Genomic DNA, 144,179 nt, shown 5'->3' with positions numbered 1-144,179 from the left:
TGCAAGCAAGAAGGAGATGGCCAGAAGGGCAAGAATAAGGCAGAAGCTGAATGGGACCCTGTACAACTTCCCCGAAGCCTCCATTCAGCAGCACCTCTTCGGCAAGCCAAGAGGTGCAGCATGAGCCAAAAAGGCCACAGAACCCTTTTGCCACCTATTTTACCTGCTTCCCCCATTTTATCCATTGCATGCTTACATACCGCGGCTTGTGAGAAACTCCTTAGCCGGTAGGACTCACTACTGTCTCCATTTCTTCCCGAGTCGAAGAAATCATCTGCCAGAGCGACGTTTTGTCCTGGTACTCAAACTGCAGACACAGACCCCCCCTTGGGAGAGACCACTCAAAATCCCAAATCTCTGAACATTGTGTATTTCCTGGGAAAACAACCTGACAGCAAGGGTTGAGAAGGAGTTGCGGCATACCCCACCCAGATGCCAGTGTACCAGGGCACACGTACCCTGCACCGTGCATGCTCTTGTCTTACGTGAAATATGCTCTCTGATACCTGGAACTCCACGCTGGCGAAAAGAAGATGAACTTCTTTCTTTTTTGGTCAGCTGAAAGAATTAAATGTCCATGCCATCAAAATAAAGTTGACCTCCAATAGCTGATACAGCAAAATGTTTAGAAGGTTATATATGACTACTTTTGTAGGGGAAAAAATGTATAGCAGAGGACAAACTGTTTCAGGGCATTTATTCCAGAGTAAGAATTCATACTAGTTCATATTTTAGTTCATGGTAATAAGTTTAATATTAAAGTGGTTACTTTTGCCTTACAGTAGCTGCAGCTTTAGTTTACATAATGTGATTGGGATGATGTTTTCATAGGCTTTTTGGTATTGCAGGATTTTTTTTCCAGGTGTTTTATAGACACGACCTTGTATCTGCTTTGAGGTTCAAAGTAATGCATTTATCTTGCAATTCAGGTGGCTAAGAGCAAGCACCTGGTGAGTTAAGACATCTGGGCTCGTAGTTAAGCACTCAAAACACCCTAACTCCATTGCATTTAGGTATACATCTGAATGTTTCTATTCAAATCTAACTGTTCTGACCAAAATTACTTCACAAAAATTATTCCCAGCTTATTGCAGCTAAGTGAGAGATGAATCTGGTCCAAAAATATATAAAATGGAATTTTCTATCCATTTCAATATGCTATTCTAGAAATTAGGCTTTGTGCTGACAAAGGTGAGAAGAAAAGGTGACTCAAATCGTATCTTACTCAGCGGGTCAGGAGGAATGTTGTATCTTCCTTACAAGACAAACCAGGGAGAGAAGCCAGCTAGTTCAGAGGTAGGACTTGACATCAACGTAAACAGCAATCACAGATTTGCGGTGCATTTCACACCACCTGATTTTTTTCTTCAAGTCCTACCTTCTGACCTGAAACAGCTATGGGAACTACTTCATTTAACTTAACAGAAAAAAGAAGAGTGAATTTCTGGTCCTGCAGGCTGTAAGGAAGTGTTTGGAAATCTAGCCTACAACAGGATGAAGTTGTCCGATTTCTGGCAGGGTTATAACCCATGTCCCTCTCCTTCCCTGCCATGAGAGCAGCTCCTTCATACCCCCGTAACTCTCCCTTTTCTCAGAAATGTCCTGGTTCCCTTCCATGTCCCCTTGGTCCACCTCCAAAACAAGCTCAAATCCCATCCTGCTCACTATCTATATTTTCTGGGTTGCTGGCCCGGCAAGGGAGGACACACTGTAGATGGTCCAGAGCTATCAGCATGCTGACTAACGACGGAGAAGCACAAGCTGATTGGCTAATTAAAGGCTGCCAAAAAGGATGGGTAATGGTTGGGCTCCGTTTGCCTTCTCCTCAGGGAGGGCATTAGTAATCTCCTTTACCTCTACACAGTCACTGTTTTTCCATAAAACTCACAGTAACAGTGTCTTTGAAACCTCTCTATTGGTCAAATGCCTTGGGGGTAGGTTTGGGGTTTTTTTTTCCATCTTTTTTTTAGGTTTTCCAACGAGTACAAAAGCTCCTGGTGGAAGGGGAAAAGGAGAGGAGAAGTTGACAGGTAGACAGACACGTGCCTTTTTCCTTTAGAAAGGAACACATTCTTACACTGCTTGATTTTGGGGGCCTGAGCCATGAGCTTTGAATAGTTAGGATTGGGAATACTATTCACTATTGGCAGGCGGGGCGGGTAGAATGACACAAATCCCAAAGATAATATTAAAATGCCATAAAGTTCAGTAAGATGCACATTTCATTTTTAACTCTTCATTAGTTTTGCTGGTGGTAATGTGTTGGAGTTTTTTGATTGGGTTTTTTTTGTTTGTTTGGGGTTTTTTAATTATTTTTTTTGCCAAATAAATTTTTGGAACAACTTTTACCTGGTCCCTTTGTCATTTACTTTTCTTACCTCTGTCACCTACTTCTGTAGTCATCACCTTCCAAAACCACTACAATGAAAGTTAGAAAGGAAAACAATTTGCATACTGTATTGTTATTATTAAAGAAATTAGATACTTCAATAGCTCTTGATCAAGTGCAAGTGTTCAAGCTCTCTTCCAAATTCTTGCAGTCTCATAGGAAAGAAGCAGAAGGCAACAACAAAAGATGAAGAGAAAGGTATTCTACTAACAGCCTAGAGTTATTCAGAGTATGTGGATCTGACGTGCTTTTTATGAGGGAAATATTGGAAAAATACTGCTCCTGGTTATGCAGCTGCTGCTGAATTCTGGGGCACTTTTGCCATCCTTGGTCGGTAATCCCCATGCCACCACTCTAGCTGCTATTGCCGCCTCTTACGTCTAAACAGGGAGCAGAGGCATGGTGCTCAGTAGGGTCTGTTTGCCCCCACGTGTCACCACCTTGGTGGCCGAGAGCAAGCTCAGCTCTCGCTCAGAGCTCACTGGGGTCTCAGGCGTACAAGAGAGGACTTTGGTCCTGCAGTCGTAAAGAAATGCTAAAGGAGCCCTGTTTTGGAAACCAATGGAATCATTGCAGAGGATTGGAAAAAATCAGCTGACGTTCTGCATGCTCGTGGCAAGCGGCAGTCAGAGAGGGAAGACCTTGAAGGAGAAGGAGCAGCCCAGGTACCAGCGTGGCCGCCGAGCACCGGGCAAGCTGCTGCAGAGCACGTTCAACGATGAGTTGCGGTGCTGGAGGCATTGCTTTGCTGAGCACTTCTCTTGTCCCCTCTCCGACACAAGGGGCTCACTGCCACGGTCTGCCAGAGCATTTAAATACTCTGATATCAGGACCGCATCATTATTTCCACCTGTTTATTTTGTTCACTGTTCTCTTTAAAACTGTTTCTAGTGTGAAACCTGGTACCTGTCAAGGTTTCCACTTGGGGATAGATTCCTTTTTATACCCAACTGGTTACATCGTTCTGGTTTAAAATAAAAAATAATTAACAACAGTTTTATTATGACATTCTCTGTCTTAATAATAAACAAACACTCCCCCCCCCCCCCACCCCAGCCTAACCCCCCAAAAAATTCACAAACAGGGTCAGCGCTTTTCAAAAAGATTCTTACTGTGAATCATCCTATGCATCTTCCATAAAAATACATTTCCAGCTCTTGAAATGCACTAAGAGTCTGTTTAAAGTATGTTACAGGCATGGCAGGCAGTCTCCACTGCAAAGTCAGAGCTAGCCTGACTTCTAGTTCCAGTGAACCACAAGCCCATTTATGCTACCGCATGTTGAGAGTAGCTGCACCCATATCTTGTGTAAAAAGGAAATACTCAGAAGCTAAAAAGTCAAACTGCTTGCTTTAAACACGGATTTTGGCTGAAGTCAGAATATCAGGGTCTGACCCTAAAGCCATAGGCCTGGAATGTGCAAGTGTGATACATCTATCGCTTGCATCAACTTTACACCAAGGCAGGACAATCAATTTCAACTGAATACTCGTGATTTACGTCACTGGTCATGAGCTGAACATTAGGCTCAGTTCTGTGCTATGCAGTGAATTTGCATGCCCTGGAGAGGTGATACAAAATAATATGAATGACCAGGCAGAAAAAAGCTCTTTGAAAGTTCTCTCCCACATCTTCCTAGATACCAACATTTTTCCTACACAAACATATGCAAAAAACCCTGGTTGCCATGTTTTTAGGTGTACTCAGGATGGAAAAAAAGAAGAGAAACTCAGTGAGAAACTGACAGTTCAGTCCTAACTTAGATAGGCAAACTTTGGCATATTGCATGAAATGCCAGGATTTCTGTTTGCTCTAACATACAGATTCCAAATATACAAATATACACAACATAGACGAATCCCAGGATTTCTGCTTGCTGTAATATACAGCCTCTGCTGAACGGTGACCCCCAGCACCCCCCACCTCCTCAGCTAAGCGTGAATTCCATAATTCTTGCTAACAGCACATCAAATGTGCACTACATTGCTGTAAGATTTTTATAAGCCATAACCCGTAAGTATAAAATCACACCTAGATGTATTTCGCTTATGCAGAAAGCCTATTAAAACTGTAATGTATACAGAGAACTTACAACTATCGGAGTAGAAGGCAAAATAAAGCACAGAAAGGTATCACTTAAATTGGTATAATACAGAGCCACTTTGAACAGAAATAGAGGATGATGTGGAAAAAGAAGGTATACTCGCAAGAGAGATTTAAATGTTTTAAGTCTTCTAATACTTTCATTACTAATGGAAAAAGCAAGCTTTATTACTTCTGTATAATATTAGAGTGAGTAGCTAAAGATACTCCTTAAAAATACCTTTGCTACTAAAGGTCTCTCGATATTTAATTTACTGCCCGGAATTCTGCTGACCTAGTGATCGTATGAAGAGGGGACAGACTCATTTTTTTATCACTGACTGTTAATTCAGTAAAGGACTTGTTCTGTTGATTGTGATATATACTAAAGGGACAAACCGCTAAGATATACGTTTACATAGAGTCCTATATGCACAAAATCTTTATTACCGCTTTAGCTAGTACCTAGCAGGAAAACCCATTAAGGTTTTCTGAAATATGAACTGCTCGATATATTTTAGGTGTCGAACAACATAAGTTAGCACTGTTTGCAATGCATTTCTAAAGTATTTTTTCCCTGCCTGCGAACAGTAATCCCCTGGGATTTTCTTTTAAATAGCACAAACTTTCCAGTTAAAAAAAAACTGGTAGAAGCTTAAAGCAAGTTTAGAGAGAGGTCTGTCTGGATTCATAGTACAAGTACACGGTTGGTATATATTTAAGACTGACAGTGCTGTCTTTCAGTACTGCTGCCCACAATACTTGGAAATATATCCTTTCAGAATGCGAAGACATATCCTCTACGAAGCACCCAGATAAATCAGTTCACCCTTGGCTGTAACTAAACGCTGTCTAGTGACTTGTGATCGACAGGGCTTTACCCTCTGACAGCCAGATTCATTGTTGGGACAGCAACCAATCGTCGGGTTTGACGACATGAGCCTAATCAAAGTTGGAGTATAAAAAGCCCCCTTGGAATATATAAGGTACACCAGTGTGGCAAGCTGTCTCTCAGATTGCATTTGCTTTCACGGATCTGTTTAGCACTGAACGGGAAAGGGGGAGGGAAAAAAAAAAACCTAAAAAAAGAGAAGGGAAAAGCGCTGCACTGACTGTGAGATCATGCAAAAGCTAGCAATCTCTGTTTATATTTACCTGCTCATGCTGATTTCAGTTGATCCAGTGGCTCTTGATGACAGTAGTCAGCCCACAGAGAACGCCGAAAAAGATGGACTGTGCAATGCTTGTACGTGGAGACAGAATACAAAATCTTCCAGAATAGAAGCCATAAAAATTCAAATCCTCAGCAAACTGCGCCTGGAACAAGCTCCTAACATTAGCAGGGATGTTATTAAACAACTTTTACCCAAAGCTCCTCCACTGCAGGAACTGATCGATCAGTATGACGTCCAGAGAGACGACAGTAGCGATGGCTCTTTGGAAGACGATGACTATCACGCCACCACCGAAACGATTATCACAATGCCTACGGAGTGTAAGTAACCCTGCTGCTTTTGCCTCCCACCGCTCCTCCGAGAGAGTTGTCTCCCTGCGGTAGAGCCACGCAACTCCTCCTCGGGCTCTCCCAACAAGCTGCTGGCTGAAGTCTGCTAGAGGGAGGGAGGAGAGCATTATTTCTAAAGAATTTGAGCCAGGTTCAGATGGCCGTGTTGCGATCCTTTGTTTTGCTGTTCGGTTTTCGGCTCCTCATAACGCGTATGCCCTGTAGCACTTCGGATTTGCCCATTCCCTCAGAAAGCAAAGGGAGATCTGCGGTTTAGTTGACTTCGTTATCTGCAGTACTCAGCGCGTTTCCTATCACAAATACGAAGTACAAGTGCAGATAACGAGAGAACTATATTTTTCTGAGGGATGCTGCGCTGGCCAGTGTTTTTAGGAGCAATAGAAATCAGCAGAAATACAGCTTAGAGCGCCAGAGCCACCTAACTGTGACATGTTAGAGCAAGTGCAAGTATAGAGTTAAATTCTTGCTTCTTTGCTGATCCCATAAACTAGCACCACCCACCTCTGAGTGAAAACTATGTATTTAAAGCAAATATGTGTGTAACAGATTTAAATGTTAAAATGGCCAGGCTATAGCAATCAGCTCCAGTAGTCGTGCCAAGGAAGAATGAAGGCATTTACTGAATGAGCAGATTCTGAGTTATCTTCTGAGTGCTAAACATCTGCTATGGCTCCTATCAAGTATCTTTTGCACGGCTAATACTATAGTATCTTATGTTCTTCATCAGCTAAAGTATTTGGCTATGGCAGCTGTTTTTTTAAATAACACTTACGAATATGATGTCAAAAAGGAAAAAGATGACAGGACATATAAGGCATGTTAGCAGTTAAAATACACATGCTAGATTAATGTATCAGCTGCTCTAGCAAGCTAAAAATGTACGCATCGATGAAAAAGCAACTTTATCTGTACAATTTTTTAACTTCTAAATTAATACGATGTGTACTTAACAGCAATATATTACTGCAGCCTTATCACAAAGTTGAGGTCTGCCGGCAGTTTTATTCCAGCCTATCACGCCCAAGGCTTTATAACTAATTTTAATTAAACTGTTATATAACTACGACAACTAAAGAAAAGTCATTGTACTTCATTGATCTGAGTTCATTTCCTACTTCTTATAAAAAGCCCTTGAACTATTTTAAATGCACTAAAGAGACAGGTATCTTAAGTGGTGAGATTTATGAATGTCAAAGCCCTGCACCACTTAAGATTAGTATTACCCATTTTATCCTGGCATGGAAAGATATTGCTATGACTAGGTATGACAGCTGCATCGTAGGCTACAGGAAGAAGGAACGCAGCACTGCACATGACTTTCCTATAATATTGTTCAAATGAAAACTAAATGATCCTTAGATTAACACTCTTTCAATGATTTGTTTTTCCACTGAGAAAAGAAATGAAAGTGTTCATGTAGTTTGCCCATGGCCACCTCCGTTCGTACGATGCGTAGCACACTAAGGCTATTTAATGAATTAGAAGTAGCTGGACCACCACATACATGTTGAGCCAGCTTATGCAAAGTTGCTGTTCTGCATGCTTTATGAAGGTCCTTGGGAGGTGACTAGCAGAAGCAAGTTGGTAGTAGTCACTGTGAAGTGGAATAGGCTGAGCCCTCTCCCCAGGTAGTTTTTGTTCAGGAAAGAGGCTGTTTTGCAGCTGTACACGTCAGCCCACAGCACTGGTACGACTGGTCAGAGCCCTGAGCACGCCGAGGACCGCAAAGGTCCTCCACAGTGTGTGTTTCTCGTGATTGCCCATCATTTCCGAGTTTCAGCCTGAGTACACCTCCGCATCCATTAAATTTGCTGTAGAGCGTAAACCACAGAAAACGAATTAAGTTAAATCCACTTTGTTACTGATACTGTTTATAACATATTGTAAGACTTCCTACATGGTCTGGAAAAAAAAAAAAAAAATCGGGTTTATATATGCATATTTCTTCTTGTTCCCTGTTCAGTAATCTGTTCTTTCCATTCATTTATAGCTGATTTTCTTGTACAAATGGAGGGAAAACCAAAATGTTGCTTCTTTAAGTTTAGCTCTAAAATACAATATAACAAAGTAGTAAAGGCACAATTGTGGATATACTTGAGGCAAGTCCAAAAACCTACAACAGTGTTTGTGCAGATCCTGAGACTTATTAAACCCATGAAAGACGGTACAAGATATACTGGAATTCGATCTTTGAAACTTGACATGAACCCAGGCACTGGTATTTGGCAGAGTATTGATGTGAAGACAGTGATGCAAAATTGGCTCAAACAGCCTGAATCCAATTTAGGCATCGAAATAAAAGCTTTTGATGAGAATGGACGAGATCTTGCTGTAACTTTCCCAGGACCAGGTGAAGATGGATTGGTAAGTTTATTTAGAAAAATCCCATTTAAATATCTTGCATTATATTGGGAAGCATTTAAGTTGTGTTTTAAGGATAAAATGGCAGTATTGTTTAGGGAATGGAAGATAAGAGTTCTGTATAGCCAATTCTTTTTCTTTCTTTGCTCTCTGATCACATTAAAATCAATAGCATTCCTGTGCCTCCATTTCCCTATGTGAAAAATTGAGAGAAATTGCGGTACTTCAGTAAGATGTTGAGAGGCATTAACTGGAAAATGTTTTGGTAATTACTGATGGATGGAACTATCAAAAGTAACGTTGTTTTCAAATTTGAGAGCAAATACTGTATAATAAGCAGTAAAGCTAAAAAGAATAGCCGGATTATTTCATCGATAGGAAAGCTGCCTGTGATAGTGCTTAGAAAGTTTTTTGCATTCAAACCACGAGGGAGTTTCTCCCTATTCTGTATGCATACATTTTCGATTAACAACAGCCATAATTATCTATGTTTATGAATATGAGAACAGATCTTCTTCATAATGCTGTGTACCTTTCAGTATGTGATAGAGTGCATCATTCCACCTACTAGAAATGTTTGAATAGAGAAATTCTGCTTGATACAATAAATGGGTCATAACGATGAGAAAGGGCATAAAATAGCTACCTGGTTTCTTTCTGTAAGTGTAGATAAACAAATTAATTCTGAAGTGTACCAGTTAAACTACAGCATTTTCCTCGCTATTTGTTTCTGCAAATCACTAATCATCCACAACTTCTAAAAACTCCTGAACCTATCACAGCTGAAACAATCACAACCAAGAATTCCCTCCTTTTGAATAAAGAATATCATTTTACTTTTACCGCTATGCAATAGATCAATCTGTTTATGTAGGTATGCAACGTTTAACTTCATTTAAGTATAATGCAGTTAAAAGAACTTAGAGGAAAAATGCTGTGATATCTTTAATCGTAGATCCATTACACAAGTGGATCTCCCATCCTTGGAACTGGCCAGCTGGATATCATGATAAGGAATGTCCTCACCACTTCCAGCCGTTCAAATACCCAGCCCTGTGTTTTCACACATGCGGATAACCCATGGTTATCATCACCTGTAAAAACAAACCGGTTCAACAGCAGTGCAGGGTTGGATGCATGGCTGATAACGGGAGAGGAAATTTCTCTTCTCTTCCCTCCAGCTCCTCTCCAGCAGCTGCCGGTACAGGGATGCTCCTCTCACCAAGCCCCTCCCCATATTTTGGGAGGAGCATCTCCAGCAGCTGGACGACTTGCAGCCGTAAAGGCGGGTATCTGGGAAGGCACAAACCCGCCTAGCAATCAATGTTAGCTGGGCTGTTATTTACTCCTAAGGAGCCTCTTCCTTCATGGGACAGCCCCCGGTCAGTGCCAAACTGACACACGGGGCTGAAATCAGTGCGTGGAAGGGAGGAAACATCAGGAGATTTTTCAAACTCGTGATTGTAAAGGTTGCAATTTCTTTCTATTCTCAGTTGGTGACTGTGGAAACACACCTTCAGTAGGACGCACGTGGCTCGGAGGCCTGCCAAAAGTACATTCCTGGCCACAGGGCTCTTTCAGGCCCCTCCAAATTCAGTATAGCAAATTCAGCCCCCTGGCAGAGGCTGAATTTGGCTGTGAAGTACAAGTAACCTGTCCCAGCAGGTGAAGCATTCATTTCTACTGCCACTGCAGTCATTCAAGAGCAATAGCAATTACAGAGTGGATTTTGTCCTCCTTGGTCTGGACAAGAAGCCTTCCTTGATATCCAGAAAGCCTGAACTAAACAGGATTTTAATGGAGGGAATTTCAGAAAGACTCACAAAAAGGAGACCAACACCAGTTGGTCCTGCCCTTTAAAAGTTTTTGGAGTTCTTCTATGGCAAAAAAGTAGCTCTTATTATCAGTTTTAAAACAAACAAACCCCACAGCAAAAGTAAAAATCCAGCATCCTCAAGATTTCTGAAATGTTCTTTTAGCAGTTAACAGAAATGATGCTAGCACTGAGATGCTGGTGATTTCAGGAAATGCTGGTCCTCGGTGTGAAACAGAGGAATAATCCTTGAGCAGACCTCAAACGTAGCGGAGATTTGGAGGAGGACAGAGTTCTCCAAAGGGTGTAACTTCAGAAACGCCTGCAAACATTATTTGAAAATACTGACTTGATACTATACATCAATGTCTGAAATATTATATATTTGCATGGTTTTACTGAACTTAGGCTTACCTCAGTAATGCTTCTGATTCCTTCTCCTCTCCTCACAGAACCCATTTTTAGAGGTCAGAGTTACAGACACACCGAAACGGTCCCGCAGAGATTTCGGCCTCGACTGTGACGAGCACTCGACAGAATCCCGGTGTTGTCGCTACCCGCTGACGGTGGATTTTGAAGCTTTTGGATGGGACTGGATTATCGCACCTAAAAGATACAAAGCCAATTACTGCTCTGGAGAATGCGAATTTGTATTTTTACAAAAATACCCGCACACTCACCTCGTACACCAAGCAAACCCCAGAGGTTCGGCAGGCCCTTGCTGCACGCCCACCAAGATGTCCCCCATAAACATGCTGTACTTCAACGGGAAAGAACAAATAATATACGGCAAGATACCGGCCATGGTTGTAGATCGCTGCGGGTGCTCATGAGATCATTGTGAGATCCACTGCTTCATAAATTGTGGAAGCTACCAAAAAAAAAAAAAAAAGTTATAGCCCCTCACCAGTCTTTGAAACTGTGAAGTTACGTACGCTAGGCATTGCCGACATCCTATATGCTGTATGATAGGCTATCGTACAGATTTAGTGCAGCACCAGCTACAGAACGTGAACTAAAGGACGATAGAGTTATCTAACGGCTGGCTTTGAGCCAGTGAAACAGAAAAGCTACAATCAAAATCACCGGATTTAACACATGAAGTTCTTATATTGCGAGGGAATCAATATTCAGTCATTCAGATGCAAAGTTATACGCAGGTTTCAATACATGTTGGTAATCAAAAGCAAGCTCCTTCTCATCTGAGGACGGAAGGAGCGGGCTTTTAAGTCCATTTCTTCACAGCTTCACTTAACATTGTATTTACAGGAAAATATATACTGGTCAACAAATACACCACTACACAATACCACCAGAATCATCCTTAAACACTTGAATATATAGTGCAGAATTGTGAAATGTACCAGATGAAATTCCACGTAAATGGACAAATCCTGAAATTAGGGATGGCATAGTGTATTTAGCGTGTTTCCATTCCTTTTTCTCATTAGTATGTTAGTAACCAATGGCAATGGTGCTACGTAAGCAGGCTGAGTAAATAGAAAGATAGTTATCTAAGTGAAAGAATTTAGACTAATAATGCATTTGCCCTATCCTCAGGTACACTATTCAACATTCGCAAGAAATAGGTATTTTTTAAATGAAAGGGAATAGTTTTCTAGACGTGGTAAAACAAAAGGCAGCAGACAAGTCTTAATGTTCAAATCGTAATCCCACATTATAACCTGCCTTTGCAACATTACCGTTTGCACTATGATAAACCAATGCAAATAGTTGGTTGCTACAGATATTGTTTAAAAAACCACTTTGATATAACTGACTTGTGTAATATGTATGCATCAATATTTTGTAAATAAATGTTTATTTTTTAATCACTGTTGGTATATGTTCATCGCAGGAAAAGAATGACTTTAACCTGTAATTTAGTTTAATAAACAAAAACCAATATTCTTGTCATAATATAATTTCCTGGATTTTAACACAAATAACATGTAGGAACAATGCAACAAAGTAAACCATATGTTGAGAATTATACTACATTTTATATGTTTTTTACATTGGTATGGGCCATCTGTGATAAATGATGGGTGTTGACATGTTTATAAGGTTCTTTGGGTTACTGTTTTTATGGTCATTTTGATCCACAACTGAATTTCCATACTTTGAATGTTATGTCCATAAATAATGATAATACCACAAAAGATTGCTATTAAATGCATTTTATTATATTTAAAAATTTGCAGCAAAGTATTATCTTTATTTGAGTAAACGTAGTACATGGATTTCCACACAAATTCTGTACATTTTCCTTAGGCTAAAAAACTGTTAATTGAAATTAAAAATTCTATTTACTATAAGTCCATTTCATTTCACATGTGAAATACATCTGATAAAACAGGTGTTTGTTAAGACAACGAAATCATTGTTAAAATATCTTCGTGTTAGTATGATACACATTTTTGTTATATTCCGGAGTTCAGTTTCCTTTGTGTAAAACCACCCTAAAATTGCAAAAATGCTTGATTTTCTTTCCCTCCCCCTTTTATACATTTTCTCCCTAGGTGGTAAATATTTTGTATTGAGTTTTCTACTTTTTTTTACTTGTATGTAAGGACATTAAAATTTAAAGTTTGAGCAATGAGGTTTGAAACTTAAAAGCAAACAGATTTTCTACAATTTCTTTTGAATGATTAGGAGTTCTGCTAAAGCTGTGTCCGAGCATCAAGCAGATGTTCAACTTCTCCCGATGGAGCTCATCCGAGCAGGTCTCTGGGGCCCTTAAATACACTTTCAATTTAGTTTCCCACAAAACACAACCAGAGCGAATAAAAGATAATTTAAAAACACTTAGAATATGGAGTCTTGGTGAAGCCGCAAGAAGTAAAAGTACAACGCAATTCCTTCTCAGCCAAAACCCAAGCTTACAGAATTCAGGGAGAAACCCTGGGTTTGTTGAAGTTAATAGCAAAACTTCTGCTGGTTTTAAGGGAGACCAGCTTTTTGCCCTTCAGTTTTTACCTCGTGACATTCAGGCACCCAGACAGTCCCTGCTCATTTGAACTACCAATAGTATCTCTCTGCACGAGGCATACCAAAAGCCCCATGAACTGTTCAGAGACTTCAAGCTTCCACTGTATACGAGGTAGTTAGACCTTCACTAGCTTTATTTGGGTCAGTTCATATAACAACAGTCACAGAGATGTGGCAGCATGGATTCTGGAGCTGAGAGCAAACGCAATGTATTCCCAGGCTGCACTGAAGTCCTGATACAACACCTGCATGACTATTTTTACTCATGATAGCTAAACTAAAGCTAATGCAAATTCAGTTACCCCCACATAAGTGACATCATTGGCTGCCTAGTAATAACTGTATCCTGCGCAAATGCAGCGCACAAGTGATGGATTTGTTTTTTTTTGCCGGTATCGGTGAAAAGAAAAATTAACCAAAATTGAGAAAAGAAATAATATGAGTTCCCAAAAGCATCTACTCCAACCAGCATTCCATCTGGATGTTCAGATAAATTTTATTCCATGGAAATTTTATGCAGCATTTGTCCTTCATATCTTGCCAAGCTTGAAATTGTCGCAAAGCAGTCCTGGCTCCCATGTTTTTAGTATTGACCTCACATACAAGTGGCTACTCAAGGAACACGCACTGTGCTCTGGTCTTGTTGACTCTAGCTGCTGAATGATTCATAATGAATGCGTTTATTGACAATCAATTTGAGATGTCAAGCATTCATTCAGTTCTTACGGCTACGTCCTTCTATTTCCAAGGGTCAGGTCCTAGAGACTTCAGCAGCATCCGTAAGTGCTTTGTGTGTCAAGAACTCAAATCTCACTGTTAAGCTGGGTACCCAGAAAGCCAGAAATATGCAACAAGGGACAATTTCTGAGAAATAAACAGCCTCATTTCCTTGCCTGACATCTCAAGAACCCTATAGGAACGACACAGGTAGAATCCAGCTCTCCAAGGCAGCGTTCACGTGCCCCAAGATGCGTGTGCACACCTGCGACGGAGCAGTCCCTCGTCTCGATTTTGCGTTAGCTCTTCCTCCTGGCTCTACTGCCCAGCTCCTCCCCTCCCAACACGAGCCAGTCCTTTGCCAGTGCTATTCTTCCCCTGCCTCTCACCCGGTTCCACAGTTCCAGTTACACCGCGGTTCAAGTAGCGCTTCCCCTCCCGTTTTTGCCAGCACCGCCCAGCCCAGCCCAGCCCAGCCCAGGTCCATCCCCATCTCGCAGCACGCTCCGCGCTCTGCCCCACGTTCCCCTCCGCAGTATTGCCCCCCCTGCCCCTTAGCCAGATCCAACGCATCCTGCTTCTGCGGAACTCTGCTGCTTGTGGGGGAAACCTTCCAATATGCTCGAATGGAGCCTTTGGGGAATTGAACAGCTGACACAGAAGTCATCACCACTAAGCATAAGTGAACTGCAATTTTTCACAGACGTACTGTTTTGCTAAATATGAGCAGATTTCAAAGGAATGACTAAAGGCCAAATCCACTCATAGCCTTAGGTAGCTTTTCCTCAATTCTGTAGAGTCTGTTTGGTTTTTACGGTTGTTCATTGGTGTTTTGGGGTTTTTTGGTAGGGTTTTTTTGGGGTGGTTTCTTTTCTAATCAGGGAGATTATTGAGTTGACTCATTCTTGGACGCGAATGAGCTCTTTTGGCTAAATGTCTTAAAAAATTAATCAGCCTGAGACTAGGCTTGGACAGTTCAGTCCGGGCAGTTACATTTCATTAAAGTTACAGCAAGACAAAGCAGGGTAGTATAATGTGAAGTACTGGACAGACAAACTTAAAAACCAAATGTAGTGAATGATAATTTTAAAAAGTTAGGAAATAGTAGGTTATGGAAGGCACTAATAAGAAGCTTTATGTGACAAGTTTATTTCAAAACAACATTGCACCTATGCAATTCAGCAAAAATGTCATGAAGAACCTTAGTTATCTGTTTTAACTGACCCAAGTTAGCTGTGTGCTTGCACTTTAGCTTCATCCCAACAATGATATCTACACATTGATTTAATACCAAGACACATGGCAAAGAACCACTCAGTAAATTACTAATGCGACTGCATCTGCTTCTCCATGCAATCTTCCCCTGCAAGCAGTAAGACCGTAACTCTCCCTTGAAATGCGTGTGTAGCCTGGTTGAATCCATAAAAATAAGATGTTAACAAGCTCTGGAAACACTGAAGCACCAATTCTCTCCCCTGTGTAGTTTATGAAAGCCCTGATGAGTTCCAAAGGAAGAAGTTAGGGCTACAGGCCAACTTCTGAATTTGAATAGGGAAGAAGTACAGCTCTGTTCACTCTTAGCAATTTCTAAATAATCAAAAGATACGTGATAATGCCAGCATCTGCGGAAGCAATCTTGTGGGGAAAAAAGCAATGGAGAAGTGCAAACATACAGTTCACTCGATGGTAAACTACTGCAATTAATTACTAGGTGTACTGACAAATTAAGTAGCATCATTCTCTTTACTGGTTGGACAGGGTGAACTTGAGGTATGAAGAACTATTACAGTGGGTATTCTACTGTCTGTTTTTCAGTACTCCAGAAACATAGATGACAGCAAGCTTTGAACCCCTCTGTAGATGTGGTGGCAAGACCTGCAATGAGCTTTGCAGCATTTTGGGTGTAAATCTGGCTGAGTTTCACCAGCCTTGACCGCTAAGGCTTTCTGAGGCTACAGGAAAGACTGTTCCTTTTCTTCAGAAATGGACGTAATTCACACTATGCATGCTTTCAATATAGCAGTTTCCAGAGAAAATAAAATAGCTTAGTGTCCTTGAGTCAACCTGTGATGCATCCGTTCTTAACTTAGAGGCTATTTGTGCTTTAAGTCTAATTATGCATCCAAATTAACCAGTGACCCTAAAAGCTCTTACCTTTTGTCCCTATAGAAATGTCTTTCACTTACAAGTCAATGATCAAGTTTCATTTCAAACCTGTTGCTTTTCCATTCTATTTATCATACTACCTTGAGTCTGTAAAAGTAAAGCCTGACGGGCTGAAAGGATTCGGCTCAAATGAATCCTGCCTGTGGAAAGGCAGAAGGACAAGCCCTGGCTCAGCACTGTCTTTTCTGTTACTCCTGATGAATGCTGCATGAGCTTTGGGTGAGATCTGGTTAGGTTCTCTAGTTATAAAAACATAGTAACACTTGGTTTTGACAGGGAATGCACCTTATGTTCCATGTTTCACAAGTAAAATTAACAAGAGCCCTTAAAGACTATGATGGTATGGAAAGAGTACCTGGGAAAGCATTATGGAGGCATTACTTGGTAGGCAGTTTCCACAAAACTTAAAAAAGGCATTTTGGGAGACGACTGCAGAGACAGAACAATATACTGAAATCATGTAAGATGTAACATTCATTGTAAAGCGGTCGTGCAAAGAATGGTCCGCTTCTATGTATTTCAAGGAACTGAGCATATATAAAAATTGATATTTAAAAGAGTTAAATAATTTGATGGGATGTACCCAAGACAGCAAGAAAGATTTTAGCTTCCCAAATTCAGGATGATATTGGAGGCATTTGCTAAAATTTGACTTCCTCTACCATAAGAATACTTAAACTGAAAAGGTCTGTCCTTTGCCAAGATTAGAATATGTTTCAAAGCTGTGCTGCATTGACCCTGGCTGGATGCCAGGTGCCCACCAAAGCAGCACTCTCTCTCCCTCTTCTCAACAGGACAAGGGGGAGAAAATATAAGGTAAATAAAGGCTTATGGGTCAAGATAAGGACAGGGAGAGATCACTCAGCAGTTACTGTCACGGGCCAAACAGACCCAACTTGGGGAAAATTAACTGAATTTATTATCAATCAAACCAGAGTAGGGCAATGAGAAATAAACCCAAATCTTAAGACACCTTCCCCTCACCCCTCCCTTCTTCCCAGGCACAGCTTCGCTCCTGGATTCTCTCCCTACCCACCCTGCAGCGGCACAGGGGGATGGGGAATGGGGGTTGCGGTCAGTTCATCACACGTTCTTTCTCCTCCTCCTTCCTCCTCAGGGGCAGGACTCCTCACACTCTTCCCCTGCTCCAGCATGGGCTCCCTCCCATGGGAGACAGTCCTCCATGAAATTCTCCAACGTGGGCCCTTCCCACGGGCTGCAGTTCTTCACCAACTGCTCCGGCATGGGTCCCCTCCACGGGCTGCAGTCCTTCAGGCGCAGACTGCTCCAGTGTGGGTCCCCCGTGGGGTCACGAAGTCCTGCCAGGAGCCTGCTCCAGTGCGGGCTTCCCACGGGGTCACAGCCTCCTTCGGGAACCCACCTGCTCCGGCGTGGGGTCCTCCACGGGCTGCAGGTGGAGATCTGCTCCACTGTGGACCTCCCTGGGCTGCAGGGGGACAGCCTGCCTCACCAGGGTCTTCCCCACGGGCTGCTGCAGGGGAATCTCTGCTCCGGCGCCTGGAGCATCTCCTCCCCCTCCTTCTTCACTGACCTGGGGGTCTGCAGGGTTGTTTCTCCCACATGTTCTCACTCTCCCCTCTGGCTGCAGTTGCTGTTGCGCAGGTTTTTCCCTCCTTCTTCAATCTGTTATCCCGGAGGCACTGCCACTGTCGCTGATGGGCTCGGCCTTGGCCAGCGGCAGGTCCATCTTGGAGCTGGCTGGCATTGGCTCTGTGGGACATGCGGGAAGCTTCTAGCAGCTTCTCACAGAAGCCACCCCTGCAGCCCCTCTGCAATGAAAACCTTGCCACGCAAACCCCATACAAAATCAAATCTAACTTAATCATAATCTGTTTCATCATAATCTGAATATGTAGCAATCCAAAATATAATTACGCATGACTTGGTTAATAGTTTGCAGATACGATTATTCGATTCATTGACTCTTCCTGCAGAAATACAGTCAAAACTTCTTTTTCCTCACTGTTTTTTCACCTAGGAGGGGAGCAATTACCTTTCCAACCAAGCAATAGTATTAGGAAGATAGCATCGCAAATTCAGTGCCATAAAGCACTCTGAAATAATGCTCTTTCTTAAGCATCGTACACAAGACCATGCAGAGCAAAGGCTTGCTTTATGCTTTAGCACCTGCACCTTTGAATTAGAGGTTTACTCTGATTTTAGTCAAACAGCAACCTGCTCTCCTACTAACATTTTCACCATCATTTCTCACATTGGTAGTCATTGAGTTTGGTAACGCTGACATATGAAACAGCAAAACTGAACACCTGGCTGTCACACATTGTAGCATCAGGTTGCAGCTTCGCCTTGCACAAGGTGCCAGGTGGTCGGAGGAGTGGGAGGCACGTCAAAAACATGCCTTCAGGCTGAGCTCAGCTGCCTACTGTATGCTGCTGCCATGTGGGATGGCACAGCCTAGGTGCTCGTCCAGGGGGGGGAAGCCCATTGCTTCGCTGCTATAGGTGACACCTACCACAATATGCTGAAGCTTCACCTGACTAGCTGGCCAGCGGTTTCTGTTCAGTTGCGTTGCTCACCCATCGCAGTGCGGAACAACAAATCCCATAGGATTCCAGCAACGATCGTTGTATGCCCAGGGGTACCAAAGTGCACGGGTTACTCCAACTAACAGCCGCATCGCTTTGTCTTAACTGAATATTTTCCTTCTAGACAGGAATTATTCCAAAATTCCAAATTCCAAAGCCCATTAAAATTGGGCTTTTCCCCAATGCAGAAGCATTCCTCTAAAGTCACATCACAATAAGCGGCCACAGCATCAAAATTCTATACACTGACCTGCAGTCAGATCTCATGGATCTGAGTCTGCTCAATGCTATATACCAACAGTTGCCAACAAACTTGATAAATCAAATTAATAAAATTTATTTAATCTGGTTTTGTTTGCTTGTTTTTTCTCCAGAGGTAGTTGTTACCTGGCACCCATTCAGACCGTACATCCCATTTATGGTTACGCCATTTTGTTTAATATTCTGTTTAATATCTTTATCAGTGATTTGGATGAGGGGATCAAGTGCACCCTCAGCAAGTTTGCAGATGACGCCAAGTTGGCAGGCAGGGTCGATCTGCTCGAGGGTAAGGAGGCTCTACAGAGGGATCTGGACAGGCTGGATCGATGGGCTGAGGCCAATCGTATGAAGTTCAACAAGGCCAAGTGCTGGGTCCTGCGCTTCGGTCACGGCAACCCCATGCAGCGCTACAGGCTTGGGGAAGAGTGGCTGGAAAGCTGCCCGGCAGAGAAAGACCTGGGGGTGCTGGCTGACAGCCGGCTGGATATGAGCCAGCAGCGTGCCCAGGTGGCCAAGAAGGCCAACGGCATCCTGGCCTTTATCAGAAATAGTGTGGCCAGCAGGAGCAGGGAGGTGGTTGTTCCCCTGTACTCGGCACTGGTGAGGCCGCACCTCGAGTCCTGTGTTCGGTTTTGGGCCCCTCACTACAGGAAAGACATGGAGGTGCTGGAGCGTGTCCAGAGAAGGGCAGCCAAGCTGGTGGGGGGCCTGGAGCACAAGTCTGATGAGGAGCGGCTGAGGGAACTGCGGCTGTTTAGTCTAGAAAAGAGGAGGCTGAGGGGAGACCTTATTGCTCTCTACAACTACCTGAAAGGGGGTTGTAGTGAGGTGGGTGCTGGTCTCTTCTGTCAGGTGGCTGGAGATAGGACGAGAGGAAATGGCCTCAAGTTGCAGCAGGGGAGATTTAGGTTAGATATTAGGAAAAATTAATTTACTGAGAGGGTTGTCAAACATTGGAATGTGCTGCCCAGGGAAGTGGTTGAGTCACCATCCCTGGAGGTGTTCAAAAAGCAAGTAGACGGGGTACTCCATAACATGGTTTAGTGGGCATGGATGATGGTTGGACTCGATGATCTTGAAGGTCTTTTCCAACCTAAATGATTCTATGATTCTATGATTTTCCTAGGGAGATAGAGAAGGCAGCTGCCCAAAATATTCTCTTTTGAGGCCACTGTGTTGTCTCTGAAATATTCTCAGGCTACTTGCCTCACCTTTTATTTGTTAGCTTTCATGTATAACTTGTGGCTTGTTCATTAATCTACTCTTTTGTAGTGATGTCTTTTAATTTTAGTTTTCTAATATCTTACTAAAACTGGAAATACTGTTAAAGCATCCTCACAGAATTCTCTTCTGATTTCTATGAGCATCTTACCCTTCTTGTTCCCAAACAACTGTCTCAACTTTCCTTATCAGCCAACTCTGATGTAGACTCCAGCTCTAGTTGCCACAAAATGATAAGCCCAAAGGCGACTATCATCTTAGGTTTCTTTGCTCGTCAAAAATTTTATCTGCTATTAAAATGCTCTTTTTCCTTCTTTTTTTAAAGCTCCTTCTTTGTTCATGAAAACATTCACTGTAAAGTTAAAAAAAGTGCATCCAGATTTTCAGATTCCAAGGAAAAAATATCCAGAAATCCCCCTAGCTTTTTAGTACTTTATCCTCATTAAAAACTTCTGAAGGGATTCATTTACTTATTTATATTCAAAAATAGGAGTCTTAGGAACATTAAAAAAAGAATTTAAAAAGATGTTTTTCAGTAAAAGACCTTTTCCATCTTAAAAACAGATTTCAGACAGCAAGGTATTGGTCTGGTAACAGATCCTACACTGACCCATGCCTTTTACCACCATTTTCTTCTGGCGACACTGATACTCCTGTTACCCAACTTTTATCTGTGTACTTGTGTGAAGACCACTGGCCTTTACAAAATGCTTCAGAAGTCCGTAGCTGTCCATGACCACCCACTTCTTTAAATGTCCCACCACACTCGTACAAGATCTCATCTGACTAGAGCTACGTTAATTGTTACTACCACATAACCACATACGACAATTCTTTTTCTTTTTTTCTGGTTTCGAGTGGATCTCAAAACAAATTATGTCTATAGAAGGTACAACACAATCCTCGGTGTCTGTTGTTTAGATTAGATATGGCTGAACTTCAGATCTTTAGCTGAAAACCAACCAAAAATTGGTTCCACAAATTTCCCTCGACTGTGATTAAGAAGAATCTTAGTCAGAACAAAATGCGATTACTCAGCTTTGGCCATGCAGCTTTCAGGAGGCTTTTCCCGATCTGCTCCCACGGACCTTAATTGTGGTTTGGAAGCCAGTTGTTCCTTGGCGGCATTACAATGGATCTTAATCAGAGATTTAGCAACACCTTCTCCACCAGCTTACAGCAAACACCAACATCTCCAGTACGCCCACAGCTTGCTTATACCACAATTCGTAAGTTATCCATATTGGATCCTGCTCATCACAATAACAGGCAGGGTGGAATGATTTTTCAGTTGAGATTGAGCTCTTGTAACCATACCCGATACCGTACTTTCACAACAAAAACGTAAAGCTTCTTGAAAGTAGAATATGCAGTTACAGACTACACAGACATAACGGCGCTAAACATAACCTATTCGATGCAAGCGCAATAGTCAAGCTGCAGTGGCAAAGAGTTGGATGTACGCCTGCAAGTCAGCACTTGAGCTGCTCTTGCTAGAGCTGGTGAGGTTAAATCAGCCTGGGCTTACCTAACACCGCTCCACAAGCCTCATGGTTTAGTTCTTTCTACTCGCCCACAGAGAGACAGAACTATCCCTGTTGTATAAGGCTCCTATCTAAGACAAGACAACATGATTAGTACTTTAGCAGCAAGGAAGCCAGGTCAGAAGAGCCAGCTTCGCTCCCAAATGTGCCACTATGTGCAGATGAGGACCTGACTTCCCCATACGTACTTGACCTACATAGTTTCTGCATGGTTCTAGAAGTGACACCAAGTCATATGTGGTTTATTAAAAAAAAGTATTAAAGTTTCATTTAAACAGTTAACGACAACTGCATTTGTATGAGGCTTATATAGGCAGAACAAGGCTCTCTTCTGACAGGGAGAAGTAGCAAGAGTGCTGTAGAAGCCTCCTTTGCTATTACTGAAGCTCAGCAGCTGGCTGCACGGCTGGCTGCAGGCAAGGCTTTGGTTTCTGTGATGACAGGACCCTCTCTGAGGGTGAGCACTGCTGGGGAGAGGTAGGATCTATCTGACAAAGTGGCCAAGAGCACCTTTGCCAGCAAGCTTGCAAACTAGTGAGCGGAGTTTTAAACAGGTTATTTGAGGGGTGGAGTCCAAGCCCCTAGTGAGTGCGGGAACAGAGGAAGTACGCGTGGACGGATGAGTGGTACTGTCCCTGAGCAAGCTACAAAGCCATCAGGCCCATCTCCAGTGCCCATACACATCCTGATGCATAGTGGGGAAACATACAGGAGGAATTAAGATTCTCCAAGTATTTACAGAGCCACTGGGATCAAAGAGACATCTCCCAACGAGGAAGACACCATGGTGGGTGTCTGTTATGGAACACCTAATCAAGAAACAAGGAAGCCGCCTTTAAAGAACTAGATGAAACTTCATGGTCACAGGTTAACGTGGGGACTTCAACCACACCAGCATCTGCTGGAAGGGCAACACAGCAGGGCAGCAGCAATCCTAGAGATTTCTGGAGGATGTTGGAGATGGGTGTGGGATGGGCTGCATGGGAGAGACTTTCTACTGCCTCTGCTACTCACACCTGGGTAGGAACGTGATGACTGAGGGTAACTGTGTTGTCGTGACTATGAGACAGTAGGGCAAGGGAAATGAGGGAGGGAGGGAGGCAAAATAACAGAACAGCAGCCCTGGGCTTCTGGCTCGTTTCAGTTGGCAGCAGGTGGGATCATGGTGGAAAGCGGCCCTGAAAGGTGAAGGGACCCAGGAGAACTCTGACCCAGAGGACAACCTCCATAGAACCTGGCAATGGTCCCACCTGGCGTGCAGAAAGGGACATTTCTATTCGATATGAGTTACTACTATCAGTGTGGACAATAGAAAGAGAAAATAACTACATAATAAACTTGATGTCAATGTTTGGAAGGCTATTTCTTTGCTTTTAGTAGCTGCAACATTTCTGGGTTGTTTCTTGCAAACTCATGGAGGCAGAACTGATGTTTGAAGTCAGTGAAATGACTTAAAACCTTTTCTTTCAGAGTATTGCCTTATCATAGAATAACGTGGGTTGGAGGGGACCTTTAAAGGTCATCTAGTCCAGCCCCCCTGCAATGAGCAGGGACATCTTCAGCTAGATCAGGTTGCTCAGAGCCCCGTCCAACCCGACCTTGAATGTTTCCAGGGATGTGGCATTCACCACCTCCCTGGGCAACCTGTTCCAGTGCTTTACTACCCTCACTGTAGCAAATTTCTTCCTTGTATCTAGTCTGAATCGACCCTCTTTTGGTTTAAAACGACAGGCCCTAATAAAAAAGTCTGTCCCCATCTTTCTTATAAGCCCCCTTTAAGCACTGAAAGGCCGCAGTAAGGTCTGCCCAGAGCCTTCTCTTCTCCAGGCTGAACAACCCCAGCTCTCTCAGCCTGTCCTCATCTCTTCTGTGTGCTTCACCTGTTCAAGAGTGCTAAACAACTTGAAACAAGCATGAAATGGAAAAATTGAAATAGAAAGTGATAAGCTCAAAGGGAATCATTTCAAGAATGACCTTCTGTCCCTTTCTTGAGCCAAAGCATGAAGTTTTCACGTCTAGAGCAGTTCCCATCCACCCATGTAAGTGTGATGTGATAACAGAAAGCCACATCAGACAGCTGTCATTCCATGAAAGTACCTCTTGCACTTCACTCTGTTGCCTCTGTAACCTTTACCACCATCAGACCTTTTATTTTGCATTCAATCTGTAACCATAGTACAATTAGATACACTTCACTTAACAGAATTTCAGTAAATGTTTCCAGGGTTACCACAGATTATGTAGGCACTTATAGCCAAGGCCAAATTTTCTTCTGTAAGAGCTGAATACTTATCATAACAAAAGCATCCCCCCCCCCAAAAAAAAAAACAAAAACAACCAACCAACAACCAACCAACCAACAACCCACAAAGCAAAGCAAAACTTCATCAACCCTTGATTTCCTAAAAGCTTGTGAAACACTGGCAAAAATCAAGGTGGTGTGGCATTAACACAGAAATAAGAGTCAGGCACCTTGAATTGCCAATGTTTTTGATTATTACTGAAATGACGACAGAAAAATAAATGTTTTCTGGATCTGAGAAGCCCCTGTTCCACCAGTGCTCCTACTGTGCTGAGGCATCTGGCTTTATACTTCTTGTATTTAACAGAATAACACATTTTACATTCTACACAAAATATAAGCTTTCAAATATCCTATAGATAATATCCAGAAAGTCATGTGAAAAAAAGTATAATAAATTAATGAGATAACCCATCTCCATTTTACACCTACAATTATTGTTGTTTCTCTAAAATCAGAGAAATACTATCTCAAACGGGATGATCTTTTGGAGAATAAGTAACTTGGTAACTTTTCCTCTAGGACTTGAGAAGGTGACATATTCTTGGATCAGGATCTTCAGAAGTCTCTAATCATTAATGTTCTCTCTCTACTGTAAATTACAGGAGAGGGATACAGTGAATTAATATTTTCCAAAAGATGTCCCTGAAAATCCCCTTTTCAATCCAAACCTTGACAATCTGACAACATTAAAAGAGTAAATCCAAAACAGACATTTTAGATAGTTAAGTCTAACACATAGGTGCCACTCGCAAGCATCTACATTTCTGTGTCAGGACCCAAAACTGCCTAAGTCTTGTTATCCCTACCACCAAATCTGTCCTATAAAGATACAACTATGTAACACAAAATTCTTTTGGTTCTCCTTCCCTTTTACCTGTGTTGTGCTGCTGTTGTTTTTTTTTGTTTGTTTTGGTTTGGACATTTTCTTTGTTCTGTTTTTTTTTGGGTGGGGGGGAGCGGTTGTTGTTTGGGTTTTTTTTTGTTGTTGTTTGTTTTGTGTGGGTGTTTGGTTTTTTTAAACATATGGGAAGCCTTCTAAATTCTGTGTTTCTTTCCTCCTGGATGAATGCACTCTCAAGCTATGGGGTAATTCTACTAAAGCACTACTACCTAACACGGAATAAGTAATTATATATTACGTGGGGCAAGGAGAGAATGGTATAGACTTGTTCACCAGGTGGGAGGAGGAATAATATTTTCACACCCTTTGTTCCAGTCAATTTTTAAGTCTTTTCTCACCATTCATCAGTGGTCCAGATCATGAGACTTCGAAAAAATCCCCCACTCTGGGGGCTTCAGACAGTAAAGAATGTTTTGTAATTTTATTTTTTGTAAAAAAAAAAAAAACAACAAAAAAACCCCAGACTGAAACTCTTCCAGTGAAATTTTTTAAGTTTAATTATGTTTTTTAATGATATTTTTTAAAAATATTTGACCTTTACTAATAATGCTTGGCCAGCATGAATAACTTGAAGAGTTATTGACATTATTAAAAAAAAAAACCAACAAAAAACAAAAACCACAGGAAGATTCTTTCCTTTGTCTGTCCAGATCATCGTATTTAAGCAAACAGTAAAACAATGACTAAAACCCCTTTGGACTCAATGATAGAATCACAGAGTGGAATCTGAATTTCATGACCATTATTTCATGAGATGTAAGTCTTCAATTCCAGATTTCAGTTGTGCTAAAATACTCAAGTAATCTTTATTCTATACACGTGGAAAGAATGTAAGAGCGTATCACTGTTATGGTGGCTTGCTTTGGTGCACTACAAAGATTACTACGAATAAATGTATTTCATCCCTGGAAGTTAGTTGGGAATACCAAGAAAGCTACACAGGCAGTTGGATAGAAACACACAAACATTTATTTGACCTGCTATTCAGAAACCAGAAGTCTAGATTTCTGGTTTGAGTTCTTTGTATACCCATTCTTACCCAGCTTTCCTTTGACTTTGGGTACACCTGTTAACAAAAAAATGAAGTTTCACTCACTCTCCCTGTCAGTGAGATAGTGGAATTTGGCTGTTCAAAGTTGAACTTTCTAGTTGGATATTTTAAATGCTTTTTTATATTTCACATGTTTGGGATTAAAGGGAAGTCTGACTGCACGTAAACCTCTGGGTGGGGAAGTGGCTTTAGCACGAAACTTCAGCTTCAGCATAATTCCACAGTTTCATTCCTGCTCAGAAGTTCAATGCAGAGCAGGCTATAATTTATATTAAATTATTCTTAGAGTGCACAATTCTGTCGGTTTCACTCTTGTGTTGTTCAACGCACTAAGCGACCCTAATCTGAGATTGTTGACCAAGCACCCCTCGAGAACTACAGATTTTCCTCAGCTAATGCACAGCCTCACTCATCAGTGCAGGGCTTGCTTTAAAACCGGAAAAATAATGAACTCATGTTCCCATTACCCTGAATAGTGCTACATAAATAAAAAAAATATAATGAGAAAGACTCATCTTACAGTTAAGTATTGTAAGAAAATTATGGTGATGTATATTTGTCACTCATGACTCACATTTGTTCTAAAACTGTGTATCATATAGTAGAATCATTACTCCTTAATCATAAACATAATTAGTTGCATATTTCAAGGATATATTTTTCATATTGTTGTGAGCATGAACTCCCATTGCCACAGACTGGATTACACGTGCACTCTGACCAAAGGGGTACCCTGTTATCTTTGCCGCTGTTCAAAAACTCCAGACTACTGCCAGATGCTAAAAGCAGACTTCATGATTTGTACTAGTGATAGTAGAGCCACAGGAACTACCGTACGAAGAAAGAGAGACATAATTTCAAATAATTCACAGATGACTTAACAGTATTATTCTTTTTACCAGCAATTAAGCTAATAATTTCCCTGTTGAAAACTAAAACACTGAATACCTAGATTTTGATTCATATATAGAATATTTGTAAATTACTTATTTAGAAAGTCCACCCTTTCTAAGTGCATCATGTAGATACAAATACATATCGTCATCACAAGATGGCACTAATGAAAATAACCTTAATGAAAAAATGAAGTGTAAAATGGCTTCTCTGAAGATTTCACAATGAATTTATGACAATCCTACGGCAACAGCACAGTCACTGAAATAGTCTTATTGAAGATTTTCCATTCCACTTACGGGAACACCCTGCATGAAATGCTGAGGTCTAGAAATGTACCTCTGGCTACGGTAGCTGTTCTTAACCCCACCAGTAGTGTTAAGAAATTAGAAGCAGCATCCTTTGCGTTACTCTAATTCACACTTTGATTCACCGCTAACTTTTAAAACAAAACTATGCAAAAGTCTACCTTCAAGATTAAATTGTACAAACATTTGAAAATATCGTGACCATAGGATGGTGAAAGGTAGGTTAAAAGCTAATACAAGCTCCAGACTTGATCTTTTTTGGGTGACTGTGACACTCTGAGGGGACACAAATAGCTTCTCATCTTCCTGCAGTTTGTGGTGATATGCTTGATAGGTTTCCCAGGATAACTGTATCTCCTCTTGCCCTGCAACAGTCAAGTCAGTAGTCACTCCTAAAACTAAAGAAAGTATTTGTGCATACAGAAGATTTTCTCCTAATTAACTACATCCCAAAACATTCCCATTCCTATTGGTACATGGTAAAATGAAGCAGCAATATATAGGAAGATTAAGAAAAGTTACTTTGAACGGATTGTAGAATCATTAAGCAGCGTCCGCAAAACCCAACTACTAGTGAGCTTTCTTATCTTCAAGACAGCAGAGGACAGGCAACAAAAAATCATCCTTCCAGAATGTATTAAAATATTGGTACTAAAAAAAAAAAAACCCATCAAGAAATGCATACAGCTCTTAAAGCTGGTATGACAGTAGCTATGTGCACATATGTGAAAATCTCAGGGCAAAGTAGCTGTCAAATACAGCACAGTGACTTAAACATCTTAGGAAAATATCTGCAATACCACAAGATATACAATATAACTTCTTAATACTGCAAAATGATGATAACTCTAAAAAAATAAAAATGAAAGAAGTTTTCCGACCTTTAACATGCACTTCACAGCATATTTGAGATTGGCTAGCTTTGACTAGCTCTATACTCCTTGATTAACTTAGGTTCCCTACTGAGTGTACACACCACTATAGCAGGAGGATCCCACACCACTGGATGCCTTTGAGAAAAAAGAAATTCCCTATCACAGAACTGAATGAGAAACTTGGAATACTTTAAGCATTTCAGTGAGGATACACCAATAATGGAAATACAATGTTTGCGTTTGGAAGTACTATTCCAGAAGGTGAATTGGCTCCAAGAGCAGTAGGAAACTGCAATACCCTGTCTAAAACATTTCTTTTTTTTTTTTCTTCTTCTTTTTTTTCTCCTCCCTCCACATCGGCATAGTTTACAATAGCGTACCTATCCTTTAGGGGCAATGTATCAATTTGCAATGGGGACCCTGTCTGTGGAAGTTCAATTTCAAATCAAGTAACCTGAGCTAAGTCACGACTGGGGCAAGCCCAACACTTCACCTCCAAGGAAAACATCTTCTCTGAGCATAACCAGTGCAAAGATTCCCCCAGAATTTTCACTGTCTCTGAACACTCCTTTGCGATTTCGACAAAAACTTGCCAGGGTGTTTTCTCTGAGACTTCACATCACCTCAAAGGAATGCTGTCGACACCTAATCTCATAACATAAAGCGCCAAACATTTTACAATCTGTCTGTTTTTCTGAAGCTGTTTGTCACCAAGCGATCACTATCTATATTCAATTGAAAATTCAATTTCCATCCCTAGCGCTAAAAAACTATCATGTGATAAACACCCCCGCACCCCCCATTGCTTCAAGAACACCGGCGCGAGTGGCCTACTAAGAGCAGAGACTTAGTGCTACTCATCAAGAAGACAAACCGCAAACGGTCCTTTAGAATAAAACATTAGCGAAGAGCTATTCCAGAATAACCTCTGCAGGTGGACGCTTGCTTTTAGGACAAAACGCACTTTAATTGTGGAAGAATCACTCCTCTCAAATGTAACATACAGAAGAAAGGGAAAACTATGTAGAAAATATGAATCTTTCCTTGATGGGACAAGGATGCATAACACATCATCGTCATCCCCATCACCTACACAAAGAGCAGCCATGCAACACAAGGCATTTTTTGTATGGTTGCCAGCTTCTTAGCCTTCCTTCAGGACCTTAATGCAGTTTTTGGTAATTCTTGCCTTTCCCTAAAGACACCTGCAATTTGTTTTATGTTGAGCTCCAATGGACTCTCAACAGTGAGTGAAAAGCTTTTAGCTTTTCTTTGTATACTATCTACCATGGTTACACTGGAAATGCCGTGACCCGGGGAACTCCTCTGTTCTGGGCAGTGCACGGTTGGGAAATTGAGAGACTCCTACAGCTTCCCCCACAAGGCCACCACCACCGTAGCACCTCCCAGGCTTCACGGACTGGATAGGTATAGAAATTACTTAAATATGGTTAACTTATAAGAAGTTTGCATGGTTTTGTCACTACATCCTGTGCATTAATGAAGAAGTGACAGTAAAAAAAACAAACCTCAAAACCCAAACCACAAATGTTTAAATTATCACCAAAAAGCTGCAGTCTCCCAAAATAAAATTACTTGAAAGAGATTACAGTTTTGCAATGTAAGTACAAAACTCCTGTAAACATGATTTTGCCTCATCTTGCCAGAAGGTTGTTGAAAAATTACGTAGAGTAGCAGGAAACAGAGATTTTTAGGATCCTGCAGGCTTCCATGTGTTACTCTGAATCCTGTTCCTGTAATGGAAAGCCTTCCTAGTGAAAGGAGACACCTGCTTTTTCGTAGCACACAGTTCCCCTATGGGCCATGAATAATCTGATACACTTCAGCAGTGGTTTTCATCCTTCTGAATCCAGCAGTAATCTAATTTAAAATACAGAATGGATTTTCCAAGGTAATAAATTATATATATTATTAACATAAGATATTTGGACAAATTTGTCTTTACAAAATTAACTAGAATTTTCTAAATACCTGGATAATTGGTCAGTACTGTCTGTTTTGGCATCCTGCTTTCTTAATATTGACGTTATACTAATCAATCTGAAATACAACTCAGAAACATAGTAACATAATGTACTGCATTAAAAAGACTATGTTTACGTCTGATTATGTTCACACTGTTTTATGTTGAACCAAACATTTAGAAACAGCTGGGAAAGCAAACACGTTAGTGGAAAGCTAAACCACATTATATATTTAGTACTGGCACATTAATATATTTCCCAAGTCCAAAAGTCCAAGGCTAGAAGAAATATTTATTAAGAACCTCTCTCTAGTTAGACTTTTAAACCAAGCGGTCCTATTCAAGTTCGTTTATGCATGCTATACTGAATTAAAAATAATAATCTTCAGTTAGCTAGTGATGCTTCTGCTTTCTTGCTCTCCTTTGTCCACAAGAATATTACAATCATTGCTGCGCAGGTTTTTATAAGACATATTGATATTAGATGCATAAAAATAGATGCTCTGAACATAAGGCAGTGAACAGCAAGAAGCTAAGTCAACATTATGATTGCATCAAAATTGAACATGTTTCCAGGCACCTGTAGCACGAACCTGTAGTGAAGCCAAGAAATGCAGTTTGCAAACAAATTACTGTTAATTTTCTAATTAGCATTAGTCTGGCAACTGTCACTAATTGTCCTAGATCAGGGATTGCAGTATGCAGCATCTACAACAGAGTCCTAGTGCTATAACAGTAATACTGGAAAACAATCAGAAGCTGGTACCAGACTGGCCTGGTGAGTGGTCCATTTTCAAAGGCCACTTGCCCCATCAGAGAGCAGCAGTAGTGACAAGTTTAGGGGTAAGGTCTTTTATAGCTGTAGCTCAGGACTTCAAGTGATACGCCTTTAAAGAAATGACCTGAAAACTCAATCAGTAGCTCAGAGCTCTTTTGAAAGGTTTCCACAAAGGTACACTCATTTACCAAAAATCCCCCCCTCCAAAACTCCCCTTTTTGTAAAGTCTATTTGATGAGTTTATTTTGGTATTATTTTACATGGCTGTGTTCATTTCAGCAGCACAGAATGGATAATGAAAATCATTCAATATCATTGCCTTTCCAGCTGTAGTTCTAGCTGAAATATTAAGCTATCACATAACAGTGGCAGCTCTCCAGGCAGGCGGGGGGGGGGGTGGGGGGTGGGAAGTTTCGCACCTGTTTACAAATGTATTTAGTCATTATTGATCATTACCTTGACTCTACATCTCATTAAATACACTCATGCCAGACTCACTTTTCCGTATGACTGCTTCAATGCCCTCTTACAGTCAAGCTTAAATCTTTACTTTCTAAATGACAGGGAAACCCAAAGGCACTTGACATTTTATTTTCGTGCATCAATGTGGTGGGTTGACCCTGGCTGGATGCCAGGTGTCCACCAAAGCCACTCTGTCACTCCCCCTTCAAAGCTGGGCAGGGGAGAGAAAATATAACGAAAGGCTCATGGGTCAAGATAAGGACAGGGAGAGATCACTCAGCAGTTACTGTCACGGGCCAAACAGACCCAACTTGGGGAAAATTAACTGAATTTATTATCAATCAAACCAGAGTAGGGCAATGAGAAATAAACCCAAATCTTAAGACACCTTCCCCTCACCCCTCCCTTCTTCCCAGGCACAGCTTCGCTCCTGGATTCTCTCCCTACCCACCCTGCAGCGGCACAGGGGGATGGGGAATGGGGGTTGCGGTCAGTTCATCACACGTTCTTTCTCCTCCTCCTTCCTCCTCAGGGGCAGGACTCCTCACACTCTTCCCCTGCTCCAGCATGGGCTCCCTCCCATGGGAGACAGTCCTCCATGAAATTCTCCAACGTGGGCCCTTCCCACGGGCTGCAGTTCTTCACCAACTGCTCCGGCATGGGTCCCCTCCACGGGCTGCAGTCCTTCAGGCGCAGACTGCTCCAGCGTGGGTCCCCCGTGGGGTCACAAAGTCCTGCCAGGAGCCTGCTCCAGTGCGGGCTTCCCACGGGGTCACAGCCTCCTTCGGGAACCCACCTGCTCCGGCGTGGGGTCCTCCACGGGCTACAGGTGGAGATCTGCTCCACCGTGGACCTCCCTGGGCTGCAGGGGGACAGCCTGCCTCACCAGGGTCTTCACAGTGGGCTGCTGCAGGGGAATCTCTGCTCCGGCGCCTGGAGCATCTCCTCCCCCTCCTTCTTCACTGACCTGGGGGTCTGCAGGGTTGTTTCTCCCACATGTTCTCACTCTCCCCTCCGGCTGCAGTTGCTGTTGCGCAGGTTTTTCCCTCCTTCTTCAATCTGTTATCCCGGAGGCACTGCCACTGTCGCTGATGGGCTCGGCCTTGGCCAGCGGCAGGTCCATCTTGGAGCTGGCTGGCATTGGCTCTGTGGGACATGCGGGAAGCTTCTAGCAGCTTCTCACAGAAGCCACCCCTGTAGCCCCTCTGCAATGAAAACCTTGCCACACAAACCCAATCTTCTGTAATTTAAAAAAATCCTTATGTGTTCATTCAACATTTCCCTGAAGATCTTTGAAGCCACACATCTGCCAACCTACGTCAAACATACATAAACTAACTTCTCTGAGATGCCCCTTTCCAACAGAAACTGCATCACTGAAGATCGTCATTTGCTACTGATCTTACTCCTCAGGTTCATAACATACACAAGCAGCCTTCCAAGTACAGGCGCAGAGGCGAACAGCATTTACACAAACATTGACCAGTCCCTCTTCCCATTTTCAGTATTACAGTTGCTCTAGGAGTTTGAATCAGGCTTGAATGATTTTGAAAGAGTTACACAACTTGGGAATTGAAATCAAAAGCACAAACCAAACATGATGACAATACTTAGTTATTTTGGAGCCATAATATGATGTAAGGAACTACTGGGAAAATTTAAAACTAATATAGTTCCTTTGCTGAACTTTGTCCAAGATACTGACATCACTGCTAAAACAAAAAAATATAGGAGGATATTTGAGAAGCAAATAGGACCATAAGGAAAATGTATGAATTTCACCATACCAAGACTCTGATTAATTCCAGTCACCACTTATCGGCTATGGTCAATGTGTTTTCCCTTAATTTGTCAGACTGTCTCCTGTTCTTAAGGAATGTGATAAAAAAATTATAGAGGAATAGATTTGGAAAATGTTTTGCCCACACAGATCTGCGTAAGCTGCATATTTGCTATATGCCTGCAATCAGATTTTCTTGGATTATGGGTTCCATCAGGTGTGACTCTACCTTTTTTGCCCTCCTTACTGCTTTATAAGGGTAGCAGAGCCTTGACTGCACTTCAGCAGGGCTGTCTGGTTGGGTCTGGTTATTTTAACCTAGACTTCAAAGTATTGAATCTATATTTCTTCAGCTAATTGGGATGGTGGGGGGTGAGGGGGATGTGTCAGAATGAGGATCATTGTAACTATACATAAATTTACTTTGAAGGCATATACATATGTCAGCATACATGAAATTTATTCCCCAAGCAATTGCCCACACAGAGTCTCACCTATGTGATTCAAAGGTATTCTACATTGAGCTTGAAGATAGGAAAGTGCTATCTGAAGAGTGAGGAGAGCAGACTAACTCATCCTTTCTACAGCTCTGCATCAACAGGTAAAGGAAATTAATGCATGAGTCTAACTCTAAACAGCAATACCTGAAAAAACCAAGGAACTGCTGTAGTTCCTTGGGAAGCAGCAGGGACTGTCTGAGCCTCAGAGGAACAGAGCTTTAATATGTTCCTTGTTATTTGATAGCTAGTCTTAATATAGTTAGAAGAGTCTGAAACCGATTAAGGCTGGCTTTATCAAGACAGGATTGATAAAACCTATTATTTTTATGGAGCAGGCACAAAGACATGAAGGGTATGAAAAAGGCCTAGGAAATAATGAAAACAACTCATTCTTCTCTACATTGAACCACAAAAACCTTTTCACATAGAGAGCGTGAAATTTAGCACGGTTCAGAATAAAACATGGGATTTGAGAGGAAAAACAGAAGACAAATCATTTGGTTACACCGAGAGTCTAAAACAACCTTTTACAGCAACTTGAGAACATAACCTAAATCTTCTTGCAACATAGGATATGGGAGACTTTCCACAAGATCCTTTCCATATCATCTCTTCCAGCTGAAGCAGTAACTATGCAGAAGGCTATATTAATTTAAAATTCCCGGTATTGGGTAGGTGGTTTCTCAGCGTGGGTCCAACGACACAACAGACATAGGAGGCTGCTTACAAGTTCCCAGCCTCTGATGGAAGTGTGGCTTCCCAGAGGGCAGCCATCGGGAGCACAGGACAGCGCGCCATCAAAGCGTCCGGAAAGGACATGGACAGCAGGGACTCTGTCGGACACCTACACTGACCAGAAGGGATAAAAAGCCCAAAACAAAACACCAGGCTGAATGGAAGATGAGAAGCTGTTCAGGGAACATTTCCTTTAGATGCTTTATGGGATAGAGCCAAGAGAGACAGAGGTGCTAAAAAGGGACTTGGTGCCAGAACAGCCCACGGAGGCAAGAACAGGACCATTAAGGAGATGATCAGACCTGAGGGCAAGGCAGCCCGTAATATTCTTTCCAGCCCAGAACATGAAATACTGCAAAAGTGGCTTGGAGGAGGAGAAGATGATGTGGTTGAAGCTACTTACCTTTAGTTCTTCAGATACGAAAGCAAAGAGGGCACCCAGAGGGCAGGTGGGGCAGCTTTGTTTCAAATAATCAAACCTTACATCTGTAGGAGTCTCGCACACGAAATTATCCTAACACAAGAAATTTCATATTTCCAGGATGGAGTGCACATTACTATACATTCTGTATATAGGTTCTCTGCATGTTTTTTACTTATTTCAGACTATACCTTCCACTCTTGGTGTCCAAGAGTATCGCAACACACTCTTCATTAGTCACACAGACTTTCCACATTGTCTTGAAGCCACACGTAAGCTGGAAGCCCAAGCAGATGCAAGGAACAGGGAGGTATTATCCTTTAGATACACACCTCAACAACAAACCACGGTTGTGTTTCAGGAGGAAAAGAGAGCATACAGAGAACAATTCAGTAACCAAGTGATTTACCACACGTCTACAACCTAAGCTAAGGCAAAACAAACAATCGAGGCATCTGAGAGGAGCAAGTAGAGGATAAACTCCATTTTATTGATGCCTTTAAAAAAAAAAAAAAAATCAAGGTTAAATTTAGGTGATTGGGTTAAGGAAAAAAGACAGACATTCTAAAGGAGATAAAGTGCTAGAATAACATTTGAACAAGATGATGAAACAGTAGGCAAACTTTACTTGACGTCACTAAGTTTGTGATGAGTTCTGAAGAGTGTGACTTCTCTCCAAGACAAGGCAAAGGACCGGGTTTCGAAGGGAACCAACAAAAGTAACTTAAATATGAGAACATTTTGAGGAAGTCACACATACCGATCATCATCTTTGTAAACCAATAAAAGGAAGAACCCACCCACCCCCCCCACCCCCCCCCAGATTCGACAGCACTTCATAGTGTGAGAAGTTAATAAGAAAACAGCAGGAGATAACCCTGAATGGCAACACCTCCACGTTAGCAATTCTCTTCAGTAACTCTGCCAAGGCAAACACAGAAGATGGCACAGCACAAAACAGTTACAGGTGTCTAGTTTTGCTCCTGGGCACACACAAGCCATATGGCTGCAGCTGACACCCCTTCACCAGTCATATGCTTCATTTGATGTCACGGATTGACTCCAGGCTGGCAAAGGCCGGGGGGGGGGGGGCGGGAAACCTCCCAAACTTGCGCTCCGCCACGCATCCATCAGCACGAGAGCCAGAGGAGCCGCAGCGGGGAGAGGGAGGCTGTGGACTTGGCCGCGCGAGAAGCCCTGGCCGAGCTGCTGCTCCCGCTTCCGCCGGCGAGGGCTCGGCCCACGGCCGCTGCTTGCCCTCGGCGGAAAGTTAAAACGGCAGAGTGGGAAGAAACAGGAAGGTTTTGCATTATGCTGTTATTTGCGGTGCCAGCAACAGCCAAAACAGATTAGTCGGTGTCCAAATTCATGAGCACGTGCTTCAGAGCCAGCTTCCCAGTTGTTCACCATTTATCTACCCCTCATCTCCTCCTAAGAGAGCATTAACTGTTTCAAAACTTAAGTAAGTCACCCTCAAGTTATTTATCTCAATTTCAGTTAAAGTGCATACTCCTGGTAAGGCTGGTTTCCCCAAGAGCACAATGAAATTTTTTGTAAATATCCACCTGACTCCACAACCAAGTTAACATAATAGTTGTAAAAAAATGTAACTTAGATCAGCCATTAAAGACAACATCCCATAACGAAGATGAATTTCTGAGTATGTACGGATACTGCTATGGTTTCACTCCAATGAATGGCAATATTAATCTACCCTTCTGGGTAGACTACACAATCTCCTAAATATGAGAAGGTTGGGGCTCTGAGAAAAATTGCTTTAATGCTTTTTTTTTTTTTTTTTTTTTTTTTTTAATTTCTAAAGTATATTTACCACGTTGACTAGGACACTAGTACTGTAAATTATTTTTCCCCAGAAAAGCTTAATGCAAATCCACAGAACCGAATTTTGCACATATTTTAGAATATTTAATTGTCAGACTGTGTCTTTAATGACAAGCAACCACAGAAGGGAATTTTTGAGTTTGGAGTGCTAAAGAGACAGTTTTGAGAAAGAAGAAAAACGGTATCAATGAGAAAAGAAAAAAAAAGAAGAAATAGGTAGGAAACTGTGTGAAATAGAAAAAAACCTTTTTCTTTCAACCTCAGATATGAAAGCTTCTACCGAATTCTATAGAATTGAATTTTATAGAACCAAAAGGCATTTCTAATTAAATTAAAGTTGTTCATGACAGCAGTGAGTGCTAGGGGGGAAAGAAGCTGTAGATGCAGACTTGAAAAAAAAAACCAACCAGACAGTTGTGTGTAACAAAAAAGAAAGAGACAGTGAGAAATTCATGCATGAGTAGAAGAAAAGAGCACATTCCTCCTTTCCAGAGGGAGAGGATGCAAGAAGCAGCAGCAGCAAAAAAACCAGCCAAGGAGAGAATTTAGTGGAAATGATTGGGCGGGGTGGGGAGCACAAACAGCAGACAGTATTTGTGGAAAGAATAGAAAGTCAGAATTTAAAAGAATTAAAAATATAGACACATTTAATACATTGTTCTTTGATACTAATTTCTGAAAAATTAAATTTGATAATTACATTAACAGAAAACAAATGCTTAAAAAGTTAAACCACAGTGTCAGGTAAAGAAAAAAAGATACAAAACTAGAAAAGCTAGAAAGATCACAGATGCACAAAATGATGGGGTATGCACCTCCACAACATCTAGCTTTAAATCATCTTCCATTTAAATAAATCCTTTGCTGCCTTATTCTGTCAGACTACCTTTACCTAAAAATATTATTCAATAAAAGAAATATTCCCATAATATTAGAATACATAGATTTTTTTCTGCATGAAATTTCCCAGGAATTTGTGTCTCATCTTGGACACAGAAGCTAGTACAAAATGTGCAAAGGTGCCGATTTGCCAAAGCTCAAACAAATAAAAGAATATAAACACTTTAGGATGCTTAGAAGACATGAGTGCATGTGAGAGTTGATGGCAAGAGACAGTACATTGCTCTTGTGCCTGTTAAGAGACCATCAGTATGAATAAAGCTGTTTATGTTTACTTACACATAAACTAATCAAAAATAACACATTTCCTTCTGTAATATGTAAAATGTAGTGTAATATGTAATAGGTATTTTTAAACTGCATTGGTAATGTTAACTATAAATGATCATAAGAGAAATGCTTCATAGCACAGCTGTATTTTATGCAAATATTTACTATTATATATTGCAATTAAAGGACATTCTTAAAGCTTACAGTACTAAAACTATACAAATAGCTTATTTCAATCCTAAATGACAAACTGTTTTTAAGTAAGAATATGTCCAAATTGATCATATGCAAGAGAACTAGATTTCCTATTCCAAGTTAAAATCCATTAAAGCCACACTGAGTGGGATTATATAGGCATAACTCATTTTAACATCTGGCTATGTAGTTAGTATAAGCTCCTTTCTAAGCAACAAGCAGTAGAGCACATTGAGCTAAATTTGGTGTCAAATATTTAAGTAAATTTATTTCAGCTTTCATCACAGGTCAAAGAGAAATATATCTTATGTTCATGATAGTGCAGTTTTTCACTGAAACACAATGAAAGACCTTGCAAGGACATTTTAAGCTTCAGGCTTTCAAACTTAATTGTATCAGAGCAGACAGATTTATTTATTTATTTTATTTATTTACACAAAGAAGAGGTTTTTCAGTTTGATTTGTTGGTTTTGCTTTTTTAACCTTCTTCAGAAGCATCAGAGAGCGACTGGCTGATGCAGGGGTCAAGATGGTCAGAGATCTGCACTGACTCAGAAAGTAACACTAAGAATCCGCTCAGGTAGTGCATCATATTCACATGCATGGGCTCATATATTGATTTTTTGCCATCTGGGACTGGAAATACATTTCTTGTGCTACCAGACAAATCACATGCAAAATCTTCAACTCTCCCTGCAGCATCGTGAGTAGTTCACCTGCTTAGATAACCTGAGGAGATCTCACTTAATTAGCGAGGACATTATTACACAGATGAACAGCGATCTTTTGTTTCTACCTGTAGCCTAGGTGCTGATGTTCTAGGAGGGAAATATCGGACCTAAACAAATATTTAGGCTTGACACTAATACCAAGTGAAATCCAATGGCCTGCCATACGCAACAGACCAGACCAAGTGATCTCAGGAAATAAAAGTTTAGTTCATTCAGGTTAGCATCTGTACAAAGATTTCCTATGTAGCACAGCTAGGCTTAGTATGAGTCACTCCCCGAGCGAAGAGAGAAACTAATGTTAAACTAACACAAAGATGTCCCCCAGCATTGCTTTATCCTATTCGTATTGCAGATATATGATAAGCAAACCCCATATTTACAGAACACTCTATTTGAAGTCTCTGTGTATTTGACACATACAGATATTCCCCAAGTACCTTGTTAAACACCGAGTACTAACTTTGTATCTCTCTACTTATAGGCAACATGTGAATTTATAGATGATTAGTCTACTTCCAATTAGTACGCAATATCTTTAATAAAAATTATAGTGTTTTTATAATAAAAGGCATTTCTAGCATAAGAAGTGGTAGGAAAAGAGTACCTTCTAGAACGCAAGTGTTCAGATGCTGCTCTTAAGGTTACAACAGAATCCCTAAGCAGAGGGAACGTTTTATATATATGTGTGTACCTAATACACACTTCAATATGTACTTCAGCTGAGGCAAAAATCGCATTAGCCTTACTACATAGTTCATATTCTTCCTATCTTGTAATGAACCCTTTAGAAAAGCCTTCCTATATTTTTAGTTTGGTCTGTTGCTTCTTCTGTCGAAGAAGCCCCTGGGAAGAAGTTCAATGGGGAAGGAGAACAGCTGTTGATACCGTCTCATTCCAGGTCTCTTCACACAGTTCACACGCATTCAGGGCTCAGATTAACCTAGTCCGTTTTAACCAGCAGATAATTAAAAAATTAAGCATCATAAATTATATTTCATCCAAAAGGCTCTTAAAATGCTTTATAGACTCTACACGCAGACCACTCCATCGGTCACTGAAAGCAAGTACCTCTGGGATGAAATGCAACAACTGTTCCACGGGGCACGGCAGAGGAGAGGAAGTGAGGAATACCAGCACATCGAATTGCAATTGCAGGGGGAATTTAGGTAGGAAGAATGTAATTACCCCGTTTGGAGCCTGGCCAGACCATGGGGGTTAACATCTTATAAAGAGCCCTATGAGAATTTTAACAACCCCTAGTGCTCAGGACCTTTAATTTATATCAGCCCTCAGGAGCAAGGCTAACAGCTCTGCTGAACTGGTTTCGTATGCCGCTCCAGGAAGCGGGGGCAAAATCAACTTCTAGTTGTTCCCTGCGGTTTCCACCCGACTACTAAGCCGATTAATACTACTTAGTCTGCAATATCTGATGAAAATGCAGCAGAAGGCAACGTGATTGAAAGCTGCACTGAATCAGAGCAATTCTTACTGATCTTTCAAAAGCCGTACAGCAAGGAAATGTTTCCTACTCCTGTGAGTCCTAAGTCCTCATAAAGAAAGCACTCAAGATCATCTCAGCAGGTATAACAACAAAGAAATACTATAAAGATACACAGATAGGAAGATAGCATCGGAAATACCTATTCCCCGTCCAGGAGCAGCCTCTGAGAAAGAGCAGGGAACTAAAGCATCTCTACAGATCAGTTTCTTTCATATACGAAGCAAGCAGTTGTCACCAATTACACTCATCGACATATCCTATGTTAGTAGCTACGTGTGTGTGCATTTTAATTCTTTTTGCTCAAGTAGGACCGAAGGTTAAAGGCAACAGTGAAAGTAAGAAAGATGAGCAGGTAGGAAGCAATATGAGTATGCGGCTCATCTTTTTTCCATTGTCACCTTTAAGCAATGAAAACAAAAAAGTAGACTTGCTTCCAAGTTTCCTTCCTCCAAAATAAAACATCAAGTGAGTCTATAACGGAGCATAGCTCTTCACTCCCATTGAACCGAAAGCATTTGGAGCAAACACCAAGACACTGCCAAACACTCTTTGAAATTGTTTACATTATGTATCCATAGCCCACAGAAGTATCTTATTTCTTCAACTAGGTTGCACACAATTTAGACCCGTTTAACTTCTTTACCATAGTCTAATGTAATGCACTGCAGATATTTTTATTTCATTGTTTTTAAACCTCTGAATGTCCACAGGGGTGCATTTTATTTGCCTTTGGCTAATTTATTTTGTTCACGTCAGACATGCATAATAATAATAAAAGTATCATGGTGTTCTATATGATTTTCTCTTAAAGACCCTTATTTGTTCCATCTTATAACATGAATTACTCATTAGGATGCAGGAAACTGTGAAAGAAGAAACAATGAAAAGTCTCTCCAAAGCCAGCAAAGCAGAGCATTTTGGGTTGTAAATATCCCTTGGCCACAACAGAGATGCTGTATATCATATGGACAACGCTACTGCTGCAGGAGCTTTGTGATTTATGCTAATGAGAAAAGCCACCTTGACGAACAGAAAACAAAGGACAGAATAGTTCAGTGCTGATGCAGATTTCGAACATTAGGTTTAAGTTTCACAGGAAATACCGAAGACCGGTGGTTACAGGAATCTCACAACGCTGGCACATATCTGGGAGTCTTCACTGGAGAGACGTCAGTCAGAGGCACAAATCACTTACGAGTTACTTGGAGCACGCAGTTTTATCCCAGGTCTTATCAGCTCTCCCGTGGGCTGTGGTGAAGAGTGGACGGTCCCTGCTTCGTAAAGAGGATTCACAGACCAGTACTTTAACTACAAAAACACCCTTGAAAAACCACATCATTCAGATTTTTATGTAAGACCGTCATGCAAGAGTGCTCCGTATCACTGCAGCCATAAGGAAAGAACTTGTCTTGCTACAAGTTTATGTTTGAGCAGCTCTCAGCACTGGATTGGTGTGATACTCTCCTCCTCCGCCAAGACAGTTCTGCTTCATTTTTCAAGGGCTAAGCAAGTGTTTAGGAGTCTAATTTTTCACTGACTTTGAAGATTAAAGGAGCTTTTCTGAGTCCCTAAGAACTAGAGTTTGAAAAGCATTTAGACGCATATGAAGTTTTCACGTGTGCTCATCCCTCACTGACTTCTGAACATTTAGGAAAACCCCAGCGCTGGTTTAGAATCTGTGTCTCCTTACCACGTTCAAAGATTACCAAAACCAACAGTGCAAGGTCTTTGAAAGACCATAAAAGGCAGAAATTCATACTTCATGAACTTGTTACAGGAGACACTGACCTGCTCTGCTTGAAGGTCTGAGTTCATTCCATGGAAACTGATCCAAATAGGTAGGTTACTTTTAGGGATAACGTGTGTCTTTTTGACCATACAAAGAATTGGTCTAAGTTACGAACTCATTTCTTGTCCATACCTACTATGTGGAGAGCATGTCAGCTTGTTGGCGAATAAGAGCCAACAGCAGTGACTTGGGAAGTGGATTTACTCCTTTATAACAATCACACTGTGCAAATTATCATGTCCATAAATTAATCTCGTGCTTTCACTTTTTGCTTAACAGTGTCACAAGGCCATGGAGGAAATTTTGTCCTCGTGATTACTAGAAGCGTTCTCCCCCTCCAACACCTGTAAGGAGGGAACCTGTACTCCTACCTATTGCTTTCAAGATATTTATGCCTCACCTTGAATATAGAAAATGCTAGACAAGTAAAGAAAATGCTACACAGGTAAAGACAAAATACAACCTCCCCTATGCAGACAACTCCAGGTTGGATTTAGGAGTAGTTCCAATTAGGCTCCCATGCAGAAGACAGCTAGTAAGTGCCCCTATGATCACGAAATGAATCATTAAAATAAAACCGCTTAGAAAAAGTAGCCAAACCCACTCTGGCTGAAGAGGATTAAACATCAAAAATATCTATGCTATTGAAACATAACTAAAGAGCATTTTTGCAATTTGCAGGGTCAGCACTGTTAATTTATAGCAAGACCACGGCATACTGAGGACCCTTTTTGTATTTCTCTTGTATTTCTCTATTTTTCTATTTCTCTATGACACACTGTCATAGAGATGCAGTGCACTGCATTAAGTAATTAGTAATTAAACAACATGGACAACTTCATCTAGTTGTTTGCTACGACATATTAAAAAAATAACAAAACCCAGCAGTTTTTAGGTTTAATACAAGGTGGAGAAAAACAAGGACTGTATTTTGCCCCATCGGTTAAAGTGAACAAAAGTGGCCATGTATCTTAACACCTGGGAAAAGTCAGGGCATGCACAGCTGGCCGCGAGCTGGTCACACATTCCTGAGGTTACAATTACGACCAGTGTTCTCAAACCAGGCTCATTGACAAGCAGTTGCAGATGGCCAAAATGCTTATGTATGGAAATAGCTTTACTCAGCAAAATCTTAGAAAAATAACGTATCAATAGGAACACTTGTATATGTAGATATAGCACTTTCTCAGTGATGTTTTCTTCAGTTAGCCCACAGGTCACGTCATATATACTGAAAACAGGAAATCTTTTGTGTTGCACATCATATATATCATTTGGTACCAGCCTATCATTTTCCCCAACAAGTAGGCTTCCAATGTAGTTAAAGTGGGGAAACACTATCAGCGTGTTAGGTTCTGTTCCCAGATTTGCCAACAGCCAGCTACACGGCCAGTCCTCTTTTCAGTACGCCAGTTTAATGAGGGGACAAAGGGGCATAATATGACTCTCATTACAACTTCACGTTTCTGACACTTGGATGAACAGCAACGAACACTGCGAAGTATCATTTTATAATCGCTGTAACACAAGGAAAAAAAAAGTAGTCATGTTTTCTCTCTTCAGAAATTACATTTTTAAAAAATACACCTACGTGAAAACTTCTCTGATGCTTACTGAAACAACCAAAATTCAAACATGGTAAAAAACGAAAAATGTCCTGTCTAGATATAAGAATATGAAACGAAGGGTTTAAGTTACTTGCAAAACAATCCTTGCAAGATACTTCTTTAATGATGGGGTGATCACACAATTGGGTGACAATTTTTGTGACTCTGAAAGCATGGACACTTAATATAGCAGAAAGGACAACAATTCTTCTTGTGTTAAAATACAGGAGGAAAAAGATATTTAAGCGCAACATATAATATGCTTTCAATTAATAGTTTTCAAACTCCTGAGTGTTTGGCAATATCTGTACCAGAAATGGTACAGTAGAAATTATCCGACTTCACACCAATGTGGCCAGTGCCAGCAACCAGGGCAGAAATATCAACTGAAATTTAAACTAAGGCACTGATGTCTATTTGCACCACTGAGTGAACCCTTTTTCACAAAAGAAAAGAACTACTATCTTTTCCGAAACAGAACATGCAAACATTGCATCAAAGTGTGATTATAAACATTTTAATTGCAAAACTTCCTCAATAAAAACCACAGCAGAAGAACAAGTATACAAGAGTATTGCTCATGCCTGCTATCCCCTGAGCAAGAGCCCTGTTACTGTGATTAGTACAGACCAACAGATGAACATCTTTATGCACTTGATCAGCAAGACCAAAAGGTCACTATGGTTTTAATTTACTATTTGCCGTAAAACTCGTATCTTAAACTGACTTCGCCTGTGTTTTTCAGATATTATGCGCACCTTGAAGTCAACAAATCACAGGTTAGATTACAAATCACTCAATGTAAACTATTAATATTTAGTCCCAAACCAGCCTGAAGCAGAGAAGACCTCTCCAGAGCTTCTGGCTGTCCATTTTATTGGGCCTTACACTGCACTATTTGAGACAGAGAAATCTCCCTCTATGAAGATTAGGGAGTTTTGCCAGGGTAAAGACTGCAGGAGCAGACCCTAGTGTACACAACACTTCAACTCATTATTCAAAAGATCTGTAAATAAATTAGCGAATGCGATTCCCAGTTTTGCAGGTTAGTATTTGTGAATATGCCTAAGTCTCTTGAAACAGAATTAGTTGCGAGGTAACTTTGAACTTGCATATTCCCTTCTGTATATTGAGCTTTTCAAAGATTATTTTATTCAGCTTGTAACTACCAGCACAAATGCTGATTCTAAATATATCTGCTGAACTCTAAATGACTTCTGTTTATAGAAATAGGACATAACAAGCTATTAAATCTTCCTTACAACAAACTGTGCTATGCCAAAATACTTGCTCCAGATTTTTGACCTACAGTTAGAAGACTTAGACGGGCAACCAGAAGAAAACCGGCAAGGCAGTTATTACTGCAATATATTTTAACATTTCAGCCTTTCCTTAGATGGACTTGATTTTAGCCTTACTAATTCTGCATCCATACAGGTTTTCCAAAAAGAAAAAAAATCTAGTGGTGCTTGAAACCTTCGTTACTTTACATAATTAAAGAATTCAACAACACACTTTGTTGCTATAAAGTATCCAAATTCAGAAGAAACAGGACACAATAATAATGAAAAACTGCATAAGTTTTGATGACTCTGAGTAGTACAGAGTCAGAAATTATACAGCCCTGAGGACTCCGCAAGGAGTTCATTACTAGGCAAGAATAAACTGCACCCACCCATTAACTATTAGGTATGTGCTCATCATAGTAAACAATCAACAATGTTGGCTGAATTGCAGAGTTTGGGATTTCCCCCCTCCCTGTAAACTCTGCATCCAGCTCAAGCCTGATTGAGCTGTTCTTCAGTTTCCATAACCTATAAGCAGTTGGTGCACTATTAAGTGTTTCCAGGTTCTACAGTGAATCTCACTAATAGTATAAAATACTACTATTCTAAAAGGCCAGTATCCCTTTTATTGCTGCTGATGCACAATCACATTTACTTATTTGCAGACACAGATGAAAACTGGAACTTCAAATCCACATTTCCTAAAGGAGTTGGCAGCGTTTTCAGTTGCTCAAAGGTATGGATCAAAGGTATGCCTAAATGGCAATGGGATCTTGGGCAAGCAGTTTTGAAAGAGGGGATTTTGAAGCCGTATGTGAAGCTCTAACTGCAACAATTAAGGAAATGTTCTGTAATGGAGGAGGCTACCTTATGGGAGAAGTAATTGTATGAGTCCTTCTGATGAGGGAACATTTTTCTAGAACTACGTGTATGTAGTTTCACGTGTCTTAGTAAGTATTAACAGGCTTTTGTTCTAAAACACACCTAAGCTGTCAAGGAACGTCAGGAATGTTAACTGACTAAGTAACAGTCAAACTCTGCCTGCTTAAGTGAAGAAGAATAGAAATGCAACAGCACATTGCTTTGAAATAATCTATTTACTACTAGTCAGTTTTGGCCAAGACTGGCAAGAATCATACCTAGATTCGCTCCAGCTGAAACTATTTGTCTTTCAACAACTACCTTATATGAAATAAACTCAAACTATTTCAAAAAGAATTTTCCTTTCCATTCTCCTGAAGTGAGATGACGGGACTTTTTTAAAGCTACTTAACGAACACGAGAGGGTTTCTCCCTCCTGCCCCCCCCCCCCTTTTTTTTTTTAATTGAGAAAATAAATTCTCTTACCTTTCATCAGGAACACTCTCTCTCATTTATCTAACATAAACAGTACCAGGCTAACAAGAACAAGGAAAGACATACGCTCTTTGTTATTTTATGTCAACTTAAGATAATTTTACCTAAGGCTCTTTAAAATTCTCCAAAAATAGGCTGTCCTGACATTAGAAACAAGGTAGAACCTTAGTTCTACCAATGCCATTTTATTACTGCAATGACCTGACAAGTGAGCACTCGCATATAAATGCTTCATACAGCATTCCTCTGTCAAAACGTTTGCTCCTTGTGAATACTGTAAATTAAACAGGCATTTTAAGTGCTGAAGCAAAAAATATTGGTGATCCTAAAATATCTAAAAAATGTAATGATTCAACTAATGCTGAGTTACTCCATGCATGAATGACCAATTTGACCTGGGCTTGAATACAATATTTTAATAATGCAGCTGCCATATTCATTGGTCTCTACATTTCCTGAAAACTAATCTGCCAAACAAGTTATACAGTATTAATCTTCTGTGCTTCCGTTCTTGGAGTGCTGAGTTAGTAATGCTCCACAATCGCACGTTATTTCATTGAAATGCTACATTTTTTAAAGAACATTTACAGATACTGTAATTCTAAAATCAAGACACATATTTTCCAGTTGAAGAACTACTACTGCCACCTTTGAGCATCTGAGTGGCAGGTACTGGTTTCTAGAAAACTTCAGGTCAGTTTAGGCACTAATTTTAAAATGTTTTTAAATAGTTGGTGGTTTTTTTCTAGGTACACGTGGTATTGCATCTGCAGTTTTGAGGGTTTTATTTTTTTCAAAGAGGCTGTCAGAACCATAGCTATTCTTTACTTCAAAACCTTAGTAGCACAAAACATTTGTCATAAGACATACAGAAAATAAATGAACTAAGATCAAACTTCTTGTCATAAAACAAAAAATTCCATGCACTAAACAAGAACCTCTCCTGTACCACCTTGTTGGTACTATCCCAATATGCGGTGCTGGACCTACCTGAGCATGCTCTGGCAAAGCTTCACCTATCACACCAAACAACTTCAGATGGAGTTCATACAAAATGTGGGTTATCCTGGGTCCTCAAGAGCAATTTTTTTCTCCCCTTATAAATATAGCTTGTTTCATTTCAGGGGGAAATTACAAATACAGAAATAACTTTTCAGCAAAACCAAAGTCAGGGTCCCTTTGGCCGAGTAATTCAGCCCAATGAAATCATCAGTAAAATTACTGATGTGCAAAAAGACTTATGATGGGTTGATGAAAGACTACAATAACTCTGGATAAACATTTACAACTTCAGATACAAAAGTGATTAAAAAAGTAAGAATTCTGTAGCTGCATATGACAGCAGCATTACAGTTAATATTTAATCATGATATTGTGAGAATGTTCAGTAGTGGAAGACAAGATTAACATATTGCTTTAAAACATTCCATTACTTTCTGCATCTGTTTACTGATAGTAAAAGAAACAGCTGTTCTAAATGTAACATTAACAGGTGTAAACTGTTCATTTGAGATTTTAAAACAATAATTCTCCTCCATTTCCTCCTTAGCTATTTTGAAATGACATTACGAACACCCCTCCTATTAGCTTACACAATTAACTTGTAATTGTTTAACCTCTCCGCATGTCCACAAAACGTATACATGTGGAGTTAGCTTCCTTCTCATTTTGTGCAAAAGGCTCTGTTCTTCTGCAGTGCACATCCTGAACTAATGCACCAGATGTGTCCCATAAAATGGTTGGTCACACTATTCAGCAGCTTTCCTTTAGCAACTGTTCTATATCAAATTTACTGTAAAAAAGGCATTGTAATTATGAAGTAACACTGTATCAAATTCACAGACCTAATATCTCACTATGTTCAGTTAAACTATGAATGATAATTGAGCTTGAAATTGTATATTTACTTTAAATAAGTCCTCCAAATCATCTGCAACAATGTGTGCTTAATTCGAAGCCATTAACAAAAGATTTAACATTTCCACATTTATACTCTCTGTAATTTCAGATATCATACTCCATACTTAGAGAGAAGAAGAAAAATCAATGCTACTCGTGGTAGCTTTCCATTTGCAAAAATTAAATGGATGTACCTCAAGTTTCTTTCGATTCCTAACCCAGCCTGTTAAATGCTGTTAAAAGAAACAAAACATTCAAGAATCTTTCAATATTGCTATTGCAGACAAAAAATTAGTTTTTAATTATAAGTTTAACAAAACTAAACCAGACCCCCCTAACCAAACCAAAACTGGACCTGCTTTACAGAAGATAAAACAAGCTCGGAAGACCAAATATTACAACTCTTTCAAAAACCTAAGAAGCTGCTCTTTGATGCTTACTTTGATGAAAGTAATACAAATATGAGGAGGGGGGGAGGAGGAGGAATGAAACCAATTGCATAAATTGAGACCGAGGAACGGGTGCTTGTATAACTAGAGTATTGCTTGGAAGTACCGATTCTATTCCTAGATATTTTAAATATTCCATATTAGAATATGGAAATACATAAGAAGTATCCATTTTAACAAATCACAAATTACATCATACAGATTTTACTGTTGCCAATGACTTCTAAGTGCTCCTGAGATAAGTCAAGCATTCTACTGTTTTTGCTATGATTTGAATTGCTACTATTCATACCAAAGGAACACCCACCCCCCCACCACCCCCCCCCCAAATACTCCAAAACCCTTCACACACACACTTCTTAACTGAGAGGAAACAAACTTCATTATTAAGCTTCCTAGTACATTCAGAAAAGAAACATGTAAAAGTCACTACCTCCATTGCATGTTTATACCCATATTTATATGCAAGGAAAAAGAATTCTTTTTTCAATGAGGTTTTTCTGTATTTAAAAAGAAAATTGATATTCAATGGTTTTCTATTAAAATAATATGCAACTTTTCAGAATTTGGGCAAGGCAGACACTGGAGCTGCAAATACACCACCAGAACTGAACCTGCCCAAACTGACCTGTACGAACGATCCTCTGAAAAACGCAAAGCTACGTACAACCAAAAGGTTTTGTAAGTTTTATTACGAGATCATGCCTTAGTCTGGAAAGCTCCCGATTACCACTTAGGGAACGCTGCTACCTGCACACTAGGCATATTTTAGGAAGGCAAACGTGCACACCATGAGAAGCATCACAAGCAATAACACTTTGAGCTGCTGCTGGCTGAAAGGAAGGCAGGAATGGTGCTCGTTCATGGTCCTCAGACCTGCCTACCCATCATTTTCAGTGGCCAAAATTGTACGAAAAGAAAATGCCAGCAGAGGGCAGTGCAAATACTAGAAGTCCCCCGAAATGCCCCGACTTGGCCACTCGAGGTGGAAAGAGCTGCGTGGGTCCACGGCGTGGGATACACCGACACGGCAGTCTGTCCGCTCGCTGCTGGGACATGCATGCGCCAGGTCCTGCCCCACTCCTTTTTCCTCCAAGAGAGGAAAGCACAACAGTAACCAAGTCTACTCATCGTTACATATTTTAGGTTTTCTTGTCCTTTCAAACAGCCCATAGAGCTGGGGACGGCAAGGACAGGCAGCCTGTGCACGCTCTCCAGAGAGCCTCGTGGGGTTCGTCACCTAATGACACATCTGAGCGGCACCAGGTGCTGATGTAATGGCAGTAAGTTGATGTGCCTTCCTTTTTGAGAACGATTAAATCAAGTGCACCATTTGACTTCTTTTAAACTTGTAAATCTAGAAATGGGGTACTTCTATTGTTTAAATAAGGAACGTAAAACGGACGCGTCACCAGAAGCATCAGTGAAAGCATCTCTAGAAAAAGAAAGAGCACCTCTAGAAACACAAAGTAATGTTTCCTCCCATCCACACTGGATAAAGCAAGGAGAAACTCACCCTCTCTAAAGCCATCTCCCACCAGCACAGCATCAGAGCAACTCACAATTTCAACTTGCACTCCCAACCATGAGTACCACGGTGGAGACACACCCAGACTTACAGCTCCGAAGCCGTGCTACAGCACTCGCTACCAGCACCCAGCCACACGACAACCCCCAATATCCCAGAGAGACAGAAAACAAACTGTATGTTCATGTACCTAAAGAAGAAATCCACTGCAGCCCTCTGAGGTAAAGGACAGCAAACCTAGGCAGGAGAGAAGGAGGGAGCGGAGTAGGGAAGGAGGGAAGACCCAACTCCCAACTGCCTAACCTGGTGCACCTGCACCCAAAGCAACACCTGACACTAATTTTCTTCCATAGCAACTAAACCCACCTTGGCACCTCTAAGTACCAATTTACCAATCGCTTTTTCTCCTCAACCTAGGGCCTGAATACCTATTAAACAACTTGTCCTCTGCAATGGTACTGTTATATGAAAGCACTTGGTGTTGACCCTAGTCTTCCCAAAGATGCTAGCATTTGCTCGAGTATAATTAGGATACAGCTACTTTACCTTTCGGAAAAGAACTAGCAATTAATCATCTCATTAAAGACTACACGTTATATTCGCAACTGACTAAAACTGGCGCACATATCCGTTTAAGTTCAGACAAACTTAGTTTGGAGATAAATTTCAGTTCTCCAGGTTGCCTTTGGCTTTTCTCACTGTAATGGCTACTCTCTAAACTCTCACAGTTTGTATCCAAACAAGAATAAAAATAAACAAACTATAACCTTCTGCATCCACCGCAAGGCTGGGATCCTGTTTCCCCCTCAGAGCCAAGAGTCACGTCTCCTTCCTGTGTCTCCATCCACCTTCTCACTTCCATTCTAAAAATTCACATCTTCTGCACCGAGTGACATTTACAGCCAACAAGTGTCCAGTTTTCCACTGACGTTCTCATCTTGTGCCTTGCTTACTGGTTAAGTTTGGAAAGATATCCTGCTTGTGCCCTCTGATCATCCCAGCATTTTATGAAAAGGATAAACTTACTTTAATGGCATAAAAACCATAATCATTGCCTTCCAGTTTAGAATTTATAAGTTGTCATGTATTGCTGTGATGTGATTTCTTAACTTAGTTCACCAGTTCAGCACTGTTTGATACAGAGCACTAGATCAGTAATTTACATTTTCAGATTGTACATTTGCTTGTCTAGTCCAAGCTTGCTGTCCACGAACTAGCTTGCACTCAGCTCTTTCAGCAACCTTCAACCAGTTACCTAGCAGCCACAGAAACACTACAAAGCTAGGTCTTACCACCACATTTTCATAGTGCCAAGATCTGCTAACAACAGAACAACTGGGGATGGACAGAATTTCCAGGTGATCTTTCTTGAAACTTTTGAAACATACTCTTCCAGAGACAGTGCATCTGCCACGCAAAGAAGGCATAATTGGGTAGCTTTACGGAAGTAGGCTACTACTTGAGATAGAGGAGTAAACATTCTGGTAGAAAGAGAATGAACAAGTTTACCAGAATCAGTAGCTTTTTATATGGCAGACTTTACCCTAGTTATGCCACATTCTCCTTGAGTGAGGGCAGTTTGTTTCCCACCCCCAAACAGTTTGTGTATAGCATTGCACCAACACAGATGTATTGGCATCTGCTTTCAGTGCTAACCTGTGTTCCTGTGACTCTTTCAAGTCATTAGCCAGTTTTTATTGATCTAAAGTTTTAAGAGTGTACTACACATTTAAGAATCACACTTTTCCAAGTGTGTAAAAAAGCTTTTTGGAGATTGGACACTAGGACTTCAATACTAATTTATGCCAAGTTAAACGTTTCCAAATAGAAATATATCACCATAAACATGTAACTATAACAACTGCATATGGCAATGCAACATTTAAATACCTACAGCTACCTGGCATTCCTTTGAAAATTAACATCTCATGTCCTCAGTACAAGAAAGTTTGTCAGGCTCCAATGAAAGCAACTTCTAACCACTTCACATCTAAAAAATTTTGGCATACTGATATTTTCTAAACCTGCAGCAGTAAGAAGAACATCAAACCAGTTGAGAACATTTCTTTAATAAATTCTTTTAAAAAATAGTGATGAATTGTTTCTCTACAGTATTTATTTCCAGTTTTCAAGCAGCATTTGAATTTAAGTTAAAAAAAAAGTCTCTAGGAGGCGAGCACACGATAATGAAAAGTCATTATACAAAAGCTTTGCACAAAACATGCTGAAATTACAGAGTAATGATCAAAATTAAGCAAGAGAAATATGATCCCAAACAAAATGTTCCATTTACTGAATAATTTCCGTGGAATTCTGCTTGTCAACTTCTGGAATATCTGTTAAGTGATGAAAAAAAGGACGACCATGAACACAGCCTTTATTTTCCTTTCCAAGCTGTTGCTTCATCCTGTAAATTGTGTTTTGTACATCTTCTCTTGACAAATGTAAGGGCAGCTGCCGAGCTAAACGAACTGCTTCTCCCTGTGGAAAAGAAAAACAAAAACAAAACCCCAATAGTTTTAAAGTACCACTTTTTAACACATTAACCTGGGGCTACCAGAAAGCAGGAATTAAGCACTCACTGTTTAAAGGTCACTCTTCTCTTTTCTGCTGAAAAATATCCCAAATCCCAGAAACCCAAATGTAACTCTAAACATATCTTATTGGTTATTTCATTACACTTTTACAATGGAGTCACACAGTCAGTCTGCTGGTCACGTTGTCCTTTTCTTTTAGGGTCCGCTTTTGCAAGATGCTTTGTGTTTCTGAACATCTTACTTCCCGTTGGCACCAGCATCAGCTGAAGATATTTACCAGTTCACAAGACACATTCTACACCACAAACTTTAGAACTAACATAAATGAAGTCAAACAGTCAGCTAAACAAACTTTTAAAAATACTATAGTGAAATTTTAGATTAATGTTGCATTAACAATTGTCTATTGCATCGTCATCTCACAATACTAGAAAGCAGAAGTGACTGCTAAACAGAATTACTGAAGCACCCATCCTCAAAGAATCAAGCAACTTCAAAACCAAGTTGTCAGGTTTTTTTGTTTCCTTCCTCCAAGATGGGCCTTCCTGCCATTGCCTTCTCTTCTGTACTTTAGTAAAGTTGCCTAGACAGAAACAGATGTGGCATACAATCTCCCTTCACATTGTACAAGCCTGAAGCAGTGTTCATAACGTTTTAATCCGAATTGAATCTTCTCATTTTGTTTGTCTGGGATTTTCTCCCACTCTTCCAAGTCGAAAAAAGATCACTGTGGACTACTGTCTACCTAGGAAGGCTGCTGCTTTAACCATTACCCTCTTCTTTCTTCTGGGTCTACCAAAAGACAGCAAAAGTTGCAGACATGCTGCAGACATAAAACTTTTATCATACGTTGCAATTCTGAACACAATAGTGAATGGTGTTTCTAGTGTTTACTCCCCCAAATGGTCAAAAACCTCAGTGCTTACTTTTATTTATTTATTTATTTTTTCCATGATGGCAAGCCATATACTTCCTAGTTAATATGTATTTTCCAGCTACTGTTAACTGCTGCATGTGTATCTTCTTTCTAACAGTTCCTCACAGGATCAACTTTGCTCTCAATAAGCCTTCCTTTGATAATCTCTTGATATATACCTTTATATGTATGTGTCTGTATATCTCTATATATCTGTATATAGAGATATACACACGTTTGTGGGTGTATCTCTATGTAAACCAACTCCATCCCACTAAATCTGACTGATGGGTATTTTAAGTACAGGAAAAGCTTCCTCCAAATCAAGTTACAAACCATTCCTTTCTCAACACTTAACTCATCCCTTCTTTAAGCTTCTTTCATGAGTGCATGAGAATGGTTCAGTAGTACACAACAGAATAACTTGCTCCAAAGGCAGCTGTAAACTAACTGCCCCAAAAAGACAGGGAAAGATTTGTATAATAAATGTTGAAATGATAAAACACATATTCTGTGTAAATGCCTAGGTCCCATTTTGAAGTAGCCTGATTCAGGAAAGCATGTTAGTAAATGGTAAGTAAGAAGAGACTTAACATATATTTTGGTAACCTTTTTGAACAGAGATCTTAAGAATTGGGATTAAAGATAGCATTAGTGAAACATCTAGACAAGAAGTGATAGAAAACTACTATTTGTTAGTTACTCCAGCTTTAACTAGTACCCCATATATTAGTTGTGTCTGAAACTTCATGCCCATTATCATCTCTGGATGGACTATTTTATCTATTTGCATATCAAATATTAACAAGAGTCCTTCCAGTTCCAACTGTTGCATAATAACTTCTGTAAGAAAACAGATTAAAGATTCTTTTACTCAAGTACTGTATTTCTGGCAACTAATAATGCTGGCTGCTTGTGAAGAACACATGGCTCCCTCTCTGTCAGTGCACTTCAGAACTTCGTCACTATTGCATTGAATAGAATGGACTTCAAAGACTATGGTAGTTGTCAGTATGTGCTTCCTTTAACTGCAGAAGTTATTGATGTTAACTAAACACAAGCATTTGCAGAGGCGTATGGGGTTCACTGTATATGAGCCTTCATTTTTTACTTCAGTGTCTTAATTCCAGTGACAGCTTGCTTTTCTGGCAAAAAAAAGTTGCCATTTGTCTACCTCTGCCCTTTCTTTGAATCAATCACAGCAATTTTTCTTCTTTAAGCGGAACTGGTGCACCTTCCGATTTTCATGATGTACATCTTGTTGAGGTTTACATGAGAATTAAGCTTCAATTAATGCCTACTTTTCATAAACTATTACCTTAAATAATTTTCTAACTTCTTCATAGATTTATTTATAAAGGAGTTGAATCTTGATGATTATTCTGGATTCAACTACCTTCTAAACTTTGTAAAGCAATTTTATGGCAGTTCTGTATTCTAACATGGAGAAATTTCTAGTCTGAAATTTCTGCCTATACAGAAACACTTTGTGAACATCAGCTTTCAGCATGTATTATATAACATTGGACAACTGTTTTTGGATATGTCTCATGGAAGCATTTTGGTAAGCAATGCAGAACCCATACACCTCAGAGAGAATACGACATTCTCCTTTTCAAAAGTAACTTCTGTTTAGAACAGAACTACATTAATTAAAACAGAAAGCTGAAGAAAGATTTTCAAGCTGTTTAAGGATTTACTATAAGCTTAGCTGGCCAGTACTTAAAAGCAAACTTCTGTCTTACCTCCAAGTAATTTATCACTTTTAGAGGCCTACATTCATATACTTCCTTTGCATTTCCATTAACTACTGCATTCAGAATTTCTTTCAAATCAGAAATACCATAATATGGCAGACAATTCGCCTTCCCTTCTATCTCCAGATGACTTTCTGTAGCTGAAGCATCTGAAAATACAAAAACAAAACAGTAATTTATACACTGTTTTGATTTCTATTCTGGAGCAATTCAGAGAAAATTAAACTGATAAAAATCACTTGGTAAATTAGTCTCACAAATTCAATACTATTAGGAAAAATTTTTTTGCTCCTCTCTTGGAGTGAAAAGCATTTACTTCCATTATGATGATATGTGCATATTCACATCACAAATGTCTCGGCTTATTTTAAGTCAAATCCTAGCTGGCACTGTTTAAATGCTTAAAACATTTTGCAGCATTCCCAGTCTTCAGCATAGCTTTAATTAAAGCTTCTATTGCTTTAATTAAACATACATGAAATTAAAGTAGAATCCAGTAATAAAAGACAATTTAGTCTGAAAAAAAATTAGAACAGTGTTGGCCTTATTTCCCATGTAATTGGTTTAAACATCGGTAGAGTTCAAATGTTATCATAACAAATTCAGCTTCTACTGAAATAAAAAGCATTTTCTTCTCCTACCATAGCAGACAAAGAACTCAAGCCCATATAACTAAAGGCTCTGTGACAGACTTGATACTATCATTCATAGGACATCACTGTTGCAGTGGGTACCACTCTGAATAGGAATGATGAACGAAACATTTAAACAACCTTCAACAAAATATCTATTCAATCTTTGAGGTGTAAGAGATTTCACTTCTTATTCACACTACTTGCAAAAAATTTGAATGAAGTGGCTACTGCACAGCTAACTGTTCTTCTGCTCCCAGGCAGAAGCAAGTTCTCTAGGGGTCAGGTTCACATATTCTTATGCAGTCCTTCAAAGCTCCTCCAACTCATTCATGCTGGGTGCACAGAAATCTCAACCCAACCCACATGGCTACTTTCTCTTTTTCTCCACTACAAGTCTAAGAAGTAAAGAGCTTCACAAGGAGAGCGTGGAAGAATTTAATTCATAATGAAAATAAATCCACTCTAGTGTAATGACCCCAGACAGAATAAATTACATTCAACCTGAGTCACAATTGTTTTTGCGAAGTCAAAAAAGATAGAGACAAATAGATTGCTACAAAGTAGATGAAACTAATAAACTGTGATAAGGGATCATTCGTGTTCTTAATCCAAACAAAAATGTGAAAGATTTCAGAAGAGAGAGAAAATATATATACAACGTAAGTCACCACAATGTAATTGCGTTAGCTAGTAGAACAAGACTGTTATCTACCACCACGCACTGCTTATTTGACAGTCATTAAATAAGAGCACAGATGGACAGGAGGACTGTGCAGGTTGAAAATTTTTCTAAATATGGGTGTGTCACCAGGTAAATAATGCTGTTGGGCCTTTTTAAGCTTCATGGCAAGAGATACTTTGACCGGAGTACAAATTTTGATACAGGGAACAGCTCTCCCCCTCCACCGCCAATCACATAACCTCCTTCCAGCTACATATTTAACACTGCTTTAAATCTGAAACTTTATTTCCTTTTTCACCCAGCATTGTCTTCCTTCTCTTTTTCAAGCTGTCTTTCCCTAATCGTGGCCAGCAAAAACAGACATATTTTTTATGTACTGCTGTAAGCCTGTGATCAGGTTCAGCTTAAAGCAAAATTTTTAACTATCTGAAAGTTAGCCAGTTATTAAAGGTGAGATAAAATGATGTACTATGCCAATATTTCCCCATAAGAAAGGCTGCCAGTAGGAGACAGGAGCGAAAGATAAAGTCTGGTTTTAATCTCCTTCAGCAATCTTCAATTTTATCCCAATTCTGCTTTACTGAAAGAGTTGATCTGAGTAACTGTTCCAGACCCATTTGATTATACTGCTTTCTCTCTAAAATGAGAACTTAGTCTATTTGACCACCTTCAATATTTACCTCTCTATATGCTACCAAAGATGGGACACAAAATTTTGTTAAGTTTCAAGTGTTAAGATTTTCAGTTTGAAAACTTGTTTTTCTAGTGCTTCCTCTTAAAATGTCATGACAGTGAGGTTCTGGATTTGCAAAACTTTTTTTTTTGGTGTGGTTTTTTTTTTTTGTTTGTTTTTGTGGTTTTTTTTGTTTGTTTTTGGGGTTTTTTTCAAATCCAGTAAACCAATCATACATGCTTGCTATCAAGGCTCCTAATGCTCAATACTCTTCAGTTTTACCAATAGCAATTTTCCTGTCTGCAAATTTTGACAGCCAGATTTGACTTCACTGTACTGTTCATTAATCTGAAAGTCAAAGGGGGCTTTAAAGAGTCTAACATAAGAACAATCAATACAAATCCTGGCTAAGAGAAGTTTTCTTTGGTATTTCTGTTTGTGTGCCATTCTCCTTTTCTGCCTACATTCTTCAGACTGCAAAGCTGATTGCACGTCCACTGCATGCATTAACATATATTTATCTGTAAGTCTTTGCAGGAATTCTGATATTGGCAGCATTTGATGATATAAGCAGATGTCCAAGCCTCAGTGTACTTGGAAATTTTTGACAAAATATACGTTAAAGTTTTTGAGTATTCAAACAGCAGTCTTCAAGCAGTTTCCATGGTAGTTTCTACAAAATGCTTTGCAACTTCCAAGGAAAACATTTCCATGAACAAATAAACTAGCTTTCAGTTGACTAAAAATGTGGATTTCTCATTGCTACAAATTTCCCCTTTCTCTTTCCAAACAAAGCATTCACAATCATCTTTGGATAGTTCCTTCTTGATGGCCAGGAAAAACTGTTCTCTTCCAGATGCCACCTAGATTAGGTGATACTATAAGACTATCTATCTTCCAGTCTATGGTCAAAATCAAACTGAAATTAAGTAGCAGCACGATTTTCCACTGGTCCATTACAAGAGATGAGGCAGCTTATATTAGCAAGGAAGATGGGTTATTTTATTACTGCTCTTTGAGGCCTTGTAAGCACATTCTTTGTATATATGTACATTGGGTACACATATTCTATCAAGCAGGCAATTGTACCCTAAAAGCCTGCCTCGGAGCATGGCCCAAGGCCTACCGTCATTACAAAACCAGGTAAGACATGTTCCTTGCTCTCAGTCTCTTTCCAGCCAAGAATTCACATCTCTCTCTAGGACTTTCAAAAAGGCAGACAGATGTGCAGTGAAGGTACATATAACAAACACATCTTAAGAAGAAATGGACGGAGAGTAATCCATCTTACTTCTTGAAATGCCTCTCTGTATGTAGGGGTCATTGCAAGCTATACCCAGCAAACAAAGGCAGATCCCAGAATACTGAGTTAAGTAAAAGCAAACACGCTGCTCTCCCAAAGGTAGCATCACTTGAAGCCTCAGTAAGGCCAGAACATGAGGGGGCGGGAGGGCAGTGGAAGACAGACTGGAGCTTAGCGTCACAGCTTTGCAAATCACAACAACTGGCACGTTCCACAAAGAAACCATTGATTTTGCCTAACTGACACACTTAGAGCAAGAAGCTTTTTCTGAGCTATTTCACAACATGTTTTTCACCGTCAGCTATCCAGAGAAAAATCTAGTTGAAAACTCCTTAGACTGCTGAGCAATCAATATAAAGAGAAACAAGGAGACATTACAAAAGATCTTAGCCTACTGAAAACAAGAAGATAGGGCACATCCAAGATCTAGGATACTTGGAACAACTTTGACTGCAGTCATACAGAGTCTTTGAACAATACAGAGCAAAAGTAAATTACATTCCTGTCTTACAGCAAGAGAGCACTCAAAAGGACAGACTTACCCTCAAATAAAACAATAGGCAAGTAAGGCCTGAAACTTGCGTTGGTTTGTAAAAATAACTACCCAAAGGTTGCATTTGTGAAAAAGGAAAACATTGCCAGAAGTTCAAACAGTTTTCCTACCAAAATGACAGAATAGGAAAAAAACCCTCCGTGTGGAACTGAGTCCTTGTTAGGAAGAAAAGGCCTAATAAGACCTTACAAAAACCTACTACATGTAGTGCATCTGGTGTCACATGGCGCCATGGGGTTCAGAGTAAGGCATGTCATGCTAAGCCTGTGAGAAAGACTCCTGGTAGGTTATTAAAGTTCAGAACCACCCCACTAGCTAAAAGGTCTTGGCCATTAAAGAGTATAGTTGTACTCCTACAAATTCCAAGACTGTGAGGGAATAAGATTCAATTTCCGAGTATTAATCCCAAGACCTGCTAAATTTAGTGCAAGACTTATGTTTTGTGTTTTTTTTTTTAAATCCTATGAGAGAAGTTGTCCCTTACAGACAAGTCATCCAAATAAGGAAAAAACAGTGCTACGTGGTGTTTTTTTTTTTTTTTTTTCAACTAAGAAATTATCAGAACCAAAATCTTTACAAAAAGTTCGTCTGTGCCATAAGTTGCCAAAACGTAGGAATTTAAATTGCAAAGAAGCATCTTTAATGAAGACCAGTTGAGATGCAAGCCCAATGCAACAAGGAAGTTACCAAAGTCACCTTCTAAATTAAGGCAGCTGTTCAGATTTTCTTGTTATTGAATAAATAGTCAGTCCTGTAAAACACACCTCACACCAAGAGGAAATATGGAATGAATCTATGGTCCTATATTCAAGTCATTACACTCATCTAGGAAACAGTCCTAGTAAAGTGCTCAATACCAAAGCAAGAGGTCTTGCATTCCAAATTAATATCTGAGTATCATGAGTATGATAATGGGCAGCAATACTCAGAGTCCTTCTCTTCTCCTTTGGCAGATTATATGTGGAGATTTAAACAAATAATCAATGCAACCTACTAGACTGACAATCCTCTTCAGAGATCACCATGGGTCAAGGAAAGCCTCTTCCTCTGCAGCCAAAACTGCTAAACATTGAATTGAAGCAGTTAAGTTTCCTTTGTTCTTGTTTTGGAAGGTATCTTCGAGCTTCTGATGGCATCACAGACTTATCCACATGGATCAACAAAAAGGTTTGTTATTTTGCAAGAAGAAACTACCAGAAATATCGCTTTCACATTCAAATTCAAAGCTAAAGAAACGGAACCTTTGCTTGTGACATAAAAGAGGATGTCTATTTCAGAAAAAGGAAATTTGCTACTACAGAAAATAAAACTCTTAACCCAGGATGAAAAAGGAAGCCATGCACTAGTGGCTATTAATAAGAAATCAACCAGCAGTCAGAAAGGGACATGTAATATGACTGTGTCAGGGTTGAAGTCCCAAAGGAAAGTATAGACCTTCAAATATACTCCAGTGGACCTTGACAGCAAGAAAGAGTTGATAGTTCAGTTGAGAAACAGCAAATACTAGGACTGATCCAATTCACCCCCAAAGTTGGAAAAAAATGAGTTATAAAGGTATGTGCACAAAGAATGGGGTTCCGGTGTGCCTCTATGGTTGCTGCTAAGGTGAAACCCTCCAGCTACTGTGGGTTAAGTGCATATTTGCATTCTGGACACCTCTCCACAGCAAGCCATGACTTTATCATCCACCATCCAAAGTGGCAACCCCGTCCCAAAAATTTAACAATATATCCTGAAGAAATAAAACTTTTCTTCTAGTTCAACTTCAAGTTTAACTACATCTGAATGCCCACCTTCCAGGCCGTGTCTGAGTTTCAAAAAACCACAAAAATAGACACTGAATTCAGACAGCAAACAAATAAAATGCTTCTATAAGGATAGCGAAGAATGTTTTATGAGACAAACTTGTTCTCTCAAAGTTGAGAAAACCTATAGAATACTCAAGTGTAAGTGGGACAAATCACTCCTGGTCTGCAGGTCTCTTTCAGAAAGATTATACTACAAGAGTCTATAAACTAACGAACCTCAAACTGCATAGTGAAATTTCCAGAGGACACCTAAGGAGTGTTAATAATTGATAGCTGTGTTTCTAAAAATCAGCTTTAATAAGGATTTGTAGAAGATAGTAGCATATTTGTAGAAGATGGCATATTTCAGGGATGAAAAGGAGGAACTGATGAAGTATTAAGTAAAAATGCTTGGGTTGGCTGGAAAAAAAGCTGGGAGAAATTCCATTTGTTTGCTGGTATTTCTACCTTCATCTGCAATGGTATGCTCTTCTAATAACAGAACCTATAACTGCTATAATGTCATCAGCAGAAGCTTATAAACATGAGTGACAAGCCTCAGATGTTATTAACGTTTCATTCAAGTAGTTAAAATATACAGCTGGGACAAAAAGCTGAATTAGATTCCCATTCTTCGTATGGGCTAGCTGTATGGTACTGATCAAGTCCACGACCACGGTTCATCAACTTGTGTAGTGCGTATAAAGCACTTTTACTTTCACTAACTGTAAACCAAATAAGAACAGTTTTTTTCAGAAGATTTTATTTCCTTAATTTCAGATACTTAGGAACACTTACTACCTCGCAGTTACTGTGTTGAGTCCCTTGCTGTTATATTGTACAATTCTGCTCTTAAAGTAATCAGGCTGTCTTAAAACTAGTTTCCCATCTCTAGTACCACAAGATCAGTCAACAACTCTCCTCCATTGTTGCCTAGAAACTGTCTTCAAATTTTCACATTCAATTTATTCACATCCAGATTATATTAATTAGATTTTGAGCAAACTTCCAATATCAGGAGATGGGGACAAAAAAAGAAAAAAAGGTATGTGAGCAAAAAGGCTAAGCAACAATCCCTTTCTCCCATATTTGTCCACAGACATATCACAGACCTCAGCTTTTGATTTGCTAGACTGAATAAACCTTTTAAGAGCTGCCTCTTACAATATGTGCTTTATTCCCCTAATCATTCAATTTAAGATTATTACCATGAACACCTCTTCTACAAAGTTTTTGTTGTTTATGTAGGGATTTAGCCAGTCAGAAAGAAGTTTCATTGGTTTTGCTGTGCATGATTCACTAAAGAAAACAGCTTAGGCTCTGGTCTTCCCAAGAGCTAGCCTCCGAGTGAAGGAGTTGCTCTCCATCCCTTTTTTGTACCTACCCTTAAAAGATCCCATATGTTACAGTAGATCTGTCATCACTGTACATATGTGGGGATCTGTAACATCCCCATGAAGCTATAGCACATGAAGCTATAGCATTTCTAACAGCTCTTATAGTGAATCCTTACTCTGAGCTAGGTACTACCCACAAAGATATTTGCTTTTCTTGGAATTCTGCTAGAGAAATCCTGATCTGCAGAATTGACCCTGGGTGGGTTGCCCCTGGGTTTCCAACAGCATCCCTATAAATTGTTCTTCAGAAAAATGTATAAACATTTGATCTCTCTTGCTAAGGTAAAAGGACCTTACATGAAAGATTTATTCTGTGATCAACGTAGAGGCATTGAAAAGTAGGCTGTCTCAAAAAAAAGTTCAGATCAATCTCTGTTGAAAGGTGTGATGGTGATCATGTCACCCTCTCCTTACTGGTCCCTTTGGGCTCTGTGTTACAACTCTGATATGAAAGTAAGTCAATAACCAGATCCAGCTCCTTACTGGACTTCCTCAGCTGCTCAACAGCAGAGGAGTAGTCACAGCTAAGGCACGTACTTGCAGAAGCTTCTGCAAGTACTACCTTGGAAGAAGCTGCCAGGACTAAGGAATTCTCATCAGTTTAATCTAAATTCTGTCAGAATGGCAATTAAGGATATCTACATCCAGCATTTTGAGAAAAGAAGAAAAAATAAAATGTGGATTTCAGACCATTCTTTGAAATACTATTAAAGTTTTCTGTTCAGTTATCAGTTTCCATTACTGAATGTTCTATGTAGAAGAGTACCTTCTTTGCCAAGTAATAAAATCTCAATGTTAAGGAAAGCAGGATGTTAATGCTTTAAATGATACAGTGATGTAGAATAACATGATCTACATTAATAATCATTTAAATCATTAAATCAGAAGAAACAAGCCCAAATACGACTAAAAGATTTTAAACCCATCATACCTTCGATTACTTTTATCTGGAATCCATTTGCCACAAGCCTTGGATCTGACAAATAACCTGATCCACTGAAACTCTGGTAATCCTTCTGCATTTTATAAAGAGCAGCCATATACTGAGATCCACCAATAAGACTGGAAAACAAAATATTCCCAAAGTGTTAAAAATCAAAATCCTTACTGTGAAAATTTAAACTGTGGGAAAAATAAAGAAAAAAGTAGTAAGTGATGAGGAGTGATCAAGATTTTTAAAAGTATTCTCAAAAACCAATTTGTTTAAAGAAAGAAAATTGCAACTATTTGCGTATCTTAAAGAGTGACCAAGTTTATATTATAATAATTACATCAGCAATTCCCTGATCCATAGGGGAAAATAAGCTAGAGTGAAGTCGTGAAAATGTGGAGCATTTAATTTTCCTCTGGGGGAAGAAACTTGTCTTTGATGCATTACCAATGAAACTGGTCAAAATTTTCGTATTTCAACCAGAGTATGACCAGGCCTGCTAATTACTATTAAGGTAAAAGCATACAAAACATAAAAATCTGTTCTTACAGATAAACGAATGTACAAATAGTCACAGAATTAGCAAACAGGGCCTTATCAGAGATTACTGTAAATAATTATCAAATGATACTTGAAATAACAAATTTTTGTTCAGCTGTACTATACCTGTCCGTTAACACAATTGGATTGTCAAGTTTCTCTACTGGAAGCTTATGATTCATCAGTAATCTTTTACGCAGTAGTGCTTCTTCCAATCTATATGGATTCAGCAACATTAGCTTTTTTTCAGTAGCAAATATCCAGACATCAGGAAAACTCTGACGACGGATCAGGAAAAGCTCGTGTTCATCTGAATCATTTTTCTCATGTCTCTGAAGCTGATGTCTACAGGAACTCAGAGAAAAAGGCACTGTCACAATTTTCGTAGGCTGTTCAGGTTTCTGTTTCTTTTCAATTTGAGCATGAAATATCTTGTCAAGCTTCTGCTGGTCGGATGGGGAAATCTTCAGCTTGGGTTTCTGTTTTTCTGCCTCCTTTGTTGGTCGGTGTGCTGTCTGTCCCATAGCTTTCTTGACCTCTCTGTTGTACCGTTCCAGGTCTTTAGCAGCTTTTATTTCGTAACTTAAAAGAGAAAACAAACCAGTAGCATAATCAGATAAAAAACCCCAAACCAACTCCTAACATACTAAAACAAAAGGCAAGGTAACCATTTCAACAGACAAGAACTCCCATGGTTCATTCAAGTAGCCACATCAATATGCTTTCCACTGTGATGGAGATGGAAGGACATCGGGGACTGTGCCTGTACGCTGCCCTTTAAAGATGATGTGTTGGAAATTTTCCTTCACCATGACAGCCAGCAAAACCTGAATTACTGAAGGGGGGGGAGTAGACGGCATCATACAAAGAGCTACAGCAAGTTGCTTTTGACCTCAGTCCCAAAGACTGTGTTTAACCCTAATTTTGCAATCAGATATATAGTTCCAGGAGTTTTGTCACAGGCACATCCAGCCCAATTCACAAAGCCATTCAAGCTTCTAGAGTCTGCAGACTTCAAGGGGAGTCCATGCGGTTAGGTAAGAGTTCGGACCCTAAATAACTTCATAAGCCTCAGGCTTTACTTAATATAAAGAAGTACATTTGATTTCAAACGGCCTAAAATTAGCCACATAAATAAAAACTATGAAATCACAGAATAGTACGATTAACACAGAATTCTGTAATTAACAAACTTGGAGATTTTTCAAAAAGTACTCGATAACAAACTACTCCTAAATGCTTTCTAAATGGTTAAAACATTATTACATACTAAATCTCTACAACCTGAATGGAGTCTTAATGAGTTTACAAATGTCAGGAAGATAGGTAAACTTTTATTGATGCCAGGTTTGTGCTTGCCTACTGCATATGAATCTTACTTTTTTGAAGGCCAAAGGAGTGATTTGCTGAACTCCCTCTTTTTGCCCTTAGTTGATATTCTGAATTCTAGCAGGTAATTCAAACCAGTCCAATCTTCAATAAAAAAAGTAGTACCATCATATGTAAGAATTGGAAATAAGTATTTTAGCTGGTCATATTTATTTATTGCTACTTGCTGGAACAGTTTGATTCAATTATGTGTATGCATGCTGGAAAATTAAGGTCAACAAAAGGGTCACCATTTGCAATTAATTATGATGTGCTAGCATTCACATATGGTATCAATATTTAGTTAACTAAAAAAGTCAGCTTAAATAGTTTCTTGCAATAAATCATGTCCTAGAAAATATGGAGTAAATGTTAAGATAAAAAACATCTGCTCCTTTTAAAATGAAGTCACTCGAACAGTAATTTTTTTATCCCAAATACATTTATAGCTTTGACCAGATCAATAAATACTTTATTTTGAATAGACCCAATTGTAATGCAGGAGAATATTTAACTAAAGAGAACTGGACACTGATAATCCAAAACAAAAGCACTTGCAAACAAAGTTCCAACTTGCCTGTCATTTTAGGCTACCATGAGAAAAATTCTAGCCTTACAAGCTTTGATTGTGAGGGCTTTGCAAATTCATACATAACACTATCAGTGATATGCTTAAAATCAAAGAAAACACCAGGCTTTTCAAAAATCCTTCCACAGAGGCAAGTATAATCAACAAGTAGTATAATAACAGTTTCTTCTCTGCTTTGTGAATCAAGACTGTAAATTCAGGATCCTTTCCTGAAGTTACTAAACCTAAAGCCAAGGAAATTTGCAAAACTGGGTGTAAGTAGGGAGTGGAAGACTAGAATAAAGTCTAGTTTCAAATGCAGCTTTTATTTACCTAGAAAAATTGGTCCATGATTTATTATTTTCCCCTTGCATCTTAAACCCAAATGAAATATTTAGCATACAACAAAACCCTTTTAATATAAAGTCTCACAGACCTTATAAGACAAATAATCTGAATTTGACTATTTGGAGTAAACTCTGACTGGAAATAGCCACTTGTGTAGATTCATGTGTGTCCAGAATACAGAAGCATCCCATTATGAATGTAACACATTTCAGCATCAATCTCCTCACATAATGAAACCAAATCAACTCAAACTATCACCACAAGTACTTCTGTGTTTCCCTGCTTTGTGAAAAGGAAAATGAAAAACCTTTTAATTGCCTGTATCAGCTTTTCAGTTTGCTTCTGAAATGCATAGGTTTCAGGTGACTAGCACAATTTCCTAGGAGTGGACAATATGGACCTACTATTATGACTGAACAGATGCTGGGGACAAGCAACGGTATGGAAGGACTGATACCAATTATTAATATCATTACTCATGATTAGTATCTGGCAGTATATGAATGGAGCTGGCTAGAGACATGACTGATGGCCAATGACCAGATGGTACCACCAAATGACCTCCATCCAAACGAAACAGAACATGTTAACTAAAAGGTTAAAATACAGTAAAAAAATAATTTTTCTGGAATTGTTAAGCAAGCATATTTACCCCAATGTGAAAGAGTTACAAATAATACATACACACACACAAGCCATGAGATGCATGGAAAGTTTATCAGGCAATAAAAAGCTACCACACATGAGCTAGTTACTACTAGCCACTAATGACTGTCTATGTGCACGCTCTTACCTGTCAACAGACAGCAAAGGCCATGCTACCTGAAATGATGTTTCTCCCAAGGTACGAATATACTCATGAAGAATCACTGTGGAGTGCTGACAAGGTAATTTGTTAGTCCCATGATAATGTGTGTGTAGCTCTGAACCTTTCCTACACTTTCAGCGTAACTACTGCAGCCACTGTCATGGCACTTGGAGGGACTTCTCCCACTCCTACTTGAGCCTGATATACAAGAAATATTAAGGCCAGAAACGTATGTAAGCTGTATTAAGTAAGAGCAGAGCGAGCGCAAGAAATTAAATCCTGGCTTTGCAAAGCAGGGGGATATGCAATGCTGCCAACATGGACATGCATGGAAGGTTTCCTCTTCTATTATAACCTAAAGACCATAAAATTTTACATTCCGGTTGAGTAATAAATGCTGGCTTGTTTTGAAAAGGCTATCCTATGTCACTATGAGACATCTGTTGGTTGTATCACTCCCAAAAGGGATTTAAACTCATTTAGACCTGCTGGAGGAGCCACAGAGAGAAACAGAGATGCTAAAGCCAAGCACACCCATTGCAACAAACGCATGACTTCATTACAGAATGATGGAGGCCTAGAACCCAGGAAAAGTGGTGTCTTGCCAGCAAGGTTGCATTAAGTTGGAGGTATAGTGTGCTCAGTAGAACCGTGGCACTTTGGCTGCCCTGTTGTATATACGTTTGTTGTTACCTCTAGGTGGCCCAATTTATCCAGAGTATCTGGTAGGCAAGGCTTATGTTCTCTGCCAGCCGTACAACAGTTCTTCTGGATTGTTGCCTTGGAGGGAAGGATGTCTACATATCTCTTCCTATTTTTGTGATTTTCTGAGGTAATTTTAAAAGATTAAAAGTGGAATAGAGGTACACCAAAGCTAAAACGTGCAGATACAACTAGTGGTAAATTTTTCATTCACTTCAACATCCACTGGATTCAATCCTACATATAAGGAAAATATATATACTATATATAATATACTGCATTCAATCCTACATATAAGGAAAATTTCATTACCAGAGAGGTCTCCTTCCTGAACTAATACAAAGTTAATCTGTAGGCACACTCTTAAACATAACAGTTGTACCAGGAAAGCGACCATGAAATCTCAAAAGCTAAAGCAGAGCAAATTAAAATTTTCTGAAACAGCTGGCAGAACCTTTTGTTTCATTTCATTAAAAGCATGAATATAATTGGAGTAGATTTCTACTATTACATTAGTATTTTTGCTAATGCAGAGATGGACAAAGCACTTTCTCACATGTATGGTTTTGTGATCATGGCATGTTGCTTGCTTAGTGAGTTTTAAATTAGGTAAATCAGAAGCTAGATAAAAAGGTTTTACTTAACTCTGATATAGCTGGTATTCAGAACAATGCAGATGTTTTCAAACAAAGTCACGAAGACAAGGAAAAAACAGATATATTAACAGTAACTCAATAGGTATAGCTTCTCTTTCTTACCATTCTCCTAATTGAATCACTCATTAGTGTTAAAATTACACTGGTTTGGCTAGTATAATTTCCTTTTCAGTGGTCTTTCTTAAATCCCTCTCCTTGTTTCCGTAACATGAAGAAAACACATTTTCACAACACTGCTAATGAGTTTGTTCTTCAGAACCAAAATTTAATTTCCCAAACTTTTTGCTACAAATCACAATATGAATTTAAATCACTACATGTAAAACTCCTGAAGAACTACTTCTATTTTCCTCATTTGTGTGATACCCTACAGTGTTTTACATTTTATAAAATTACAAACAAGATGTGGAAGGTTTGGTGTTTCTTTTTTTTTTTTTTTTGAAACTGTCTTAGAAAGTCTCAAATTCTGTTATTCTAATGCATCTTTTACCATAATCTAAGTTCCACATAAAGGACAACATACACATAATATTTTAACTAACTACACCCCTCCCGCCCCAAACTAGGCTAAAATATTTCCCTTACTTGCAGATGGATTTAAAAAACTCAGCAACAATTTGTTTTAGAAAAATAAGAAATTTAGCCATTCAGACTGTAATCTAAAAAGAGATTTGGGTTTGATTGAAACAGATTAAAATTGAAACTGTACTATACTCTCTAAACCAGCACTGGAATAGCTGTTTAGGGGAAAAAGAAATTCCTTGTGTCATTTGATTGGGTTTTACAAATACAATTCTGAGGTAGCCTGGCTTGGGATACGTACTAAATTTAGAGAAAAGGAGTTTACCAAATGTTCAAGTACTAAAGATCCTGAATAAAAATTCTCACTTTGTAGCAATAAAAAAGAACTGTTCACTGGAAAAGCTCTGGAGGAACTATATGGTGCCTCATCCCTCACCATGCTGGTTTTCAATGACAGTGCATCAGGAGTGACAACATACAGGCAAGCCCTTAGAAAACAGAAATTTGCAGCATTTAAACAGTACATTCTCTTGCCTGTTCTCTCTAACTAACAGTTCAGCAAAACTGTCCCTACCTAACTGCTACGTGGCACAGTGGCAAAATGAGTAACTCAAATCAGCAGTGCACATCTGCACACAGCAAAAGACGACAACTCACAATACTGATGCTGATCTTGAAAAGTCAAAAATAATCTTCTGTTCTATTTTTTCATAAATACCTGGGAAGCTAAATTTTTTTTTAATTCACTACAGGTGACTCATTCGTAACTACCAGATTTAGAAGCAAGTCGCAGCCTGAAAACTTACTTCTTTTTTTCTTCTTCATTCAAATTCTTCCACTGCTCTTCAATTTTCAGCAGGATGTCCTCCATGCTGGTCTTTGGATTATCAGTTATCAATTTTGGACGACATTCTTGAGTGAAAAATCCAATTGCAGACTTTGGTTTCCTTATTATTCTACTACTAATTAAGTCATAAGCTGTCACATGTCCGAATTTATCACTTATCACATTTCTTTTCTTTATGCTTTGATTTGAGATTTGTGGATCATTGCTTTGTTCACCAATATGTTCATTTTGCTTATTAATTGTTCCCCCAACTTCAGGAATCAAAATCTTAACAGGTTCCAGGTTGTCTCCTAGATGGTTTTTAAATCCACCTCCCATACTCCAATTATCAGCAGAGATTTCAGGTAAGTCTTTAGGGACTAAGGGTTCCTCATTTTTTTGTATTTCGTCAATATTATCAGAACTCAAAAGATGCTCATTGGCTTTTTTAGATTTGGGGTCCACAGGAACACTGTTACTTTGAATATCAGTCATATTCTGTCCATTCTGTTCCTCCTCACACACTAAATTTAAGGAACTCTCTAGAAAGGCATCACTTTTAGAAACCCTTGTTTTGTCCAGGTGAGTACGTACATTATCACCACAAAATGTCTGATGATTTAAGCAGATCTCTGTGTTTCTTCCTGCTTGACAGTTTTGCACATCACTGCTGAGTGAAAGGAATGAAGTATGAGCATCCAGATCATCGCTTCCAGATGGTCCCATTTCATTAACAACCACATCTGTTGGTTCTGTTCTATGAACAAACATGTCTTCTGAGGTAACATCTGGTTTATTACTTTCACCAGGGACGGTAGCAGGTAGTGGCCCATACAGTGATTTCAACACATTTTCAACAGCAAGTAAGACAGATTCCTGGGAGGGAAAAAAAACAACAAACCCAAAAACCAAAACCAACAAAAACCAACAGAAAAGCCACACACGCAAGCACACCTGAAAATGTAACTGATGGATACTGAGAATATAGAACAATAAGCAAAGTAATCTTATTCAGAATATTTTTCAGACAAATCTGGACAGATTATTGCATTTCTGTTGTTCACACATACTCAAAAAGACTCTGAACTGCACACCCTTAGCTTCAAATATTTTGTGATAGTTATTCTGTTTCACTGGTTATCACAAAACTGATTAATTGCTTTCTTTATAACAGGGTACTGAGTGCTTAAACCAGTATCAGGTAAAGCTACTCCCACCTAAAATGGCATTAGAAGCTTATACTCAAGACAGATGCACCAACAACATCCCATTTCATGTAAGCATGTTTGTGTAGGTGCTTTTATGGTGCATGCTTCCAAGACAGCTTTGCACCAAATGATGGAAGCGAAAAAGAAAAAAAAAAACACAAAATAAAAGAAAAAAGAAAAAAACAACCCTTTTTCTAATGCCAAAGGAAAATTTTAAACTAGATCAAATGTGAGAATGCTGTGTTAATTTTCATACAAGTGGCACTTCACAGGCAGTACATTTACAAGATTAACATAGAGAAATACAAAACAAAAACTTTCAGTGAAGAAGAGGATTAACATACTGGTGTGACTACCTACATTCACTTTGACTAACCACCTTAACTATGTTGCCTTCTTAATTTCTGTGACACTGTTTTTCGTATGAAGTACTAATAAGTGAGAGTGACTTTATGGAAATTTATCACTACACAGCCTCTAGAACATGGGCATATATGGTCTAAATTTCAGGTCCTGATAGTACAAACAGGATATCCTGAAACTTAAGCAATGTCAACAATAATCTATACACATAATGGCAAAATATTGCTTTGTTCAGAAATCAACTCCCCCACCCCAGCCCCCACCCTTAATATATTTGGTGTTTAAAAAGTGATTCTTATTGTAATTATGAAGTTAAGCATGAGATTTATGTAGGGACACACATCATAATTCCATTTAGCTTCTCCCACTATCAAGCCATCTGAAAACAAAGTGATACACATATAGATGACAGCATAAAAATGATCTTTGAAATCAACTAGGAAATTAATTTTGAATAATCCTCCACTTAACCTGTTCAATACTTTTCAAACAAAACAGTCCTGTGATAAAGGCAAGCTATCATGTAACTAAAAAAAAAAAAAATTAAAAAAAAAAAATCAGTAAATCAGTGGCACTGTTTACCTTCAAACATTTCAGTAGCGCCAGAAGCCCTTCATATGCTTACATAAGTAAAAGGTCGGCAACTCAAAAACAGATTAAAACCTTAGTTACCTTATAATGCAGTAAAACTTGAGTTTTATCAGGTGTTAAATTCACATCCACAGCAGAGGCAGGTACAGTAATATTCAAAAAGAAAACAGGATATAAACGAGTACAGTCCTTGTGTATCACCAGACTGTAGTACTGTCGAATCAACTACAGAATGATTTAATAAAGAGATGTTAGTAAAGGCAGTAAAATAGACACAAAGGCACAGAAACAAAATTTGACATTATATGAGCATAACTGGTTTGTTGGGGGTTTTTTTCTGAAGTTAAAGGAATGCTAAAAAGGTCCTTGTGGGTATACATATATGCCAGAATAATCACCAAAAGGGCAGTTATTGGTGGTTTCCACATCTCCATAGCTAAATAAAGCCGAACCAATTCCAAGACACTAATAGTAGCTACTTTGACCCTCTGAATGGATGTATTGATCAAACTTGGAAGAAAAGATATATGCCCAAATAGGACTGCAACTCCAATACTTACTTCCTCAGTCAACACAAATACTATTATTTGTTTGCTTTTTAAAGAAAATCTATTTATATAGCATGCAACTATGCTGCTCTGTGTTTCAGCCAAACTAAAGTCTGTTTGAGAAAGCAGCACTTGCACCACCGACCTGCCCTTTTCCCAGAACAAGATCAATTTGTTCCTTTTATTAACCCAATTATAAATCTACAGCTTTTCTCAACCTCTGCTTGCCCTTACTATTTTCTCTACAATCCTTCCAAAACCTCCTCCAAAAGACTACAAAATAATTTAGTAGTTTCAGAATTTTGGTCTCATTAACTAGAAGGCTCAAATAAAGATCCTTCCATTTCCCTCTAGTATCAGGGATCCTTCAACAGACATCCATACCGGAGAAAAGAATACATTAATGAGACAAAAAAAATTTAAAGCATAAAAAATGAAGAGCTGCTGCAGATTAAATTTCATTTTTTTAATTAATTTTTAATTCTTAAATATTGTTTAAATAACATTAAACTTGATGAAATATTTTTCAAGTTATTTTAACCTTAATATTTCCAGTCTGTCCTTAGCTGGCACTGAACTGTAGTAATAAGAGGTCCACCAGCACTTCTTCCCCACACATAGCATGGAGATAAAAGTAAGGGATCTATGGCTTGTTTTCCAAACCCATCAAAATGTATTTTTACAGATGTATTGTTATCCTTACCTGGCCAAAAAACCCCAACAATTAAAACACTGGACCAAAAATAAAAGAAAAAAAAAAAACAAACCGGCAGTGGCAGACTATCACCTGCACTACTACAAGAACAGGCCTAAATGAAGGGCAACATATTTTTACTTTGTATGATAGGACTCCGAAATCCCACCTTGAATCTAGGCCTCTGCACTCTGGTTAAAAAGCTGTCTCTGTCATGGGATTCAAGCTGAGCTTTGAACTCCCAGAAGAACGAGGCACATCAAATACTGCATGGATATAGATTACCTTTATTTGGCACTTAATGTACCAACACAAGTTCGGAGTTTACATCTACAAAGCTTTGCTTGCCAACTGCAAACTACTTCGTTATCTCCACTTTAAAACGTTCATGTACACTTTGGCATGAACATGATTGTCTTTTCTGGGGAGGGCAAGGATTAGAACAGCAAGGCTGCTCCAAGTGAGGTGCTGCAAAGTTCAGTAGTGTGAGAAACCCAAGAGTATCAAATTCTGCCTACACAATGCCTAGCTGTAGCCAATGCTGCTGCACTATCACTTTCATTTTTATCCAATGCATGCACAAATTTAAAGGGAAAGTACGCGTATTTGCTTGATAAGCCCACAGCAAGAAATGGAAAAAATCAAAACTTTATTTTCAGAAGAATTCTCTTACAAAAAACCACATAAAGTTCCCTCATGGAAAAACGCACAGGTGTGTTTCTGCAGGCTAATATGAAGAAAGAATCAACTATTTCGAACTTTCACATAGAGTATCTTAAATTACTTTTTCTTTTTTTTTAAACAGCCATAAACATAACCTCTGGCTCTGTAGTCGTGACTGCAGCAAATGGAACAGAATTGAGGCACCAGGAGCATCAGACTTGTTGAAGAGGTTTCTGTTGTAAATACTAGTATCTTTACCTGTAATACTCCAGTTATTCTATGTGGGAAAAAGGTTGTAGATTGCATAGGTGTCTCTGCCCTCAAAGAAGTCACATTTCTATTCCTTGAATAAAAAGCTAGAGCATGTTACCTTCAGTATTTCTTTCTGATGAACTGGACGATTATTTATAAAAATGAAACTCCTTTCTGAACTTGAAAGGCTTGTCAAAGAACTGTCTGACTCAGCTTTTGGGAGAAATCCAGAAAGATTTATCTGCAATGATAGAATAAATAAAGTGCAAAAGTCTTTAAAAAAGAACCCCAAAAAGGTTTTTATGAGGTGAGAGATTAACATGGGATTGTACGGGAGTCCAAGTCATTCAAATGCATGCGTTGCTTCTTGAAAGTTATGATACAAAAAAAAAAAAAAAAAAAAGCACTTTAAAAAAAAAAGTTTGAAAAGGATGGGTCTATCCCCATCTATTTTTCTTGATCAATTTATTGAGAAATTTCCCATTTGAACTGCCAGTTGCACCAGGTTGCTGTCTGCAGCTGAGGGCTGCAGAGAACACCACCAGCCAGCTTTAGGCTTGCTGACTGTAGGGTTGCCAACTTAACCCCCGTACAAGCTGAAGGCAGCAGTGAATTACCCCTACGGGGAAAGCCCAAAACACACAATCCCTCCCATTCTACACTCAGGGCACCTTAAATAGCCTGTCAGAGGGCATTTATTCAGGGCACCTAAATTTACCTACGCCACCTGTATCCAAATCATCTGACTCTCAAGAGTGCTGAGCACCCATGATTCACAGACCGCAGGAGAACCTGTGAGCACACAACACTGCCAAGGAGCCTCAGAAAACCACATGATTCGAGTACCTAACATTAACTCCAAGTTTTAAGATTTTTCTGCTGAGATTCTTTAGCTTAGTGCTTTTTAGGTCTAAATGAGGCTGATGACTTGTGCTGCCTGTCCCATCACCTCCCCTTCTCCCACACCAAGCAACTTGGAAACTGTTGGACAGATTTGAACTCAATCTGATGAAGAAGCAGAAGTCCAAAAGATATTATATTTCCACAATTTCTGTGGTAACTGACAGCTGTTTGGAGAGGAGAGCCTCACGATAATGACCTTACTGAGGAAAAGGCAATTGTAATTTTTCAAAAGCCAGGATCCATCAGCACGTAAGAACTGACATGCCGACCAGCCCACATACTGCCCCACACATCGCCCCACTGCCATTTGCCCCAACTAGTAGGTGAAAGAACACTGGGCCATCAGGAGGATGGAGATTTTGGAGATACGGGAAAGTTTTGGGAATGTTCTGGTAGCAGGGTGGATCACTGAACATAGAAATCAGACCTCGTTAGCTTTGCTCTTGGCAGAACCACTTGTATTTACTAAAATCCAAATTATCATGCATTTGAAATGGAATTTAAAATCCCTGGGATTTGGCCTATCCTTCCCATTCATCTACGTCACGCCAGCTATTTGCTCATGTGCTCCCTTATTCCCTCTTGACCTTGTAATAAGCATTCTGTGCTAAAGCTGGAGTGTTCTGGTCAGCAGCATCGCACATAACCAAACACCACTGGTCAAGTTAAAGAGGTGTCAAATATCTGTTGGATGATTATCAGAAAACAACAAGCAGCAGTCCTAGATTTTATTCTGCAACCTTAGCCCATCCTCTCTGAATGTTTCTCCTCTATGCTGCAAGCTCCTTTTCTAATTCCCAAATATTTGTGTAAGTCTTTCACTCCAAACAATATTTTTATATACAGACAACATTAAAGCAAAACTGAAAGTCTCTAAATAACTCATTTAAGCAGCTGCCAGATTTAGAAATGGCTGACTGCTGTTACTATTTAAAGCCACATAGAATATCAGCATGCTCATTAAAAGTTAGCAGCAATTTCTAAACTAGTCTTAATTATTAGACTTTTCATATATGAAAGTGTATGAAATATAAAGACAAAATTACAGACTGGAAAATATCACAGAATTTTTGCTTTTAAATTAGATCAGCTGTTTTCAAAATTAATATTTTAATAAAAACCAAGTTATATATGTATTAAAATATATCTGTGTTAAGTGGACAGTAGAATGTCTTTCTTAAGGACTTACCTTTTTCCCAGTGGCATATATATCTGCTAAACTTAACCTCCACAGAAAAAGAAGAGACTAGGAAAATTTCCTGTGTGAAAGTTTTCAGCCAAAATAGATCCATTCATTTACAAGATGGGATGTGAAAAGCATAGATGCTGTTTTGTACAAGTAAAAATTGTGTCAATTCTTTATTTTCTTAGTTTTCATTTTATTTCACAAGTAGCTCCTGAGTTTGCATGCTTTGAAGTCAGCTTGAAATGTGTTCTTGTTTCATTCAGGTGCTCATAATGGAGATGTTTTGAAGAAGGCCCTGGATCACTTGTTACAGAAGTTTTAACTCTGCAGTTAGTAAGATACAGGTTACAGAAAGTTGTTTATAGCCAGATTAGTTTTGTCTTCAGAGGAGGCTTTGCAGCAAAGGAGTATGAAGCTACACAACGAACAAGTAGGAAAGGAAAAGCATTAAAGAGCCACCCTCTGGTCTGAGTACTGAATGAGGCATGGACCTAATGGGAAGGGAAAAAGCAGCATATGCCTTGTCATTAAATACCTATCCCAATACCTGCACACAAAGGAGAAAGAAAAGGTTGCACAGACAACCTTAATTCTGTCATTTCATAGTGTTTGGCTGCTTAATTTAGAAACGTCCATGGTTTCTGAACGTGGATTTGTGCGTGAGCAATATGCATAGATCACTTATACACCTAGAAATGATGCACGTGGTATTTTACACACTATTTAGAGACAGAGAGAGAGATAGAATGTTCCCCAACTTCTATTCAAGGAATATGGATACCTCATGATATAGCAGAGAGGTAATGTGAGAACCTGAGTGCCTCCTTCAAGCTAGTCCCTTCTAAATACCCCCATGTCTTCCCTTCGGAGTCCCCTGCACTTGCCCTGTGGGGCATATCCAACCTGTATTCAGGTAAGAATGGATGTTCTGTTCAGACATAAGCAACTAAAACTTTGTAAACTACAAGAAGCAACTTCACTTTTTTCCCCTCATTTACCTGCATATGTATACTACAAGCATTCTGTCAAACTCAAGATTTAAGTCTGAAAAATGCTATTAAACTTTAATACATATATGTATTCAGACTTCATAAAGTCTGAATAATGCTATTAAACACAACTTACCATGCTGAATGTAGCATGGTAAGTTGTGTTTAATAGCCACTGTGACTCTACAGACAGTGATTCATCTCATCTATGTGACTGGTCAAGATTTATTACTACAAGATACAGGAAAATGCAACCTTGAAGGATCAGCAGTAGCAAGACTCCCCTTTATAAGAACATCTCCAACAAAAATCGAAACAGATTAAAAAAATTTTTGAAAATATTAGACAAAGGAGAATATAACAGGGAACTTCCTCAATTTCAACAACGGCAAAGGAAGCCAAGTGCACTGAATTTTTTTGAAAACTAACTAGTATTTCCTTGAAATGTATCTTTAGTCGAAATTTTGCATAACTTGACTTCTAAGTGTGTGTTTCTTTTTCTGCTCAGGTGCCCCCTCACTGAAATTGAGGAGATATTCTTTAGAGTATAAGGCTAAGAGGCCATGAGGATGAGAACTATACAAATGCTTAGATATTAATCACGGCACAACCTGCCTGTGGGCCAGGAATCCCAACTTAGACAGCTCTGAGCAACCAGCAATTCTGCATTTGTCATCACAACTGTTTTTACTGCCATTTGATCAGTGCCACATGAGTCCTGACTAGATGATTCTTGGAGCGGATTTTCAATCACCAAACCAATTAATTTTACAGAGAGGACAGTAATAGAATCAAGTGCATTAATTGGATATCAATCTGGAGATAATACCCTCTGTTGCAAAGTCTCCTTTTCGAATATTGATTTAGCTCTCTTCATTGACAGGCTTTAAGTGGATTTGGGAGAAGGAAGTTTAAACTCACCTCAGGATCTTCACAGCAGTGTTGAAAAGGTACCATACTGCCCATAACGGCTGTTCCCAGAACTGACATACAGGCCATTTTGTGATCTGACACCCTGGTCTTCTGCCAAATAACTGCCTGAAACAAATGGCACAGAGTCAAATTTTTGACATTATATTTGTTGAACTCAAGTCATGTCTATGAACATGCATATGCAACTGCACACATACTGTATATGTAACATTCTGTACTTTGAAGCTCTTAGATTCACAACTTTCGGTGTTAACACACACTATATGGTACTTTTTGGCATGACTTCTCATATTATATTACTTATTTAGACTCGTAGTGATTGGAAAATTAAGCAAAGCTTGTATTTTTGGATGTTACATGGCTAGTCTGGACTTCTGCACCTGAAACAAATCAATAAAAATAGTACTTCTTCTCTTAGCTATATAGCAGTAGGCTTTGTGTTTTCACTGATCATATAAATTGAGGGTTTATGGCATGTCCCTGGCATAGTAGTCAACATTTGAAGGCAGGCACTGCAATGCTCATGGTATTTAAGAGATAGGCCATTTTGGTAAAATCAGGCCATTAGATAGCCATTCATAGCTGTGATCTGGATACTCCAGGTCTATGACAAGCCTGCTGATTAGAAAGAAGAGCAATTTCTAAGGAAGTATTTATAAGGAAAGCAGTTGTTTGTCTAATGAAAACTTTGTAAAAGTTAGAAGGATAAAAGGGTATCTGCTCTATTAGCTACATATCTTGTGATACTATTGCAAAGATTTAATAAATGCAGTAAGGCAGTATGAACTGCAACTTGCATCAGAAGTTACCTGTCAAGTCTACTTACATATACAGAAAGTATTAGCTACTTTGGGAAGTGAAATTTTTGTCTCTCACTAATGAGAAGTCTTATGCTAAACTGTGACAAATTTAACTCTGAATCTGCTGACTTTTATTGCTCTGTGTCAACAAAATTGGCTTAGTTGGCTTTTTGCTTCTAGGCAACTGAGACAGCTAGATTCAGATCCACTTCGTATCTATTTCTGTCCCTGTTAGCTGACTGAGCGTATTTCAATGTGAAACATTCAAACACAAAAGGAAAAAAAATGAAGCAAGTTGCACGTTAAATTTGATGTTACGGTGCTGAACAAAATTGATGTTTTAAATAGGTGCTAGGTGTCCAATAAATTCAAAATGAGTTCACAGTATTCTGGTACAGGTTGTCATGAGAAAGCATGATGAGCAAGCAAAGAATACACAAGCACCCATCTCAAGAAATGCAATACATAGCCTTAAAATTCCACCTGTCCAGTGGAATATTTGCTGGCCTTGAGGGGTGAATTCCAGGGAAGAACACGGTGCTCCTGTAAAATGATATTCCCTTCCTACAGGACAGGTGGAATTGTAAAACTTTGAGACTGTTGAGCCTAAAAGTATTCCCCAAATCTTTAATTTTCCATTTCCACATACGCTCTGCAGCATTTGTGAAGTGGGGCCTTTTAGTCCTGCCTGAATCTAACTCACCTCCTAGACACCAGCCTGACAGCCCTTTGTACATGCTGGCTCACAGCTCAGTCATCCTACAGCAAGCGTGAACCCCTCAAACATAAAGGACAATTTACATCAGGGAGGGCAGCGAATATAAAAAGGGGAGAAGGAGAAAGGAGCAAGCAGAGCCACAGGCTGGGTGTCCACAGCTCTGGCAGGGAGAGTCCCCACTGTGCTTTGGCAGCAGGCAGCAGCAAAGGACAGCCTGGGGCTGCCCGAAGCATGCTGCCTCTCAGCCTCTCTCCTCTACACCTGCTGTAAACCTCCTCAAAGACATTTTGGAGTGATGAAAGAATTTGTCCTCTTCTTTACAGCTCCTCTTATAAAACATATCCTGTACTGCTTCTATTTTAAAATTGATTACTTAAAATGGAAACACAAAGTGCCAAACAATTTTTTCGTTACTGGATGTATTTTAAATTAAATGCATGTGACCTAACTGAGAAAGACACTTGTTACATGACTAACATAAACATCATACTGTTTATTTTAGGTTATACTAGTGTGATGCCACAGGTACAGATATAAATCTTAGCTGCTGATTAATGCAAGGTTATTACACTGCTTGACCTGCTGAATGGCTGATACTCAGGACTGTGAAAAGATCACTTCAGTAAGGTGGTTTTAAGAAAGCTGTGGAAAATGAGAACTTATTAAATGCAAACTTGCTAAAAGTAGATACTGTTAATAAGTTCAGGGGGTATTTTTTAACTAGTCATGTATTTATCAGCTATTAATACTGAGAACTACAGACAAAATTTTAGGAACTAGTTACCACTGTAGGCTAAATTCAAGCCTACATACTAAAGAGGCCAGGCAACTCCTAAATTTCTGTACTGTATAAACACAGAATAGATTGTGCGTTCATTTTTAGCCCTGACTGCACAGTATGAAGCAACAACATAGGAATAGCTGGTAATTTAAAGAAAATTATTTTTCTAGACTCACCAGATGTATCAACAGGCATTAAAAAAAAATCCACAAAGAAACAATGCCTGTTCCATTTCATTTATTTTAGAAAGTGCCAGTTTCCATGAGGTTCCTGCAATATCCTTTTTTTTAACCTTCCTTATACCCTTTAGTTTAGCTAAAAATACACACACACACACCCCCCATATTTTTTTTTTAGGTCATATAAAGCGGGTGTCCAGGGTGAGCCAAGGAAGAATCTGATTCTAGTCAGTATGATGACACTGCAGAAACAGCCTACTCAAAGATATATTATTACATATGGCCCATCTTAGGTTTTGCTATAGCTAGCCAAATATATCCCACCTCCCTCCTTGTTTCATTGAAGGGGATTACATGATCTAGACCTTACAAAATGTCTTAACATATATAAAATCTATTGCGCATATACAGAAGATAAGTATGTGTGTCTCTCTGTGTATGTATTTTTCCACCCTTATCCAGCCCTAGGACGTATCCATACTTTTGTGGAAGATGACAACATATGTGCACACATGGAGCAGGCATCTCTTATTTCAGGATGCATACACGTAGCCCAGAAGGATTCCTTGAAAAATGTGTGAAGAGTGGAGAAAGAGCATGCAACCTCTTCCCACTGGGGTCCCCAGTACATGGCACTAAGGAGAATAAGAGCTGCTCATTATTTGTCTCCTCAAAGACACCAAAGACCCCTAGCTATCCTTTATATTTCAGACCTCCTACCAGCAGCCACAATGATTTGCAATCACAGACAAAACAAAAATCTTAATTAGAGCTGGGGACTGGATGCTGTTGCTGATTGTGGCTACTTCAGCACAACTATGATGCCACAAGTTAAACAGATTCATCCTGTTCACCTTATTGCCTAATGGTATTACCTTACAAAGTGGACTTTTACTACCCAGAAACCACCTATTTTCTTTTTTTTTTTGTGATAATTTTTATTTATCCATAATAAAGGTTGAGGGTGTAAAAGTCTCATACAGCAAGCACTGTACATGAACTGTAGGTTGGTAATGTAACATGAGTTAGCTCTGTAAGAGAGAGCTGTATCTCATAGTCTCTCTAATTTTGTTTTAGATGCTTCAAAAATCCTGTCACCCTGCCACCAGAGATCTCACTGCAGATAGTTAACTCTCTGGGCCAGCATGTTCCTTAGCTTTCCTGACTTAAAACCTAATTGTTTATTAGGCTCCAACATAATGGAAGACATCACTGCCTACCTGTTAAGAGAGTATAAAACCAGGAACAAAGCCAGGCAGCAATATCCAAAGTTTGAACTGAGCCCAAGGGAAACAAAAAGACATCACCCTGTATAACAAGTATAACCTCTTTTGCTTTGTGATGCACAGACACCTAGCTTCAAGGGCTGGCACACTCTCTGCAGTGGAAGAAAGCCTATCAGCTAAGATCAAGAAGAGATCAAGATAAAGTCTTAACCACATTCTTTAAAATCCCAGTCTTGAAAAGTGTTGATGTTGTTTAGCAGCTCCATGCCATAACTAGTGTCTTGTTTTAAAACGAATGGTAAGTTATCTTACTAAAAAAGAACTCTTGAATAATCTTTCCATGACAACAGAAATCACAGCAGTTTTTCAATATAGCTTGAAGAGAAAGAACGCAACTATCTAAATAATTATAATTATTTTCCCCATATATTTCATACTTGCCCCCGAGGAATCAGTTGTCCCATCCTTTTCATAAGTGATGGTGGGACAACTACCAGTGGAGGTATGCAATAGAGAATACCAAGGCACCATTTTTCCCTTCATCAGCTGCAGTTGACATATCTGTCTATCCCATGGGCATCACACATTACAGCTATCAAGGGGATCTGTTGAAACACAGTAATGTTCTACAGCACTGTTCATCCTACAAATTCCAACATATTTCCTGCTCAGATTTCCCTTTTGTGATATGAAAGCATCCTCTCAACAAAAAGGCTTTCTTGAGCATGATGCAGTGGAGAAATGCTTGGATCTGGGAGCTGGGAGGTAAGTTAGGAGCTAACAGATACTACAAGGAGTCAAGAACCTTCATCTGGTAACACATGTCTTCAGAGCCTTTCAAGAATTACAAAGACTATAGAGAGTTGTAAGTTTTTTGGCTGCTTTAATCACACACATTCAGCTATAGGTGTTTAGAGAAATTCCACCTCCATAGCAGAAGGAAAAAAAAACACCCCAAACCAAAACCAAACCTTCCAAACAATTAAACTACTGTCAAAAAACACAGTTCCTAATCCTAAACTGTCATTCAGAAGATGTATGTCATCACAGTGAATTCATTTAAATACAGGGAGGTTTAAAAGCCTTTTGTAAAATAGTGGATAACAAAAATAGCATACCTAACTGTGACAAAGTACATTGACAAAGAAGAGGAAGAACCCCCAGGCAGCTTTGGAAACATCATTTTCCTGTTAAACTTTAAGTGTACAAAGTGAGTGTGAAAGCCTTGCAAGAGCTAAAGGCACATCTCAGATTCTGCAACACACACTGCATATGTGAAACAGTAATTGTTTTGAGATTTCATACATATACTGTGCTGTCATTTGAAAAAAGTGATGGATGAGAAACTGGAAACCTCAAGGAATTAGTAATAGGATATAAAGCATTTCACCTCTAGGTCACCAGTTCAAATTCAACCAGGTTGGTAGTGACCAAAAGTAGTTACCATCTGGCAGCTGTTCTCTGGCTGATGTAAATTGAGTTGAGGGTCTCAGCGAATTTCCTAGTGGACAGGTGTCCTCAGCACAAAAAAACACCATAATTAACTCTCTGTTTGGCTTTCTCAGCAAAGCCACTGAACAACGAATGGAAGTAAAGACTGAGCTATATTCCAGGTTAGCATGAAAGCATGTTGGCTGCAGAGCACTGCAGATCCTTAATCATAATTCCTCTTTATATTTTAAGACACATAGATTAGGGAAGGACTTAATTTATCACCATTACATTAAGCGGAGTAGCCTTTCCAAATCAAGAGCAAGCTTACGGGCTGCTGTTTCTGCCTAATGCAAACTTCTTTTCAACATGCAGCTACACTAGAGTTTGGAAGCACAATGAATGAATGCAAACTATAATCCCGTTGTTAAAAATGGTAAATTTACCCCAGCGTACTTACTCCGTCTCAAAGCCCCCACATTTACTACAGAGGACTCGGACACAGAAAACAAACTGGTTTTTGACTACCGGATACAGACTGTAGGTTGCGATTATCCAACTTTGGAAGTAAGAGGACACTTACTGTAAAGAAAAAAAATAAATGAAGATGGCATCCTTTAAGTCTACACCAACCACAATGGGGGCTTGGGGAAAAATACTATCCGCAGTTATAATAATAGCCTCAAAATGGATCTCTTGCATCCAGAAGTTCCGACCCATGACTCTCAAGAAACAAACAAGACATAGTTCTAGGCAGAACTGTGTGTGACCAAGGCTTCAAAATATTATGCGTGAAAAACTCTGGGAAAAAAATATTCCCTTATGCAGATTTTTCCTCAACAGGAACTGAAAATTTATTGAGTCTACATATGGCCCACCTGTGCTTTGCAAAAGACATAGGACCAGTTGTGTATGGTATGAGCTGCTGATAGGCACCATCTAAACCACCTGTTGCCATAATTTGTTCAGCCTTATTATATCTGCAATTGTTAAAACAGGTATAGTTACTGAGTGTCCTCTCTCATTTTGGTGTCTGTGGAAGAAAGGCAACTAGAAAAGAATTAAAGCATTCTGTATCACCAGCTTTTCAACACACAAAGGCATTTGAACATTAGTGGCTTGTAAGACTAGAGTTGAGGGCTACTGGTGTTAAACAGTGAAGAGTGTGAAAACTGTTGTTCCGGGGAAGAGTCCTACACCACCTCAGGTAAAATACAGCCAGGGCTCATAGGTGGCTAGAACATGGCATTTCAGGCTGAAGAGTTTGACGTGGTTTAAGCGGTAGCTGACTTTGGAATGTTCTTAGCATGCCTTCAGATAATGTTAACTTTAAATAAACTTGCTGAATACTCATGTAAATTATTTCCATTTGGCTGTCTCATTATTCAATATGCTTTCAAGGAACATGGTGATGAAAGAAGAAAAATACCTCTTTCTAACATAACCATACTGGCAAGAGGATCAACATTATCAGTATTCAAAGAATGTCTTGGCAGGATAAACCTTCATAAAAAGAAGGAGCACTAGCTAATCCAAGTTGTCAAAATAGCAATAGTACTTCAAGGGTTGATCTGCAAAGTGATTCATTATTTATTGCTAATGCAAACAAAACATTCTGAGCAGAAAGAGCAATTGAGTATTTCCTATCTTGGAAATCCACTGATGGAGAGTGCACAATAAACGAACCCTAGGATGACTGATAAAAGGATATCTATTTTCTCACTTACTAAAAAACAACCCCAAGGCAGGAAGAGCATAATGGTTCTTCACAGGCAAGAAATCAGACACTTAATGGTAATATTTTCTGAACAAAAACACATATGAAATGTGGCACAAGACAAAATTCTTGAAATGTCATTCAGAAGTACAAGAAACACACCTTTAAAAAAAACATGCAATGTATTGTGCATCCTAAAAACACACATAGATTCACAGCTCAATAAAAGGCCCGACTTGCCAAAACAAGTTTCTGCTAGAATCGATTAGGCAACCATTTTCTGATGCCTAACCTCAGACACTTCTATGAAAGTGTCAGCCTCATAACATTCTTCCTCGGTAAAGCTAGGGCTATGCTTTGTTCCATTGTCCTTTACTTTCTTATAAAATACAAGACTTTGAAGAATGTTTGGGGTTGTTGGTGTTTTTTTTAAATGTACTGGTTTTGTCATTTATTTTGAAGATTTCTTTGAAATACACTTTTATTTACACTTTTTTCACTTAACTACCCTTTCTATTCTTCCGACCTGTCTTTCCTCATCTCCTTCTGTAATACCTCATCTCTGCTACCTTCTTGCTCTTTTAAGCCTTGGAACCTGATCTTACTCCTGACGTGTATCTTCTTCCATTGCAACAGAAAATATTGGCTCAGACTCAAGAATTTGGGATTCTAGGAACTCCTCTGAATAACTGCACATACAATTTTTTAAACTAATATATAATCTATGAACTACATGAAAAATAAAGCCATTCTAAGAAGTTGATTCTTTCTTTCTCCTTGTACATTTCAAACAGAAATAAAACAGCCACTGCAAAAAAAAAAAAAAAAAAAAAAAAAAAATCACAGACAATACTATTCAGTAGAAAGTATTATTCTAGCACAGATATACTGTAGGAAAAACACCTTCTGATCTGAATTAATAATTTTAATGACAACAATACTTAACATCTGAAGGTAAAAGAACTAAATATTAACGTTCTGTGATATGGTAAAATGGATGCACGTAGATCTGCTGAAAGTTGTTATGCATTGGAATTTCAGAATTTCAAATTTCTTAAAAGGTATGATGCAATAGGTATTTTTTTATTTTACAAGGAATGACAACAGCAGTAGAAACACAGGAATCTGCATTCAAAGTTTTTTAATATTTTCTGACTATTTTAAAGCATTTACACATGCCCAGACACACACTACACTTTCTGTATGATTTCTTAAGCCTTTAATTTTCCCTGCTCAGCAATAGCTACTGAGCGACCTCTTGTGTTGGAACATTTGAGCAGTTTCTTTCTTGGGTTTTTTTTCCTAAATAAATTAAATGAGCATAAGGCTGGCAGTGCAAAATGAAGAGCCCAAAAAATCAGCACCATCTCTGTCATTACAATGAATAATACTGCCTGCAGATAGTAATTGTACTGATTTATTTTACCTACTCACATTGTATATTAAAGAATTTACCTCTGAAGCCAATAGGATAGCTAGTCAAAAAATGTGCAATGGCTACTATCATGGTGCTCTCCACACCATTTTTACAGTAAGTATTGTGAAAAAACCGTGATCAACTTCTTGCACATTATTGCCATTATATTAAAATAAGCAGAGGAAAAAAAGAAAAACAAGAATCACAGAATCATAGAATAGAATCATAGAATCATTTAGGTTGGAAAAGACCTTCAAGATCATCAAGTCCAACCATCACCCATGCGCACTAAACCATGTTATGGAGTACCCCGTCTACGCGCTTTTAAATACCTCCAGGGATGGTGACTCAACCACTTCCCTGGGCAGCCTATTCGATAAAGAAATGTAATAGTCTAATCAAAGGGGATGAAATCAAAATAGCATAAAAAAAGTCATTTGCAACTTGTGAGAGAGGGCAAAACAAACACCAATAAAAGACAAAATTAGTTTTATTAACCGACATTTAAGACCAATAATATGAACCACTGCTAGATATGTCAAGGAGCTTAACACAATCTAAGTACACGCCCCTGAGATCTCTGGTTCCAAACTTTCTGTAGTCCCAATGAAGCAAGACTGAAAGTAGCTACACTTTCTCAGCTTAGGAATACTAATTCTGTAGCCACAAGGCTGGGTTTTGTTTTTCACAGTATCTACGCTTTGATATTTAGAAATACATACATAAATATAATCAGAGCATATTGTACAACTCCAGAAAGTGATGGGCAGTCTGTTGTCATTTCAAGACAAGCACGGTGTCATTCATCATTCCCACTGAAAAGGAACCGAAGTGTGAGTGATTGATTGATAGAGTAACTGATCAAAATTGCTCAATGAAGAGGCCAAATAGCAAGATCAACACACAAAATTATTTTAGAACAGAAAAAGAATTGCTGTGGGATCTGGCCACGAGATGTCACTCTCTACTTTGTGGCAACTTGGAAATTCATTAGCGTAACTTTCCTCTCAGAGGTGTCAAAAGCAGCCAATAAAATTAGCTATATTAAATTGGGGTCAGGTAAAGGAGAACTGCTCAGCGTGTCATTTCTGCAGCTGTGTGTATAATTTCTGTATCTGTGCTGCAGAATTACTGTTCAGTATGCTGTGAAGTCAAAGTAGCCTCCAAGCAGCCTCTGAATTTGCTCCCCAAGTCTAAACAAAGAACAACTAGCTCAATTACAAGCCTGTTGTTATACTGTTACTCTTACACCAACGTGGCAAATTGTTTTGCATTTTTTTTGCCTTTTTAAATAAAACCATCATTATGTATTGAGCTCTTAGGACTCGGCATACAGCAAGCTACCTGTATGGGCTATAGTGTCTATCTGGATAAATAGCCTAACCAAGTAAGTTTTGAGAGTTTTTTTCAGTTGGCTTAGGTTAACACTTGATTAAGCCCCATGGTCTAGTAAGGTCTCACTTCTCTGTTCTGCAGACCACCAACATCTTTACTAACCACTAGCATGTAAAAACATTCTTATACCACCAGCATGTAAAATATTTTTTATACTTCATATATCTAACCAAGGCATCTCTTGCAGCAGACCAAAAGATCCAAGCCTGAGTTTTAGAAGTTTAGGATCAAAATCTGTAACCATCATAAAATACACACCTATGAAGGGAAGAAAGAAGAAAAACAAACCTGTGATGAAAGAAAATTCCTAGGAATGAAAGGTTTTCTGTGAGTATTAGATGAACAGCATAAGGATCAGTTTCTGATAAATTTAAGATAGCTGATAGAGAAAAACTCTGTTACCTTATTATGTGTTAAGGTTATCCTCAGGTCTGGTTTTATGATACCATATGCTGTCAGTAGATCTTGAACTTTTTTCAGTTCTTCTTTACATTTTCTATTTGTTGAGTAAAACTGCTTTCTTACAGGAAGATTCTTAAACAACTTTAGGACTGTTACTGTAGTACCTGCAAGCAAGTGACAAAAAATAAGTAGAAATTACACTGAAAGCACACCACTGACTGGATACTGAGGAAACTTCATTTTTACTTGAAGACACCTGTCTATATGATACTGCATACAGAATAAACCATAGTAACCCTAAATTAGATATTAGCATGAGAAGAAATATACCAAATTAGCAGTCATCCTTCCCCAAAAAGTACCCATAGAGCTGCAATTCCTCTCCTTTAGAGTTACGATTGCAGCATTAAGCTTTCTTTGGTACACACTGACAATAGCGAGAATCAGCACTAAATAAAGCTGAAGACTCTTTCAGTGCATATTAAGTTAACTTTCACTAGTAAAATGATTAACAGACTAGAATCTAATCGGACATATCTGGAGGCAAAGGAACACTGTGCTCCATTAAGGCCCTTCACAAGCATTTGCTTCAGGGTAGTATCTGAAGAGCCAGATACCTTTGTTCAAGGCAAAGTACACAGTAAGAGGATGAATATTCATCAACCAACACAATCACATAAATTCCTAGCCTGTAAGGATGTTGAAAAATTTTAAATATGTCACAGAATTCAGTCAATCATTCAACAATTTTGACAAAAGACAAGACAACGCAACCCACAGGCTTTCTGGCTATATAAAATATTACAGTCTAAATCTTAAAAAGAGTCCCTGGTTAAAATTAGCTAAAATTAGAGTTCTCGGCTTCAGCTCTTTCTTCAGTATCTGCCCACTGACTAGCCCTCAGCAGCTTCTTTTGGTTTAATGGCTCCCTGCAGACAGTTAGCACTGAGGAGGACGGGAGCTGGGTCGGCAGCCAGCTCCCCGTTGCTGTATGAGCACTGCAGCCAGCTGGGGGGCAGCTCATGGGAACAATATTGACAAGCAGCCACTGCAGCTCAGCTGGGAAAAGCTGAGCTTTATGGAAAAGCTGCAACTGCTTCTTCAGGAGCTCTCCATTGCCACAAGAAAGGAGCACCCCTCTTCTGGGAATACACACCGGCTGGAGTGTGAATGCAAGGACACAGTGTGGTCTTAACGGTCCTCCTTGCTGAGCAACAATTAGCTGAGCAGAGCACAAAGTAAAGCAGATGCCACCCCAAACCTACACCACATCTGAACCACCAAGGCTGCCTCTGAAATGAGGGCAACCTTTTATCTTTCACACAAACACACAGAAGGATTTCTAGCAACACACCCTTCCTGCAGGTTAGAAAGAACTGTGACTTTACCTGGTCCTATAGCCATGCTGCTTCCAACAACTCCTTCATATAGCAGCAGGGCAACTCTTACTCCTTTAAGCAAGGATTTTGCTGTGTACAGAAACATTATTTTGGTCCTGAACAAATCCTTCATATACTTATATAGTAAGTCTGCCTGGACCTGGAGCACTGAATTTTTATAGCTTTTATTTCCACTGTCAGCTTGAAGAAGCGAGTCAGAGAAGGAGAAACTAGTTTATAATTACTATCTAAAGCAACTTCCAAGACATATTATTTCTTACGATAATAACACATTCTCAGTTAACAGACATAAGGCAAGAAATGTTTATAGCTGCAAAGATTTCATACTCAGCCTTCAAGTACAGAACAGGTATTTCAACATCAAATAGACCCTCAGAGAAACATAAAATACTTCTGTCACAGCGCAACACCAGAACAATGATATCCTACCTTGCCCAAGATGGGAAGGCTTTTTAGAAGTTATATGCCCATTGCTATCCAAAGCATACTGAGTGCTGAAATCATCATCAGCTGTCTTTGTTGTGATCAAAACCTGAAAAGAGTGATTTAAAAAACTTATGTTAATCAAGGATTCACAAAGTTCAGAATGAGCTTAGATAAGCTTTGCTACCACTCCTACCATTACATTATTTTAATCACCACAATTACATCTAACTTTTTTCTACAGGTGTTTCTTACAGAAACACTCTGCATTATTACTCATTTTTCTATCCATTTAACTAAAAGCCATGCATTTTTATCACACTAATACACAAAGCATAGCAATCCCTACTACCTACAACACACACTCCTCTCTTCTATTCTAACACAGGTTAAACAAACAACTACATCAATTGATAATTTTGCATTTTCATCCTTTATGAGAGAAGGTGTACTATGACAACTTCTTAAATTCATGTGAGATTCCACAAACATAATAACTACTGTCAAACAAACAGTACCTTTCCACACCCAAACATATCTAGCAATCAGTAGTAGCATGTTTTGTAAGGTATTATGGTAATACACAGATCAGCTTTAGCAAGACCAGTCATAAACCAGAAGTTCAATAAAACTACAGTTCCTTAAGTTCAGGTATCAACATTTTGAACAATAGAGCCACTGCACTTTAACCGCCTAAAAGACACAAAGGTTATCGCACATACAGAGCTTCAGGATATTTTGGTTTATTTTAGTATCTCATATGAAACATTTAGAGTTCAGCCATGCCTCTGGAGAGAAAAAACCAGTAATTGATTAATTGGAAACAGCAATATTAAAGACATACTTAAGTCTTTAAGTGAAGTACCTCTTAACTGAAACTTCAGGGGGCACTTTGGGTAGGCAGAATGCAATCAATGCCAGGAGTGTTTAATTAACATAATTACTGATTCAATGATTAAAGTAATACCTATTAAAGTACTTAATACACTCAGGCCACCTCCCATCTCTTATGAAATGTACCACAGAGCTGATTAAAAGCTCAGAACAGATGGCATCCTGCTCTGACGACTCATTAGAAGGAACCAATGATTGAGGTCTGTCATCATCTGTCAAAACACCAACACTTTTGAAAGCATCTTTGGAAATCTCCATCCAAACATACAACCCACTCCTGCTTAGTGCAATGTGAATGTAGCCCAAGGTAGCAAGGAGTCAAACTCTAACATCTCTCCTGGCTTTGAGAGTTGACTGTTCTAATCAGACACAGGTATCAGCATCTTCTCGCAGGATCTAATCCTTGGCAGACTTAGAAAGAAGAATGCAAAAGTTGACCTTGGTGCAGCACGAATACAGAAAGGCAGAGCACAATGGAACAGATAGATGCTGTGCCTTTCCTTAACAGCCTGAACACTTCTCAAATGGTTCTGAACAAACTTACTTTCAGTCAACAAGTTAAATCCTAAATATCAGTACGCTGTCAGTCCTCTTAACACAAACATATGGATCAGACTTGAATAGGCCAGGGAGCAGGTTCCTGTTTATTCATATGGACAACAAAGTTTGTTTTGCAGTCATATACATGTCAAGGAGCAATATGGAGCCCAGCAAGATCCCATGACTGCTGATCACCTAGATAACATCAGGACAGAAATCATTACTGGAATGGTAGCTATGTGGGCCATCAGTTCCCTCAAATTATTTCTTGTGGCTACTATCTGCTGTTCCTCATTTTGATTTACCCTAATTCAAGTAGCAAACTCAGCCATACTCTTTGACATTATATTTGCTGACAATACTAAAGAGAATAAGCCAGTGTTCTAAGAAATCACATATCCATACCCTGATACAAAAGAAAAGGAAACACTAAGCAAACTCTGACCTATTCTGACTGAGGAAAATAAATAGAGCACTGCTGTGACCAGTATGACAGAAAGGCAGGACTGACACTAACAAATCCATACTGCTTCCTGACCGTATGACATGACTTCTGGGGAGCAGGGGGAAAGGCAGTATACACAAGCCAAACTATTTGGAAGACATATCCCTGCCCGGCTGCTGGAACAATTTGAAGTCTTTGCACTGATATTTTAATAAAACTTTCAGAAACACACACACAAAAAAATCACAACACAAAAGACTAGACACACTTACAGCAACTGCTCACCTCTGATATGCAGCAAATAGATCCCAAAGCTTCCCCACGGAAACCGTATGTTGTCAACCTTTCAAGGTCCTCGGAGGAGCTTATTTTTGAGGTGTAGTGTTTAATTGCCATAACTGCAACATCAGCTACCTTGATTCCATTGCCATTGTCCCTTACTTCTATTTTGTTAAACCCATAATTCTCCTAAAAAAAAGAATAAAACATAATGGAACACTAAAACAACCAAATGAATTAAGACTCAAGTTTGAAGCAGCTAAGGTTACAGCTTCTAGCCACCCAGATAGAAGTGGGAGTTTTGCTTATCTGGAGAAACTGAGCAACCATTTAATGTCTCTGTTTAAAAAAAAATAAAAAAATACAACATGTTGGTATAGTAGTGATGGTTTCTCTAATTAAATAATGTAATTCATACCCTGTGGTTTGGAAACAGCATGTTAATATAAATGCAGTAAAATTAAAACAGGAATTAAGTAAATTTTTTTTAAACTATGATGAAATTTGCAAAACCTAAGCTCAGAAAGAGATCTATAGCTGGAAAGCTAAAGACTTTTTAACCTCTTTTTACCTCCCTTACCTATTTGGTATAAATTTTTTTGAAATCACCACAAATCCAGCCCTGCATCCATTAAAGTCAGTGGGCCCTCACTTAGAATTGTTTTCAATTTCAGTCTTGATTTATGTGATTTCACTACTTCAGTAGTTTTCCAGTCTCTATATTGTGTCTCAATATACAGATGCTGAAATTCTAATGGGGGCAAGGCATGAATGTAGACAGAAATAAGAAAGCTTGTTTAGAGGTACAATATTTGACAGAAAGAACTAAAGGTTCCTAGAGACTCTTTTAAAAACAGCTTTCAAGGAAACAAAGTTCAATCTTTGTGATTTACCTTTACATACATGCAACACAATTTTACAGAATTCCAATTTAAATATGTAATTTCAATAAGCACCAGTATAAATAGGGTAAAACTCTGAAAATCCAGATAATTAGTTGAGCTAAATGAAAGATGGAATTCAGGTTCTATAACATCTCAACCAGTTGCAGCAAACAAATGCTTCCTTCCAGCTACATTATAATCTGCACGTGTAAATTGCACCCAAAAGAATCACAAGCCAGGAGGAGAAAGTAATTAGAGCTGCAGGATCACTAACTAAACTTCTTTTACAGAAGCATGCCTGGCTCTTTGAAAAGATTATGATATAACATACAGAAAAATGTGCTATAGTGTGTAATACATGTAGGCAACCTTAAAACTGCTTTTGCTTAGAATGAACATATTGCATGAATGGCTACCACCACGGATGCTGTACCAAGTATGTGATGGTTGCTCTCAGAAAACTGACTGATTAAACAGAACTAATTTTATTGTTCCATCTGGGCATATACTGAAAATAGTTACAAAAAAATATAATGTACTCCCAAGGTTATTTCTTGAAGTAAAAAATTATGCAATTAAAACCAAATGGAATGTATCTAAAGATAATACCTGTATTCACACATAATCTGCATTAGGAAACACCAAAAGCCTCTGAGGTGGGCACAGAACTTATTTAACTGATACACAACAGAAACGTGGATACATTTCACTTTCCGTATTAGTGAATGGTGCTAAAGCTATCTTTGGGTGAAAAACAATGCTTTCGCTAATATTTGAGTCAACCTCCTACTGGGGAGCAGAACAGAACCTAAGCAATACACTTCAACTGAACATAAAAACACATAAGGAGATATAAATGGGAAACCTTCTACCCCACTGCCGTATGCACTAACAAAGGGTGTGAGCATTTTCCAATGAACACCTATTTTCTATTCTAATTTTTACTTCCAGACCACTTAACTGCTTAGGAAAAGTAAGATTTATCTACTTCACCTTCCATCAAAATGTTACATGAATGATTCTCTATTTCTTTTCTAATATTATTCATTTTCACTTGCACACGTTTTACTTAAAATATTACAGTGCTTAAACTTTGTATTCTGTAACACCTTCCACCATGCTACATGACCTAAATACTACTGAGGTTGTCATCTCATGAGAAGTTAAGTTGCTCTACCAGATCACTGATGCCAAACCATATGGTTCAACTCCCTTCTCTTTCACTAATGACTGCATGGTCACATCTTTGTTTCAGCTACAGCTCTGTTACTCATAAAAACTCTAAGGTCAATTCAGCTTATTAAACTGGCACAAATAATCCACTTTGATTGCCGGGTTACTTTTCTTTTGCATTAGCAAGACGAACAGATCATGAGAGACAGAAATGTCTAACAATGCTGTGCAGATGATATAGGACTTTGCTTCCCAGGAGATGAGATGAAGCAGGTGTACAGCGGAACCTCACCTTGAGCTAGACTTGCTACGAGAAGGTTCTAAGGATTAAAGCTCCCACTTCATGCATTGGAAAAAAGTTATAGAAATGAGTGTCTGCCTTTTACAACAGCCATTTCATATAATAGTAGCAAACCTGTAGCTAAAATTCATCCTTCCTGAACCCCAACTTTGCTCCAACTACTAACACAGGCTGTTGCTCATCTTCTCTGTTAATTAAAATATGCATGTCTCAGTCAGACTGTGCAGATTATTCTCATAAATTCCTGTTGTTAGAGATCAGCCAGGGAAACTGACAGACTGATGCCCACGGAGTCTCTTTATCCATATACAAGCAATTATATTGCTGCATCAATGGTTTTTAGTATTCTTTTAACCTGAAGGCAGGACATCATGTCAAGAATAAAACCATCATTCTACAGATGCTTAACGCACAGCCATGCCACAGAGGCAGTTGACCCTGCTGTTAACAAGGCAAGCTCTAGCATGTTTACATTTCTAAAAGCAATAAAGCTGAGGTTCAAATTAATAAAAGGATACCACTCAACACCTTATAGAAAGGCCACAGTTCAGTTTCTAATCAAATTACTTGCTTTTAATTGTAATTAAAGTAATATCACATTATCTAAAACTACAATATAAGCTGATGTTTTCCCCAGTGCTGTGTAAGAGCTAGGTGATACACAGTGCAAAGATGCTCAGCAACATCACCTATTGGACTTTGGTCAACCAAGAAGTTAACAAGAACATAACACTAGTCAAACCTTCCCACTACAACTGACCACTGCCATGGTTTCTACCCGAGAACCATTCCACCTGCAGGTTAACTCCTATCTGTCTCCAAAAAAGTCATTCCTGTCTTTGTTCAGGCAAGCTGAGTAACAAGTCTGAATGAATCAGCTAGCCTTCCTAATCCATCTGAAAAAGATTAAAACAGCAAATCTCATTTACTCACTGACTACCTGTGTAAAGCCAGGTTGGTTTGTTTGTTTGAGAAATACAGTGATTTGGATTGGGCTGAACTGACAAAGAATGTAACAGCAGTGCAGATGACTCATGCACTGGAAATGGTTGAAAATGCTCTTTTAAATTGATTTTGGACCCCTCACTACGGAAACAGCTGGTTATTGCACTGTGAAACCCATGCTGATTAGAGGGCTTTCTCCTCTGGCTATCTGCATGGCTATACATTGGCACTCCAGTAAAAGAGACAAGGTTTGTTCTAACAATTTTTGAATGCTCCAAAACCTTCTGTTGATTTCTTGCAGTTCTTGATCGACTCACAGGATCTGATTCTGATACCCTTACCCCCAGAACTATGTGCACACTACTCACTTTGGAGTTACTCATGAAGCAAGATACTATGCAGTCTAAATATTGAGAAGACAGAGATCATCACAGACCATTGTGAAGACAGAGTATCTCCAGCTCACTTAGGGCAAATAACAAATAAGCATGTTCCTTGGAATCTGCAGGAAACCATACTCAGATGGAAAACACTTGAGACTCATTCAGAAGATAGCAGTGACATGGACAAAGACACAAGCAGGAATTGAATTGCCCACCTAATTAAAAGCATTTGTCTAAGACTTAATTCAAGAATAGCTTATACATTCACTGTTATTTTCAGGAAAGGAAACTGGATGCAATTCTCGATACATCCATTTATACAGACTATAACAACTCACATTCTTACTAAGTAGGAGATACTGCTACTATGCAGCTGTTGACAAAATACTGTAAAACAAGAAATGCTCATGGCAGCAAGAGAAGCTGATCAGTTAGCCATTTTACCCAATTTGGGGAAAAAAAGCACAGGTTCTTTATTATAAGAAATATTTTCTATTTTCAGAAAGTATCCTTGAGTCATATGCCAACTTTTTTTTTAATATCTTAAAAAAATAAAATGTTAGAAGTAGCCAGAGCTCACCGTGCTAATTAGGGACCACGTGGTAATGTATATTACAAAAACATCTAGCATGGCCATTGACCTTTTCCATCGTTTCCATCTTCACCTTCCTGACAGTATTTTGTAATAAGCATTAAATATGCCAGTCTAGCAGTGAAACTGAAGTCCAACACCTTTTAAAACAAGCTATTATTCAGAAAAAGTAATTTGTAAGTAGGAAAAGAAATATTAAAAAAGTTGACAGTTTTCCCCAGGATACACTCAGAAGCACAAATATGCCCTACTGTTTCAGTGGGGCCTCAAAAACGTTAATGGAAACTGATTTTGGACCATTTTTATTTGAAGTTAAAATATATATCTACAAATACTACTAATACCCTTCCATTCCCGAAACCATAACAGCCTAAAAAATACATTTGCAGTGGAACCACTTTCCTTGCATCTTATTTTACATCCAATTCTTTTTAAGAGAAAGAAAGAGAACTTACCAGTTTAATATCAATATTTGTGGCATTGGCATCCAAGGAATTTTCTATCAGCTCCTTCACCACGCTGACAACTGATGTAATCACCTGAGAACTTGAAAGGAGGCGAATAATCTCTGCTGACAGCTGTTTCATAGTGCAATAAGATTCAGAGAAACTGCATAGAAAGATAACAGAAAAAGAATATGAAAGACACATTACAAATACACATTTCTAAGTAACTGTTTCATAGCAACTTTTAAAGTAGGCGAAACATAACACTACGGCTGACGAGTAAAACTTCAAGATACAGAAGGACCCCGCTTCCTCTGCAGTCAGTGGGCGTTTGACTTGTGGAAGAAACAGAACACAGGTCTAGACTAGAAAACACTAATTTGAGTAGATTAAATTTCTAATAAAAAACTTCAAGAATTCAGAGATATAGTGAGCATAACAGTGTATTATCTCACACTTATATCATCATCTCCTCTAAATTACTATAACATGTGGTTGTGATCTTGCAATGACAACAGAGTAGACGGACCAGATGGTAATGCAGAGTGCTAGTCAGAAATGTCTTCAGCTAGGATATTTACCCAGCATCAAGTCTAATTCCAGCACTCATGCAAAAAAAAAAACAACAAAAAAAACCACCCGACATTTTGGTTTTTTTGTGTTTGGTTTTTGTTTTGTTGTCTTGGGTTTTTTTGTTTGGTTGGTTTTGATTTTGTTTGTTTGTTTGGGGGGTTTTTGTTGTTTTTTTTTTTAACAAACTCCTCACATCATTTTTCCCTGCCTACATTTAAAATTTCTGAGCTCAGCACTGCTGCGTTGTGTGTATGATTCATCAAAGAAATACAACTGGAAGGTAACCGTTTTGGAGATGGGAAAGAAGTAGGGAGGAAGCACAGTGGTACTGAGGCAGAAGTCATATTCAATGCCAACGTGATCTACTGGCAGTAATGAAAAACAAAACAAACCCCAAAAACTTCTGAATTACAACCCTGTCTTTCTGATCTGACTTACTGTGTGCCCTCAGGCAGCTCAGTTTATTTCTGTGTCTCTGTATCTTCCACTTGAAAATGGAGATGCCTCATACTATAAACCAATGGAGATTTTGTTTTTAATCACTGAAAGACTTAAAAAGGGTTATAAAATTCCTGCTTCATTATAGAGACAGTCTACTATGAAGAGACTGTAAGTGGATCTGTAAATTTTTGCATGCCTTTCTGTTTAAGTACCCAAGTACTGTAGACATAATTAACCAATCTCCAGGAAAAATCTGTCAATCCTTGTAGCCAGACGCAAAGAACTCAACAACAGTTTTTCATGCATATGAGAAAGGCAGGAAAAAGAGCATTCCTAGACAGCTCTTTGCACCTCAAGAATGGTTCAAGGCTTGGGTTTCTTCTCTCCACAGTGGCAGTCTTTACTGGGTTATGTTACGTAATGTTATTTACATTGAAAGACAAACAATCCCGGCAGTCCTGCCTTCCCCATTGATTCAGTCCAAGCTATCTGCTGGAGAACACAGATCACACACTCAGCATCCGTCCCAAGGATATGAGCACATGTGGAGGAATGGAGCAAACCCAGACTTCCTCCTGACGAGAGTCAGGACACAGCAAGGGACTATGGCCAGCACCCCAGGGCAACACTATCCTGCAGGGTATATGCATTTGATACAACAACTACAGGACACTTCTCTGCCGTGATATCCTTCTAAAGACTGCCAGTCTTTAAACATAAAAGACAAAGAAAAAACATGGTTACTTGGGAAAAAAAGAAAAAGGTACAGTGTTTTGAAGAGAAAGCAGCATTAATTCTAAGAACAGCAACAAAGAAGTTTTCTCTTTATACTTGTTGTTTACTCCCAAAGGGAGTTTGCCTTTCAGATGTGATAAAAAGATCTGACAAATCAGTTTTCCACCAAACAAACTGGAAAAGAAGAGGAACACGGGAAGACATGTATTGTTGAAGACAAACCAATATTAATCATGTACACGCATTCGGGAAGGCAAGTTTCCTCACGCGTTATACAGGACTCCCATGTCAAGTGCTTCATGATTTACTAATGACAAGTGCCAGATCAGAGCTGAGTATCTTCATCAAAAGACACTAATTTTAGAGACAAGGGAGGGTCTTAAATCAGAAACGTTGCAGAACCCAAAGACAAATCTTCTATGAGGTGTGACTGATGCAGGCGGTTTGGGAGATGAACTAGCTCCCGGTGGGCCCTCCCTTTCCCTGGACCCAAACCAGCCCACGCAGGACCACCGGCTGCTCGCTGGATAGCAGAGGGAGGACGCACATGGCCATACAGCCATGCTGGCCACATCTCGGGGGCACCTGCTAGGAGGGAGGGACCTCTAGTACTTGCTACCTATGGAAATGCATCCAGCCCCTGATTACTTTTAGCTAAAGATAGCTCAAGCCACATTGCTACTATAACTCCTCACAGACCAGACATATTACAGTCCGTGCTCTGTGGGAAGGCACAGTATTTTCTGTGTTTGAGCACCATCACCGATGCAATCCTTAGACCCCTCTGAATGAAGTCAGACACCCCAGTGACGGGGGCCCTCTGAACAGCTGTAACACTGCATGCCATCAGGTAAACTGCGAACAAAAGCTCCTTAAACTTCATAGTTGCGGCCTCGCAGATTTCTGGAGCAGCACCCAAACCCCACTTCAACAGCCACCTTTCTCAGGAGTCCACCAGCACACGTACTCAGGTAATAATTCAGTTTACAAGAAGAAAACAAAAAAAAAAAAAAAGGGGGGGGGGGGTGAGGGGGGGAAGCTACAGATAGAACCTGCGGACGGCCACCCTTGAGCTTCCCTAAACCCGCATGAACAGCCCCCAGTCCCCGGTTCAGCTTTTTGTCAAGAAAAGCTGGGGGTGCCGCGCCACCAGCAGCGTCGCCGCGCCCCTCGGCCAGGCGAGGGGAGAGCAGCAGCAGCAGCAGCAGCAGCAGCAGCAGCAGCAGCAGCAGCCGCCGCCGCGAGGGACGCGCGGCTCCCGGCCCGGCCAGCGGGCCTCGCTCCTCAGCAGGACCTGGCCCCGCACAGGGGGATGCCGCGCCGGCCCAGGCCCAGGCCCAGGCCCGGGCTCGGGCCTACCGCGCAGCCCGGGGCGGCAGCGATTCCCGCCGCGGTGCCGCCAGCTGCCCGGGGGAAGCGGCGTCCCCTCCCCGGCGGGGGCCTCCGTGGAGGCGGCGGCGCCTCCCGCAGCAGGCGGGAGGCAGGCGGGCAGCTGCCCCGCGCCGCCCCTGGCCCCTCCACCCTTCCCGGGCGCCCGCCCCCCGCAGGGCCCCGGGGCTGCGCTACCTGCGTGTCCGCGGCGCTGGCGCTGCCAGGCCCCCGCCGCTGCCTCTCCCGCTCCCGTGGGCGGTGCGGGCGGCCCGGCCCGGCCCGGCTCAGCCCAGGCCCGGCCCCTCCCCTCGCCCAGCAGCCCTGCCCACGGGGCGGCCGGCGGGCTCTACCTGCGGCCGGCGGCCCGCGCTCCGCTCCTGCTCCTCGGCGGCTGCGGCCGGTGGCTCTTGGGCCGGCGGGTCTGCGGAAAGGTGGGGCCGCGCCCGGGTGGCGGAGGACGGGACGGCGGGCTGGGCTGCCGCTACCGCCTGCGCGCCGGTGCTTGCGAGCAGGCCCTGGGGCGCTCGGCGGCTGCTGCCGGGCCGGGCCGGGCCCTGAGGCGAGCGGCGGGGCCCGGCGGGCCGGGGCGGCGGGAGGGGGGCCGGCGGGGGAGCCCGCACGGTGCGTGGCCGGGAAGGGAGGCGGCTCTGCGGGGAGGCCCCGGCTCCTGTGAGGGGGGTGACCTGCGCGCCGGGTCTGCGGGCACGGCGTCCCGCTGCTTTCGGGCGGCTGGGCTCCTGGCGAGGAGAGAGGGAAGGCAGGGGTACAGCGCACTGGGAGGAGGTCCCCATCTGGTTAGAGGAGAAACGTGGGGGGAAAAATAGGAAGGGAGGGTAGATTATCTCAAGATGCGAGTCTAGGGACTGGCTCACCGGCGGTGCTGCATCCCGGGGAGGGAGGAAGAGTCTCGCTTCATCCGTCTCGCGTACCGTGTTCCCTGCACGTCCACGTTTGGGAATACTTTGCAACAAGTATTGGTCAAAATCGGCATCGCGCCCGTTCAGTTTCAGCTTCTTCGCACCTCTTTTTATTCTACAGCCTACTGTTAATACCACAAGATAGTTGGGTATTACAGTGCTCTACAGCACCAAGCAAGTATAAGAAACAAAATTCCTCCCGAAAGCAAGCTATTCTTGCTGGTTAAATGGTGCTTTTGTAGACTGATTCAGAAGGAAATTAAAAAGTCTCCATCCCAGTCCCATAAATGAATATAAATAGTCTCACAGATCACACGAGTATAAAGTACACAATGGGGTTTTTTAATTATCTTCACAAATTTTAGTACAACAGGACGAGAGTGTCGCTTCCGGTAACTTCCGTCAATCTCCTGAAGAAACCAGCGTTATGAAATTGTTCTGTGTACGTCTGTCACTTAGAAAACTTTTGAACCTGTTGGCTAATTTCAGCCAGATTTGAAAGATTGAAATGTCTTTCTGAAAACTAACAGATGGGGAGAGGAGGAAAATCTGAAATCTGCACTCTGCTGCAAAAAAAACCAGGCATAAATTAGTCCCTGTTCGTTCTTTCTAGCAGTAGGTGGCTGGGCAATTGGTATACACAGAATTCTTCGCTAGCTGTTACATGAACAAGAAACAAGAGGAAAATTGTGGAAAAGAACTGCAGATGTTGTCGTGGATGGAGAAAAGAATTTAGAGGACAACAGTTACAAAGCTTGGTTACTTACAGGTTTGCAACTTCAGCTTCTAACAGCACAGCTTACTATTTTTTTTAAATATCCCTTCTGTAGCAGGCCTGTGGGTTTTCTTTGTTTGGGCTTTTTTTAAACAAATAGTTCCTAACAGCCCCTTTGTACTGACTTCTCTATAAACCATACTTTGAAAATCTTGAGCTACACCTTGGCTTACTGTGTTCCTTCCAGACCTGCTTATTTAAAACAGCCTTTTCCCAAATTTGAAAATTGCATATGTTAAGTACTTCTCTGTAACAGTAGTCTCAATCTTCAAACAGATCTGTTTTATAGGGGAAAAATGAACGTAGGAGTTGCCCACAGCGAGGTAAATCCAAACACGCGGGTGATGAACAGTCGTGGAATGTGGCTGACATATGCGCTCGGAGTCGGCATGCTGCACATTGTCTTGCTCAGCATTCCTTTCTTTAGTGTCCCTGTTGCCTGGACTTTAACAAATGTGATTCACAACCTGGTAAGTACCCTCTCTTGTAACAAAATTTTAAAACTCGTTCATACGTATTTATTTTCAGTAGCAGGAGAAGAGAAAAATAGCCAGGCTGTATGGATAATGAAATCCAACTAGCCAAAACACCACCTCTACTTGGTTTATCCACTATTAAATGAGTTGGCTGTTTTTGGGAGGAGGAGTGATATGTGATCACTTTGGGTTTAAGCACAAAAGACCTGAAATACTCCTTACATAGTTTATGTGTTCTTTTAAAAGGCATTTAATTAAGCTAGAATCTTGCAAACATAAAATCGTCATGCCAACTGACTTTTACAGTGGTTTTTATATTACTAGAGAGCTGTGCTGAATCCATAAAAAATATATTACATTTTTAATTCTTGGATATTATCTACTAAAGTTTTTGTTAGTATCCCAAAATGTTTAATTTCAGCACTTTACCTGTTTCCACGGACAGAAACATTTGTGTTCTTTTTCTTGTTTTGATTTCTGGTCAAGCTAGATACATTTTAGTTTAGAATAACTTCAGCATACAACTTTGTCACTGCACATGACATAAGAAAAATCTTACTTGAAAGCAGTGGGAAAAACTGGACTACCTTGACCCAAGCCCTGAAACCATTTGTTATTCAGTGGGTTGTGATTTGCATGATGACTTTTGTATGCAAAAGGATTTGGAAACTGAAGACCTTAAGAATCTTTCTGCCTTCTCTCCCCAGAATACTATAATTTTTGTCGTAATCGTTTAAAGTAATGCAAGTATGTGTACTGGTCCTGCCAAGCTTAGAGAAAAGAGGGCCATAATCCAGCAATTTACATCATACTTGAGGTTTGCTAACTCAGCTTTCTAAGATTAACAGCAAATAGTCTTGAGAAGAAGATAGCTTCTTCCTTATTTAGGAAAATGATAGTTCACTTTAAAGACTGAGGTTGGATAATAGCCTCTTTAATCCTGTTAAAAAAAAAAAATCTTTTTAATTCAAGCTTTTTATTTTTGTAGGTAGGTTTAAAACTAATAGTGGGATTGTAAGCATCATTAAAGCATTTTGTACGTTATCTTGGACAGCATCAGACATGCCTGACTTTGGAAGATGTTGGCAGAGGCAAGCATTACTGAATATTTCCCAAATGCCTTACCAAATTCATTGCAAATAGCTCTAATGACAACAGGGATGAGAGCATGCGCTGGCAAGTAGTTTACTAGTGAAACACTAGAAGATGAGTGTAAACTGCAGTTTTGGATATTTCAACATTTAAATGGTACTATTTTGGAAACAAATCCTTGAAAGGTTTGACAAACAAAAAAAATCTTGGATTTCCACTAATGGAAAACTCTTAGCTGACCTTAAAAGCATTTTTGGTGGTCCTTTCTGCAAACACCAGTATGAAACAAAATATATAGTAAGCATTTGGATCTGTCCTAAAAGTGCCTTTTCGGTTAAGTTATTAAAACTGAGACGCTGCAAACATCATGAGTTGAAAAATTAATTAAGCAAATTAATTCTCTCACGTTAATAGGCCTCCGGTCAGGGGGCTGTTCCAAAAAAAAGTAGAAGACGACGTGAAGTGACTTGCTCAAATTTCACCTCCTTTATAAGAATTTGGAAGAAATGTGATTTTTCTACATAAAGCTTTCTATAACAATTTCTGTATGTGCATAAGAACCTGAAAGAAAGAAGAGGAAGTCTGATATCTTCTGATAGAGACTCTTGATGGGAGTTGCTGCACTCTCTTTGATAGAAAGCAAATGCGTGTTACAACTGGAAGAGGGCAGGCAGTCCTATCTGAAATCAATGGGCCTGAATTGATCTTTCAGAACAGGCCAGATATGGCATGCTCCCATCAAACAGAAACAATCACAAAGAAAGTCCAGTGTGGTGAAGGACAGCAGCAAAGAGATGGACAGATGGTGTTCAACAGATTGCTGATAGTCAGCCTCTAAGTATTTGAAGCTGCTGGGGGGCTGAGAAAGCTTTCAAAAGTTCTTGTAATATTGCCAGTATTCACAGATAGATTTTTGCTTTGTGCAGACTCTACCTCATAACTTAATTAACACTGTGTCAGGAAAGTGGTAATACAAATCAGCAGCCCTAAACTTGTTACAGTGCTTGTTAAAATTGTGTTGATTTCATGCAATTTTTGCCATCTAATGTGGAAGGCAGTGGATTGGATGTCACATAGACTTTGGCTTTAATTCTGACTGTGCCACTGACTGCACAACCTTGGGCAAAATAAAAATCTTGTCTCTTCCTTCGTCTTCAATAATTTGTCATTACAGTCTAGCAGCTCTTCTGGATGAGGATTCATTTACTCTCTTTTTTTTTTTTTTTTTTTACAATGCATTGAACAATGTAACAGTTATTAAAAAATACAGCTAAAAGTGCCACTGTATTCACTTTTTATTTTCCCCAGGGAATGTATGTGTTTTTGCATGCAGTAAAGGGAACTCCTTTTGAAACACCTGATCAGGGGAAAGCTAGGCTACTAACACACTGGGAACAACTGGACTATGGAGTACAGTTTACATCTTCAAGAAAATTCTTCACAATCTCTCCTATAATTCTGTGAGTTCGAAACTGTATTATGGATTAATTGAATCACAAAGCCATGACTTCAAAAGCTGCAACAAAATGAGTTGCAATTTACATTCTAAAAGCATTTTCTTTCTTTTTTTTTGCTTGTTTGTTTCCACATCACAGAGGTAGGGAGTACATATTTACAGGTCATATAATCAACAGTCTTTCTTCCTGCAGCTTTTGACACTCCAGTTCACATACTGAAGTCGAAGTTTGTAAACAGTTATTAATGGGGCAGGTTTTAAAGATTAGAAACGTTGTGAGGAAAACTTACTATTAACTCTTGAAGTTCTTTAAGAGATCATGAAGTCATAAATACTGAAAATTGAAACTATTTGCCTTTAGAACATGACAGCATTTATTAACCATTTTGCAACTTGTGAGTTAGGAGGAGTATGGCAGTCGTCACTGAGTGGGGTCCAGGATTTTGCATGTTGGTTTTGCTTTGTACGGATTGTCTTCTGTTTACACTAGTTACGTAAATAGGTTAGAAATTCTACACTGCCTGTCTCTGTTGACCAAAGTATGGTTGTGTAACTAAAGGAAATCGGATATGTATTTAATATCCAACTCTAAAAAGGCTTTCTGTTTTTCCCTAAAGGACGTTGTCTACTTGCATGGCAGGGGGCAAAGGGAAGATCCGGCATCGGGTTTAGAACATTGGTTCACAAAGGATAGAAACTGAAAATATATATATATATATATAAAACTCCTCAAAAAAAATCCTCTTCAAAGATTGCTTCCCACTTTCCAGTGGGAATTTTGTATTCATAACACTTGTGCATGGTTCTCTTAATGCACTAGTAATGCATAAGTAGCTGAGCACATGTCTCCGTTTTGCTGGGAAAAAAACCAAACAGTCTGATAGCCTCATTTCTGTGACTAGTTTTTGCAAGGAACGAGATGAAATTACTGGCTCAAAGTGTAAAGAAGTTGGTAGTGAATTGGATTTTCTGAGGCACATTTCCTTATTGTTGCAGTTGAACAGGTTGTGGACTAGCTTAAAAGAAAAATGTGCTGGAAACATCTGCCAGACGGGAAGCATTTTAAAATCACACCAATCACAGATGTGCTCAGCATAAATTATTTTTGCACTGAAAAATGTCAAATGCTTTGTCACTGAGCTTGCTAGCATAGCAGAACTGCGAGTGTGTTGGTAACAGATCTTACACTATTTAAAACCTCTGTCATAAATCAGGCCTGTAGCTGCAGAAGTCAGAGAACTTGAAGGGCGGGGAGAATGTTGGAGGCAAATACTAGCTGAGAGTTGCTTATTAGCACCTTGAGAAGTATGGGAAGAAAAGACTTAGTCCGTAATTTTGCTGCAGATATTCTTGAACCTCACGTGAGATATTTAATACAGGAATAGATCGGTTGTTACCCAGTAAAATATTACCGATTACTAAAGCACTTCTTTCAACTATGCTTTGTTTGTTTATTTTTTAGACCAGGGTGTCATCAGCTAAGCTTGCTCCCTTTTCTCCCGCAGGTACTTCCTGGCGAGTTTCTACACAAAGTATGATCCAACACACTTTATCCTCAACACCACCTCTCTCCTGACCGTGCTTATCCCCAAGCTGCCACAGTTACATGGTGTTCGAATCTTTGGCATCAATAAATATTAAGCAGAAGGTTTGATGCTGACCACCCCGACATGGCTACTGCTGCTCCCCAGGTGAAGGAAATGAGTAGTTTGCTGTGCCGTCTATCTAATCGTATTCAATGAGGGTTGCTTTTACATCTGAGATACAGTTCCTACTTCCTGCAGCAGCATCTGGGATGAAAGTTGAATTTATAAGATGTCTTCAAATACTTAAATGTGAATTGGAAACCTCTATGAGAAAGATTTCCATGAAGAACTGGGCAGGCCCAGCTCTAAAGCATAATCCCCGCTAAGACTGTGTATATGCCTGGCTGATGCAAGTGACTTGTAAAGAAGGTGCGAGTAACAGCTGAAACGGGGAGCAGTGTTTCTCAAATACCCAACCAACCATAATGCAAATGGTAACTTTACATATAAATCCAGAGTCCTTGATGCTAAGGACTGGTGAGGCCGCATTCTTAGGTTAAGTGAAAGTAGCTAGTTTCTGCTGTGTGGATTGTAGGTGGTTGTGCTTGTTATTGCATTGTAAAAGTTCGTCTCACAGTAAATACTGTGACAGCTAGCATAAACCGATGGTGTAATTCATGCCTTATCTGTTCTTGTGATATTTTTTTTTTTTGTCACAAAGACCGAAGAAAGTCCTTAACTGTCAGCTCAGGGGATTTCTACGTCAACTTGATAGCTCAGTTTACGTATGCTTTTACAAATTGCCACTGTTGTGTTTATTTCATTTTGCTCAGCAGGATACTGACTTTTCTATGTGTAAAAGGGACATCCTGAAAAATTGAAATTCCTCTTAAGGTGTGGATTTTTTAGTGTTTTCTCTGATACTCGGCTGATGGGTTATTTTTCAGTAGTTGAGAGGCCTCTAATGGTGAGGGAAAGGGTTGCCGCTGTTGTAGGAGAAACAGCTCCATTATAGAGGAAGTGTCGGAACACAGAAGAAAAGGTCTGTATAGGTTGTAATTTAGGATAGAAACCGATCTAGAAGTAGGTGAATAGGCAAATCACATGGACTAACTGCATGCTTTTGCAGAAAAAGGTGTGGATAATTTGCATGTCTTAGAAACGTGGAGGAATGCTGTGTTTTAGGTGTACCGTGTAGTACGGAGCGATCTTGTATACTACCAGGTCTGGATCTAGAGTGAAGGAGGTACATCTAGAGCTCTGAGCACTTATTTGTCTGTCTTGGAAAAAGGATTAATTTTGAAGTCTGCCAACCAAAACCAGCTCAGATTTAACAGAAGACTCCATTTAAGACTTGATTTACACTTTGGTTGCAGCGACAGCCGGTGAGCTGGAAAAAAAATAAAATAAAAAGGCAAAGCAAAAAAAAAAAAAAAGCCCCCAGTGACATACTTCTTTTCTTCCTAAGAGAATTTTCTGGCTGCTTGCTTTCTTGATAAAGATGTTGTTGAAAAGAAAAACAAAACAGTAATGAGTTACGATTTCTTTTTTTAGCACTGGGAAGTAATTCTTCATTTGTGCAGAACGTGGTTAACTGGTTGATTTTCACATAACGACGGCCACGCGGCTGCGCTAGCCCTTTGAAAATCCCGGTCCCGCGTACAGGTGATCAGGACTTCAAGGCACGGACGGAACGTCGCGACACGGGCGGGGGGGGTGGTGAGGCGCCTCGGGCAGCGCCGGCACCGCGGCGGACGGGGCAGGGCTGCCTTGGGGCGGCTGGGCGAAGCTCTTGACCTGCGGAATGGGAATCACTCGCCCTCGGACGGCTGCCTCTGCTTCTCGCCCCTCCAGGGAGGCGGGGGCGCAGGGCCGCCCTTACGGCCGGGCCGCTCGCCCCGCCCCGCCCCGCCCCGCTCCGCGCCTGCGCCGGCCCCGGGGGAGCCTGGCCCCGTGACCCGCTGGTGGGCGGGAGACCTCCGCTTGCCTCCGCCGGGCCGGCACCGTGCGCGGCGGCGGCGGCGGCGGCGACGCCTCCCGCCGGTGGGCGCCGCCCCGGGGTAGGAATGCGGGCGGGCGGGTGGGCCCCACGCCCAGCGCCGGCTGGCAGCGTCAGCCGGCGGGGCGGGAACGTGCCGCCGGCAAAAGGGGAGGGCGATAAATAGCGGCTGGAGGGTAGGGCGCGAGGGCCTGGCGGGGTGGCCCGGCCCGGGGGGGTGGGCGCCGCCGGCCCGCCTGCAGCGCGGAGCCGCAGCCGAGGCGCGCCTGCCGGCTTTGCCCGCCGCCCGAGCGGCCGGGCCCGTAGAGGAGGGAGGGAGGGAGGGAGGTGAGCTGAGCCGAGCCGAGCCGAGCCGAGCCTCTGGCCGTAAAACGGCAAAGAGGCCGCGGCCGGGCAAAGCCCCGAAGAGCGGGGCGTCGGGCCGCGCGCGGGGAGCGGCGAGGGGCTAACCCACGCCGCGGTTCCGCTGCGGGTGATGAGGGGTCTGCTCTGTGGTTTGTGTCGCGCCCTCGGGACTGCGGGACGCGCCGGCCGCACGCAGCGAGCAGCGGCGTGGGTAAGAGCTCTCTCGAAGCACCGCCAAGCTGAAGCAAAGACGTTCGCTCCCGACTCTTAAATGACCTTTTTTTTTTTTTTTTTTATCTCGGGGCCTTGAATTTATCAGCTGTGGTCATTCGTAACTTTAAAAGTAATGCCGCCTCCTCAGAAAACCGGACTAGAGCGTGTGTTTGAAAACCCTCTGTAATAATAAACTGCACAGTTCTTTTCCAGAGATAACCACCAGGCAGATCTTTAAAGATGAACAGCGTTGCCAAAACTCTTTTGAAATCCGTTAAACATGGCCGAGCAGCGTGGCTGAGCAGCAGCTCTGCTCGCTCTGGAAAACAGCATCTTCGGAAACTAGTTCTGGGAATAGAGACGAGCTGTGATGACACAGGCGCTGCCGTGGTGGACGATGCCGGCAATGTTCTGGGAGAAGCGCTGCACTGTCAGAAGGAAGTCCATTTACAGTAAGAATATACTTCTCCCGGGGCTTTCACCTTAATAATGATTTTATTGTTATTCTTACTTGTACTATCATCATGTACTATAAAAGCCTTCTCCAGAAAACTCAGTAAGAAGCGGGTAGGCGTAAAGACCTATCCCTTGGGCCACGACGCGTTCTGCTTGAGATATTCCTAAGGGTGGAGGAAGAAATGCTGTGCATTTAACAAGTTTCCTCCAGTTAATTTCTTTCAAAAAGAGACAGATTACTGACCAAGCTTGAATTAAAAGATGAAATCATTAGTACTGATAAAACCACCAAATGTCTCAATTTTACTTTAATCAAATATAGGCATTGGTGGCTAAGTACATGAACTGACAGGTGGGGGCTTGTGGATATTAACTTACAGATGTCATTTTGGAACAGCGTTGAGGTACATTTAGGAGGTACATGTACCAAAAAAGGGCAAGTTACATCCTTTTCTAACCTCCCAGGGACAATTATGCTCTCTTCAGTGCATAGATGCCCTCTATGCTAAACAAGGCATTTGAGAATGTACTAAGGAAACAGGCAGGACACAGCAAAGTTAAGAGGTGTTTGAAATCTGGTTTTATGCCATTCTATCTGTTATGAAATACAAGTGTATTGTAATTCTTTGTTTTTGATAGAGCAGGTGGAATAATTCCCGTGGTGGCACAGCAACTTCACAGAGAAAACATCGAGCAAGTAGTAAAAGAAGCACTTGGTGTCAGTGGAGTTTCTGTACAGGAACTTGCAGCTATTGCAACTACAGTAAAACCAGGACTTGCACTAAGCCTGGAAGTGGGGCTGCAGTACAGCTTGAACTTGGTGAACAAGTACCAGAAGCCGTTCATACCCATTCATCACATGGAGGCTCACGCACTGACCGTCAGACTAACACATCACGTGGAATTTCCCTTCTTAGTTCTTTTACTCTCTGGAGGCCACTGCATCTTGGCAGTAGCACAGGGAGTTTCAGATTTCCTTCTGCTTGGACAGTCCATAGATATAGCACCAGGTGACATGCTGGATAAGGTAATACTTCCTTACATCAGTGAATCTAGTTTTTTCTTCTTTTTATTGCGGTTATACTACATAATGGTGGTAGTATCATCAGCCCAAGGACAGGCTGTTAAAAATCTATGTATAGCATCAGCTGTAACGTATGTAAATTAATTATATTTTTAGCAAACAGACAACCAAAACTAACGTTGGAAGTTTCATTGACACCTGTTATACAAATGAGCTGTATGAATTAGAGAAGATTGATAGTGGTATTTGAAAGGATACTGTCAGGTTTAAAACAATACATGTTAAAACATTTCTTACCACGTTTTTTGTGGTAAGAAAAGTCTGGTTTGGCTTTCAGAATCTAAGTTTTCTGGGTCACTGAGTACAATCAGTGACCAGTAAAATTGGTCACTTACTGTTTTGTTCTCAAACACAAGCAGAGTTTTTAAACAGTATCTGTGTGTATTAATTATAAAAGTGGGGGAGTGAGTGGAGTCAGAAAGGGGATTGTTGAAAGTTGAAACCAACTTTGTTCCCGTTCATCGCGCAATACAGTATGGCAGTCTGTGTGTGTGTTTCTTATAGCAAAAAAATTGGGTAATTAATGTTTGCTGCTAAATTTGTTGATCCTTGTTTGCCCAAATTGTTCGAGAATTGCATTTCTAATTACTCCAGAAAAAAAAAAAAATCCAACTGACATATAGCTTGTCCTTATTGTGCCCTGTTCATCATTTCACATTGGATTGGATTTTGTGGTGTCCAGTTTTACTCCACGGACTGCAATACAGTAATGCAGTTACAGGAGGTATTAATTTAGCTCTCTGTTCCAAGCCTTGTTTATTTTCTCTTTAGGTAGCAAGAAGACTCTCTTTAAGAAAGCACCCAGAGTGCCACAGCATGGCTGGGGGAAAGGCGATAGAGCACTTGGCTCAAACTGGAGACTGGCAACAATACACGTTCAGACTTCCCATGCAACAGTATCGTAACTGTGATTTTTCTTTTTCTGGACTTCAGAACCTTGTTAATAAAGCCATTATACAAAAAGAAAAAGAAGAAGGTATTTTTAAGCAAAGTCAGATACAAACCATGGTTTTGATGACCTATACTCAGGAAAACCCATTTGATCATACGTTTTCATAGGTATTCAAGAAGGCGAGATCCTATCCTGTGTTAAGGATATTGCTGCTGCTGTACAGCATGCAGTGACTGTTCATATTATCCAGCGGACATATCGAGCCATGCTGTTCTGCATAAAAAATAGCATATTATCATCAAAAAATGCAACTTTGGTGCGTATACTTTTTTTTCCTTTTTGTACTTGACTGTATAACATCATTTGAAGATGCAGATGCCTTGCTGTACTTTTTCCCTTAACAGGTGAGGAAGATGTCAGTAGGTATTACATTGTTAAAATACCAGGGTTAAAGTAATAGTCATGTAAATATTTACAATAAAGTCTTTCATAGTTTGGTTTTAAGCTAGAAGAGATTTTCTTCCTGTCTAATCTGACTTTCCATAACAATTCAGGCCACATAATTTGACCTAGTGCTCCCCAATACTTGACAGCTGTTGTAATTATAAGATGCTTTTATTCAGGCATCTCTTTTAGCATAATAAGTTCACTTATCATATTCTTTTCTGGTATGTTTTCATCTTAAAAGTATGTTTTAATCTTAAAATGCTTTATTGCGGTCTTCAGAACTTCATCTGATAACCTTTTTTTAAATAAGATGTTAGTTGAGTGTGACTTGTCAGTACTTTTGAGTTAATGCCTTTTTTCTTTTTGAAACTGCTGTCAGGTTGTATCAGGAGGTGTTGCAAGTAATCAGTATATCCGAAAAGGTCTACAGACTTTGGCAGACGCAAATGATTTTGCTTTTCTGTGTCCTCCACCAAGACTGTGCACTGATAATGGTGTTATGATTGCATGGTAAGAGTTGTCTCTTTGCATGTGTTTCTATAATGTTCTTTAAAAGCTGACACTGGAGTTAAGAACTTCTGGTTATGGTGACTGAACCACATACCCATATTCAGACAGTGATGACATACATTTTATATAATTGCTTTCTTACTTAGGAATGGCATTGAAAGGTTACGTGCAGGACTTGGCGTTCTACATAGTACTGATGGCATCCGCTATGAACCAAAGTAAGTGACTTGATTCATTCACAGCCTATTCCTTCACTTATTCACTATGGTCAATGAAAGTGGAAGGAGGTGTAGACTAAAAAGCGTAGCAGAAGCTGATGAGGAGTGTCTTTGCAGTGCACATAAGCTTTAGAAGTTACCAGCACTTCCTTTTCAATGTAGTTCTGAAATATAAATTATTGTGTCTGACACTTATGGTGTTTTTGGCTCAGAAACTTAAATTACTGTACATCATAACAGTTCTATTTATTTTCCTCTTACCATTGTGGTATGGGAAAACTGGAGCAAGTTAAGCTGTAATACACTCCCTTTAGCTTCTCAGTCACTGTAGACATAGGTCAAAATGCTCCTAAGTCAAACTGTGGGTTCATAATGAGCAATCACTCTAAAAAAAGAATTTGACATATATACTGGGGGTTTTACTGATAATACTGTTTTTTGGGGTTTTTTTTTAATGACTTCTTGGGTAAGGCTTGTTCTACAGATTTAAGTAGAACCTAGGCTTAAGGCCAAACAAAATTTTAGTATTTCAAAAGTACCAGCTGGTCTTAAACGTGAAATTTTTTTCATGTTTTACCTACCACTTTCCATTTCCAGGAAAACAGATTTGGAAAGTCTCAGGACAAAAAAAAAAATAATATAATTTTCATGTGAAAAACTATAAAGTACTCTTCTGCAAAAATATCTTGCTTTATATAATCTCAGTGAATAAATTACTAAATTTTATTTGCTGTAGACAATACATTCTTTAAGATTATCACAGAAGGAGATTATCTGTGAATCTCTATTGTGTCCTGCATTCATCAGTGAGATGTAAAATGAATTATCAACTAAAATCAGAATCTAAATAAAATCACATCCCCAAAAGCTGGCTTTAAAATCAGAGCTGTGTTTCCTGAGTTTGGAATGGCTACAAATGCAAACATTTCCTCATTGTAAAGGTGTTTCTAGGTACAGCTTCAGATGGACCATTTTAATGGTCACATGTTCTAACAGTGCGGAGAATCTGTAAAAATACTGTGACTCCCATGCTCATTGTAAAAAAGGTCTGTGAATTTGCACGTGTGTGATACAGCAATAATGTTATTTATTTTTAACAAATACATCATTTCATTATTTTCTAGAGCTCCCCTTGGAATTGATATTTCAAAAAGACTTGAAGAAGATTCCATCAAGGTGCCAAAACTTAAAGATATGATGGTTAGTATCTTAAAAAGTAACTTAGTAAAGTAAATGCAACTATAAATTGTTCAATAAAAACTGTTTCAATGCTGTTGCATTTACTGACAGTACTTAGTTTACAAGTGTTGAAAATCACATCAGAGAAATAAATGCTGTGTCGTACCACCAAAATGATTCCAGTTACTGTTCCACAACTGTCTTAAGAGTTCTAGGTATTAGAACAATAAATAAAAATTAAAAGTGTACTTTCTAATAAATATAAACTTATGCAAATGAAAATATCTCCATTGTTTACACTTTATAACTTATTATAAATATAGAAACCTGATAATATATGCCATATTATAATTTAACAATATAATTCATATAAGGTTTAGAATTTACACTACATGTTAAAAAAATTCATACCTTCCATGCTTGAAAAGTTACAGAAAGTAAACACAAGAGAGCACAGATTTTCCAGAAGATCTCAATGTGCTAGCTGTGACAGTACAACTGAATTTCAACAGTACCTAGTTTTCTGCTACTTGTGTGAGAAGCCTATTCCTACTTATACAAAATTAAAATTTTGGGGTATAGGGCTAGTGCCTTTTAATTTTCTCCTTTTTTTTTATAAGCAGGTCAATAAAGCTAATCACAGTGTAAGTGAGCTATTAAGATGCAAATTCTGAGTTTTGAGGTGAATAATGGGTTACTTGGCCTTGCCTTTTGATAATTGGGCATTATTATTCATTGCAGTAGTACTTACTGGAATAAACACTTCAAGTATTAAGTACCGCTTCGACAGCAGTTTTCTAGTTCATAATGCGTATGTTTAAAATTGCCTCCATTTAAATACAAACAAGTAATTGGGATCTGTGGGACAGTTATAAGCAGACAGGTAAGTTGCCTGCTTTTTAAATTTTTTTCAACTCAAGGGCAAGATGTAAAAAATTAACAGGGTACGTGCATTATTTTTTCTCCCAGTAAATTTTTGGAAGAACTTTAAGATCTCTCATTGAACAGAAAGCTTGGAAGAGTACATAGTATTTACATTTTGTTACGTAGTATTTCTGAAGTCTCATTTTCATGGTATTTCAACTACAAGTAATCTATCTTCTGGTAAAGTAATTTATATCATTAAGTAGTTTTATCTTCTTGGTAAAGTAATACATCATTTAATAAATTTAACTATCACATTTCATATGCCCTATCCAGCAGTATGTTTATACATCTGGCTGACTAATTCCAGCATAGGTGAAAGACTGGAATTTGTGAATATAACAGTGAGCAAAACCTTTTTTCCCTCCGTATCATAACTGATATGTCTGTTATCCCAGTTTTTAGTGCTGGTCCTACCATACTTGAGACCAACAAGCCAGTCCGTCTTGCTGCTCAGAAGTCTCTCCCTGCTTCCAAACTTTCTGAACAGAGAGGAGGAAGAAATCCCTATATAGCTGGGTTCTGAGATGATAAGAGTAAATGCTGCTAAAATCCAACGCATATATCCCCTCAGGGTCACAGCCTTATGAACTGGAGGTAGAGTGGTTCCAGTATATCCCAGGCCTCCCAAAACTACTGTTGTTTGGACCAGAGAGCTTGATTCTAACACCACAGAAACTTTCTTGTGTGATACTACACACAAGTTAATGGGTCACTATTATGTTTATCTCAATTAAGTGGGAGTTTATAGAGCAAAAATGATATTTTTTTTTTTAAATTGAAAAAAATACTTAAAAGCTCTTCCAAAACAAGTAAATGGGAACAATGCCCCAAGTAATTCTATTAAAGACTTTTTGAAATATTTAAATGGAGATGTCTTGTAACAAGGGATTAGAAATGCTATCACGATAACTTCCTGGCCGATCTCAGTAAATAAAATAAAACGGATTACACCATTGATTCAAAATCTGTGCTCTATGAGTAGTTACTAATGGCCTTTTGATGAACTGTGATTATGGAGCACACAAGGTCTTGAAAGGTTTGCTTTAATGTCTCTTTCTGTACATTTTTTTTAAACTGTAGTTGAAAATTGAAAGCACAAAAGGAAGTCGTGAAATTGCAGCTTATACTGTTTTGAAAGGAACTACTGACACTTACGAATGCCTACTTTGAAATACAAGGATCTTTGGTTTTAAATAAAGAAAATTCAGTAGACTAGTACACTTAAAGACAAACAAATACAATACACCAACTAGGAATAATGAGATAGATTTGTAGGACTGTAATGGAATCAAATCTAATATGAATCAACAATACAGTGCTAAGAGTCTTTATTTATACTTGGTCTTTATTATAGGAATAACACTTAAGAGAAAAATACAGGGCTGGGTTTTTCTGCTGCAGTCACAGGCTAACTAAAACAATGAAGGTGATAATACTGAAGAACTCAGTCTATTAAAATGGGTCATAAAACCAGTGTTCAGTTGCTCTTTATTGCAGGAAGGATTAAAGTATTTAGCTTAAAGTATTTAGCTTAATTTGCAGAAAATGCTTAAAAAACTATTAGGAAAAGCTTTCTATTTTAAAGGAAGGGAAGTAATGGAGTATGTTACCTATTGAAACAGGTTCCTCAATCACTGCATGTTACGTATTAAAATAACTTAGACTGCTCTGCAAATACTTCATTCTTCACTCAACAAGGCTATAAACTAGATGACTTCTGGAGATGCCTTGCAGCCCCACACTGGTATAATGTACACAATATATACATCTTATCCTCACTGCATGTTAACCTTCTGGATATTACTAAAACCCATAGAATGTAATAATTTTATATCACTTCAGGAGTCATTTTATTTTTAAAGTATATTCAGTAACCATAACAGTCACACAACTGGTAAGATTTTAAACCTAAAAATAATTTAATCTTGAAATTCTATCTTCATGAAATACATCTGAGTAAGTTTTAGAGTAGCTAATACAATGGAAAACTTTTACTTGGAATTTAACTTATCTATAGCAAGAGCAGCAGTTTTCTGACATGAACTAATAAAACCGCTGCCTCCTATAGGACATTTTAAGTTTTACAGCACTCAAGGGAATTAAAAAACATCCCACCAGTGTCTCTGCTTGTTTACAGTTTAAACCTTGGTTTTATAATGCTTTTGTAAGGATATTTTCCTCATGCTTGAATTTAAAGCATCAAAAACCCCAAGTTTTTGTTTTGATGAACAATGATGTTTTTCAGTTGTTTCCACAGAACTTTCATTTCATTATTTGCAGAAAAAGTAACTGCATTATACAAAATAAATGGTTGCATAATACTTAGCCAGCCAGCTTGTATGTTGCCAGTAACAGTACTGTATGTACAGAATTTTAACTAGTATTTGATAGTAAGTGTCATTTAATTTGTTTTAAAAAAAAATCAAAACTGGAATCAAAATACATTTTCTTAAGCTACAAGAATCTTTATTCCTCTCAAACCTTCATAGTATACTGAACAATTTCAGTTAAGTAAATGCCAATCTGAAATCAGAAAGGACCTGTATTATTTTAAAGACTATACTACAGTATCTGTATTACTGTGCACATCCCTTACCTCTTACCACCAAATTCCGTCACTGGAATGGGATAATGTTCTCTACCTGGCATATCCATGTCAAAAAACTGAGCTTTATATAGCCTGATGCACACCAGGAGACCTATGAGAAAACAGTTACTAAATCAGCCATAAGGATTGTTTACATCAACACCTAACTGCTTACATCAGTAAAATGACCAATAGAATTGCAGCTTCAGAAGCCTTACCAATGATCAGCAAACGTGGAAGCTGAAGTACAATTTTGATTTCATGTTTAATAGTGCTTTGCCTCTTTATACAGATCATTTGCACACATCACAGCAAATTAAACCAATGTCTAATGAGAAGCATCCCTCAGGGAATAGTTTAAACCTTCTCAGGTGAATCTGTTTTGATCATTCTTCAGACTGCTAATTGTGTCATCCAGAAATGCCACCTAAAGGCTATGCTGCTTTTAGGGCAATGCTGTCCTTACAATTAAGGTATCTTTTGCCAGCTTGTACAGTTCAGTATTAGCAACAAATATTCTTACAGCATAGTCACTTGAGAATTAAGTACTGAACTCTGTATTGGCCTGGTCTATAAGAAATACGTAGATAATCAAGCAACAATGTCAATCTAGATAGACCTATTAACTCCTGGAGCAACCATGTTCTTTCCTTATCTCTGATGCTAATCTTAACCAAGTACAATATTCTCTTATAGTTTATTAGCTGTAAAGACATACAGATGCATCCATTCCAAGACAGACAGCAAACTAGAATCATGATCTCTAATGAAATATTCTTTACTGACAGAGTACCAACATCAAAATCAGTTCCCCCATGGACATAAAAATACTCATTCTGTGCATCTTGAAAATGCTGCCATTTGAAATTTGGTCCAAAAAACCCACACAGAGATAGTTCTCTTTCAGTTTTAACTCCACAAGATAAAAAAAAAGTGGTTTTCTTCTTTTTTAGAAGTAGCAACACAACAATAGCTTAAAACACTAAAGTTATTTTAGTACTTAATATATAAAAGATATAAATATATTATCATTTAAACATAAAAAAATCTACAAAATATATCTGGATGATATAAAAATATCAATGTCAAATTTGAATTTTAAAAATCAGTAAATTTACAGTTTTCTTACTCGAATATGGCTGAAGACGTTTACTAAATTTGGGATTTCCATCTTCTTTTTAAACCCCAGTAAAAATGGAATCAGACGTCATTAACTTGAGGTACTCTATATTCCTGCAGATAGCTATGATTTTTTCCAATTGTTTTTTCAGAAGCTTTTGCTGAAGAGCTAACCTCTGCTGCAGTCTGGAATGTTATTGTATCTTAATAGGCCTCTGTTGATCTTATCACATTGGTGAACCTATTCACTGTATCAAACCTAAATATATTTTCATGTAGCTCAACTTGTGTAGTGCCAAGTGTCAATTTAAATAGCATATTACCAGCATATTGCATAAAGATATTTTTTTTTCCACCTGTATTGTTTGGGTTGTAAGTTGGATCTTCATTCGTATTTTCATCATAGGTTCCCTATAATCATGTTTAGTGGAAATATCAATTAGACCTGCAAAATAGAAATGAGTACAAAAATCTACAAGATCAAATGAAACGCTTCAGAACACTATCATTGCCTGCCATAAAAATAGGTTTGTACCACCTAAATGTAAACATTATTAATTTTTTAAAATGTATTTGCCAGATGCACTTTGCTGTTGCATCTCTAACCTGGCAGTACTTTTATTAATATGTTGGGACTTATTAGTTCTATGTAAGTTAGAAAGTCAAAAGATTCTTTAGTCTCTAACACCACCTTATTTATTATATAGCAAGGCAACTAATTTTAAATCTTAATTACACAGATATGACAAATAATATAAATAGAACTATTTAAAATGTTGGGGGGGAAGCATCTATCTTTAGAGATGTATTTTGAAGAATTCATAAGCCTGGAGCTCTTGTTGTTCTTAGAGAGAGCTTCCAAGAACTGAAGACTTCTGAAAACCTGACCAATCACTTAAGTATCACAGTGGAAGCTGAGCTCTTTTGGAAATGTGTTAATTTACAGCAATTCGTATCAGCTTATAATTTTGCATGACAGCCAATGATCTATAGTTTTTCAAGTAATGATCCCAGCTTTTAGGAATGCCACATATCAACTACATGCAATATTAGGTATTTTTTTAATAGGAATGTTTTTGTACTTACCTCCTGAACAATACTCAAAAAGTATTTCCATCTGTTAGAGCTTTCCCATCTGTATCAATCTTAATTTCAAAGCACCAAAACTCTTAAGACACATTTCCCTGAGTATGCATGCCCCAAACTTCTACCATGTTGTCAACACTGATCAAAATTAGTCCAATTTTTGTATCAGCTGGAGGAACCTGACAAGAAGTGCTGCAACGGTAATTTGCATCTGAACTGATGAAAGGTTTAAACAGCAAATTCCAACAGCCAATTCTCACAAAATCTGATGGACTTCTTAATTATACAAGGGCATATCTGAATGCATCAGTGCTAGCAAAGTTGCTGTCTGGGTACATGGGGTTTTTTAGCTGGCCCAGCAGCCTCTCACTGGGAAGCGCTACTGAGCACTGTATGTCATCTTTTGAAGCCAACCAACTAGAGGACACTGTAGTAATTAATTCTTGCTACTTACTTCTGTCAGACTTCACAAACAAGGCACTAGCATTTTTCTGTGCTACCAAGTTTGACAAGCAGGTTGCCTCATCAGCTTATTCAGCTCTGGGGAACATCTGTCAAGGCTGAGCATTCTTGAAGAATGTTTCTAAAATACAAAACTTAGAAAGGCTAACAAATAAAGAGAGAGAATATTATTTAATGAAGAACTGTACTAGTATTTGCAAGAAAAGAATAAATTTCTTAAGGACAAGATTAAAAGACAGTAACATTCCTGTAGGTTGCTCCAAAATGTTATAGAATGTGATTTCAATACATCAAGTATTTTAATTTCTCCCCCCTATGGAACCAAACATTTGGTCAAGAAACTCCATAAATAATAGTAAGTGTACTATAAATAACAATGATAAATTAATTTCTCAAGAATAACCAGATAAATGGAAACATTTGCCAACACCAAATGATACGGTTTCTTTTTAAAACTACTACCTAAAATTATTTAGAAGCTTTCCAAAATTATTTCTCATGTTTCTCTAAATATCAGAGGCCTCAGTTTGGCAAATAAATGATCTGCCTGGGTACAAAAAGCACAACTTTTTGCTTAGGGTCCTAGGTGACACGTAACTTCTATAATCACTCCAACACTACTACAGAGATAACAATGAACAATAGTCACATTTCATCAGCCTAATGTTCCTCTTGGTCCAGTCTCCACCTGCTTTGGAGCATGATGTAAGAACTCTTGCAAACACCCCAGGGTAAGGTACTAGGGAGTCAGTTTTCCTCAGAGCACCAGTAAGAAATCTGCCAGCGCTTTGAAGCAGTCTGAAATTTAAGGTTTTAATAAGTATTTCTTCACAGACTTGACAAATTACTTTGAAAATCTACTTACAGCCCTAGAGATACTTTGTAGGAACAGATACATTATATTATGCTTTATATTACATTTTTTTCTGGTAGGATTTTTCCTTTCTCTACTTAATTGGACATACGTAAAAACCAGACTGTAAGGTAGCATGTTGAATACTAAGCTCCGACCTTACCAAAAACACTGGAGCATGCATCCAGTTTTTCTTACATTAACTTTGCAATCCTTCCATACACAATTAGAAAGACAAGCTTCTCTTCAGAGGAAGTCCATTCATGTTTTTATTTCAACCCCATGATTGTATCCACATACTCACCCAGCCTGCCTTTTTTTTTTTTTTTTTTCTGGAGACTTTTTTTTGTTTTATTCAAAAGAGATCTTCCTTGAAATAAACAAGATGCTTTGCAATTTTAGAAGCAAAAGTAGCAGAGCTAAAGCTAAAGGACAGTCAGCAAGCTAGGGAGCCAATGAGGGATGAAGAACTGTCTGGAGGGAGTTTCCCAGTTTCTCTGGGAGCCAAGGGAGCCTGAGGCTGGGGACCACCAACCAGCCAGCCCTGCAGAACTGGCCAAGGGCTGGGAGGCTGCACAGGATGGCCCCAAAGCACCCAGGGTGTGTGTGGGGTGTCCATTTCTCAAGTAATGAAAGGGCACGCATGATGCTTGGAGGGCAGATCTCCAAGAGGTGACAAGGCCAGAGACGCTCAGCTCTTTTTGGCTCTGGCAACCCAGACCAGCTCCTCACCGAACCCTCCCTTCTAAAACCATAACCTGAACCCTCTCCTAAAGCATAGCTGCAAGACCAGCCCTGTTCTACAACACAGGAAAATCTACTGTACTGAATTCAATATGTGTGACAGATTGGACAGATTCAATACGCTTTTTGTGACACTGATATTGATTAGGAAGGGTGGGAAAGCCAACCTTAGGCTATTCTCTCTTCCCCAGAGCCCAGTATTCCCTTCCCCACTGAGGATGAGTGAGCCTACATGTATTACTTTGATGATTAATAATAATAGTGTGTAAAAAACCAGACCAAATATTCTAAAAAACCTCCAAAGATTTACTGAATTTACATACAGAATAAATGCAACATCTCAATATGTAGCTTTATAATTCATCTACTGAAAATAACTTCAGTCTACTGCATGTGTCAGATGCTTTTTCACTGTTGCTCTCTAGTTTTGCAATCCGAGATCCAAACTGTACAGCCCTTTTTGGCAAAACAGTCGAGGCTGTAAGGCCAAATTCCTTAGCAGCAAGACGCAGAATCAACTTCTCACCAATTCCTCGAGGTAAAGTCAAGTCAGCTTTTTCTGAGATGGGCAGAGAATTGAGGAATGAAACAACATCTTCATCAAGAAAAGGAAACCTGAAAGGAAGATATACATGGGGAAAGACCCTTTAAAAACCTCATACAAATAATCTTGGTTTTCCCCTTTACCACATGCAAAGACTTAAAAGTCTGTATCAATTCCTAACTATAGATGTACCTTAGATGTTAGTGTCACAGTACAGAGGCAAGTCTCCAAAGCAGTTACACTGTCTTGGAGAAAGGAAACATAATATATCCTGTTAAACTCATAATCCTGAAAGTTTTCAAAAGTCAGGCAAAGAAAAGAGTAAGAACAAGTATCAGAAATGTTGAGTTCATACAAAAGTTAAGAAAATCAGAAAATACAATGGAAGAGCAAGACAAATTTTAAAGTAACACTTCTCAAGATAACTCCTAAGTATTTAAAAATACTGTATGAAGCTACACTGTAATTTTGAAACAAAAATATTTACACAACAAATTCTGACAACATTCCAAATTCCAGGCGTTCATATCTAACCACATGCATGATTAGCAGCATTGCCTGTCCACCACTGCAACTGTTTTTTTGCTAAATTGAAAATGTGCAACTAAGAACAGGTTTGGAATAACACTGGCTCAAAGATCACATGAAGACCTTTCATGGACCTGAGTGGCCTCTGCTACACCTAAAGAATTTTTTGCAATTTGGTGGTAGCATGGAGGAAGTAAGCACAAATCAAATGATTCTTTAACTACTCTGACTTAACCAGGAAATGCAGTGGATATTGATCATGCCTTTACTGCATGGACAGGAATGCATGGCTTCTATGTTATGTTGTCATTTTCCAAAAGTCACTCCCCAAATGACCACACCAGAACACTTCAAAGTTGCACAGATGACTGTTCCACTTAAAATCATAAAACCAACTTGATTTCGCCTATTTCAACATCTGTTGCTGCTTCTTAAAACTTCTAGATAAAAATCCAATGTTCAAGTTGCTAAATTTCCTTAAGTAACTCTTCCACAGTACTACAGACCATTTTTTAAAAAAACAAAAAACCCTACAACACAGTACACATAATGAAACTGCAACAGAACTTGAGACAGTAAAATGCATAGAAGTTTCAATTAAGCTTTCTGTTAGAGTGGTAAAATCAGAATCTAACTGGCAAAACCAGTTTTGCTTCATGTTAAAACAACAGTACCTGGCTTCTTTCCCGTGATCACCAATAATCCTGTCATCTCTACCAAGATTTCTAGAAGAAATGCGATCTAAGTCCACTTCAAGTTCTTTATTTAGACCTTCTAAGCCATATTTTTTGAAGCAAACACGATGTCGAGAATACCCGGCAAGCTGTTCATCTGCTCCAATTCCTGTAAGCACAACCTAAGAAAGCAGAATAAAAGAAATCTTTCTTAGTATCTATACAAGCTAATAATATGTAACAGATCTTAGAGGCTGAACTACATTTTAAGGAGTATAACTTTAATACACATATTCTAAATACATTACCTGTCATGATGGGATACGCCTTACACATTTACAGAGCCTGAAACAGTTCCAAATAAAGTCACTGGAAACTTGAAATAGGTTCACAATCAGACCTAAATTACAAACATTTCTACCGATGCAAGGAAAAAACACCAAAATAATGTATGCATCACAAATACACCAGTACCCTTGAAGAATGTCTTTGTTAGTTTCTGTTACAATAAACAGCATTTGTTAAACACCAGCCTTTATCAAAAAATTGTTGCCAAAGATCATGTGGTATGTTCTAAATAGTTATCTAAATGTACACCCAGATTACTATTCCTTTACCAGCTACTGGCTTAGTAACAACTGCATTACACAAAGTAAAAACATCTCATATTGTTCTGTCTACTCAATAAGTACATAAAATGTTACGAAGAGAAAAACCCACTACTATATCTGGTCCATTACTGTGCCTTCAACAGCAATTCACTGTAAAAGTGGAAGTCTCTTAACATAAATAGTCAAGTGTGTTTTACCACCAGTGTGTGACACCAGCTAGTGATCAACTAATTTTTTACCTGTGCACAGTAGTAAGTAACAGATGGGAAAATAACACTTTCATTACTTTATGTTTTATTAACTCATGACTCATTTCAACATATTCTGGACCTAAAATGAATTTGTATGTTTCGCGAATCTGAGATGTACATCCTTAAGTTAGATCAGTCAACTACATCAACTGTGTTCTACAGTAGTAGTTTTTAAGCAAACTATTGTGTTTGTTGGAGGTTTTTTTGTTGGGTTTTTTTGTGGTTTTAGGACCTAGCAATTAGTAGAAAAGTATCAGGAGCCTCAAAAAGCAAAGGCAGCAGTGGACTGCAAACTCCTGAAACTGAAATAGTTTATTCTTCCCTACACAACCCATCAGGAAATTGGGAAGTGAGAAATAAGAATCAAATTCCCAAGAAAATCATCTAGTTAGTAAGAAGATTTTACTTAATACTACATACATCAAAATAAGTTATGAAAAAGGAAAGAATTACTTTTTTTTAGTTCTGCCCTTCAATCATACTCTAATTACAAAAAAATCCAAGTGGTCATCTTTTCTGCCATTATTATTTGCTATTTTGTCACGTAAGTAGCCTGCCTAAATAAGAAGCTAGTAATTTTACAAGGGATGGGATGCTGGCACAAAACAATACTACTTAATAATTCATTAACATTTATCTCTAAATTTGTTAACCTATTCAGTTCGGACTGAATAGCTGTTACCCACTACTGGAGTTCAAACACCAAAAATGCTAGATGATGGTTATTATTTTTTTCCTAGTCATATTGTTGCTTATTCAAGCTCAATGAAAAGCCATACACATTACATGACAAAAGAACTGAATGCAGTTTTTAACTCCAGAATTAAACAAAGATTATAATTACAGAATATTCTACATTCTGCCACTGAATTTCAGAAGCCTTGTGAGTATTAAAGAACCCTGCTGATTTCTGAAACAGAACTGGTTTTACATTCACAGGTCAAGCATAAGGCAGAAAACAATAAAATCAGTACCTTTGCAGGACTTTTATATGGCTTCAGTTCTCCTTGGTTACTAATAAAACCCTCACCTCTGGAAGCAAACCAAAGTGCACAGCCAATGCTGTCATCCAAGACTGTATCCAGTGGATAAATTAAGTGATTAATGCATTGTTGTCTCATTTTTTTCAATTCCTCTAGTGTAACATTAATTTCCACAAAGTTCCAGGTTCTTGAAGGGTTAATGGCTTCTAATTCTTTCAGTCCTGCCCTACCAGTGATTCTGTCAGGAACATCAAAGCAAGATAAATGAGCACCAGTTTTAGCGTCAAGATCTTGACAACTTTCCTGAGGACAAAGCAAGTCAAGCTTTACTTCCTGGTTGGTATGTTTTTTAGCAGTACCCTTTTGCTTAGCTTGTTCTTTTATCATGAAGGCTACATTGAGAAGATCAATTGGTTCTTCCAAAGGCACATGCTTATCAGCAAGGGCTGCAATAACCATAGAATCAATGCCACCAGAGAAGAGCACCGCAACATGTGCTTTCCTATTAAACATGCTTGGAACTTCCCTTGTTTTCTGATCTTCATCTCTAAAGAGAGATAAAACCCGTCTCTTCACTGCTTCATTTAAAACATCAATAAACTGACAGACTAATTTTTTCTTGGGTTCCTCTGCAAGAAATCCTTGAAGGGTTTCTACAGAAACTGCATGGATAATGTTGCTAGTATTAGTGCCTGGACATTCACCTAAAGCTTCAGAAATTGTTTTATTTAAGGGGATAACTGGTGCTCTGAGACATAGTTTTGATTCATTCATCACAAGACGTATGTGGTTCGGTAAGTCTTTTGAAACTTGGTCCAGAACATTAAGGAATATTTCTTCTGCTGTTTTCTCTGTGCAGCTGTACTTCCAAGGAAACAATGTTAAAGACAAAGATTTAGTTGTTGCACAAGCTTTGAGATCAATTTTGAAAATTCCAGATGCTGGGACTTCTTGCCATTTACCTGATTCAGAATAAACACTTACAGATGTAAGACAGAAAGCACTGTCAACCTCATTACTGAATTGCCAAAGCAAACTACGACGACCAAAATAATCTCTACCAAACCACAAACTGTGTCTAGAAGCTTGATAATAAATAAAAGACCATGGACCCCGAAGTGATGAAAAGAGTGACAAAATGTCAGCTTCACTACTGCACAATGCAAGATGATGAAACACTACTTCGGTGTCATTTTCTAGATCTCCTACATGCATGCCATTGAAAATTTCCCCATTCCAAAGAAAAATATTGTTATTGGCATCTTCCAGAGGCTGAGGAGTCACCAGTCCTCTCAAGTGAAGTACATGGCCAGAAAACAGACACTCATAAGAGAGATCTGACACAGTTTTTATCAACTGTTGGCTACTGTCTGGTCCTCTTCTTCTAAGACGGCAGAGTATGTCTTTGTTAAAGAAATCATGAATAGCATGCTGGCTACACAAGGTAACAACGCAACAAATACCACACATTGTGACTTTGAATTCAGATGGACTATTTCTTGATTTTAGCCTTTTCTGAATTTTCCATCTCCTGATGTGCCTTCTTTAATTCATCTAATGTATCTGTGTAAGAGAAAAATACACAAATAATCAGTTTCATAAACTAGTAAGTTTGAGTGAATTTATGAATAGGTAAGTTTAAGAGCATATGTAAGAAATGAGCAACTCCAGCCACTTGTTCAATTAAAGAGATAAACATGAAACGCTAAGTAACAAAAGTGCTATGTTTGTGTTACATCAATACTATAGCTCACTGTAGCCTATTCCTCTTTAATTATACAAAGATTATGATTTTTTTTTCTCGCAAAGAAAGCTACCCTACAAGTATAAGAATTAGGGCAATGGCCAACTGTTGCCTATATAATCAATACGATTTACACATTTGTAATGATAAGAGCAGCGAACTGTCAATTAAAGGGTGAACAGTAATAGTTGACACTCAAATCAAAGGAAAGAAAATGAAAGTAGCAATTGTTCATTGCAGAAAATAAATTTATACTTCTAAATTTATACATTTCTAACATTTGTTCCATCATCAAGTCTCTTTATCATCCGTTCTCCTATCTTCATAATCCCACACATCCATTCTTTCAACTACCTAAAGATTTCTATCTTAACCTCCAGTTTAACTTGTCATTATTGTCTTCCCACTCATCCCATGCAGTTTTTAGACTTTTTTTTGTTTGGGATTTTTTTAAGGGGCAAAGTGCTGTACAGCTTCCCAAAGGGCACTGAGAATAGTAGCTCCTTTGTTGGGCAGATGTTGTCCCTCTTCCTACACCTTCAGCACTCGCTCTTTTATCACATCCATTTATCAAGTGGAAACACTTTTACATTTATCCAATCCAGAAAAACAAGTACTGTCTGAAGTCTACTTTGTATTTGATACACAGTTGACAGGTTTTAATTTTAATATACCTTTGAAATCATTAACAGCTACAAATACAGCTTTTAAATAGTTAGCTACTTGATCAACTTTTACACTGCAAACTTACTTTTGCATTGAGATAGCGTTTCTGTTCGGTCTACAAGGAAGAATATGTTGCTATTGGGTTGCTGCCTGTAAACTTTCTGTAAAACGAACCAACACTGCATTAAGTCAAAGCAACAAAGTGTGGCAACCACACTGCAACAAAAGCTGATGTAGGTCCACCAAGATACCCCTTCACTTTTATGACAGAAGGATAAGTTCTGCCTTGACAACACCAACATTCTAATGTTGTACCACCAAAAACATTTCATGGTCAACCAATGACTTTTGGTCGGCTTTTCTCTTTTCCTCATACATGAGGATCACATTCTATTTTAAAACATGGAAAGTAAGAATACTTCATAAAGTCTTCTGATCAACTCAAACATCTTAATGAAGTAACTCTGATAAAACATAAAAAGGCAAAAAAACCCACAAGGTACTGTATTACACTGCACAAGTGTACAAAATCAAATAATTTGGAGGACAAATTATTCTGAGAATAGCAGACCACGTCTGTATTAAAATCCGTATTAAATTAAAAGACAGCGTGCTCTGATTTTGCTTCCCCTCTTGTCTCTATGCTTATTTCTCTGATGCTAAAATTACATCGTCAAAAGCAAACTTGTAAATACTTACCCGGTTCTTCTTCAAATTAGAAAGCTCATCAACTACAACCTTCTGCTCTTTAATCTGAAAGGCAAAAGATGCACTTCAATTTAATAATTAAAAATAAACTACTGTATTGTAATCCTGGTGGTGAACACACTGACATTTTAAGACAGCTACATGCATATATAGTTGCTGTTCTTCGAATGGACCATTAAAGACAAAGTGGAAGTAGATATAAAAATGAAACACTTAACTGTTCTAAAAAAAGGTTATCTTGCATGGATTGATATTTTCTCCTACCCTCAAAAAGCAATCACCACTGGGAAGCCAGAGTACCTCTAGCTATTTATAACCAGAGACCACATTTTTCCCCCAAAAGAAAAGAAAACCATGCACACAACCAATAAAGCATCAAATAACTTTAGAAAACAAAATTTAACATAATATCTACAATACTTTATGTTACAAGTATTATCCAGATTCAAAATGAAACCACTAAAACCCCAAGACCCCTAAAACTGTATTAAGAGCAACAGAGGCCTTTCTATTGCTCCAGAGTTTTGCACAAACTTCCTTAGTGGGATTTACCACTCTGGTCAACTGCACTGGCAGAAGTGGCAGGTATTCCCATTTGCTTTTTCAGCAGCAGCTACAAATGCCAAAGAACAACCAGGAGGACCATCATAAAAGCTAAAAATAGAACAAAACCTGATCATCAGGCACTTAATGCTTTTTGTTAGAAACAAACAATATGGTTTTCTTCATTCTTCCTTTGCGTCTCCTAGAATTGGTACAACAGCAGAAAGCTGCCACAGAGCTAGGTTAGCCAAACTGAACGTGGCCTACAGAAAAGACAACTTTTCCAGCAGCTACATCAATGCCTCCTTATATTTACAATTCCAGCAGTGTCATCTTTTGCTACAGACTAAACCAGCCACTTAGCACAACAGAAATTACAACCTGCAATGCTGTTATGTCCTAGCTTTACAGCTTCCCAGGCAATCAAAGATACCACTGACTTTACCCAATATGGCCATACGTCATTTTTTGAGGGAAAGCAGTTCCATAGGACTTGAGAGATTTCACGCTAAACAAAGCTATTGGCACCAGGGAAAACAGAGCAGATTTATGAGGAGTGCGAGCCTCTGTGACTGAAATCCTTTGGGACTTTTTGAGTAGATACAGCTGAAGCAGATACTACTAGAGAGAAAAACCTCACTGCGACTCACCTGACATTTCGAGCTCAACGTGGAGCAGTAAGAACCCCAAACCCCCAATCTGACAAGAGAGCTAACAGCGGCGCCGACAAGAGCTGGCCACACGACAGAGGCTCTCCTCCGAGCCCTGCAACGCAAACCCCGCACCACAGGAGCCCCAGCTTCCCCACAGGACTCGCCCTCCGCTGCCTCACGCCGATCACGCCCGAGGTTACAGGCTTCGCGGGGCCGCCGCCGACCCCCCACCCGTCGGCAGCACGGCCCCTGAATGTGCCTCAGCCCGCTCCACGCAGCCGAGAGCGCCGCGGGGATACCGGCGGCGGGGACGACGACACGGGGCCGGGGCCGCGGCCTCAGGCGCCGCCGTTAGCCGCACCGCGGCCCTCTCCCTCCCTCCCGGCAGCAGGCCGCCTCAGCTCACCCTCCGGCTCAGCTCCTCCTTGCGGCGCAGCTTCGCGCTCTCTCCCTCCTCCTGCCGCGGCGCGCGGCCCGACATCCCCCCCTCCCCCCCACCCGGCGCGCGCCCCGCCGGGGACCACGCGCACAAACCCGGTAACGGCAGCGGCTACCGGCGACGCGGGCGGCCCGGGCGGCGGCGTGCGCGCATGCGTGCGGCCTGGCCAACGCGGAGCGCCAGCCGGCGGGCGCGAGCGGGTGGGGCGGGGCCGTCGCCGTCGCCCCTGAGGCGGCTGCCGCTGGTGGTGAGGGGGGGCCGGTCCTCTCGGTAGCGGCCTGCCGTCCGCACGGGCAGCGGGCGACGTCCCGGCCCGGGGAAAGAGTTTCCGGGAATCATGCGCTCGCGGTGAGCCGTCTGCTCGTCCGTCAGAGCATTGGCAGGGCCACGGTGAAGCGAGGGCTGGAGACGAGGGGGCCGTGTAGAGCGTGAAGGGGAAAAAAGGAAAAAAACCAAAACCACAAATGAGAAAGAAGAGGAAGCGCTTTGCCTCGGAACTGTTTGGTGGGGTGGTCACCCTGGGTCTGAGTCGGGCAGCTTGCTCTGAAATACCTTTAAATAAAGGAATTCCACAGTAGATAGGAATTCTAGAATATTTACGGACGTTAAGATTATATGTTTTCCTCTTTGGTAGGAATGGTCTTAATCTTTCTCTGTCTCTTCCAGTCTCACTATCGGTACGTGGCAGTGATGCATCTGTCTTCCCGTCTTTATAAATACGTCGGGGAAGAAGTTGTTTAAGTGGCAGGATGATGATAGCGCAAGGACAAATAATATTCCTGTGATTTGCTATCATGAATAAATTGGCTGAGAAATGGTAAAAGGAGCCAATTACTGTGACAAGAAGATTTTGAAAATGTCTTCTGGTAGAATCAGTGAGGAAAAAAAATTAGTTTGAGGTAGAGTTTGACTTACGAAAGGAATTACATGCTCTGATCACTGAGTTGATTGGTGAATGAACTGCATATTGCAGGAAATTGGAAGTCCGCTGATTTTCATGGAAAATAGATCATATATTTATTAATGAGTATTAGTGGATATCAGTGGGGAGTTTGGGTGAGACTTTGTCAAGGTAGTTGACGTAGGAACATTACAGTTATTTTTTTGTCTCGTGTTATCCCTTCCCCTCTTTTTAAATATTGTTGTGTGATTATTCTAAAGACTCACGAGCCATTCCAAACTTAGAGACTACCGATAGCTCAGTTGGGATAGAAATCTCATAAAATCCTACCAGTTCTTATGATACTGACTGCACTACAAATATTGTGCAAATCTTCATGAATTATTTGACATATCTGCTACTTTAATAGGTGAGGTAGAAGTGTTGACTTTTGCTGCTTTGTGATTTGTGACTCATATAATCATACGTGTTACGTATTTTGATAATACTTGGAGCTTGTGAGCAAGATTACACCTTGTTTTGGTGGTATCCATAAGCTTGATTGGAATTTTTGGCAGCGGTATAGGGACAATAAGGATTTTGGCTCCTAATAGAAACACAAAAAAAGACAATTTGGCTATAAGAATATTTAATAGTACAGTAACTTGCAAATGTTATTTGCCTTTAACAGAAAGAGAACCTGAGACTACACTTCCATAAAAGGGCTGTCTTGCTCTTCCTTCCACTTTCAACCAACACACTTCTGCCTCCACCCTTGCATCAGCACGCCTGTGGGATTGAGTGTGTGGTGAGACAGGTGAGGCAGCTGATCCGGCTTTCTCTGCAGTGTACCAGTGCTTACGTGATTCTGGCAGTCCCAAAGCAGATTAACTGAAGCTGCTGGGGAAATGTTCCCTAGGGGTTGGAGAGGTTCTGAGGCTTGTCCTTCAAATTCTAGAAGGAATACAAATGCCTGGGTCACATACAACAGTTTTGGTGCTATTGCTCAGCGTGCTTTGTAGTTTGTGACTCTTGTTCTATGGAGTAATTTGTTTAATCTGACTACCTCCCAACCTTTGCTGCCTGAGTATTTTATTTGCTGTTGATATGTTACAAAGGTTGATGATCAAATAACCCGGTAGTAAAAGTATAATTTCTGTACGGATGATCCTTTTCATGTTCAGTAATAAATACAGTTAATGTTTATTAATCAAAAATTCATCACTCTGTTCCTGAGCATGTTTCATCAGTTGGTTTGTAAGAGTGATGATAATGGTCTTGAGGCATAATAGCGAATGTGGAATGTTTTCAACTTCTGGTCTTACCACGAATTGCTGATTCTTCTACTGATATGGAATGCACTTTTGATAAGTCCTTTTTAAAATGAATGGATTCCTGTGACATCATTACTCCTGAAATTACACACCTTTGTACCTGCATTAAGAGCAGCTGTGTTTAAAACTTCACAAAGGAAAAGGTCGGCATCTTTCTTCTCCCCGTGCAGAACTGTGACATCTTAATTCAGCCTTATTTCAGGGCTGCTGTAGTTCCGTTGTTTGCGATGTGCTTGCGCTGTTCTTCATGAGGGGTGGGAGGTGACTGAGGAGCTGATCTGGCTGACAACTAAGTGGGCGATGTAGTTCGGTGATACATCTCTGGTCAACCTGCTTGTGTCTGTGCACTTCTCTCATGCCAGCTCTGGTGCTCTGAACTATTTATAGCATAAAACTATTTTGGGGAGGTTAATAATGCCTGACACAATGTTAATAAAGATCAAGGCATATTTCACAGTCTTTTGAAGTCCTCACCTTTTCAGCATCTGGGATCTTTAAAAATGTACAATATAACCCATACTACCTAACAAGCAATGCAAACAGTTACAAAACAGGCAGTGGTTACTGATGCCAGAAAATATTTGAAGTTGCCATCCTGTGTGAGCGAACACCTGACCAAAACAGTACCCTCAAATAACCAAGCTCAAGTGCTGACAGACTGTTGTTAAAAGCATGCTGAAAATGTTAGGCCATCCTTCTGAAAACCACTATCAGTCTTGAAGACCTTTTTTGAAGATGTTGGCAATACACTTGTGTCAGATGATTTTACAGATGTGAGAGGTACAAGGCAGCACTGATAGTGCCTTTGGGGCTTAGCAGTGCCACATTTCCGTGCTTTGCTGTGGGCTAGTAATCTGCATGTACTCAGTTCTGTATCTAAGCTGGTGCTTGGTAACATGTTAAGCCATGATAACTTGATTGTGGGTTCAAACTCGAGTCATTTAATAGGTTCAGCTGTAAGTGACTGTAATCTGAGGAAACTTGTCATGTCTTAGAAAAAACACTTGTGAAGGTCCTTGGAAGTGAACAGTACCAGGAAAATTGCAGCTCTTATGTTGGCCACAAGAGAGCAAGCCAAAACTGCGCTGGCTGTTTGGTGAATCCAGAGATAGTCAAAGAAAAAATGGACCTGGGATTAAGACAGGTGGGTGAGGTCTTTAGAAGGGGGAGAGCATGGTCAGAGGGTATTTGCATTTATGGTTTTTTGCCTTTTTTGGAACATTTTCAATTCTGATCCTGGGTTATTTTGTATTTAGACATTGTAACGTTAGAATCCATGTGAGTAAATTCTGAGATGTAACATTGATCTCTACGTTAACTTCTCGGTTGAACCTATCTTTTAATAACTTTCTAACTCATACCAGTCTAAGAAAATTCAAATTGTTGAAATTATTTGGGTTTGCTTTATGGTAATCCTTCTGCTAATTTGATTGAGACATTAGGATTTGAAGGGAGTTAGGTTAGTTTATACAACCAGGGATACGGATCTGTGTACTGGAATCTATGTAAAGTTGTGGTTTGTTTCCTTAGGTTAAGTATCTTGATTATCAATTGCACAAGAAACCTTGCAAACTCTCTAATTGTTCCACCTTAAAAGTCCTATTATTGCAAACAAAACAAGAAGCCTGAGCACTTTTATGAGCTTGAAGTACAGTCAGTTTTTAAAGTTTTTACTTCTGATACATTCTTACAGCAATCTCAGAACTCCTTCGCACAAAACTTCTGCACAGGTCAGATGCATAAAATTGTTAATTTTCAAATTAAAAGCAGAATTTCATCACTTTGACGTGGAAGATTTTAAGGCTATTGTGAAAATAGCTGAGAACTTGAATAGCTTCAGTCTATTATTAGTTTTTACAATCTGATTGCATTCGTTAAAGCTTCTAAAAGTGCTGAACCAAGCAGCTTGTTTGTAAAATACTCCCAGCATAGTCTTTTGTCTGATGATTTAAATAAAAGAAGGTTTAAAAATAGACTACTCCCAAGTCCACTCTGTGTTCTTCAATGTAAAACTGAAGTAACTCTAATTAATACAGGGGCCTCTCTCTCTTACGTTGCTGTAGCTGAGAGCACAGTTTGACCTTTAATTCTCATAATCTTTCCCTCCTTAGTGCAGAGCACCTTGTTGTGCACTTTGCCTAGAGTTTAAAAGAGAGTTGAGAAGTTCATGTGAGTGGTAGTTTGACTTAGAAGGGTAGAACTAAAAGATTTGAGTTTGTCTCTTGTTTATTAACTCTCTTGTTACAAAGTAACATAACCTGGCACTGCAGTCCCTCACATACTTTGAATAACCAACACACAGGTTTACTATAGCAACAGTCTAGTTTGAATATGGGATCAGATTTCCAGATACACATTTGGAGCAGTGAATGTTCAGGGATCTTAAAAAAATCAAGTGCTCTGTCTTACAACAACAAACATTTTGTTTGCAGTATGAAGCTGGAAGCCTGGTGGCTGGAAGATGGAAGCCCTTCCATTGATGCCACTAAGGAGCTGGCGTATGAGTGGCTTAGAACTGCTCGTGAACACTGGATGGACCTATGCCTCGTTTGCATTACCTTGGATTGGGGCATCCTGATGCAAAATCAGATCAGTGCTAATATTTCTGCCTAATGAGAAAAGGAAAAGACAACTGCACCAAATACACTCTGAGCGAAGAGTCAGTCTGCCCAGTAAGCCTGCTCTTTGCAAGCTGAGCTAGGAAGCCGGGAGAAGACTAGAGGGATAATTATGTGCTTACTTCTATTTCCTGTTGGGAGTGCCTCCCTGACAGCAAGTACTGTGTTTAATGCTATGTACAACTGATATTTTCTTGAAGATAAAACACACCGATTAGATTGCTTTGAAGGAGTAGGCAGGCCTGAGCAGGATGGGCTGAAGGTACAGAAGTAGCAGCCTGCTTGTGTTACTCTAATACGGGTCTCATAGAATCAGGGACTTGATCATTTTGGCTGAGATAGGTTACAGTCCCCTAAAGCATGTTCTCATAGAGACAAAATGGACCTGCCTAAGTGTGAGTTTGGGCAGACCAGAACATGTCTGAGTAGCCTGGGGAAAGGGGGAAATGCCTAATACCTTTGCAAGGTTCTCTGAGGCAAGAGTGAAGGTAAGGCTGTTTGTTTTAAGACACCCAGTTGGATTAGGATCTTACCTAGATTGATTTATTAAATGTGTTGCTCTCAAGTGCTTTTTGTCCCTTTGTTCTCATTGCTATAGACATTTGGACTTAGTGCTTGCTAGTGAGCAAATATAGCCACTTGGACACCAAGGAGAGAAAATGTAGTTTTTCCAGGTTTGCAGAGGGGAGTTAATTGAAAGGAAACTCTTAGGTTTTCAAATTCTAATGTGCCAGAGGCCATGTTATCAGACAGTTTGTTGGGCTTCACTTATTTTTCTACTTCATTCTTTGTGTCTTAGGCTATGCTGAGGGCTTCCCATTTACCCATTGTCCTTATTCCTCTCTAGCTTTGCCACCCCCCCGCTCCCCCCAACTTGAAGCTTTGGTACAAATCAGCCTGTGCACATGGCAAAACAACCCGGGACCCAAATAACTGAAATCTTATTAGAGCTTTCAGTCTTGAGGGTTGTACTTGTTCACCATCATTTTATGATGAATATGATACTTGGTGCTCTGAATGCTTTAAGGGTCCATAGAACTCAAAATGACTGACTGAGATAGATACATACAGAGAGGAAAACTAAGTCAAAGTTGTGTGAGTTGGCAGAGTGAGGAACAGAACTTTGAGGTTCTGGCTTTTCTTCACATGTTCCACCTATGATCATTACTATTTCCATGTTAAAATTACTATTTCCATATTTAAAATGAGGCTGGTTTTGCTTCGTGAAGTCACAGTCAGAAAATTACTAAGTACAAAAAAAATCACTGCACTGAATGGTGAATTTGTATCTATTTATTGCAGTTTTTATGTTAACTGTTTTAAATCATCATGCTTGCTTGGCAGCCCAGACACTTCATCTCAGTAGCTGGAAGGAAAATATTCTGATCAATTTCTCATGGGGTAGCAGACTAAGGATTCCACAGCTAGGTGAGCTCTGACAGAAAAGCTAACAGAATAGATCCCATGAAACATTTATTTTGGAATATTACAGGACAAAAGCATCTTCCATTTGTCATGTTGACGTAAAGCCTGAAGAAAGGCAAAATTCACCAGTTGCAAGTTGCTGTGTTCTATGCATTACTATGATTGTCATCTTAGTAAAGTCTAAACGTCACTGAGTTTTAACTGTTCTCCACAACTATCCTCCTGTGAAACACCATCACTGATCCTATACTCTTTCCCACTCTTACCACAATTTTTGGAGTAATTACAGCTGTTACAATTAAGGAAGAAGGATGTATAGTAGTACAAAAGGACTATAACTACTGTGATATGCAAGAACCTCATCTTTTAGATAGTATAATAGCCCTCAAAAGGTTTCCTTCTCTTCCAAGGCAGAACCACTAGAAGCTAAGAAACCAGCAATGTAAATGTTGGTAGGCTTTGAATGTTAATAGTATTATCTGTAGCTGATACAGTTACTTGAAATGCAGTAATGTTGACTGAGTTCCTAGTCTTCACAGTGCTGATTTTTTAATACAATAGTTCGTCATTTGGAGCAGGAATAACCACAAGGGAGGGAGAGGCATTGTTACATAATTCCTGGCGTGTATTTTAACTGGTGGACATTTAGCAAAACATTGACCATGGCTCAGAATTTAACAGTAGCTTAGGTAATAGAAAGCTTAAAAAAGGTCTTCCGGCTAGTGACATACATGAGCATATGTGAGTGAGGTAGCCTAGATAAATAATACAATTTTGCAGCACTGAATGTTTGAGTAACATATCATCTTTATAAATATTCCAACATTTCTTTAATGAAAGATACTGGTATTTAGCACTTCTGAAATCAAGACAGTAAGGTAGCTGTCTGGAAAAAACCCCCACCCCAAACTAACATTAGAATGCTGTAAGTTGAAATCTCAGCCTATACACATTGTAAGTTCAGTTAATGCTGTTGGAGTAAACTTTTAAAACCTTTTAAAAAGAATATGAGGGTATCAGCGTAACTTAACAGACATACTCAGAAGTAGTGATGTTGGATAGCAGTGGAAGTCAGAAATAAGAATACTGCATTTAGCATAAATAACCTTTGCCAAATTTTGCTTTTGGTCTCAATAGGTTGCAGGTGACAGTAATGTCAGTATCAGTTTACATAGGCATCAAGGAGGAATATTTAGAGTGGCCTAGCAGTAGTAGCATATGAAACTAAACTATGTAGCTACCCTTTCTTGGTAGAATTGCAAGCAACGCGAACAAGATGTGACTACATTTGATTCTCTCTGGACCAGAACAAAAAAAGAGGCATGACAATGAATTGTGATGAAGGAACATAAATTTCTAGAATTATTCCAATCCAAAAGGATGAAAGTTCTCTCAAAAGAAGGGAAAACTGGAAACTGTTTTTCACTTGATTTGTATCTTCTTAGCCTTCTCAGCTGGTTTCCATCCTCAATGAAATGTTGAAAAATTATTTTCAGGGAGATAATGAATTTCAGTCCATGATATGGAAGCTGAAAATAGGTATTTGAGGAACGCGGTAGATTTTTCTAGTGTGGACTATGTGTATGTTATATGGATATGGCTCTTCCTTGTAATGAACCAAAAATAGTCAATAAAGTTACCTCAGTCATAAAAGTATGTCAGTATACTTACATCTGAATTACAGGATCAAATTGGTATGATGAAAATTCTGCTACTTCTGATACATGGCACTCTGTGGGCAAAAAGAAAAGTAGGTTAGAGCATAAGATAATACACCAGTGGCTGCAGGGACTCAGGTCAAAGGTCCATCTAGCTCTATAGGCTGTCTCCATCTCTATTTGATAAATGAAACCCAGGAAAGAACATGCAAAGAAGTATAAACAAGAAAAAAAAATGGTTTCAAATGCTGATTGCACTAAAAAAGGTGATCTATGTGGCAGAAGTTCTTTTGTCTTTTGAAATCATGCTGCCCCCTTTAACAAGATGAGATGGATTTATCTCCTAGTTTGCTGATCAAGAAGTTGGGTGTGTACTTTCTCAGACTAGAGAAAGCAAGCCCAGTGTGTAACAAAATCTCTTGGGAACTTGTTTCTCAGTTGTTACAGGTGGACAGCTAAGGATTTGGGAGGAAGGAATAAAAGTTACTTTGCTTCTTTTAGCATATTACACTAGGAGAACTACAGTTTTCTAGCACAAGTGCATGGTAAAAAGGAAAAGCAAGCCACATTTTCTTTCAGTGACAACCTGCAAACGAAGCTATATTGCAGTAATAATGCGTGTTTATAGTATGCAGAAAGTAGTAAGTGATAAGTAATTAATCCCCAAAATGGCTGCTGGAGACTATTTTAATTTCTGCATAACATAGGTTAAATAGGAGACTGTGGTAAATTGATCTGCCCCATTCTCACTGATCATGTCAGTGTCAGCATTACAATTTAGTCCCTTGTTTATTGCTGTGTAGAATGCACAAGACTGTGCTACTTCCTCTTGAAGAATTGTTCAGACTTCATATTTTGTAGTCTGTAAGTGTGGTCAAAATCCTCTTAGGAACAGTCTTCAAAACTCAAAAGGCAATTCAAAATTTAAAGCAATCCTTAGGCATAAAGAGTATGGTTAAGATGTTGACAGTCGCACTGCAAGGACTCTTGAGGTATCTGTCCCAGTGGGGAAAAAAAAAAAAAGACACCCAAGCCCCTGAACAGTAGTGTCACAGGCTGTGCCTGGCTTATTGGTGAGCAGAGTTTAAGTGATAGGTTTGTCACAACTGTTAAGTATTCAGCAGAATTAAAGCAGAATGGACAGGTTTGGCAAATAACCTGCTGAAAAGGCCTTGTAGCCAGCCCTTAGAAGGATCAGATTTACTCTATTAGTTAAACAGCTACTGCAGAAATTACATGAAGATATCTAATTAAAAATTACATTAACTAGAAGGAGGTAATGATATTTTTAAAAAATCAGAGGAAGATTATTATTACTCTTTCTTTTTTTGCATTTTACTTTTTATCTGAAGTATTTAATTTACTTTTAATCCTCTGTTAAATAAGTCCTCATGGATTGTCTGCTACTGAAATGGGTGCAACAGCTCCTTAACAGTACATAGAACCATTCAAAATGTTTTTGTATAAGAAATGAAGGCTCTAGCATTCAGTTACTGTGCATGTAACTTACACTTATTTGTTTACTGTGTCTTTACACAAAGTGTTGCCAGGAGACTTGCCATGCTTATTTTCAGTCATGCACTCGAATAGACTCCTGCAGACTGTATGCTTCCTCCACCTCTATTTTTTTAATGAAAGAGCTAACACCTTGGAGAACAAAATACATATTTGTATGACTGAAAAATTGAAAAATTTTGTTCATACATGATATTGGGGAATAAAAAGCATTTCTTGTTCTGAGTAATAATTGGAAAATGGATTTATTTTTAGTTTGCAATCATATTTGATATTTTTAACTGTAATAAAAGACATGATAATCTTACTATATAAGAACTTGGACATGTAGTCTGCATCTTACTTGTTTAAATGAATAGTAGTCCACAAACCCAAATTCTGCTGCCTTCCTCTTGTAGGTAATTTGAGTCAAATGACTGTTGATTACAAAGCCAGATGAGCAACACTTAGCTGGTAAAGAACTATCTGAGTCACTGCATTCTTTCTGTAGGGAATATAGGCAACACAGTCTTGGAAGTCTTGTTGCTGGAGGATTTCTATTAGCTTTAATGGAACTTCATGTCTCATTCATATAAATTTAAGTGTGTGCAAGTTTGTGTGAGTACAGAAATACAAGTTTATATATATGCACATAAGCATACTGTATTAAATAATAATCATCCTAGATATTCTAATTATTGTTAGTAGCATTTCTTTATATTGTAGAATTCTGTTTCATACATATGTATGGTGTTAGAGTTTGTAGTTAAGTCTAAAGAAAAATAATTTCCAAGTTAGTGTCATTCCTAGGAAAGAGTGAAGCAGAGATAAAATATTGGAAGTGTAGACAGAAAAGTTTAAGAAATTGTTAGTGAAAATCAAACAAGAATAATGTGAAAAAATTGGCAAGGGCTGAATCATCTTAGAGAAAAGAGTTTGGAAGTTGAGAACTGTGTATTAAAATTATACACTAAGAGATTAGGAGACTCTTTAGGTGGCAAAGCAGAGATGATGATGCAACACAGATGCTGAATTGGTTTGTAAAAAAAGCTTCCCTGCTTAAACAGTTCTAGATTTTTGTGACTTTTCAGTTAGGTCCAGGTATAAATCACTAGGAATCTGTAGAAAAGTGCCCACAGGTTTCAGCAAGCTCTTGTGTTGAAACCTATGCTAGTTTCAGAATTAAGTTTGGACTTGATTAGATTCTGTTGATATGTTATGTATAAAAAGCAAAACTACAGTAAACTATTTGGAAAACATTGTATGGGTAGTGGAATATATGGGAATAATTGGTGCTCTGTGTAGGTGACAAGGTCAGACTTATCCTAGAGCATAAACTCATTTCAGGATGAAGCCCTAAGTGACAAGAATAGTTGTTCACAGGATGAAGAATCTAGAAGTTACTCACGAAAAGAGTCTGGATTTTTAGTGGACCAACATTGTTTGAAATGTTTAACAATTAGTTAGAAGTTAAAGAAGGAACTTAGGTGATACTAAACACTTAAAAAAACCCCAAACAAACAAAAAAAACCACCCCAAAACACTTAAGGAGAACAGGAAGAATTTTAATTAGTTTTATACCTTAATAGATGCTGTTCTTACTCCACTTTTGATCTGCATTGCCTATTGATAAATTTTCTCTTAGGCTTGATGACCTCTGAGTTTGCCAGATCCTGTTTTGAAAAGGATTTTTAAATCATCATGGATAACCCAACTAATGTTTTTTTCAAGTTTACAGAAGTCATTAAAGCCTAAACTCACGTGAATTAAAACACTAGTGGAAATGGAACAGCAAAGGAGGCAGCTTCCATGTCACATGTAATGAATCAGACCTAAATATACATCTAAGATCACTGCAGTTTACTATTTTCTTTCAGGCACTACTCCATTCCAAAACCATGCAGAAGGTCTTAAATATTTATCTTGATAAACATAATCCGTATTCAATATATACCTCAATCTATTATCTTGATGCTATATTCAGTCTTATTCAAGCTGCTTTTAGATTTTCAAAACTGAAGGTATTTTTGTTTGACAAGGCAGAACACATGGCTACCTCATGCACGTGGCTGATGAAGATTTGACTCTAGTTACTGGACAATTCAGTTTCTAGCCATTGCAAAGTTGTGAGTGTGTCTCTCATATTCTGATGCTGAAGACAAAGCTGAGGATATTGATGGTAAAGATTTTCTGTTCTAACATGTAGATAGGGAAGTGATTTGGGGGAGTGGGAGAGGAGAAGGTTTGCAGTATTCAGCCTCTTCCCAGCAGAGCTTCTAATGACAGGTTGCACCATCTATTCTGCCTACATGTCTGGCCCTACACAGAACAACAATGAGGAAATACTTGCTAGATGATTAGCAATATGATTGCTAACAGTGTTGACGTTAATTATCTTTCTGATCTAACACTTCACTGGTACTATATGGTTGACGTGTGAGAGAATTTATTTACAACTGTATTGGTTAGAACTGGAAAAATGGTTGAATGAGACATCCAAATAGTAGGGATTGTTGTCTCTTTAGTTTTATAACAGAAAAGCAGGGATGGGTGGTGGCATTGTAATATATTTAGAACTGAAAATATTCATGTTGCACCCAGCTGGTGGGTGAAATGTAATGCCACAGAAATTCCTAGTTTAAAATGCTGATTTGGGGTTTTTTAATAGACTAATTTTATGACCATTGATGATATATTTTGTCATAGGATACAGTAGAACAAGGAGAACGTAATCTCATGCTTCAGTATATAAGTGGGTGTCAGAAAGGAATTGGTTTAAGCCCTTAACTATCCTTCTGCACTAGTTTGTCCAAATGCAACACTGAATTGCACATCTACTGAAATCTGCTCTGTAGTACTGGCTGTTGGTCAGAGCAATGCCAGAATGTCAGACACTTAGATGAATGCAATAGATCTTATGCTCCAGTATCAAATGTTCCTTTTAAGAAGTCAACAACAACAACAAAATGGCACAGTATCTTGTGCTGTACCTAACTGCTACTAGCTGTTAAGTAATAAAACAATTTCACAAATGCCCGTTTAGTTTGAGTTGTCTTCTTGTATGGGAAGATAGGCAGTTGGCAATGCTAGTCTTTGGTTATCATCTTCAATTTTGAGGGTTTTACTATGCTAATTAGCATAATTAATTAAAAAAACTGGATTCACTGAAGTTATTTGCACTTTAGCATTAGAATTTTTTTTTGTTTGTCCACTGAAGCATTTGCTACAGTTTTTACTGAGAGATACAACAAAAGGGAATTCTGCTTAGGCATTAATATGATTAATTTTTAATAATTTGTAACTAGTTCATCTTTAAAAGACTTTATAATATAGCTGTAGATAGTAAATAGGTCTTTTTGCAAGGGTTTAAATGTGTCTGTCAATTTCTGATTAGCAGAATAGGTGGCAGTTGTGTTCAAATAGTACAGACCTCATGCACAGAAAAATTATTTAGCAGCATTTCATTATTTAATTCTTTATAGTTTATTTCTCATCAGAGTGTCGTGCATGCTTGGATCCAGTAGTTCTTACTGACTATGGAGCAGCTTCTGTATGATCCAATAGCAGGCTAAATATTTTTTGTAAACTCAGCAGTTGAGGTAAGTAGGCTGAGGATATTTTTACTTGTTCCATGTGTTACTGTAATTTTATGTTAGACTGTACTTTTAGTCCTTCATATTTGAAAGCTATTAAGCCGGCTTCCTGCTTGACTTTGGTGCCATTGCTTCATGTATTTATTTTCTTGACATTTTATTGTGAAATAAAACTTCACCTCTGAGAATTTTTAAAAATCATCACCAGCTCTGCATTACTATGAAGTAATTTCTGTTTCCTGGCCTGAATTATTGCGTGATATCACTGTGCACAGTGGTGGAACAGCTGCAACATCCTGACTGAAAATTTTGCATTTTGTCCGAGGAGGGAGTGTGGTGTAATTGGGCCAATATTCTGCCCTTGAGCACATTGCAGTCTCTACAGATTTATCCAAAAAAGCCATCTTCAAACACGAAGGATTATTAATTGGAGGAAATTTCCTGGGTAACCTAGGCAGGTTTAGAGTGTGCATTATGAAAGGCTCTTACTATGCGGTAGCTTTATCTAGTAAGCTGTTTTCCTGCAAATAGAGATTTGATGAAAGACCAGAGTGCCACACCTCTGTGCATAGGTGTGGGAAGAACATTTATCATTGCTTTGTCTGGGACACAAACAAGGTTGCTGAGTGTTAGTTCTCTGAGGTGAGCATCCTGGTCCCTGTCTCAGAAGGCACACATGCATACCTCAGAATAAATAAAAATCTGTATCATGGAGTATCTTGCTGTCCTTTTCTATTTCCCCAACTACTTCTTCCACAGCTGTTGCTCTCACTTTGCCTGCGGTTCTCAGGGTTCAAAATATACAGCCACTTACTCTAGTTGCTGTTAGTTACTGGTTTGCTGATTATTTTGGCAGGAATGCTTGCACAGCTGCTTCACTTCTTTCATAAAACATCCCTAGGGACTGAAGTCTGTGTTCTGATGACAGTGAGAATGTTTTCAGCTTGCACTGAAGTCGGATGGGTGCTCCTAAAATCACTACGCTAGAGCCTTTTAGCCTACAGAATTTAAATATACCCTGAGACTGTTCATAACTGTGGTGAATGGGGTTAAATCCACTTGGCAATGGGTCACTAGTGGTGTTCCCCAGGGCTCGGTGTTGGGCCCCGTTCTGTTTAATATCTTTATTGATGATTTGGACAAGGGGATCGAGTGCACCCTCAGCAAGTTTGCAGACAACACCAAGTTGGGAGGCAGGGTCGATCTGCTCGAGGATAAGGAGGCTCTACAGAGAGATCTGGACAGGCTGGATCAATGGGCTGAGGCCAGTCATATGAAGTTCAACAAGGCCAAGTGCTGGGTCCTGCGCTTCGGTCACGGCAACCCCATGCAGCGCTACAGGCTTGGGGAAGAGTGCCTGGAAAGCTGCCCGGCGGAGAAAGACCTGGGGGTGCTGGTGACAGCCGGCTGGATATGAGCCAGCAGTGTGCCCAGGTGGCCAAGGCGGCCAACGGCATCCTGGCCTGCATCAGAAATAGTGTGGCCAGCAGGAGCAGGGAGGTGGTTGTTCCCCTGTACTCGGCACTGGTGAGGCCGCACCTCGAGTCCTGTGTTCGGTTTTGGGCCCCTCACTACAGGAAAGACATGGAGGTGCTGGAGCGTGTCCAGAGAAGGGCAACCAAGCTGGTGGGGGGCCTGGAGCACAAGTCTTATGAGGAGCGGCTGAGGGAACTGCGGCTGTTTAGTCTGGAGAGAAGGAGGCTGAGGGGAGACTTTATCACTCTCTTCGACTACCTGAAGGGGGGTTGTAGTGAGG

At 39.4% G+C, this 144,179-nt stretch overlaps 6 protein-coding genes across 12 annotated transcripts; 3 read left to right on the top strand and 3 right to left on the bottom strand.

Annotated features, from left to right (window-relative positions):
* The first annotated feature begins 5,568 nt into the window (after positions 1-5,568).
* MSTN (myostatin) lies at positions 5,569-12,342 on the top strand. 2 transcript variants are annotated; one of them, XM_049800072.1, is made up of 3 exons: positions 5,569-5,966; positions 8,119-8,360; positions 10,623-12,342. In XM_049800072.1, the coding sequence occupies exons 1-3, from the start codon at positions 5,594-5,596 to the stop codon at positions 11,001-11,003; spliced, it is 996 nt and encodes a 331-aa protein (XP_049656029.1). In that variant the 5' UTR covers positions 5,569-5,593; the 3' UTR covers positions 11,004-12,342. The 2 variants fall into 2 exon arrangements, with proteins under 2 accessions (XP_049656029.1, XP_049656021.1); XM_049800064.1 differs by having other exon boundaries at positions 7,987-8,360.
* Positions 12,343-52,032: 39,690 nt separating this feature from the next.
* Positions 52,033-99,939, bottom strand: PMS1 (PMS1 homolog 1, mismatch repair system component). 2 transcript variants are annotated; one of them, XM_049801187.1, is made up of 13 exons: positions 99,910-99,939; positions 96,604-96,757; positions 91,877-92,059; positions 89,719-89,821; positions 87,890-88,053; positions 77,812-77,928; positions 73,931-74,053; positions 71,737-71,880; positions 69,474-70,369; positions 63,822-64,277; positions 63,156-63,286; positions 55,183-55,343; positions 52,033-52,465 (listed from the first exon to the last, which is right to left on the bottom strand). In XM_049801187.1, exons 2-13 carry the CDS (start codon positions 96,733-96,735, stop codon positions 52,274-52,276), a joined length of 2,802 nt encoding a protein of 933 aa, XP_049657144.1. In that variant the 5' UTR covers positions 96,736-96,757; positions 99,910-99,939; the 3' UTR covers positions 52,033-52,273. The 2 variants fall into 2 exon arrangements, with proteins under 2 accessions (XP_049657144.1, XP_049657153.1); XM_049801196.1 differs by lacking the exon at positions 73,931-74,053.
* Positions 99,940-100,025: 86 nt separating this feature from the next.
* Positions 100,026-107,461, top strand: ORMDL1 (ORMDL sphingolipid biosynthesis regulator 1). Of its 4 annotated transcripts, XR_007506112.1 has the most exons (6): positions 100,027-100,145; positions 101,248-101,400; positions 101,696-101,876; positions 104,283-104,434; positions 105,936-106,121; positions 107,181-107,461. XR_007506112.1 is itself a non-coding variant. In XM_049801218.1 (5 exons), exons 3-5 carry the CDS (start codon positions 101,703-101,705, stop codon positions 106,069-106,071), a joined length of 462 nt encoding a protein of 153 aa, XP_049657175.1. In that variant the 5' UTR covers positions 100,026-100,145; positions 101,248-101,400; positions 101,683-101,702; the 3' UTR covers positions 106,072-106,849. The 4 variants fall into 4 exon arrangements, 3 of the variants coding, with proteins under 3 accessions (XP_049657175.1, XP_049657166.1, XP_049657185.1); XM_049801218.1 differs by lacking the exon at positions 107,181-107,461 and having other exon boundaries at positions 100,026-100,145; positions 101,683-101,876; positions 105,936-106,849; XM_049801209.1 differs by lacking the exon at positions 107,181-107,461 and having other exon boundaries at positions 105,936-106,849.
* Positions 107,462-108,307: 846 nt separating this feature from the next.
* OSGEPL1 (O-sialoglycoprotein endopeptidase like 1) lies at positions 108,308-113,581 on the top strand. 2 transcript variants are annotated; one of them, XM_049809410.1, is made up of 7 exons: positions 108,308-108,965; positions 109,609-109,996; positions 110,825-111,029; positions 111,113-111,261; positions 111,772-111,902; positions 112,049-112,120; positions 113,245-113,581. In XM_049809410.1, the coding sequence occupies exons 1-7, from the start codon at positions 108,754-108,756 to the stop codon at positions 113,351-113,353; spliced, it is 1,266 nt and encodes a 421-aa protein (XP_049665367.1). In that variant the 5' UTR covers positions 108,308-108,753; the 3' UTR covers positions 113,354-113,581. The 2 variants fall into 2 exon arrangements, with proteins under 2 accessions (XP_049665367.1, XP_049665376.1); XM_049809419.1 differs by having other exon boundaries at positions 108,882-108,965; positions 109,614-109,996.
* Positions 113,582-119,636: 6,055 nt separating this feature from the next.
* On the bottom strand, positions 119,637-126,138 carry ASNSD1 (asparagine synthetase domain containing 1). Its single transcript, XM_049806408.1, has 3 exons — positions 124,660-126,138; positions 122,824-123,005; positions 119,637-121,692 (listed from the first exon to the last, which is right to left on the bottom strand). Exons 1-3 carry the CDS (start codon positions 126,136-126,138, stop codon positions 121,431-121,433), a joined length of 1,923 nt encoding a protein of 640 aa, XP_049662365.1. The 3' UTR covers positions 119,637-121,430.
* On the bottom strand, positions 126,105-129,503 carry ASDURF (ASNSD1 upstream open reading frame). Its single transcript, XM_049806423.1, has 4 exons — positions 129,389-129,503; positions 127,778-127,831; positions 127,164-127,239; positions 126,105-126,231 (listed from the first exon to the last, which is right to left on the bottom strand). Exons 1-4 carry the CDS (start codon positions 129,461-129,463, stop codon positions 126,161-126,163), a joined length of 276 nt encoding a protein of 91 aa, XP_049662380.1. The 5' UTR covers positions 129,464-129,503; the 3' UTR covers positions 126,105-126,160.
* Positions 129,504-144,179: the final 14,676 nt, after the last annotated feature.

The sequence above is a fragment of the Accipiter gentilis genome, chromosome 1 (assembly GCF_929443795.1).
Source record: "Accipiter gentilis chromosome 1, bAccGen1.1, whole genome shotgun sequence".
Taxonomy (NCBI): domain Eukaryota; kingdom Metazoa; phylum Chordata; class Aves; order Accipitriformes; family Accipitridae; genus Astur; species Astur gentilis.
This window is presented reverse-complemented; position numbering and strand designations above follow the sequence as displayed.

Excerpts from the sequence above, each read along its gene's own strand:
- OSGEPL1 (XM_049809410.1), top strand. The coding sequence starts at position 108,754 with ATGAACAGCGTTGCCAAAACTCTTTTGAAATCCGTTAAACATGGCCGA. Across the intron at positions 109,997-110,824 it reads CAGGTGACATGCTGGATAAG|GTAGCAAGAAGACTCTCTTT; the intron begins GTAATACTTCCT and ends TTTTCTCTTTAG. Across the intron at positions 111,030-111,112 it reads ACAAAAAGAAAAAGAAGAAG|GTATTCAAGAAGGCGAGATC; the intron begins GTATTTTTAAGC and ends ACGTTTTCATAG.
- ORMDL1 (XM_049801218.1), top strand. The coding sequence starts at position 101,703 with ATGAACGTAGGAGTTGCCCACAGCGAGGTAAATCCAAACACGCGGGTG. Across the intron at positions 101,877-104,282 it reads CAAATGTGATTCACAACCTG|GGAATGTATGTGTTTTTGCA; the intron begins GTAAGTACCCTC and ends TATTTTCCCCAG. Across the intron at positions 104,435-105,935 it reads ACAATCTCTCCTATAATTCT|GTACTTCCTGGCGAGTTTCT; the intron begins GTGAGTTCGAAA and ends TTTCTCCCGCAG.
- PMS1 (XM_049801187.1), bottom strand. The coding sequence starts at position 96,735 with ATGAAACAGCTGTCAGCAGAGATTATTCGCCTCCTTTCAAGTTCTCAG. Across the intron at positions 77,929-87,889 it reads TAACCTTAACACATAATAAG|GCAGTTATTTGGCAGAAGAC; the intron begins GTAACAGAGTTT and ends CATTTGTTTCAG. Across the intron at positions 70,370-71,736 it reads AAGTTTTACTGCATTATAAG|GAATCTGTCTTACTTGCTGT; the intron begins GTAACTAAGGTT and ends TTTCCCTCCCAG.
- MSTN (XM_049800064.1), top strand. The coding sequence starts at position 5,594 with ATGCAAAAGCTAGCAATCTCTGTTTATATTTACCTGCTCATGCTGATT. Across the intron at positions 5,967-7,986 it reads TATCACAATGCCTACGGAGT|CTGATTTTCTTGTACAAATG; the intron begins GTAAGTAACCCT and ends ATTCATTTATAG. Across the intron at positions 8,361-10,622 it reads GACCAGGTGAAGATGGATTG|AACCCATTTTTAGAGGTCAG; the intron begins GTAAGTTTATTT and ends CTCTCCTCACAG.
- ASDURF (XM_049806423.1), bottom strand. The coding sequence starts at position 129,463 with ATGTCGGGCCGCGCGCCGCGGCAGGAGGAGGGAGAGAGCGCGAAGCTG. Across the intron at positions 127,832-129,388 it reads AGGAGGAGCTGAGCCGGAGG|ATTAAAGAGCAGAAGGTTGT; the intron begins GTGAGCTGAGGC and ends TTTGCCTTTCAG. Across the intron at positions 126,232-127,163 it reads AACGCTATCTCAATGCAAAA|ATACATTAGATGAATTAAAG; the intron begins GTAAGTTTGCAG and ends TCTCTTACACAG.
- ASNSD1 (XM_049806408.1), bottom strand. The coding sequence starts at position 126,138 with ATGTGTGGTATTTGTTGCGTTGTTACCTTGTGTAGCCAGCATGCTATT. Across the intron at positions 123,006-124,659 it reads CATATAAAAGTCCTGCAAAG|GTTGTGCTTACAGGAATTGG; the intron begins GTACTGATTTTA and ends CTGCTTTCTTAG. Across the intron at positions 121,693-122,823 it reads GATCACGGGAAAGAAGCCAG|GTTTCCTTTTCTTGATGAAG; the intron begins GTACTGTTGTTT and ends TCTTCCTTTCAG.